A 129,534-nucleotide genomic window follows, 5' to 3' on the forward strand; every position below is an offset into this window, starting at 1 on the left:
AATGGAGCACACCCCATCCCCACTCCCTGTGCCTGAGATGGTAACGGGCATCTGGGATGTAGAGCCCAAATCCATGAAAGGAACATCTGCACAGCCAGGATCTGCCGCCCGGAACCTGGGGGTCAACAGAAAACCTCCATTATGGCATGTAACCTCAGGTCAGAAAGGGAGCAGGCAAAGAAAACAGAAGGCGTTGTCTGGACAGAGTCCTCTGAGCTCCTTTGCGAGGGCACAGACCAAATCACAGCTCAGTTATTGGGGAAAAAACCTGCATCCTGCACCTCCTCCAGCTGTGCCCAAACGCTGGGAGCAGGCAGCTCCTGCCTCCAAGAGGAAGGGAGCTGCTCTGGGTCAGGACAGGGTGCAGCCAGGCTTTCCCCTTGCCCTCGCTCCTGTTTACAAGGTGATGGTGATCTTTACCTTTCCATGCTCTGTGGCACTGTGAAAATGGCCGTGAGTTAAAGAAAACCTTACTTTGTTTTGTTTTGTTTTGTTTTGTTTTGTTTTGTTTTGTTTTTTCAGTCTGTGTTTAAAGAAAACGCTCGAGGTGGTGGCAGCACCCAGGTGGGGCACTGTAGGATGGAGAGGCACCAACTCCAGCTGGAGCCGGGGATGGTGGAGCCCCACTTGGGAGCTGCTGCTCTGGGAGCTGTCAGTGTCCAGAGGCTGGGTGAGGGAGATCAGCACCACTCCTCCAAGGAGAGGGAGGGAAGGCACAAAGCCCCGGGGCCGTGCAGAGCTGCCTGCCTGCACCAGATAAGTGTTCTGCTGGATTGGGCTGAGGGGATAAACACAGAGGCTTTGTGTTCAGGTAACTCAGAGCACACTCAGGAACAGAGCAGGGTCACCTCAGCAGGGATTGTCCCCAAGCCCTCAGTGCAGGCAGGTTTTCTCTTCTGTGAGTGTGAATTTTAATGAGTGAAAGAGGGTGTCTGTGCTTTCTAATTTTTTTTCTCGGTGTTTTTATTTTTTTCCCGCCCCATTCAAATAAACATTTGGTATCTGAACAGTTTATTCAAGCAACTCTGCTGCCTGTTTACTCCACCCCCTCCTGCCCAGAAGGTCTCAGGATCTCACAGCCTGAGGGGTGGATGGAGGAAAATGCCATTTCCATTTTACAGGGAAATGAGGGATGGAGAAGCAAAGCGATTGATCACGATTAATCTGTGGTAAAACAGATTCCCCCCCATCCCAAATCCTACCTCCTGTGTTATCCTTGTTCTGTGTGCCTTTAATAAGAACAGATTTTGGTCCTAGAAATCGGGCTCCATTCATGCTCAATGCAGCGTGAAATCCTGCAGTCTTTACTACATCTCTGGAGACTTGGGCTGCTTGTATGTGAGATCTGGCTTTCAGCTCTGGCTCCTGATTTTAATTTCCATAGTCTACAGGTGCTTGGCTCGAGAGCCTGCCCTGCTGCTGGTCCTGAATGCTAATTCCAGCCACGCTGTATGGAAGAGCTGCTCCAAATGTGATAAGGAAACACTGGGAGCTAGTGCCAGAGTCTCAGCTGATTGCAAACTGATACCGCCGCCTTGTTTAAGTGGAAAATTAGATGGGGGGAAAAAAAAATTCATTAAAATATGGTAGACATTTTCTCCGGGCTCTTTTGAGGCTGCTGTTTCTCGATGCATTCCAATAAGATCTCTATTCCCTGTGCCCTTGTAATACAGAGCAACTGCAACAGCCTGTCAGAAAGGACATGACTAACTGCTGTCTTTTCTCTGGTCTGTTGTAATTAGGGCACCAGGAACGTTTATGGGATTTGGGCCCTTGCTTTCAATGAGAGTTGGGCTCGTGCCCCCATTTTAATCAAGTACGGGACCGGTTATTATTAATGTAGGACTGTGGATGCACATGACTGCTTCCAGAGTTAATGAAGATGGATTTCTTTCCCAGAATAGATTACAGGCCCAGGTCCTGCAACCTCTGATTGCGAGGTGTTCTGGGGGAGTAAATCATGAGCTGCTGCAAGATGACAGAACTCTGAAGATCAGCAAGAACCGCCCCTCCTGAGGATGCTCTTGTGGTGGGAAATGATTAGGAAGCAAATGGGATTTACTTGCTTTGGATAAAATTTGGGCTGGGGTCTAGAAAATAAAGAAACAGCAAGAAATGAGTCTTGGAATGCCCCATAGCAGGAAGTGTTCAAGGCTGGGTTGGACAAGGCTTGGAGCAACCTGGGATAGTGGATGGTGTCCCTGCCCCTGGCAAGGGGGTGGAGTGACGGGAGCTTTAAGATCCCTTCAAACCCAAGCCTTTCAGTGATTCTGTGATTTTGAACTCTGAAAAGCCAGTTTCTCCCAGGCATCAGGTTACTGAGCTCTTGGCACTTCGCTGTGCCCATCCCCATCCATCACACCCTGTCTGTGTCTGCATCCTGAGACACAAGCTCGGGCCTCCCACACCACAATATTCCCTCTCCTTGTGTCCCTTCTGCCCTTCACGTGCCCTAAGGCAGGTCTGCAGCTCCGTGTGTCTCCAACTGCAAAATAAAGACGCCGCCGTTTCTTGCTTAGTTCGACAGTTTTCAGACAAATCACATCCATTTTGTATCTGTCCATCTTTGTGCACAGTGGTGCATGATGGCAGCTGGGGGTTCTTGGAGACAGAATAATAGAAATACCAACTGGGTGAGAAACACAGGGAAAGACAGGACAGTGTGAAGGGCAGGGATAAAATCCACAAGGTCAGGGATTTCCAGCCATGTCTGGCCTGATCAAGCGCTGGCATTAGTCCTGCTTCAAGCTGGAGGTTGGATTAGAGACTTCCAGGAGCACTCTCCAGCCAACACTGCTATGATCTGGAGATTAATTCAGCACAAGCTGAATTTCTCCTGTTTTAAAACAGAGAAGTTGTGTGGATAAACTTATGTCCCCTGAGATTCGTGCCTGAATCGCATTGGAAGGAACATCCTCGGTGTTTAATCTCCTGTAAGGCAACTCGACTGTGCAGTGAGGAAAAGCGAAGGACAGAGGGGAGTCCCCAGTTTGTTTCCAGAACCCACATCAGCACGGGCTGGCCCAGCATGCCAGGTCAAATGGCCAGGTTAGACTGATTTAATGAGGAGGCTTAAGCAAATACATTTCACCATCCAAAGGGATGAAAGCACAGACAACGTTTTCTTCTCTCTTCTTGCTGAGCTGAAACTTGTCATGCCATGATTTGATTTCATTTGATTACGTGCTTACATGATTTGGCAGAGAAACTGCATGAGTGTAGCACTTGTCTGCGGGTCTGTTGAGTTTAGATAACTGAGTGCTGTCTCTGTTTTGATAAGGACTCTATTTTGATATGAGCAGCCCACCACTGGGTCATCAGCAGAGAGTCAAAATTGTGTCAGCCCTTCTGCTGTTCAGCTCCAGGCTTCCCCTGCAGGTTTCCTGTGGAGGCTGGGAAGTGTCCATCCCTGGAGACATTCAAAAATGGATTGCAAAGTGGCCTGAGCAAAGCCTTCAAAGCTGGGCCTGACCTCAAAGCTGGGTCTAAAATCATTGTCCTCTGCTTGGAGAGGGGGATGGAGCAGAAGGCACCCAGGGGTTCCTCCAGTTTACAGCCCCTCATGGTATCACAGGGGGAAAATGAGCTGAGTTTTCCTCAGGAAAAACACTCAGATCAGCACTTACAGAGGCAGGGTCCATATGAATTACAGTGTCAGGAAAAGTTACCAACGCATGAAATTCCTCCTTCACCCTGAGCGTATTGGAATTGATTCATTCTCCTGAGAAATGTGCTCACGCTTGGCACTCAATCCGTTCACTTCTCTTTCAATCTGCACTGAACACCCACACTGAAAACTTGGGGTTGATCCCAGCATTTTTGTTTATTCGAGGTTCTGTGCAGGTTTGTAGATTTGATGGCTGGAATGAGTGATTGCAGTAAACACCCCTTAAAAAGAGAGTGATGAAGCACCCTTTTAACTTTCCTCCTTTCTAATCTGTCATCACATTAGAGCAAGCATGGTAGTCTCTGTGCAATCAAATCCTTCCACATTTAAGCAGAATTCTGCTTTCAAACAATTGCTGTACAAAATTCCAGAGATGTGCTGTCCCTTTTGAAGATTTCACAGCCCAGGGTATTCCCACACAGAAGTCTGTGTGACTCCGTATTTTTGTAGCTAGACTTTAACTAATCTTAACCTCAACTGCCAAAATCTATGAGAGTTTTCAGCATCAATATATTTTTACCTGGCAGTAACACCTGCTCTCCCTTACCTGTCAATAATTCGATTAGAATTTAATTTCTTTAAAAAATTCCAGAAAAATTTAATACAAAGAAGACCCAATGTGTCACCTTTCATTCCCTCTTTACATTCAGGGTGTTCTACTTCCAGGCAAAGGAGATTTTAACCGTTTGATCATCCATATTACGTCTTATTCTTCCCGTAGGATATAATGCTCCATGGAAGCTGATCCATGCTGAATGACTAGCTGTTGTAAAATGCATGTGAGAAAACAAAATGGTTTGATTACATCTTCTAAGTCATGAAATCATGGAGGAAAAAAGACAGGATTGGAATACAGAATGTGCCAGAACTGATCCTTCTCCCACTGGTTTAGGAGGACTGGGATTTTCCTGCTGGGAAGAATCTTGGCAGTGCCAAGGGCAGCAGCATCCTTTCGGTGAGGTGTTTCAAGCACTGCACATCTTGGGGACACCAGCAAAGGTCTCAGGGACAACCTGGTGCCTCAAACGCTCCTGTACAACCGCGGAGTCTCTCCTGCTGCCTCGGGGGTGGCACCAGAGTTAAGGAAATGCAAACCCATTTCAAATGCAAATACCAAGGCAACAGCTAGCATGAAAAATAGCAGCTCTGAATGTCAGGGAAAGAGCTTTAGAGGCTTCGTCTGCCTCGTTTCAGGCAAGTTGTCCGAATGTGGGCAGGCTGCTGTTTCCAGAAATCTGGGCTGGAAAGGGAGAATTGTCTGCACAGGTTCTCTAACCATTTCCATGGGAGCAGTGACCTGGGAGAGCTGTGACCTCCTGTGAGAGACCTTTGTGGGAAGCCTGGGAGGATGGAGGGTCCCAAAGTGGGATTGCAACAGCAGAATTGGGGAGGAATCAAACCTTTTCTGCTTGGAAGCAGGGCAAGAACAAGAGGCTCTGCAGCAGTGCTGTGTCAAGGAGCAAGACTCATCATTGCAAGCCAAGGTTGGCTTCTCTTTCATTCTGACTCTCTCCAAGCTTCTGGAGAGAGTCAGGGGATGATTGGAGAACATGACAGAAACTTGCTGAACAGCAGTAGCAGAAGAAGAGATGTCTGGCAATGCTGAAGGCTGGAGTTTGAAAAACAGGAGGAGAAGCTCCAGGGATGGGCCAGGACTGACATTGTTTTGGAAGAGGAAGATTCAAGGGTCTTGCCTCAGCCTGTGACCTGATACTTCTCCCTCATGTGCTATAAAATCTGTTTTGCTCACTTTTTTTTTTTTTTTTTTTTTTTTTTTTTTTTTTTTTTTTTTTTTTTTTTTTTGCTACAGGATTTCAGGTTAAAAAGAAAATTTCACAGAGCTTTCCAAGGAAACAGAAGCTGATGTTACCTCAACAGCCTCAGCCACCCCTTGCCAAGTTCTGCTCTGGCACAAACAGGTCTGTTCCATCTGCTGTGTATTTCTAGCTCTCTAAATTGGTGTTCTGCCCACGTGATCCATTCTCTGTAACAGAAATCTTCATGGGCCATTTCTAGCAGCTCACTCGGTCTCTCTGTCCCTGGCTCTGCAGACCAAAATGGGTTTTCTGCCAGCACAGCCCATCAGGGCAGGCAGCTGTACAGCTCCTGTGCTGGGACCCCCAAAAATGTCCCTGTGTCACTTTAAAAAGTACAACCCCAGGTGGAACAGCATCTCCAGCGCCTGAAGAAACTGTGATTTGCAAGATGCTTGGTTCCTCCAGGGCATTGTGCTCAGATCTAGAGGATGGGAATTAATCCTTTCGAAAACACCACTGAGTTTCGCTTTCTTTTAATTTTGTGCCCTGGCCACCATTACAGATGAGAACAGCAGTAACTGCTGTTATTACAGACTGTTTTACCCGCACACACTTCTTTACAGAAAGGCAAACTTCCACAGAACTTTTCTTTAAAAAGAAATTTTCTAGTGAAGACCAGAGGCACTGGATAACACTTCATTTAAATTGTCCAATTAAAACCAAAGTGTCCAAGAGCTAATAATCAAAGCAGATGTTAGCTCAAAATCTAAACCAATTCTTTTTAAAATCTGCTCTTGATGGACTTATGCTAATGAACTATTTCATTATCATGAGAAACTGTAGCTTGTGCGGTGGTTTTAACAGTCTAATTACAGAGATAACACTTGTTTTGTGTGCCCATGATAAGCACAGACTTTTAATTCTTTCAGCAAATAGTGGCATGACAGGAACTGGCCAGGACTCTGCATCTGCAGCTCTACAGAAGGCAAAACCCAGGAGCTCTCAACAGGTGAAGAAGCGTTCAGAGCTCCTCTGTGTCTTCTCTCCGTGGGGGATTAATGAGTGTCTCCGCAGAGCATTTCTTCCAGTGGGTGTCCCTGTGGCTGTCCCAGGGAAAGCTGCCTTGGCTGTGCACAGAGCTGGTGGCTGCAGGTTTTAGGACTGACAAATATTGAAGATATTTATTTATTTTCTATGCCTGGCTTTGCTGCTCCAGGAACACTGGAGGTGGTATCCCTGAGATGTCGAAGAGCAGACTGTGGAGCTGTTATGTTGGCTTTTGATCTCCAAACAGGGAACTCATTAAATTCTTTTAAAAATCCTTGAGAAGAGGGCAGATCCTCATAACAGCCCCCAGGCAAGGGGAAATCTCTGCCCAGGAGGGAGAGGTCAGGGTCAGGTTGGAGCTTTCTTCACAAGCCCTCTGCCTCTCTGCCCACAAGTCCAGGAAAAACAAAACTTGGTCTTTCCTTTTATTTTGCCAGCATTACTGCAGATGCTTTAGCCAAAGGCAAGAGAACAAAACCTCTCTTTTCCTCTGTAGAAGTTGGTCTTTTTTATTTTTCTTCTTCTCAGCCTAAATCATACCTTGCACAAAAATGAAAACTACAGTGCAAGGACCCACACGAGCCAGGATTTCCAGAAATCAGTCACTGATCCCATCTGCCACCACATCTATGAGATGCCTGGAAATTTCTCTGACCTCGTATTAATACAACGTCCATAAACAGAGAAGTTTTAGGACTTTTTCTAAAACCACGTGAGCAAAGCTCTCTGCGTGTTGCCTTCAGCAGGGTCTGGCTTTATCAGGTGCCTTCAGTGCAGGAATCCAAAACTCTGTTTATGCTCAGTCATGGCCACTAGAGCTCCAGTCCCTGCCCTTGTCCTGTGATCCCCTCCATGCCCCACAGCCTAAGAAGGACATATCTGGTTTATTAGTGGGGTGTGAGCAGTGCTTGGGAGCATCCTTGCTGCTGTCCCAAGAGTCCCATGTGCCACTGCAGCCCGGCTGTGTGGCTCCTGGGAAAGGTGTGGATCAGAGGAGCACATCTGGGTGGGGGTGATGAGACTCTCACCAGCTCTCTCATAAATTCAAACAGCACCCATAGACCAGCAGCCAGTGGAGACCAGTGTTCACAAAACCACTTACCTGCACTCTGCTTCAAAAGGGCTGAATTGCACAAAATCCCCACTGGAATAAATCTTTATTCAGAGTACAGAGGCAAATTCTGCTGCCTGTGTTGCTCTCCTGCCTACATCAGCTGCCAGCCCGAGAAAATTGCCAAGCTATAATCAAGAAATTTTTCAAGTCACTCTGACTGCTGGATAAGTGTGGAGGTCATGGGGCTGTTTTCTCCCTCCTTCTTCCAAAATCCATTTTTCATACAGATCAATATCTCTGAAGGCTGAGGGAGAAAACAGGCTTTGGGAATCAAACCTTTTCTGCTTGGAAGCAGGGCAAGAACAAGAGGCTCTGCAGCAGTGCTGTATCAAGGAGCAAGATTTATCATTGCAAGCCAAGGTTGGCTTCTCTTTCATTCTTCAGCTGGATCCTTCCTTTCAATGACTCTCATTTCTTCCTTGTACAGCAGGAGGGTGAATGCTGAATAAAGATCAGCACCTGGCACATCCATGCACTCACAATTTAAAGGAATTGTCTCTTTGCACAGCACAGGACTGAGTTTTCCTCCCATCAGTTGGTGCTGGTGGTTTCTGGGTACTGGAAATCTCGGAGATTGAAGAAATTGAAAAGTTCCTTTCTTGCTTTTTTGTTTTTCCAGGTCCTCATTCACCTGGGAAGGCTGAGGTTCAGCTTTGAGATTCAATCACTTTGATCAAAATTCCCATTTTGAAGGCAATGTGGTGAAAAGCCTATTTAAGATTTACTCCTACACAACCCCATAATGTGGCAGATAATATTCTCAAATGCTGCCAAACTTTGTGTTGGTGATACTGATTTTTTTTGGTACCTCCTCCAAGCTGAGCCTCGGCAGCAGCAGGAGCCTTCCCCCTGTCCCTGTGTGTCCCAAAGCCTCCACGTGAGTGCATAGGTGGCTCTGTCAAACACTTTGGGATGTGTGGAAATTGGGGAAATTCCTGAAGAGCTCACATTTCTGCAGAACCAGTGGTGTTTATCCCACATTTGCTAAACTCCAACCCATTAAAGCAGCTTTTTTTTTTTTTTTTTTTTTTTTTTTTTTTTTTTTTGCATTTCGTGTAACACCACCTCACCCACTTTTAAAGCTGCAGAAATTTGATTTTGCAAACAATCTGCCTCTATTCCTCTCTCAGCCACCCCATTTCTCCATCAAACACCCTCCCTATCAATATCCATCACAGAGCATCTCCTTCAAAGGCCAGCTGCAGCCTCCAACCCTCTCTTCATTATGAAAAGATGGAGTAAATCAGCTCCTCAGCGGGTCCCAAAGGCTTCCAGCCTGCGGTGGAAGATGAATTGCACAATTGCCTTTTATGAGTAATGCAGGGCTTTACAAAGGGCCGTACATCTTCCCAGAACCGTGTGTCCATTAGCTAAATAGCTCTGCTCCACACAGGACAGCCTGCCATATGCAGTTATCCCTCCAGCCGAAACACACCTGCCCCAGTGTGGGAGCTCCCTCCCTTCTCACAGGACACCTTTGGAGAGGGACGAGGTGAGCACAGGCGCTGTAATCTGCAGGTGAAAGAGCTCCGGGTCAGTTTAGCAGCACTGCACTAACAAATATCCCAAATTAAACATGCGAGGAGCCATCCACTCTGGAAATAAAGCTCCTGCACCCTCTGCTGGGGAGCGGCTCGTGTGCTGCACAGCCTGGCGCACCAACGATGTCCAGCTTGGATTCTGCTTTTTCACAGGACTTTCACCTAAAATTCCCTATTTTACCATGGAAATACTCGCGGGGAAGTGGCTGAGAGGGGGAAACAAGCCAGGATCTCTGCTCACCCCAGCCCTTCCTGCCATGCTGAACAAAAAGCCTGCAGATGAGAAGGAAGCCTTGAATAATATATTCGATGCTATCAATAAATCATGTAATAAAACCTAAATAATGTTTCTTCTCCTCCCATCCTCAGCTTGAAGGGCAAGAGGCCAGGGTACATTAATATTCCTGTTTCTGGATCTTCCCACACTGGAGCTTTTCCCACTTCACAGAATACCCCATTCCTTGCAAGAAAACAATTCTTCCCCATTTAGGAACCCAGTTCCACTGAATGCCTTTATTTTTTTGCCAACAGTGCTATTTCCACTCTGCAAAAAGCAAGAGTGAGACATCCTGCGGGAGACTTGTTAAATCAGAGAAGCCCCCAAACTGATCTGCTTTCTCCCCTTATTTAGGAGAAATGAAATCCAGGCACTTTATGCTACCGAGGTGGGTTGGGGCATGGCCTGTGTGAATGCTCAGCTCTGGGAGAAATCTCCTGCTTCTCCCCAGAAAATCAGCCTCGAGGCAGGCGGTTGCGATGCTTCCCTGGAAGCCCTCGCTGCGTTTGTGCAGTTGGTGCTTAGCTGGAACCACCAGCAGGAATGCGGTTTCCTGGGCTCTGCAGGACGCAGGAGTTCGGCTGGAGAGGGCAGGGGAGGAGGATGCTGCGCCGAGGTGATGCTGAGCAGCCGCGGGCGCGTTTCCAGCTCAGCAGCGAGTTCGTTCTGCCCTCTAGGGTCCGGCTCCGTGGAGGGCTGATCACCTCCCTCCCCACGGAGAGCAGCTCCAGCTTTTCTGCAGGATGGGCTGGAGAGGAAATTCCAGCTTTGAGCCACTCCAGTGCCTGCGCTAATGATGCTGCGCTGGTGAACAGCAGATGGGATTAGGTGGTGCACCAGTACTCCCAGTTCACCTGCTGTGCCTTGCTGCTGTTTGGTTTGACCACTCAGTTAAAAGTGTATTCATTTGTTTATATTCACTGGCTTCTTCATACTCCGATTTCAGTAAAAGCTTCAGCTGAGTCAGGAAAAGGCCAACTATAAATTAATATTTTAGCATTTATCCTTTAAGAAGAAATCAGGACTTGAAAATACACTGCAACTGTGGTTTTTATTTAGTTTGGAGAACCACTCCCAAACCCATGCACTGCTTTTGTGCTCAAAAAGGAATTGAGCAGAAAGCTACAAAAATTAAAGATATGACAGTATAACAAAATCCTCACACCAGTGCTGACCAGTGACAGAGGGAGAAAAAGAATCAGTGAGGATTTCCACTCATTTTTGGTACTAGAAAGTTGGGGAGATAAAGTGTGTCAGTGCATCTTAAAACATTTGTTCAATAAATCATTGGGAAATGCGTAATTTATAGGTCTGGTGATGGGGGAATATCTGGGACTGGCTCAACTGAAGCTGAGAAATCTCTGAAATCCAAAGTGGAAAGAAGAGCTCAGGGACACTTGTTTGTTTTATTCAACAACCATGGCATAAAGAGTAATTTTGTCAGCTTTTTAGGTGTGCCCAGTACCTCCTCTCTCCATCTCTGACTTGTCTCATGCTAAGAGTTCTTCAAGGGCAAGAAGATTAAAAAAAATAGCTCATGAGTTTTGTATGAAAAGCCTCATGTTCCATTATTCACTGAATCACTTATTCATGCCAAATTACATAATCCTTTAGTGTGTCCCATGCCCTCTTCCTTCCACTTCCATTTCTGTCTGCCTTTCTCTCTAGGTATTATTAACTTCCTTATATAAAGAGAGTGACCACCTTGCTGAAAATGCTTTCTCTTTCCAGAAAGACACTTTATGCCCAAAACCACCATTAAGTCACTATTGATGGAAACAAGGTTTCATCAGGAAACAGGAAACAGCTGCCAAGAAAGCAATAAGGGTAAATTATACCCCAGAGCAGAGCTGGAGTAGCATTTAATGGATCAGAGAGATTTCATTCACTGTTCTGCCACTGAGTTATTGCATAGCTTCTTAAAGGAAAAAGGTTTCTGCCTACCCTGAGCTTGAAATCAAAATACTGGAACCAGGTGTTTACCAGGATCAAAAGTTGTTTTTCACCTTGGACTGGGAAACACCAGCTTTGGGTGTCTTAAATGCAGTGCCCAAATGCAGGACTGAGGTTTTACAAACTCCTTCTTACTCTTGCAACACCTGCCTACCCCTCCAGTGAGAAAGGAAGAAATGTTCCTTTAATTTTCAAGGAGAGTAAATTGTTTAATTGGTCAGCAAACAAGGCCAAAAAAAAAAAAATTTTATATATATATATATATATATATACATGTGCATATACATATATATATATACACACATATATATATATACACCCAGACTGGGATTCTGCTTAGGAACGGAGCACAGCAGAGTTTTTGGCAATGAGTTCCTCCTGCACAACTTCAGACTTCATGGGCAATCCCAAATAACTGGGCTAATTTGGGAAAACTGCTTTTACTCAAATTCTGGAATTCATTAGAGTCAGGGGGCTGTGAGCTCACATGGGATCATCGCTGAGTCACTGAAGGTTGTTGGCACAGCTCCCTGGGACCCAGCTCCTGATGGACCAAGAGCTCAACAGCACTAAGGGCAAAGAGTTCAAATAAAATCAGAGTTTTATCTGTGAGAAGACCAGCTAGATGTGTCCCTATGATAGCAACTGCTCTCCTAAGGGATACAAATAATTTGTATTAATATAATTTTTTTCTAAGACTCCACTATTTACTGCTGCTGCAGGGAAAGGGCCTTCCTGATTTTTCCAGATTATCAGGAGGCCAACATCCAAGGAAAAGCAATGCCTCCTCCTGCTGGTCTCCTCTTTTGGCTTGACAAACCTGTGAGAAAAGGCTGCAGGTCTGCTTGGCAGCTCTGCTCTGGCACAGCAGGTGCCACGTCTGGCTCCAGCAGCATCCCTGTGGGATGCAGCAGGACTGTGTCTGGATGCAGCTCATAATCCTGTGCAGACAACTGCGGAATGTGCCTCAGCAAACCGAGAATTTTCCTGTTTATCTCACTGGTGTGAAACCTAATGAGATAAAATATAATGGTGTTGCTGAAGCCCACTCATTGTGCTGTATCCATAGGGAAATGCTCACACCTGGAGTTCTCCAATAGCTCTGGGGAGGATGGAGCTGCTGCAGGCTTCCAGCCACGGCCCCTGGCAGAAGCAGGGGCTCCTGTGCCCGGGCACGCTGTGCATTCTGCCAAGCCTCTGTCACTGCCCTGCCCAAATGATGGGCAGGATTTCCAAAACCCAGGCCCGGGATCATCCAGCTTCTCATGCCACATCTTTCCGGAAAAAAAAACATCAGCATGGAGGAAGGGATTTTACTTTTTCCTTTTCTCTTTACAAAATGGAACTGCTGTTTCTTCAATCAAGATTTCTACAGGAGATACTGTCGGTCAATCCACCTCACTCCTAGACAGTGCTCCAAAATCCAGCTTTCTTGATTTGGGGCTGGTGCCTGGTAAGCCAAGTAACTCATGGGCACTCCCCAGTGCCATCTCTTGGCTCTGAGCCCACCTCGATGACACCAACCTCCATTTTTAGCAGGGTGATAAGGAGCTGGCAAGGGGGGGAAAAGCTTCAGTAACCATCTTTTATCTGACAGGATATGGTTGATGTTGAACCTTAATAGAGTCAATATTGTTAAAGGACTCCGAAGGGGCAGTGTCCTCGTAACTAAGGGCATTTGAGATTTATGAGCTTGATTTTATGCATCGAGAAGGAAAATATATTATAGCATTGGAAACAAAAATGTGTGGAGGTTTAATGTCAGGTTTAATGTCAGGAAGTCAGGTCCCCATTTCTCTTCTCTTCATCAGCCATTAAATACGTCCCCAAAGTACCAAGAAATCCCCAGAAATAAAGAAACAAAGACAACAGAAGAAGTGCAAAGAAAAATAAATGTGTATTTCATCTCATGAAGGTTAAATCTCTGGTATTTTTACTGAATGCAAATTTTCCATTCTGATGCTTTGAGGCTTAAATTAATGATTGTGATTATTTATTTTTTCCTCCATTTCCCTTCCGGTTGCAACCGTCGCTGTTGGTTTTCACACCACACATAAAGAGTTTTGCAGCTGCCACAGTCATTCCTGTGAAGGTACAAGCTGACCCACGCTCAATGCTTCAGTGTAAAAGTCTGGGCTACGTCGCTTTTCCACGGTGCTCATGTAAAACCATGTATGACTGCGTCTGTCGGCTTCTAGCCAGTCCCTTAGGAAAACTACAGGTCATTATTCCCTTGGCACCTGTCCCTATAAAATGTACATTGCACAAAGTCATGATTGAAATGTACAGAGGAAATTACACATTCACCAACAGGGGAAAAAAAAAATTAAAAAAAAAAAAAAGGAAAAAATAAAAGCAAGAAAAGAAAATCCAATTGCTATTTTACAAGAGAAAAGAGTGTCTCATTCCATACATACAAAATGTTTTCAAATTGTACATAAGTACCAAAGGCATTATGAGAGATTCTTTGGAGATGAAACGAAAGTGCAAGAAAGCCAAGGCAACAGAGCAAATGAAAGGAAGCAAAGCAGCAGCTGTCTTTGCTTTCTGAAGGACAACCAAACTTCCCGGCCCAGCCGAGCCCCGGAGCTTCCCGCGCGGGAGATGCGGGCGTGCGGCCCCGCGCTCGTCCCGGAGGGAAATCCTCCTCTAAGCTCTCACTGTCAAGACAAAAACATGAACCATTTCTAGCCCAGGTAAGGCCAAATGAGCCAGGTGCTGCTAGAGTGTCAAGGTATCCCGGGAAAGCGGCAACGCACTCCAGCAATGGATGCACCCTTTGCTCAGTAACCTATCTAGGGCTGCAGCAGCTCTTACAGCTGAGAACTTTGGACCCAGAGATGAAATTCAGGCCAATGCAAAAATTTGATTGCTATCTACTCAAGGCATACAGCAGTATTAAACCGGAAAAGTTAGCTCTTCATGCCTTTATTCAGATTAAACACTGAAGGGTAAGCTCTACCCCATATAAATCTCGTACCTGTGAAAATATTGGCAAAATTCAATCCTAGAGGATGATTAATTTGGTGAGGCTGGTGAAATCTCTGTATAGGGGCTATTGGAATCTGTGGGCTGACCTGCTTGAAAAATCAGACTTTTTGGTTATAATATGGTCCTCTCTTCCATAGTAAGATCATAGATGGGCTTTGAATGTTTCTTTGCTTACACATCTCCTACCTAGGGATTTTTTCAAATATAGGCAAAGGAAGACCCACGGGGCACTGGGATCCTCTGCTTGGGCAGAAGGTTTGTGGGAGACCCTGGCACTGCCCTCAGCCAGCACCGCTGCCGTGGGACAACCTGGCACAGCACGTAAAGACTTTGTCCTTGGAACTCCAAAGGCACAGGACAACTGTTTGGACACACATTTTAAGAATGGGCTTTTTGGACTTGAATTTGGCACTGGCCACTCTATTATATTTGTTTGTTTGAAAGGAAGCCAAAGAAATTATCCCTCAAAGAACTGCATGTCTCTGCTGCATGGCCTGTGCTGCATTCAGAAGTGGGATTTCTCCTTGGGATGACACACACCAATCCCTCCTGCAAATCTTCCGTTTTGAACAGAACTAATTATTGAAAAAGTAATTTGGTTTTATTTTACCCACTGTCTCGCCTCCAAACCAGAATTTTTCTTCCCCCTGTGCATCTCAGATGCAGTTTTATCTGCTTTGATGAAGAACACGTGTGCACACGTGCTCATACCCACATGCACATGCTCCTGCAGCCAAAGTTGTGTTGTCCTTTTACCTTGCAGGTTATGACAAAGATAAACTGTGAGCTTCATTCAATCTGTACAGAATTTACAGTTCAGATGAAGAGCAATGATGAATATATAGGAATACAGTAGCTGTTATTTATGGGCTGTGTGTGTTCATTTTGTTCAGGTATTTTTTAATTAACATCACAGAGGCAATCTTGTATTTTAGCTTCCTGATAAAATCTGTTTAAAGAAGCATTCAAATGCAGTGAATTTCTTAACAAAACAGGACGTTCATTTTTTTCCCTTTTCCCAGTTATGTTGAGTCACATCACAAACCAGGCAGGTGACACCTTGGTGTCTGTTCAATGCACACATGTTGATTACATGTAGAGATACCTATCAGCACGTGGCATGTAATGTGCAATCCATGTGCAGTACATGTGGATAATGTGCCAAAGTGACACCAAGCAAGATAAATTTCACAAATACAGTGTCTATATTGGAGAAACAGGAATATAGTTTCAATGTGTGGAGCGTTGTTGCTGTATAAGAACAGTGGAACCCACCTATATGAATTACTGGTAAAAGAATAAAACATTTATAAGAATAATTTACTGACTTTCCTAAAGCGTTTGATACACCACGCAGCAACTGCAACTATGTTTAAAATCTGCTCTTGATTTAAAATAACAAAAATCTCTGTCATTTATCAGCTACATCTTGTTTTGCCTCGGCGTCCCTGAAAGCCTCAGGTACTCTACACTGTGTGTGAATTTTTTTGAGAAAAAGTGAAGAAACTTTTAATTTTAGGGGTTTGAGGGGAAGGAAGAGTAACCAACAAAGAAAGGTCTCCATCCTGCCTGCTGCCAGGAGCATGGGGTAACTCCAGCTCCAGGGAAGGTGCTGGGCCAGCGTGAATAACCAGGCAGAACAGAGAAGACCTTGATGACTTGTCCTCAGGTTCTCAGCAAGGCAGAGCGTGGTGTCTGTGGAGATGCTGAAGAACCTCCACATCCACATCTGTGATCGATCCTTCCCGTGAGCATCACCGCATATGGAAAACACTGGGTCGTGCCCACTGCGTTGGCCAAGTTTAAGGGACTACTGCGAAATGCTGCTTCTGCTCGAATGGGAGGTGCCCATGGCATGTTAAAATAAGAAGGTATTTTCCCATCGTGGCTTGCAAGGCTTGTGCTGACCTTTTCTGGTGTGGAGTGGGAAGGAGAGAGCATCTCCCCATGTCCACAGTCATCAGTGTCAAATGGAGCTGAAATTCCACCAGAGGCTTTGCTGGCAGCGTGACATTCAGCCTTGTTTTGGGGTCAGAACCATCCAAACTGGAAGTTCTGGCATGGCTTCTACCTGAAATCATTAACCCTGTCCTAAAATTATAGGCGTAGCTGCAGGTGAAATCCAGCCTGAGCTTGGCACTGAGCTTTGGAAAGCCTTGTGGTGAGCTCAAGTTTCTCAAAACCAGGAAAACAGATGCTGCTTGAACAATTCACCTGCAGCTGTATTTACAGGGATTCGGAGAGGGCAAAATGCTCCCAGGCTCACTGGCAGCTTTGGAAACAGCACAGCTTGGACCAGCTGCTTTCCAGCTCTCTCCACTACCGAGCTGGAGCCTGGCATGCACAGCCACATCTGTGGGCTGCCAAAGGGGACAAGGGTCTTGAAACAGTTCTTGCTTCAGGGAGCAAAAACATCTACACTGGTAGAGCCTGAGAGCTCTTCTCAGAGATGTTCACCTGGACAAGAAAATCTGAGCCAGACCCTCATCCCTGTTTCATTTTATTCAGCTAAAGCCACGGGGACAAACCCTCACAGGGCACAGAGAGACAACACAGACCCCATCCCCGTGTGGAAAAGCTCCAGCAGAACAAACCAGGGATGTGCTGAGGCCACGGTGGCGCAATGAGGAAGCAAATAAATTACCAATAAAAAGCAAGACTCATGCTAACAAAGCACAAAGGTTCTCTTGGTGCATCTGGTGATGCCAGGCCGAGGCTCAGAGCAGAGTTCTGGCATTACAGCTTCCCTGGTGAATGGTCTGGGCAAGGAAGAGGAGGATACAGGGCCAGGGCCAAACTAGGTCATGGCAGCAGCGCCAAGAGACACAAGAGACTGCAAACACCAGCAAGATGGGCAAAGCCTGAAGGCTCATGACAGCCTGGTATTGCAGAACACTGGGAGAACACTGGCAAAATACTTATGGAGATGAAAATGTAGCTCAGTGCCACTCTGTAAGGAGAGCGAGAGATGCTTCCATGAGGAATGGTTATGGCACAGCTGCAGGGTGCCCGAGACCACCAAGGCTGCAGAGGAGGGTGGGTGGAATTCCCAAAGAGTGGTTTCCAAGGTTTGTAAGTCACATTCTCCACTGTGCCTCGGGCTGTGCTGCAGGCACAAAAGCACATGGCACCCCAGGGCTGGACGCGGGTGAGAGAATCCTATGGGAATTAAACCAGACATATGGCAGGTCCCACACATGTGGGCTCAAATGGCATCTTTGAAATGAAGACCAGGCCTCCATCCTTGGCACTGCCTGCTCCTCCAAACCCACAGAAAGGGCTAGCTGGGATGCTCTTTTCCAGAGGCATCCTGATGGAAAGGAGGTTGTGACACACAGCAAACACAACTTCGTACTTTTTTCCTCCCATTTACAGGTTTGAAGGAACCACAGGTACAAACATGGTTTCTTACCCCACAGTCACAAGCAGTAGAAATGGAGTCTGTGCATGCTGTATCAGAGGGATGGGGTGATGACCAGTTGCAGCATGAAAGACACTTGGTATATCAGTGTTACCTACAGAAGCACCGCAGCACCCTGAGAGCTGGCTCACGGGAGGACAGCCTCTCCCCAGAGTGATGCTTTTGGCAACGTTACCTTGTCAGGTACTACAGCAATCTGGGAGTGCAGATACAGCTGGAGCATATTGCTGTCTACTCATCTCAGGCTGCATGCAGTAGCAGGCAAAATTGAGAGTACAGTCAGTGAGATAGTCCAGAAAGCACATTCATAAGTGAAAAAGGACCCCGCTCCTACCTAAATTCAAAGTGTGATTAATAGTGTATCAAAAGTGTGTGATCCCTCTGCCTCTAGACACTAAGGTAAGGCAAGCAGTATTGTGTCACTGGGGCATCAAACACTAAGATATACTAAAGAAGATTCCTATGCAGTGTTATTATCCTTATTATTAAAAACCCACCCTATTGTTATTGTTTAAAAAAAAAAAAAAAAAAAATCAGTGAACCCACACCCCTGCCCTGAGCAGGTTTTGCTCCGTGAGGCAGAAAATTCGGGGTGTTTGTGTGCTAAAAGCAAGGGTTTGCTTTTACACCTCTGAGCAGCAGTGACCCCGCGGGGCTCGGAGGGGCTGCTGCCCTCAGCCCTCCCCACAGCCTTCTCCTCAATGCTACCTGCAGCTGAAGGAGCTTTTGTATCTGATTTCCTTGTTTCTGGCTCAGGAAAAGGGAGATGATGAGAACAGAAGAGGCTGACCCGTGATGGAGAGAGGATGGAGATGTGCAGCTGTGCGTCGTGAAGAAAGGGCTGGAGGCTCAGGGCTCGCTCACCCTGAGCGTTCACATGATGGAGAAACAGAAATCCTTATCCTGCTCCTGGGCTTTTTGAGATTCCTGATAAAATACCCACTGCTAAGGTCTTTATATGGGACAACTTTGGGTAAAATCCTTAGGAATTTCAGTTTCTCTTTTAATACTTATATTTTAGTCTTAGTAATGATGTTGCCATGACCACGGTGGTCTCAGTATATGAGATTATCAGTAGCTCCCTCTTGGGAAAAGTATGAGTGAAGGTGTTTTTCTTTTCTCTTGGGCAATTATCTGGAAGGGGAGCATTTGTATATGAGGTGATGCTCTGGCTTCTCAGGAAGATTATACAAACTTCATCTAAAAATTCACATAATTTAAAATTTTAAAAATCAATAAAAATGTAAAAATATACCTATTTACCCATAAATAGCAATGACCCTGCAAAAATTATTTGGACCTATTAAGCAGCATTTGAAACAAAATGCATTTTTAGAAAGTCTGATCTATCACATAGTCTGTCTAAAGAAATAGAATGGCTTTCTGAGCTGGATGAGAGGTTTGGTTTTGGTAAGCTCCTTAACATTTTTTGCTTTAAAAATTGTTATTAAGAAAATGGGTCAACAAGGAAATTCACATACAAAATCTGCACTTGAGTAACATTGAAGTCCCTTCCCAAATATTGGGAAATTTGACTTATGGCTGTTCCTCTGTCTCAGGGTCACATTATGAAAGGCCACCTTGCAACATCTCCAGCGACATCAGAGAACTCCTCAGACCACCTGAACTCCCACTTGGACCTCAAGGACCCAAAATCTTATAGTGGCTTCATGTCCCAGCCCCAGGCACTGCTCCATCCCATGAGTGTGCCAATTGCAGGATTTCTTTCCAGACCTAGACCCAGATTATGGGGGAAAAAAAAAATGCCCAGAAGTTTCTTGGAGACCAGAGCTCAGCCTCAAGGTCACGACTTCACATTCAGCACAGACAAACCTGGAACGAGGCTCTGGGCACAGAACTGAGTGTGGCACGGGCAGCCCTGGAGCAGTTCAAGATGGTCTGCTGGAAATTTGGCATTCACATCTTCAGCTCTCTTTGGACTCCTCAGTCCACACTTGGCATTGACTAGAACTTGTTTCTGTCCTCCAAAAAATATGGAATAAGATTTGGGAGGAAAAGGGGAGCAAAGAGTAGCCCAAGAGAGGCTCAGCAGAGGGACAAAATTTGCCTGTCCACCCTTTTAAAGGTCTTCGTCATCAGGACTGCCTTATCAACAAGCCAAAGCTGATTTATTTTCTTGTAGTCTGGTGGTTAAGACTTCTTGTGGGAGACTGCCACCAGGAATGTGTGGTACAGACATGGGGGAGCTGAGTGATTAGAAGAGAAGACTTTTCAGGGAGTATTGGACTATGATTTAGGAGAAGAATGAAATTATTTATGTCAATAAGCAACAAGCAGGACCTGTCATTGTTTATGCAGGCTTAAATAATTTCATGGAAATGATGAGCATTATTTGTAGCTAATTCTAGTGTGAGTTAACCCCAAAATCCATGGGGTTTTGCCTGGATGAATGAGAAGTGATCATTTATGGCACAGTTGTGCATGGAGGTGAGCCAGAACTTGATGCCACAGAAAATTATATCTGACATCATCAAAGAAAAATTCTATGTGAATTCTATGTGAAATGCTATAAAACCAGTTTTCCGCAATCATTGATTATGGGACAAATCCAACAACTTTTCAAGATACAAGACAAAAGATCTTCATAGATTTCAGTGCAGGAAGTTGAAGAGGAAAAACTCAATTTTTCCTTCAGCAATCCGTGAAGATGAGCTTTTTTTTGAGTTTCCACCCAAACCATTCTGTGGTTCTGTGAACTGATGATTCTGTGATTCTGTTACTGAAGACCAGGCATGTACCTGTGCTGTGATAGGACTGTATGACATCATCCTCATCCTCATCCTCATCCTCATCCTCATCCTCATCCTCATCCTCATCTGGCACTCCTGCCTCTGTATCATACCCTCTGAGCCAAATCTCCAGCAGGCCTTGAAAAGTAATTGTAAACAAATAAGAGAATAAATCTTTGTTATCTCTGACTTGGACAAGTGAGTAGCTGGCTGGAGCAAGGTTGATTTTTGCCTCACCAAATGCAATTTCCATTCTTGTGGTCGGTAGAATGCCCAGGCCACCACATTTGATTTAAGCCCTGCTGACACTTCTTGTTCTAGGAGAAAGGATCTCATTTTGGAACACACCAGAGGCAAATCCGCACAATTTAGAGCCATTTGGCATTTAAAGTTGTCTCTGTGTGGAAGTCAAGGGCATCGCTGCGTTAACTCTGCACAAAGAAATCTGGTGCCAGAAGGAGTTTTGGAGCACAAACAGAGGGAAAAGCTGCAGAAGTTAACAAAAACATGGCTCAGAAGGGGAAAGAAAGGGACTAGCATGGCTGGAAGCCCAGTTTCTCCCTAAGAATAATGTTTTCCCCTCCTGAATGGTGAAAAATGACAGGAAAATTTTTCAGATATTTCCCCCATCCTCATCCCATGATAAGACCTGTGTGCTAGCCCTGGGCACTAGCAAAATAATGGTTTTATTTCCTGTCTGCAAGTTGTCAGACTGCACCCTCAACTTCCCTAAGGCCAAAAATTATCCTGGGTCTCCCTTGGTTGCTGTGTCTGGTCAAGCAAACAGGAGAAGAGCAAAAGGCTGCGAGTCTCCCTTCACCCCAAGCAAATCAATGTTGAACCTCTCAAAGGCCACACAGAAATGAAGCTGTCACCTAAAAATCCTTAACAGGCTCTTGATATGACACAGTGTAAAGACAGGGTTTGAAATCACGGCAGAAAAAGGACGTGGGGTTTGGGCTGCGGACGCACAGCAAAGTTCAGAGGCACAACGCCACCGTGGTGTCCCAGCCCTGGAAACAGATCCCAAACCAAACTTCGCCTGATCCACCCCCTTGCAAATAAAACCCCCTACCAACCTATCCATGCAAAGGATCACTCTGTGGCTTTGTTTTGGTCCCAAAAGAAACTTGGAGCATCACTTTTCCCCTCGCCTTCCCCCAGCTGAAGGAGCTGCTGAGGCTCCTGGTAACGACACAATGACCTTTCCAAGAGGAAGTGCTTCCACAACACTGAAACGGGGCAGACTGGGATTGGCACAACTCGCGGGCACGCACGGGCAAGAGGCTCCTGAAAGACCATGAAGAAACAAAGCAGCGCCTCTTAACTCAGCTCGAGGGATCCAAACAAACCAAAGGATGTCCCGAGAACCTGGGGGTGAGATTCTTGGCAGGGCAGAAGAAGAAAGGAAAGATTTTCACGGGCATAGTATGTGCAAAAGTGTTCAGGCACAATGCAAACTGTAAGAAAAGTGCCCAATCTGACCAACAGGGCTCCGAGGATGGAGCCCAGCACTTAACTTGCTGCAAGGCAGGGACCGCAGCATCCTGCACATCCACCCTCTCCCTTCGCCTGGTGGCTGTGCCTCTCCAACAGCTCTGATGGCCACGAGAATGGCTTGGGAACATGGCAGCCCTCCAGCAGGGTTGACTTTGGTCTGTCTTTGCTTTCAAAGCACCCCCGGGTCCCTGGTCAGCAGAAGGAGAGATAATTAAATATAATACATGGTTTAAAATGTAAAATTCCATCCCCGTAGCGTCTCGTCCTCCTTCTCTGTCTCATTTCTCTGCCCTCTGGATTGTCCCTCTTCTTGCACTCAAGCTCATATTTCTGAGTTTTTCCTAAGATAGAATAATTTCCAAACTGCTCCGGTTCAGAGCAGTACCCCAGCAAGTCCCACTTAAGGCCACGTCTTCTGCTCATGTAAATATCCCAGCCAACATCCCTCTCCTCCAGGGATTCTCCATGTATTATATTGGAATTATGTCACCTTCCTGACAGCTAATGAGGAGTAGCAACCCCTCATTATTACAAGCGCCCTGAAACCTAAGCCAGAAACAGACACGTATCCTGTCTGTGACTCCAAAACACCTAAAGGTGTGCTAACTCCTGCCATGACACAGCAATTCCCACCTAACACCTGTCAGCCACCAGTTAATGTGATCTACAAAAGCCCCGGCTGGGTGATTTATTCCTGCCCTGCGCTTCTGAAGATTCCCAAGAAATGCAAATTGCCTACTCTGCGCCATGGAAGTTTCACCTAATGATCTTAGAAAGAGAGTATGAAAGAAATCCGGACTTCACGGCTCCAGTTCGCTCATCACCGTGACCTCTTCCACAAAGGCAGGCTTGGACCTGCTCTCCCCACCCCGGAGTAAGCTGCAAGAAAGTATCTGCCAGCTAAGGGTGTCCTAGAAAGAGGAAAACCTTAGCTGCCGATCTCCTTGAGAAGTTCCACACGCGGACAGCTGGAGCGGGCAGCTGCCGGCGCTCGGACGCGGCTCGGCGGCTGCAGGGAGGCCTCACTGCCGGGGGGTCGACCAGCCCATGTCACTGAAGGGTCCCTCGCCCGTGGCCGACCTCGGGGGGGGACCGCAGGGCGTGCAGAGGTCGGAGTCGGTGTCCGACTCCCCTTCCGCAATGTAGGGTCTGATTTTGGCCACGGCTGCATAGCAACCGTTGTTAAGGATGTCCAAGTTCTCTTTGGACTGGGAGATGCTAAAGCCGCTGAAAGAGCGCTCCAGTTCCTCGTGGTCCACCGAGGGGATGGAGATGGACGTGTCGCTGTCTCTCATGGCACTCTCGTGGTGTTTGGTTGTAATGTCTTCATTCCTCAGGTACTCGGCGCTCGCCCGGTGCCCGCCGCTGTAGGCGGACAGGGAGCGCTCGTGGGAGGGCGGAGGCGGGATCCGCACCAGCGAGCCGGGGTCCCCGATGGGAGAGGAGCCGTGGCTCTGCCGCTGGCACGACGTGGAGGGCGGGCACGCGTTGCTTGGGGCTGGTGGGGCGGAGAAGTTCTTCTGACCCATGGAGCTGGTGGACCTGATGATCTTGATGATGCAGCCGTTCTTGTCGATGTGCTCCCTGCTGTCTTCGGGGCTGTGGTAGGGAGGGGCTGGGTCTGGCTCTTTGGACCCAAAGTAAGCCTCCGTCTCCGTCGGTGGGATGCCCATCCGCTGCATGTAAATGTTCACCAGGAAGTCCAGCTTCTTCTCCATGGACTGAACCTGCAAAAACACCACAGTTCCAGCAATACATGGGGGCTGAAGCACATTAACATCCTGGGTATGAGCAACTTCCTTCGAGGTACAAGTGTGGGGCTGGGCTTCATAGATCACCCCCGCCTACAGTGACCCACAGCATGTCAAACTTTTAGTGAATATTTAATTGTTCTGCTCTGAATGGTTTGATTTTCCACCCTTTTACAGGGTTTCCCTTGTTACAGGATTTTCCTTATGCTCCTCTAATCTTTACGACAGGCACTACGTTCTAGAAACGATGGAGCACATTTGCCTCTTCCAGCTCCGTCCTGCACTTTGCACTTGTTTGGACTCAGAAGGCTGTGGGGTTTTCTGAGCCTTATGCTCTAGGAAGATTTTAAATCTTCAGCAAGGCCAGCAGCTCCAGCAGCCAGGCTCAGGGACTAATGTGAAACGTGTCCAGCATGGTGGCAAAGAAAACAATGTGCTGTTTTCAAAAATAATGCAGGCTTTCGACAAACTCACTAAGCTAGACTCAAGGTGCCTGGTTTTAAAGTAGCACTTAGGCTTCCGAGGCATTTAGTGCCCTTTCATAATATCCACCTTGTTTCTTTTTCAAATTATTCTGGGCTCTCACTTTTTTTTTTTTTTTTAACTAAAAGGTAACGTCCCACTGAGGGAAAAAGGCAAGGAAAATCCAACACAATACATACAACACCCTTCCTGACCCAAGATACCTGTTTTTCAACTTTTCCAAGCCTGCCCATCATGCTGGGGTCTTCAGGCAGCTCCCCTTCTGCTGGCCCTTTGGTCCGATCCTTGTCGGTCATGGAGGATCCTCTCCCAACGATCTGGTCAACTCTACCGGGATCAGAAAATCCCCCCGCCCCCGGAAAAGGACCTGGAGTCAGTTGGAGGTAGCAGGTGAGGAGGGCACCTCCAAAGCAACAGCCTCTCTCCCAACTAACACTCCAAATTACTCACAGACACGCAGTGGCACTGAAGTGTTAATTCAGATGCAAAATTCAGAGCAGTATTAGCAGAGTTTGAAATTATCCATTTCTGTTTATACAGATAAAACCTGGCACATTATGCACAGTAAATTTACCCACTGCAAAGAATTTCTTTAACTGGCTTTCTTCCAGATCGATTAACTTCTTATTTGCACTGAGAAATTATTATTTTGGGGGAAGATCAAGTTTTCTGCCTAGCAAACACCAGTGGGATCTTTTTCAGTTTTTGCAGCAGTTTCCTCTTCTCAATGCAAATGTCCATGTGTAATTCTCATGCCCATGAAAATCATCTGCTTGTCCTAAGATCCAGACAAACAGGTGCAGTGATAAATGTTTTAGTGGAATTAGATCGAGGCTGAATTTGGCCAGAACTCACCGAACATTACCAAACTGTTCTCATCTCCATGCAGTTCACACTTGTACTGTTAGATGTTTTTCATTAGCAGGGCTCCCAGCTGGGAGCAGCAGAGGAGGCTCCTGCCAAATCAGCCGGGAAAGGTTACCAGGCACATAATTTGGTACTGACTTCTTTACATACGTCATATTTGCACTTCCTTATTCCCAGTATGGAAACACCTGGGTTGATTAACAGCTCCATATGCAGAGGAAGGAGGAGGGCAGAACCTGGAAGCTGGAACTCAATTTTATTAGAGGCATCAAATACAAATTTCTGGAGAGCAAACACTGGAGCTTCTTGATGCCTCCAAGGCCTGGGGAGCAACTCATTTTTGGAATAACTTCTCTAATGGCAGCCAGGTTTATAGACTAATTCTGTGCTGGGCAAACTTTACTCTTGCATAATGCACCAAACATAAGGGTGGCGGGGGAAAAGAAGGGTTAATTAATCTGACTGAAACCAAGTTGAGGTATCTTGAGCAAAAACTCAAAATGCTTCTTACGCAGTTCTGCCGTGTGGGCCATGGGTCCATGCACCAGGAGGAGGAAAAGGAAGGAGCTGAACACAGACAGACAGGGGAAAATGAACAAACAAAAACCAAGGAAAGGAATGAGATGCGAGGCTATTTCCAACACAAGAGCCATCTGTTCTCTTCACATTGGACAGGGACTTCATACGGATGCTGGCTGTTGACACTGAGGGACAGGTACCAGTGGGAATGGACCAGCGTGGCTTCCTTAGCTTATATTAGAGCAACAGCACTTTACAGCACCAGATCTGGCTCAAAGAGATGAAGTGGATGAGCACATCACACCAAAGACAGAAAATATAAGCCAACAATCATTTCAGAGTTTAGCTTTGATCCCAGAAGCTACTTGATTTGGGCAGGGATGTGACAGAATTCTATTCTGCTTAAAAAGCCATGTTTGATCCTTTGCTTAGCAATATAAGCACAGGAGTACAAGGAGCACCAAGTGCTGGAATTACAAGTGTGAGGAATATGCATGCCTTATTTCTCTCTTGTAATGGGAGAAGGAAATCACTGACATTTACGGGAACTCCCCACGAGGGATGCAATTACTGACAGGACATACAGCACAGGAAATCCTAGGACAATGTCGTTACCATGTAAGCAAAGAGCTGTTAAATTGGATACCTCGGGCTACCTTGGTGGGGAATCACAAGTCAAGGCGTGGTACAGCCACTGTGTGAACTCCTCTCCTGTATGCACAAGCAAGTAGACTGGTAAAACAATGAACATGAGTTTAAAGAGGCCCAAAGTCTAAATGTTATTGAATATTTCAGAAGGCCAAGAACAATCAGGGTGCTCTGTCCTCCTGTCCCATCCGGCACCACACTGACACTGAAATGTGCCCACTAATGGAAATGAGATGTCCCTCAGCAGCTGTGGAGTAGAGCAGGGAGGCAGGACAGACTGTGACACAGAGAGGAGAACCCAACATGGTATTGTAATAACAGAGAGAGTCTAGTGTACCCTAATTCTAACCTTGCAGAAATCAGGGCAGGACTTCTGCTGTCTGTCACATCTAAAGAGAAGAGCTGTCCAGTGAGTGAACCTCTGCTGGCACTTCACAGATGGAGTGATCTCTAAGAAGAGCACTAAGTTGTTGCTCACCTTCAAGGGCACAACTTGCCTTCAGACCTGCTGGGATTTAGGAGCAGGGATGAGGCCCTCCACAGAGCTCTCCCCTAAAGCGTTCAGAATCCCTTTCTCATTATATGACTGACACCAGAGCCCACATTTCCCGCTTGATTCATTCCCTTTGTGCCTACACCTGAACACAGTCCTGACTCCTGGGCTGGTTGTCTTCCACAGCTCTGAGGAAGCAGAGCCAGATCTCTCCTTGGAGGCAGGGCAGCACCAAGGATGGTGCAGGGGGGCAGCTCTGGGCCCCTGGATTCAGCACAGAGTGAAGAGAAGAAGGTGAACCCAGTCCTTCTCTCTTTATGGGAGAACCCAGTCTCAAGGTCTCCCACCCCTTTGCTTCCCATGGCACAAGCTGGACCACAGGAGAGTGCTCCTACCCTCAGCACAGCACAGAGACTTCATTTGTGCCGTATCCAATAAAAGAGAAAAGAGGAAATTCCTTGTGAGCTCCCAACCCACCTGCACCTAGCTGAGGACCACCAAGAGCAGGAGGTCCTTTTAGCCATTACAAGACTGTGAGATTTTGTCCAAACTGGGCAACAAAGCTCAAAAGATGAAGAAGAAAGAACATATTCCACTTTAGCAAGCAGAAGGGGATAATTTATGTTTTTACTGCATGACAAAGGACCAAGAATCTTCTGAGGTGCCCATCCTGCTTCAACACTACAGCCCAAGGGGAGACTTGTGTCTCCTCAACACTTATTTTTGCTGTGCCAAATACACACAAGGGAAGAATTCAGAGGAAAGAATTCAGCTAAAGCTGTGGAAGAGCCAGCCCCATATTTTTCCTTTCCTGGCAGAAGAGGATTCAGAGATTTCTACGGATGCACGACAAACTGTGCCATCTGCTGTCCTTGGTCGGCTCTGCTGGGCCTCAGTTTGGCAGGGAGAGAGAAGAGGGGATTGCTCTTTAAAGTGGACTTTACTGTCTTTCCTTCTTTCTAATGACATAAAAAAAATGTAAATTCTTGCATCAGCCACAGTGCAGGTTTTCTCATGCTTCATTATGCTTCATGCTAACAGTGCATGCAAAGAGGTGTAATATGTCACCCTCGGGCCAGAAGCAGACATCAAAAGGTCAAACGGCTCAAATGAGATAAAAATGAAGTGTTTGGGAATAGTCAAGTCTTTTTTTTTTTTTTTTTTTTTTTTTTTCTTTACATCTTATAAATTTTTGTAAACAATCCAGGCATTGAAGCCAAACCCCCTTCATCCATGTCACAGGACTGGCTACTTAACCCCTCAATTTGGCAACAAAACTTGCTCTGGACAAATTTCAATCAACAACTGTCATCTAAAAATTACAGCTGAAATTGCACCTACTTCTAATCAGGCTAAATCAGCTGATCAAGGGAATTTCATCCAAATTGTCTGTGTGTAGAGCACGGAGCAAACACCATCAGCCAAACCACAGCCATGGGCACCTACCAGGATCCTCCTGACTTTGCTGGGAGCTGCTTGCAGAAAGGTTTTGACTGAACTGCACAATCCACAGGGTCAAGACAGCTCGTGGGACATGCCTCCCAAGATGTTTCCCTGCTGTCTTATTCTTTCAGCTTTCTGAATGTTTGCATTTTTGTAGTGGAGTTTCTCACGCATGTAACATAAACAAAGTGATTGTTTTCTCATTCCTCTCTGAGGGGGGACAACTGATGGACTTCTGGTTTGACCAGTGGGGTGGAGAGGCGTCAATCTCATTCTCCAGTCCCTGGTGATTGTCCAGAATCTATATAAAGTCAAGGTCGAAAATAAACTGCCCTTCTTTTTGCTCTGACCACTTGACTGCGTGAGATCATTCTTTTCATGTCCTCTAGCGACATTTCTCTGGGCAGAATTTGGCTAAAACAGGGGGTGCAGACTGAAAAGGAGAGGCTGGAGGTCCATGGGGACCTCACAGGACACATCACCATGGCACAGATCCACGTGGTGTTGGGGGGTGACAAAGATCACGGCAGCAGCAGAGCCTGACCCAGGGATTTTGGATCTGGCCTCGGGGCTCTCAGAGCTCAGGTTCCCATCCATCAGCCCCTAGAGCACCTCACAAAGCAAGGAGCTGTTAAATTAACAGCCACTGGTGTCTGTGGGAGGATAAAACTGCCAAAAATTAAGTGCAGCATAAGCCTTCTCATGGGTGGGAGCAGAGATTTCAGCAGCCTTCTGTGCCCTGCTGCTTTCTGCAGCCACAGCTTGAGGAAAGGGGGAAATGAAAAAAATCATTGGAAATGGGAGAAATTACGAAAAAAAAAGTCTAAATATCCCAGGACCCTTGTGGGCATGGGCAAAGATTTTTTAATCAGTATTAGAAATTGTATAAACAGTGAGGGGAAAGTCATTAGCACGAAGCTGAAACAGCAACACTCTTGGACTGAATAAAATAAATATCCCAGCTTGAGGCCATCAAGATCCATCCATCACCTTTGCTGTGTGTGAGGCACAAGTTTTCACATGAAAAACTTCCTTTCAGTGAAGGCTTGTTGACCATATCATCTTAAAGGTGAAATACAACAAAATCCCTTTGAATGTGTATTTTTATTTTTATATATAAATGCTTATGCAGATAACAAGGTTATTTCATTTACAAAGACTTCTTTTGGCAGGGAGGAAGAATGGGAAAAATACTTTTCTGAAAGCATGTTTTCTTCAAGCATAAAGCTTTGGGTTCTAGAAAATTCTGTTTTCTTAATATTTGAGCTAGCTGAGTGGGAAAAGGTAAGCTTTCAATATTTTTTTTACTTACATTTCTCTAGTGAAGATTACTCAGAGCAGCTTAAAAATCAAGAGATTTGTCACATATTAGCTCTTAGAGAGGCAAATATATTTAGGAAAAAGAAAATATATTTGAGGCTAAGCTTGCTGCATTTATAAATCACCTACTATTTCTGCATGGAAAATTACTTTCTGGCAAATATTTACACCTGCCCTGAGCTCTAGTGGTCTCAGTGCAAGGAGAAAATACAGCCCAGCTCATGGCCTTGCTACCCAGACCTCAGAACACCCTAAAATGGGAATTTTTGTGAGAAAATACTCCTCATTGCATGAGCTTCAGATGTGGTTGTACTTAGGGAAAGTACTTAATGAGAACTATCTAGCTGTGTGACTGAGGGCTAGGTTTGACTCCTGCTCCTTTTGCTTGGAAAATCAGGATGATTTATTATTTTTTGGAATATGAGTCCCACTGTCGTAGTATTTTAACACAATTTTTTCCTCCATGATCAATAGAGTGGCACCAGGAAGAAATAAAAAACACAGCATTCATCAGCTACAAAACACTTCATTCTTACTTTGCCCACTGAAATAATCTCATTTCATTGTCCAAAGAGCTGCAGAGGCTCTTTTGCTTGTGTGTGGATGGTGTCACCCTTTAGGAAGTGGATTGTTCATTTTATATTGGCTTTGTGGGTAAATATTCCACCTTTTACGTTTGAAGACAGCCTGATAAAATACGAGATCTTTCAAAAAAGATATAATTTAGCTTTCTAACACCTCGAAGAAGACTGAAAACAGGAAATAGGCTCGCTGAAGGAACTGATGGTTACTGATGAGTGAATGAACATCCCCTTTTTTGTTCCCCTCTGGCTTGAAGGCAAATCAGAGCACACCCAGAGCAGCAAACCCTCGTGAGTCACGATTCAGCAGGCGGCACTGCTAAGTGAGAGATGCCGTCATATAACTGGCATGAAAGGGGTTTGACATTAAGCAAACGAAAAAAAAAAATCCAGAGAAAGCGGCATTTTGGTGAATCCTAACCTAGGCGAGTATTGGGGAGACTCTTTGGAAGAATACATGGGTCCTTTGGTTGGATACTTCTTATGCCGGGGAGTTGAAGGGGGTGGGGGACCCACAATCATATCTATCCTGGCAAAGTAAATGAGAAAAAAAGACACGAGCAAAATGCATAATGAAGCAACACGTAGAGAAAAGTTGGTCAGAGAAAAGTCGCAGAAAGAAACAACTGACAAACAGAACGACAGGGAGAGAAAGAGAGAGAATTTGAAAATATATTCCGCTGGAAACAGAAGGCTCTCTCCTACCACCTGGTTGTTGGTGAAAAACCAGAGTCTTCCCCCACCTCAGGGTAAGATTTGGAGATTTAAGCACCACTGCAACATCATTAGGAGCTCCCCCCGCCCCGGATACATCAGGCACCATGCTTTACCCTCTGGAATATATTTGCATATGTGTGGCAATATCCCACTGAGGTGGCTGGATATGAAACAACATATATTCATCCTCCTTTCAGCTCCAGTGCTAGAGAACACATCCTCAGTTAGTTCAGGGAAGCATGAGCTGCTGGGAATCGACGAGGAACGCCGCAGGACTGGATAACTCAATGAATGGGAGACATCCATGGCTGGCAAGGTGTCGGGATGGAACACGAGACAATGTGAACACAACACTGAAAAGAGCACATCGCAGACACAGTGACAGAGGCTTTAGTGATTAAAGAGGAAAGTGCATGTAAACACCCCAGAAATGTGCTTGGGTGCAGCTGTAATGCACCAAAGCCCGGGCCAGGGCGAGGTCAGAGCCTGCCCTGCTGAGCTGAGCGGGCAGGGCAGAACACGGGGCTTGGATTGAAGGAAAGGGACATTAAAATATCTGTTCTCCAAGGTGCCCCGTGAATTCCTCCCTGGGATCCACTCTAGGGGTGCAGGGTCCAACACTGGCCATGGCCTTGTCTATGAGGGCCCTTCCAGGTGTACTGGGCAGGTTCCCAGCCATGGGACCTGCTGGTGCCCAAAGGATGGCCCCAAAAGGATCTGCTCCCATCACCGATGTCCTGCTCAGTGGGGACAGTGAAACCAATGAAGCTGCCTGGTAGTCTTGGATCCCAAATCCAGGCGCTTCATGCTTTTGAAGCAGCTCCTGGTCCTCCTGGCTTCCCTGTGAGAGGATGAGTGGTGGCCTTGTCCAGCCCCAGAACGTCACCTTCACAGTCCCAGAGCTGCAGCTAAGGTGAGGATCCAGTCTAGTCCTTGAAAGCTGCAATTCCTTACCCCAACCTCCACAAAAAAGCAGACAACCAAACGGCTTTGTCTTTGCAGCACGTGCCTCTGAAGGACTGGGAGACCAGAATGGATGGTGAGGCAATCTGCCACAGCCCTCAGGGTGCTGCAGACTCAGGCATCCCAGCTGGAGCCAGCGGAGGTGACAACCCTGATGCCCAGCACTCACCGCAGAGGCGGCCTCGAGGCCTCTTGTTTCAGGTTACTAAAGTTAGGAAATCTCAATCCACTCCCTCTCCTCTTCCCCCTCTATATTCAGCTACACATCTTGGATCTATGATCACTGAATCTGTGCTGAACAGGAGTGAGAGGCTCACACAGAGGCAATTCTCCAGGATATTTTGGTCTCCATTGCAAGGGAGAATGTTCCTTCTGGGAAAAGCACAGTGTGCAGCAGGGCTGAGAAAGTTACCTCTGCGTGTTGAGCATCAAAAATAGCAGAGTTAAAATGGTCTCTGAGAGATTCATGGCAGAACAGAGATTCATCTTTTTCCCAAGACAATTTTCCTACTTTATTCCTTAGGTTCATGTCAGCTGTTTGCATACACAAACACTTCTTTTTCCTTCACATTTTCTGACTCTACCAGGGATTTATATGAGTCTGAAAATAAAGGAAAACTTCCTCAATGGCTTCTAGGGGAAACTGGGCTGCCACAGCCATCAAGGGAAGCAATCTCATTCTCCAAGTGTAAAAGCAAATGGTGTATTTTTTTGACTGGATATTGCCCATGGCCAAGCCCTAGCACAGTTCTGGGTGTCCTTCAAGCTCTGCAGAACTGGAGCTACTTCTGCTGAGCCAACACAACCAGGGGTGTTGGAGGCTTGGGGTCAACTTTTCCCATCAGTAGGTCTGAGGGAAGAGTGGTCAGACTAAAAGGTTAAACTCCGATCCTCTGTTCAGGGAATCAAACTTATGTGTTTGGGGTTTTGTTTTTTCCTTCCAGGAGGAAGATGAAAAACATGGAACCTTCTCGGTTCCATTTGTCCCTTTTCCACATTCCTTCTCCTATTAAAATGAACACATCTCGCCCTAAAATCTGAGCACAGAAGCTGAAATGCAGCTCGGCTAAACCCCACCTACGTCGGTGGGCTTGGATGAGAAATTCCCATCTGCATGGATTTTCAGCAGACTGCCATCCGAGGAGGGATTCCTCCTGAAGTGGGTCAGCACCCCAGCGGCGGGAGGGAGCTGCTGCCTCCTCACTGCTCTCTGTGTCTGTGGCAGCAGGGCCACAGCCAGGACACCAAGTTTTGTCTTATTTCACTCCCAGAAAGGCAGCAAATGACCCACATGAGCCTCAACACTGGGGCACCAAACCTTTGCCAGGAGGACCATGGAGATATCCACCCACCTTTCCTGTGGGACATACCATAACGCCAAAATCTCCCAGAATAAACCAGGAGGATGAGCCATGATTTTTGTATGTCCTGAGACGGGCAGTAAGGGAGTTTTATGGCAGTCCCTGTCCTGCTTATCCCTGTGGGTTCCAGCCATAAGCACTGATGTCTTCCTTGGGGATTTGTCTTGAAAAGGAAGAATAAGCAGTAGCTGCAAAGGGAAGCGTCACTCTCCTGGCAAATACCTCCACAGTGAATAAAAAGCAGTGGAAAACGAAGCAAAGAGAGGGGTCTCTTGCCTGGCCTGAAGGTTTTTAATCCGGGAGAGCATGTCCAGGTGTCCGGCTGAGTACTGCTCGATGACGTCCATCACGTCGTAGGGCCGAAGGCTCTCCTTAAACTTGCGCTTGGAGACGAGGAACCTCATAATGCTGCAGGAGACAGAGAGCAAAATCATAGCACGGTCCCTGGGTGCAGCCTGACCTGCTTAATGGCGGATAAAAAACACTGCAGGGAGCTGCTTTGGAAGGAAAATGGAATCAATCCCAACCCTGTGGGTTTGGGAGAGGATGCAGCAACAGAAGAGAGGAAGGGGATTGCGGGGGCTGGTGGCTGAAGCCCTGTCTGCGCCAGGGGGTCCCTGATGCCCCTTGGACTGTCATCTGTGCATGTGCTCTCTGCACCACTTTTAGAAATGTCAGCATTAAATCTCAGAGCTGGTGGGAGCCGTCATTTGGACGCATCCCTGCGGGGGATTTTCCTGTTTCTCCATTTATTCCTTCCCTAAGCAAAAATTGCCCTTCCTGGCAAAACTGTCTGTAAAGCAGGGCAGGCCACCCAGGGGAAAAACAGCCTGCAGCACACACGTCAGCATTTGCCAGCACTTCTTGGGCTTTACACTTCTCATTTTTCTCTATAATTTATTTTTCTGGACCGTTTTCCCCCCTCTCCTTCTCTTACCACACTGCCCTGATGCTGACTTTCAGCCCTGGTGTCAAATCTTCTGTCACAAACTCGCAGTTGCAGCTTTTGTTCTCATCAGGAATGTCTTCTCCAGGGAGGCTTGCTTCTGGGTTTGGGACAGGGAAGGAGAAACACAACACGTTACTGTTTCCTGTGCCAGTGCCGCACAAGGAAAGACGAGGCAGATCACAAACAGCAGTCCCAGGGGAAGCAGCAGAGAAGCCTTTGCTGAGCATCCAGATGAGAGCATTTCCCAGGATGTGCTTAGGTGACATTCAGCAGTGCCAACTGCAGCTCTCACCCATCCCTCTATCAGTGAATCCCAGGATCATTTGGGTTGGAAAAGCCCTCTAAGATCGAGTCCAACCATTTCCTCAGCACAGCCAAGCCCAGCCTCTAAACCATGTCCCCAAGTGCCACACCTAGATGTGTTTTAAATCCCTCCGAGGTGACTCCACCACTGCCCTGTGCAGCCTGTGCCAGAGCTTGACCACCCTTTCAGTGAAGAAATTTTTCCTAATATCCAACCTAACCCTCCCCAGAACACCCTGAGGTCATTTCCTCTTGTCCCAATGCCTTCCTCTCCCCATCCTTATATACAGAAATACAAACATTATCATGGGCATCAGAAGGGGTTTCCTTGCCTCTTCTAATCATTAGTGACAAGTTTGGGTTGGAAGGGACCTTTTAAAGTCCCCCTAGCCCAATCCCCTGCAATGGGCAGGGACATCCTCAACTTGATCAGGTCACTCAGGCCACTCCAAGCTAAAAGACTGGGAGGGGAAGAAGTCCCAACTCCTTGGCTGGCAGCTCTGCCCACCTTAGGTAGGCAGGGAGGGAGAGGATGTTGGGGCTAGCTTGGAATTTGGGGTCCAGCACCCCAAGCCCTCACCTTCCGAGTTCTGCCGCGACGCCGCTCCCTTGATGCGGAAGGCTTGCCGGGCTCGGCTGCGGTCTCCGAAGCTCCAGCTCTTGGGCACTTTGCTCGGGCTGTCCTCGATGCTCTGGTCAGCGCTGGGGGACCTCCTGATGCCCTGAGCCTGTGGAGAGCCTTTCCCTTTGGTGCCAGCACCGCGGGGACTGGAGAAGACACGATCTTTCAAACTGACCTTCTGACTGTTCAGAGAAACACGTTGAAACAAAGACAAAAAGGAGACAGCAGGAGGAGTCATTCTGGAAACCACGCAGTCCTTCCCCACCAGCCATTAGAAACCAAGAGCACTTCCAAGCAGCAGTAACATGTAGCTTTGCTGTTGGCTTTTCTTTTTAATTTTTTTTTTTCCAATATATATTTTTTTATTTTTATTTTTGTTTCAAAGAAAGCATTGTAGAAATGTTTCCATCATCATGAGTGAAATGGGAATGGTTTGTAAGAGAGAGAAAATAATGAGGACTTAAACAGAAGCCCCTCATGGGATGCCAGGGCTGGAGGGACAGAATGACATCAACAATGAGGTTATGATTCCTTAAATCACTGATCGACTCCGATCACGAGTTAGGAAGCTTTTCTTTCACAACTGCCTTCCAAAACACTATGGCTAATAGGAAAATGCCAATTTAAAAAAAAAAAAAAAAGAAAAAAAAAAAAAGACCCAAACCATTATCTTAAAACTTTTGTTCAAACACTTCACTTCTGGTGCTCAGATCTGTCCTTTCCCTTTCTTCAGCTCCTGTATTTCCTCCCCCTCAAAATACAATCTGCCCCCTTTTTATATTCCAAGGAGTTCCTCTTTATCCAGTTACGTATTGAAACACATAAATACCAACACTGTGCAACTCCCTTGTATCCTATAAAAATCCCATCTAAAAGCTACCTGCCACCTCCCTGGAGGTCTGCTATGGGTGTCATAAACGTGGAAAGCAAAATTTTAAAACTCCAGAAGATAGGTCTTTAATGTCTTTTTTCCTACTAGAATCCTTGAAATTATGGTAGGAAGAGAAGGTATCTCCAGAAACAGATCTCACTGGGAAATAGTGACCACCCAGCTCTAATTAGTTTCCAAATTCTGAAATTTGCACTTAAAGCCTTTCACCCAAATTAAGATGTTTAATTTTCACATGAAAATTTAAGAACAAAGAGATTTTCTGAATCTTTATGAAACCACAAACTTTATAGAGACAGCCTTGGGGAAAGCAGACTGCAAATAACTTTTGGATCATTTCACATTTTCTTAATAGCAATCAATGATTAAAATCCACTGATTTGAGGTTGGACAACCAGTGCAAGATACTTGCACATATAGCCAATATTTTATATATAGGTGTATCAAAACTGAGTGAAGACAGGGATTTAATTCCCAACACTCTGTACCATTGCAGCAGCCACTCATCATTCTGCTGCCAACTCTCTGCCGCAATTTGCGGGAAGAACATTTCGGAAATTTTAATTTCCACATCACCAACCAAAGACCTGGGGGGTTTTTTTGTTTGTTTTTTTTGGTTTTTTTTTGTTTTTTTGGGGGGGTGCGTCTTTCAGCAACACCAGCTCAAAAGCCAGAGCCACAGGGCCCTTCTTTGCCTTCAAAACTGGCACGAGGTTCTTCAGCCAGAACTTGGCTGCTGGTTTTGAAGCAAAGCACAACGCTGCTCCCTTTTCCCAGCCGCCGGCTGTTCCCTGCTGCCAGGAGCAGACACCAGCTCTGGCCAGCGAAGGAAGAAGATGTGACTCGAGGACACTCAGGGAGCAGATTTGTCGAGTAAGAAGGTGCTATTTTTACAAAGTCACTTCACATTGTGAGACAACAAACATTTACAGGGAGAGAAAAGTGCTTAGGCAGCATTTGGCGGGGTTGTGCAGGGAGGGCATCCCCTGGGCTGCAGGGAAGGGTTGGCTGGGGCCACAAGCTCAGCAGCAACTTCACACTGAAAAAAGGGCCGGAGAGAAAATAAAATTTGCTCATGACCAAATTAAAAAAGGCAGAATTATTCCAATTAGAGATGAATTTTAATTCAGGTAAGTGCTGGGGATTGGATTTCCAGTGTGTTGACCATCTGCAGGGTCTGTCTGAAAGCCAAGGGATCAGCAGAGCTGAAATCCAGGTCAGAGGTACAAATCCACACAGGAATCTGGGAACAAGCACATGCCTAAACACCTTTCTGGATGTAAGCCTTCATTACTAATGCTACCAAAACCATTGCACATAATGAGCTAAAGGTTTAAAATAAATTCTCACTCTGAGTTTCTTGGATTAGAAACTAGATTGAAATTTCATCATTTGATTCTAAATAGGCAAAGTGGATCTTTTTTCTTTACTTTTTGTTGTTTTTTACAGAATAGCATTTCTTGAATCCACTGTGTTTCAGTAGTACTATTACTATGAATTACCTTTTTAAAAAGTACGTTTTTTAAAAACACTTTAGCAACATAGCAATTTTCAGGATCAGAAGTGATCTCTTTGTGCCTTATCCTCTGCAGAGTTTCTCCCATCACCAATCCCAGCACAAAACCACTTGCCCTTCACTGAGTATGGCAGGGCCTTTTCCTCGGAGCCCCTTTTCCATTCCCACAACAAATGTGCTACAAATGTTTGCAGGAATCAAAATCAGCAAAAAATAAAGGGTTGAACTTGGTGAGGGATACGAGCAAAGAGTTTCAAGCCTGAGAGCATGAGGAGTAATACATTAAAGAAATCTCAAAGAAATCTGATGAACAGTTAAGATCTAGGTGGGTTTTCTTCCCAAGTACTCACTAAGGAAAAAAACCCCACACTTGGCGTAACTTCTTTGTTTTAACATAGACGACATGAGACACCATGAACAATTAATTGAATTTTTCCTTCTTCCATGCAATTCCCTCACTGGAAACGACACCTGGAATCACATGCAAGTACAATCCCTGCAGAGGAGGATGCTGTTGGGGTCTGCAGGAGCTGGTAGGAAAAAATCCCAAAGAAATGCAGACACACATAGGGATATATGTTGTCAGCTAATCCAAGATCATGTTCTCACTCAACCAGAAAGTCATGCAGAGGGACGCAGAGTGTCTCAGAGAGGTGGTGTTTGGATGTCACTCCAGGATGGTAAATGAGGCTCAGCGGAGTGGGGAGTGTTGGTGACATGAAGGAGTGGACAGCAGGGACAGATGGACACTCACAGTCGTGACAGCGGCGCGAGCACAGGGCAGGAGCTCTGCTCGTGCCAGGGGAAGGAAGGGAAAGGGAAACGTGGCTTTGCAATCAGAGGCAACAGCCTAATGCAGTGTGATTTAATTCTAGATCCTCATAACCACTCCAAGTGGCATCTATGAAAACAGATCTAATAGCAAAAAAATTACCTTTCCAGTCTGACTGTGGGGAAGGCGTATAAATATTCAGGTTTCGGCTTGAATTTAACAAAGGATAGAAACTGAGCTGATGTTTCTCTGTTGCCAGTCAAAAAATGAGAGTCCACGCCGGAGAAACTGGATGATTTAGTGGGCTTTGCATTTTGGTTAAGTCCAACTGCCCAGCACCCAGCAGAGAAATGCACAAGTACTGACCTTCAAAATGAGCTGCCATCAGCTTCCTTAGGATGCCAGGGGTTTAAGCTCCTGTTTGAAAAGCTCTGGTTTGGGGTTCATTCCAGTTCTCTATAGTATTAAATCAGCACTTTCAAAAGAAAATGTGGACTCATTACATTAGCAGTAATTTTAGATCAATAAAAAGTATCAGTTGTAAGGTCTTGTCATTGATTTTAAACTATGCTTGAGCCATTACTTCATTTTCTTCCCAGCTAGCCAGAATGAGTTGGACTAGCACAGACTCAGATCCATCTCTGCATCCAAACTCAACCAGAATTAGTGCTCATTCTTCTGAGAAGCTGTGGCCAGGAGAAAAAGGTTGTCTCCTGTTGGTAAATGAGGGGCTTTTCTTTAAATCAAGGTTTGTGCTGAGCCCGTGGCGTATGAGAACAACTCATTAAAACTGGGCAGGAGTGCCAGGAGTGAATGATGGCCTTTGTGACTATCACTGGGCTCCAGTCTGCTTGCTGGTGTGAGTAAGAGGCAGAAAACAATTACTGGAGACATGAAAGAACGGAAAATAAAACTGCGTACGCAAAATTTGCGGTGACCAAAACAGAAACCAAGAGAGGGCCCGGCTCAAGCCTGGTTTGCCTCCAGCGATTCCAGAAGAAAACATTCTCTAGGCTGAATTCACCTGAATTCTAGGTGAATTCAGCCTAGAGAATGCAGCTTCTAGAAGCAGAGAAACCCGAGCGTAAGGGAAACTAAATATCAGCTAGTGATCGTGCCATAGTGAGTAATCCCTCTCCTTTTCCTCATCCACAATCACGGTGCCAGACTTGGATGGCAGCCCCTGATGCTGTGATGGCAAAGGCTGGAGTTGCACCATCCCTGCAGCCACCACAAAAGCACGGAAAAGCACGGCGCCTCGGATGAGTGAAGGGACACCGGAGCCAGATCACATCTGTAACCTCTGCTGTCCTGCAGCGCTCTGTTACAATCACACATCTCTTCCTAATTCCCAGCCCCCTTGTCCCATGTTGATGTTGAGTGCTGTCAGACACCACTTCAGGCCCATCCCGCCCTTCTCCCAGCCCTCTGCTGTTTGCCAGCTCGGCTGTCCTGCATTTCGGGAGCAAAGCAAAGCAGCCAGGTTGCACCCCCGAGCTGGCTGATCATTCCCAAACCAGCCTTTAGGGAACCTGCTCCACCCAGAGCCACAGGCCAGCCAAAGGGACTGGGAACACTGGGACAAACCCCTTTCCTTCACTGTTCTGGGTGCCACCTCCTCCCACTGTGAGGGGCCCCCATCTCAGAGTGTGTCAGGAAAGTCTCTTACAAAGCAGAATACGATAGAGCTGATAATCTGGCTTGCTGTAGTTACATTACCATCTAAAAATGAATGTGTTACTGCATTTACTGACTAAAGACCATTGGTTTAGTACATTAAGAAACCACAGCTTCTAAGGAGTTTCCTATTAATTTACCTACATTGAGTTTTCCATGATTGCCTCATCGTGCGCTGTTATTTCGTTATGTGCATCCTAGATGAAGGCTTTTAGCACTCAGCCCGAGCTGCATCAAAGTGCTGGCATCTGCCCCAAGAGTTTGTGCGGTGGGGATTGTTGGCAGACACCCAAGGGTCCGGAGAAACAAGACATCTGAATTATTTTTACATCCCTCCGCAGTTAACCCACAGTTTTACTAAAGCACGGGGTGTATAACACTACATTCAGGATGGATGCAGGTAACAAAGATGCTCTTGTAGCTACTCCAAAGTTCAAGGCTCCTTTTTGACTGGAAGAACCACAGTCTGTCATCCTCCTTTTCAGACTCTCCAATGGATTAGGAAGATATTGAGGTAACATTTTGTTTCATCCTCCCTTTCCCTTGCAGTACTCAAGACAGGGGAGATGAAATGAGGACCACAGTGGGAAGGAATTCAGTAGAAAACAAAACAAAACAAAAAAATTACACTGGCTTTAGCAATTGAAATCCATGCCTAGGAAGACATGCAAGGAAGACATTGAGATCAGAGTGGCTGATTTTCCAGAAAACAGAACTAGACACGAACAGATGAGAGGACAGATTACAAATAGCATTGCTCGTTTTCGTCTCTGCCAAAAACAACCTCAATGTTAAGCAACTGAGAGGAGGCTTTCTCTGGGGAGGAGTCCCAGCTCACACTACATCTCCACACATAAAACAACCTCACCTGGCAAATGGAAACACCACAGAAGTCAGGATGTTTTTTTTCAGCTAGACTATTGACCAAATCTTTGTCATTTGTCTTGAAATGTGGAACTGATGATCACCCAATATTTACCCACATTTTTCAAGCCTAAAGTTGGATTCTCTCAGCACAGAGAGTCTAAAATTTTTAGCATCTAGATATCCTACATCTAACCTTCAAGGAAGGCCACAGCACCACCAAATATGTAGCAGGAGGCTGACTCGGAGGTTCAGGCTATTTATCCAGATGTAAAGGATTTCCTACCATGGAGGAACTGTTGTTTAATGAACCCTAGATCATGCCCCATTCCTCTTTGTTACCCATTCAGAGATGGGATTTACCACTCTACCTCTGAGCACCTGGCACACGCAAACCTCAGCCGTGAGTCCTACCCTCTAGACTGACAGAGAATAAAAAGAGCCAGCAGGTCAAAAAAAAAATAGCAAGAAAAGAAAAGATACAGGTTGAAACAATTAATGAAGAAAATCAGAGATACATATACTGTTAGAGCTGCAGTTTTATACTTTCAGAGCTGTAGTTTGTTGGCTTTCTGAGGGATACAGAGACTGGTGATTTTGAGAATTAAAACGGACTCCAAAAAAAGAGCATGCAGAAATCCGAGTTCACAAACATGCGGCATCACTCAGTGCCCTGCCACTCCTGGGCTGCCCACCTGCCTGGCTGCGGGGCGAGGAGCTCGGGGGTCCCCTGCCAGCATTCACAGCATGCAAACTCCGGGCACTGGGACATCAAGAAGGTGCATGTTTGCTGCTGAGGAGCAGGGGCGGGGGCAGAGACTCTTCCAGTGAAGCCTTTACGCACGCCTAAGATCGGATCTATGCGTCTGTGTATGCGGCCATGGGTGCGCTAAGGGACGCCGGTCGGGAAGTCCCTGAAAACACCTAGCAGTTGTCAGCTGGATGAAAAAGATGCAAACCCTGCTCGTACGAAGCCCTGAGCTAAAGCTGTCTTGTCCCCCTCGGGGTCTAGAAACAGAACCATTCACAAGGCCAATGTCAACGCTCAGGGGAGCCCGCGTCCCCTCCGTCTGGTGGGACAGGCTGAGATTAGTCCTTCTCTAGCTGCGTAGTAGAGGTGCTAGATAGGCAAGCTGTGGCTTCCAAAGGCCACCAGGCTAGGAAAGGTCAATTTGTGACGGTCAGAGAGCCAAAGGAATGGTGGCTGAGCAGAGGCAGGAAGCTGGGATTTCTCATGCTGCTAAGTGGACGTTTCTGTACAGCGCAAGTCAATTTGCAAGGATCCCCTGGACCTTGAGGAGGGATGGAGCGACAGGGAGGAAGGGGTCTTTAAAAAAAAAAAAAAAAAAAAAAAATTAACATTTTCCATTTTGCTCTGGTTTTGTTGTTTGGGTTGTTTTTGTCGGGTTTTTTTTTATTATTATTTTTATTTTTAATTTTCCATTATTTGCTAAACTTCATTTCCTGGCCTCCTCCTCCCTTGCTGAGCAGACACTGGCTCGGCTAGCCAAATTCCCCATCCTCATCCCTTCGCTTCGTGCGCTCCGCACAACTGGCAGCCAGGGAAGGCTCTGATGTCAGGGCGGGCAGTGGGGAGGCTCTTCCACCTTTGTTTGCATTTTTTTTTTTTACTCATCTAGTACCTCTATTAAGCAGAGAAGTGATCAGAACGGGTGGTAGCAGGGTAGAGGGAGAATGAGCCGTGCAGCTTTTGATTAGTTTCGTGCGACGCATTTCCCGTGGTACCTAGAGTTTCCTGAGCAGCATCCGCATAGTGACTCTCTGCACGGTTTGCTTTTACTGGAAATGAGGGGAGAGTGAAAATTAGACCTGGAAGCAAATGCCAGACAGGAAACTTTTGATTACTGACTCTAGGTTTAAAAGACAGGTGTTTTGAGGGCCGGGTTCATGACAGGACTGTTCTGCTTGAGTGTTCAGTGAAAAAAAAAACAAAAAACCAAAAGTAAATCAAAAATCAAGAGGGTTTCTGAAATTTGTTTCACTGTGGTCAGTAAATTTAATTAATACACATGAGGCATTCTGCTCATTTAGTTGATGGCGTTAGTTTATCTACAATTAACTGCAGGAAGATTTTTCATCTGTATTGGAAACAAAATTACTTGTTCTTCCCCTAAATATATTAAAAAACCATAAGTTTTTTCAAATTGAGTAAATCATGGAAGGCCAAAACTTCAACTTGTTTTGTCAAATAATATCCAAAAAGCTCAAATTTCTTCTTCTTTTTTTTTTTTTTTTTCCCCCTCGAAAAAACCCCACTCACAAAGAGAGCTAGTTAATCTGCAAATTATTTGCACTTTTCATATGGGAAATACCATTATATTAAGCCTGGCATTGAAAAAAACCAAAAAACAGATAAAAGCAGGGTGCGGTGCAGTCCCTTATGGGAAGGGGGTTGAACATCTGTGTTCACACATCTGGTTTTCGCAATGATTTTCAGACAGGCCCTACCACTTCGGGGGAGTTGCTGATTTTGAGGAGGCACCACCACAGCTCCATCCCAAACAGCCGCTCAGGCACTGCCCTGCCAGGAGATCCCCACCAGCACCAGGGTCCTCCTCGCCATGGAGCAGCCCTCTACCTGTGGAAGGGGAATGACGTGGCCCCATCACCCCACCAGGCCACCAACCACCAGCAGGCAGCTCTTGCCGAATTCATGGGCAGACTGGGAATGCTGAAAGGCATCAAACCCCAGTCTTGTTTTACACTTGAGTTGGGTAATGAGAGGAGCTCGCGGGCACAGCATCCCATGCAAGCTCAGCCGACACCACCCTCGGCATCCTGGGGACTCCCCGGGTGTCCACAACGGGACCCTGCATCCCCAGGTAGCCCCAGGGGCCGGCGGCGCTACCAGGGCTGTCCTGGAGCTGGCGTGGGAGCAGGGTATTGAGCATGCAGAGCCTCAGGGAGACGCGTGGGGTTCTCTCCTCTCAGTCTCCTCTGCAGTCCCCCCAGAAAGATGCAGTTCCTTCAGTGCAAATAATCCGCTCCCCTAAAGGCAACCGATTATTTCCAGATTACTGTCAGTCCCAGCATGAGTCTCTGACACCGCTTAAATCGGTTAGAAGGCCAAACACCAGCCCAGGCTGGTGTGGCCCATGGGGTTCCCACGATTGACCCTGGTTCCCATGGGCAGTAGAGGTTTGGGACACCTCGGACATCCTTGGCTGGATGAGCAGGGGCCCACTGAGTCAACCAAAGGCATCCTCCAGTGCGTACAGAAGCCTTAATCGCACCCCTGCACAGAGATCTTGGGGTTGTGTGTATCTCAGACAGACACATACACACACTGAGAGAGAGAATACACACAGATATACACACACAGTACAAGGGACCCAGCCCAGCATTCACCCTGCACACGGCCAAGGTCCTGCTGAGCTCACTGGGGTCGAGGACACACCACAGCTGAGAACAACCTTCCAAAGAGGTTCCTCTCGTTACCTACAGCACTCAACTCATGCTGGACAAAGTAATCTGAGTTTTAGCTTCCCGCTTCCCTGGAACCCTTCTGTTTCTTTTTCTCTGATATTAATGTGTTATTGCAATCATTTGGTCCATGAATTTTTTAACTTTTCACCCAACTGTACTTTGGAAAATGCAAGAGGAAGAAATGTGGTCGTGGATGCCTTCAGATGTTTCTCAAACCATCTGTTCAAGAGCATCTGAAGCCCACATTTCATACAGGAGCCTCCATAGCCCTGGCAAACCATGTGTCTGTCTTTCTGACATTACAATCAAAGCAAAACAAACAGAAATGAGATGCCACAGCTAATTTTCAGCTTGATTAACAGAAGAGTAATCACCCCCCATTACCACTCTGATCTGCTGGCTTTCTGCAGCAGGAGGGGTGAGAGAAGCCCTAGCACAGAGCAGGCCCCCTTCACTGGGGACATGAGGGAAATACGGACTTGCATTGGACCCTGCACGGCAGCAGTGTGGTCTCAGGAACTGGGATGGGTCCCAGTGGCCCGGCAGCACAGCCAGCCTGGGGAGGGGCAGGGGCAGGGTGGGCAAAACACCCAAAGTGATGGGCAACAGGAGGCTCTGAAAGCGTTTGTTTTTTATAGGGGGGGAAATAAAAAGAGGGAAATGAGTACATAGCATTTAGAAAAAGGCCAGCATCTCTTCTGCTCATCACAGCCTCGGCTCCAGCTCTGGGAGAGATGAGCTCCTGGCCCCCAAGCAAGTCAGCACAGAGCATTCCCAGCACTCGGATGTGGATGCAGACAAGCTCGTGGTGGAAAAACAAAGCAGAAATCATAGAGAAAGGATGTAACCTGTCTGTCAGATCAGCTGTCCCATTTTATGCCAAGATTAAATCAAAAGCCACCCAAGAGAAATTCCGAGCCTCTGCCACACTGACCCCATCACCTCCTCATGTCCTCCCAGCCTGGCAGCAGCGCTCCCAGTGCCGTGTGGGCAGAAATCAGCACAGCCACAGCAGCACTGGGGTCACAGGGCAGGACCCCTTGGCCACCCTGTGCACTGGCAGAATGCTTGGGATGCTCCCTGACCTCACAAGACAATGATATCCTGCACAGCAGAATCCCACGTGCCATGCCAGCATCCCTTCTCTAGACTGAAGTATGATAAGGTGAATAATAGTGAAAAAGAGTGAAAAAGAGTGAAAAAGGTCTTTCTGTTCCATTTGCTGCAGGGGGTTTGTGGTGTATCTGTTATGGAAAGAAGGACATAGGAAATCAGCCACTCCCTACACACCACTAAAACAGGAGGAAGATCCAGCTCCCTCCAGGTGTAAGACTATTTCCTTACAGCGATGGAAATGCAAAGTGGAAAATCCTTTCCCAGCTGAAGCAGTAGAAGTGTGGAGCTGGGGTCTGCTAAGAGAGACAATCCATCCCCAGGAGCTTCCTGAGTGAAACATCACCAGCAAGTGGGTGATTAACTGCCAGGTGGGCAGAGAAACAGGATGAGCTCTCTTTGCTAAGGGCAGGATGACACACTGAGCAGCACCGGGAGGCTGCTGGAAATTCGAGTGGGTGGAAGATTCGGGATGTGGATGTGAAAGACCCAGAAAATTTTACTGGGAAAAACATGCAATTTGGGCCCCCCTCAGAATGCAAAATGCCTTCCTGAGGTCTGAGGCATTATCAGATGGAAGGAAAAGGACGTGGGAACAGGTAGAATTGGTATTGTCCTAACAGAACAGAAGGAAGGAGCTCCGGTGCTGCCATGGCAGCAGAACCGAACAGTGTGGAATAAACTAAAGCGCTGCACAGCAGCTGCAGACCCTCAGTTTAAACCCTCCCTGGGCTGGGGTTGTGCAGCAAAACCCATCAGTGTCACAAGAGACAGACGCACCACAGGAGCAGGAAACAGCACCTGGAAATGACTCTGATGAAGGACCTATAAATAGCAAAAAATACTCTGAAAAAAGGACAGGGAAGGACTATTTTTACTTCTTTCTGTGGCATAAGGTTGAGAAAGTAGAAAATGATCAGGGAAAAACCTGCAACTCCTACGAAGAAATATTGTACACAACTTGAGGTTTCAAGTAAATAAATATGAACCCTGCAAGACAGGACCAAGATTCAAAAACTAGAAATAAGGCTAGTGACTCAGAAATAAAGACTATCCAGTCTTATTAGATTGCAGGGATGATGGCTGGTGTAACCCTGTAAGGGACTGTCAGACATCAAATTTCCTTTGCTATGGAGCTGATGGGAGTGAACAGGGATTTTTTTCTCATTGCATACTAGGAAATGTGGATTTACCCTTTGATGCATCCAAAGTTTATTGCTGCCAGTGGAGCAGCCAGACCCTGGGATGAAATTCTGACCCTCCTGATGCCACAGGTAGGTGGCCAAGATTTCAGCCTTGCTCCCAGAGAGCCGTTCCCAAATAACGCTCCCTGCTTTAATAATACTGGAGGGATGCTGCCTTCACTCAAGCTTCACTTCAGACCTCAAGCAAAAAAAAAAAAAAAAAAAAAAAAAATCTGGATAGTTGAAACATGATCTTGGAGATTTGGGTTATTTGGCAGGAAAGTAGATTGAGTGCTACAAAGGTTCTGCTTGCAAAGTAAAGCTCAAATGCATGATGGGGAAAAAAAAGGGGAGGGAGAGGGAGAAGGAAGGAAGGAAGGAAAGATGAAATTTTCCACGCTTTAGTCAGCAGTATATCTACTCAGATATCTTTGGTTGGCTTTTATGCCAAGGAAAAATTAGTTTCTGGCCTCTTATAAGCTAAGAGGCATGGCAGAGAGGTACATCTGCAGAATGCCAGGCTCCAGCTGTACTTCTGAAAAATATAGTCATTGTTTACAAAATTTAGGCTGTAAGTTGTGTTCTGAGGAACAAGATGGAAGATCTGAAAGCCAAGCAGATGATCTCCACTGATCACCAGTGAGTTTGTGTCTCATCAGCCAAGGAAAAAAAGGTGATTGAGTTCCAGAATTGTTTTTTTTAAAGAACTGGAAAATATAGGACCAAAAAAAAAAAAAAAAATCCCAGAATTACATATTTCTGAGTGGATGAAGAGTGTCCTAGAAGTACCCCAAACACCAGCCCTGCTGCTTTCCCTGGGAGTTGTGAACGGAGAAAAGCTCCACCACAAGTGAGATTTACGGCCGCCCTTGGAAGGTGCTCGCCACGACCCAGAGCACGCTCTGCACCGTGGGCTCGAGGCGTGGAGGGAAGATGGAGCAGGGAACGCGCTTCCTCCCCGGGAATGGGGTGGACAAAGGGCGTCTGTGCCACGCCACCCCGTGCCGTGCCAGCCCCCCTGTGTCCCACGCAGCAGCGGGTCCCTGCAGCGGGAGGAGCTCAGCAGAAGTTGGTGACGTGGCGATGGCTTCGTGTTCCCCGCGTCGCCTGTGCCCGGCACGGGGGACAGAGACACAGGCAGAGCGTCACCTGCCCCTGGGCACTGAGCCTGCGTTACACCGGGTTACTCAGCTGCCACCCCAGCAACGAAATAAAATGAAGAAGCGTAAACCAAAGCCCTGCTGTCGCCCCCGTGAGCGTCTGCCAGCTCTGCCTGCGCTGCCACCACTCTCTGCAACCCCCCAGCCTCGCTACCCTGCAGGCTGGAAGGAAGATATGATTTAAGGTCCAGCACACACGTAGATACATCGGACTGCACAGCACAGGAAAAGCACGGTAATACCTAGGAATGCTTCCCTCGATGGTGCCACGACATGGTACACACACGCACACACACAGAAATCTACAGGGAATGCATGGGCATGGCGTGTTGGCAGTGATACAGACCTTGGCGATGGTTCGGGCTGCTGCTCTTTCCTTTAAACAGAAGCAATAGTACATTAGCATGGTGTCAGGTGGCAAAAGATGTTGCTGCTTCACTGTTAAAACATAACGAAACGACAGTACCAAACAATACAACTAAGTGGAAGTTGTGGACAGAAGAAAGGGAAAGGAGCGTTTAATTCCTGGAGTTTCTGGCCCGGACAGAAGATCACTGGAGACTCACACAACCTCAGAGAAGACACATACAACGCACAGGGTTGTAGATTTCACCCCAACCCATCCTCGTGGCTGCACACCACTGAGACACCTGAGGGTCATGTGATTTGTGTGAGCACAGGAGGACTTCTGTGGGCTCAGAGAGCGGCCCCCTTTCTTTGGAAACACACTGCCCTCATGCTTCTGCACATGGGGAAGGGTTTGAATGGCTCCCGTCACCTCGGTGCATTGGCTTTTCCCCCCCGGCCATTGGGACAGATCTCTGAATGCACGGATTCACGCCAGGTGCTGGGGTTGGACATGGGTGGGAAGGAGCATGGACCCCTGCCCTGGCATCCTGACACCCCAGCTGGGGTTTATGCCTCCAGAGCCTTTGGCTGCTGGCGACACGGATGGAGTGGGATGCCACAATCTGTGTTTGCGGTTTCATACTGTGATCCGAAACTGGACTGGCCTGAAAAAATCACTGAGGACAAAGTGAGCTGAATGCCTGCAAAAAGGGCAGCCAGGGCACTGCAAGCCATGCTAAGGCCACACTGAAAAATGCCCCTCACCTCCACTGAGCAGGTATTGTGGTGGCATTTCCCCCCAGCGATGAGGAAAACCCGCTCTGCCTTCAGCTGCTCCCATTCACAGCTCCTGCACTGGGAATGGTGCTCAGTGGGGCCTGGAGCAGCCCTGCCCCTGCAGCCCCACAGAGAGGAGCAGACCGTGTTTCTCAGCAGACACAGCTCTGCCTCCCCTAACACAGGTGTGATGTGTGTGCCCCCTGAGCGTGATGCTGCACCAGCCCTGGCCCTGCCACTGCTCAGCAGCGACCACTGACACCTGCACAGAGCCCGAGCCCTTCCCTCAGCTAAAGGCAGCAGCCTGGAGAGACTAATAAAAATGTCTTTTCCTCCCTCTGCTGCTTGCTCAGAAAAGCTTGGAAGCCCAGGCTCAGTCACTAGCTCAAATAGTCACAGTTTAAAATTTTCGGGCTGACCCAGGGGTGTATTCTTTACGGAGGCACACAGCCCAGGGCAGGTCCCATCCCACTCCTCCCAGCTGGCCCCGATGCCCACTGGCACCTCTCCATCCCCTCCAGGGTCTGCACACTCCCCATTCACCTGCAGGGCAGCCTTGACTGCTCAAAAACCCCAAGAGTTACCCCTCCCAAGCAGAGGGTGAAGGTGCAGGACTCCTGCCCTCCTGGGGGATTCGTGTAAACCTTGCCACAGCCAATTTAAGCAAAAATGTCTCACTGCTGCAACCCTGCCTGCTGTCACTGGAGGGAACAGAGAATGAATGAACACATCATGGGCCTGAGTGTCCTCTGAGTGTGGTGAGGAGCAGAAAGGTCAGGGGAAAGCTGGGATCACTACCTCCATCAGCCCCTTTGAGACTATGACTTTGAGTTGTCAGTCAAGCACCGTGACACTGCTCCAGAGCCAAGTTAGGCTGAAGGAATTCATGTAGAGCATGGGAGAGGGGCAGGGAGGTCACTGAGTGACCCACGTGGGACCAGCTGTCAAACCTCCTTCATCTTCGAGGATGTCCATATGCAAAAGGCAGGAAGGAAAAAAGAAAAAAGGAAAAAAAAGGAAAAATATCGCCAACTTTGTGTGCGTTCCAAACTCTCTTAACTCTGCTGCTAACCTGAATGTCAGTCCCGACTTGCTCTTCAGGTTCCTCAGGAGCTCCAGCTGGTTCAGAGGAGGGATGAGTCTAGAGGGAGAAAACAAAGAGCATTAAATTCCAGACAGAGCTGATCCCGGAGCCTCCTATCTCGGCAACTTCCCCTGCTGCCCCATCCTTTCAACCAGAACAGCTTTGTGCCACCAACTGCAGCTGGGGGACAGCTCAGGAAGGATGGAGAGGGGTTTGGCTGCTACTTCCAACAGTGTCCTAAGGCAGAGCAGTGGGGTAAGAGAGAGAAAGTGACAGCAAGAGAGAGAGAGAAACTTGTCTGCACCACTGGATTTTGAACCTCCCCAAAACCAAGCAGCTGCCAGGATTCCTGGGCAGCCCGGTGGTGTTTAGGCAGAGCTGTATTCTGTCAGGTTGGCATTGCTAAATGGAAAGAAACTCCATATTTGGGGGAAAATAAGAAAACTCAACCCTGCTGCTCTTGAGAATGTGGGAAGGCATGGGAAGGAGCAGATCGTGGACCAGAGAAAAAACGACCTGGGGTTGGGATCATCCCAGGAGAAACAGCAGTGTGCTCCAGGGTCAAGTTTAACCAATTCCCTACTCTCCATGTCAGGTTTTGCCCCAAAATGAGACAAAATCTTGTGTCACTGCCTTCCAGAAACAACAGGGGCTTCCTTTCCTTCCCATTTATATAAATATATATATATATATATATATATATATATATATATATATATAAAATTAAAAAAAATCTGACAATGGGAATCCTGATAAGAAGCAAAAATCCAGTGAACAAATATCCTGTGGCCTATCCTGTTTTTGTGCTTCAAAGCCAAGGAATTAGCTCCACATCCCTGTTTTTGGGTTCTTCCCTGAGATCCTGGGAGACCAGGGCTTGCTCCATAAATATTTAATACGGATATTCCCAGCCAGGTTTTCAACCAGGAAAAAAAGAGGCTGGAGGTGTCAGGGGGAGACTGTAAGAAATGAGCTCTCTAATAAAATGAAGGGAGAGGTATTCGTGCCCACATTTTGTCAGCCATGATGAGACCAATAGTTTCACACTTTAGCTAAAAAAACCCCAACTCAACTGGAAAAGCCTCTTCTCTGCAGGCACTAAACTTATCCCCAAAACCACAGCGGTTCAGCAGAGATTTTGTGTTCACAAGATTGAGGCAATCAGAAAATTTTCCAATTCTAAGTATGGAGAAAAGAATAAAAATAGGCCCGAAAAATTTTGGCTCGGCTCCCCGGTCGCTTCCATCTCAAGAAAAGCACATCCTGATCTCCTGAATTAATGATCCTCTTCATTCCAGACATCAGGAAGGAGCTGACCTTGATGCAGTGGAGCTGTGCATGGGTGCTGGGCTGTCACCTCCCTTCAAACACACCGTAGGGTTTGGAGATGCATTCCAGGTTGGGAGAGGTGGCGCACAAAATCCAGCACGGGGAGCACCCAGCAGGGAAGGAAGGGCGCACGACTCTTCTTTGGTGAATTAACTCCTCAAGGGGGGTCCAGCAGAACACAGGAAAGTTGCCCCACATTCTCCAGTGGGGATTGCAAATCCCGGGCTCTCACTGGTGCTGAGGAGCTCATTTAGCTCAAAGGACTAGAGGATTCGGGATTCCAAAAGGAACTATTTCTTTTGCACCAGCCCATGGTGTGCAGTGTGCTGAAGGCAGCCACCTCTTGTACTTCCGTGAGGATGTACAGACACACAGCAAACACAGAGATTCACCATTTCTGTGGCTGGTCCATGGGCCTGGTACGCATGAGGTGGAAATAACCGGTATTTTACTGAAATAATTATTATTAACAATGGGTGAAAACTTACACATATACATGACTTGAAATTTAATCTCAGCTAAGTGCTCAGCCTAACCTGTCACTGCAAACTTGGGGAACGGCTCCTGCACTACACCACTTCTCCAGAACCTTAAAAAACAAAAAAGGCGGAGCTCTGCGCAGCTCTTGAACCGAGCTCTGCTGTGGAACGCTGGATGCACGGCACCCTGCCCTGGTGTGTGCCCAGGTGCCACCATGCCAGGTGCAGGAGGAGCCTCAGGCTGGGGCTCCTCGTGTTTTCTCTCTCTCCTCCTGCTCCGTGTGTCACTGGTTAGCAGGGGAAGCGCGTTCCGGTTAAGGGGGAGCTGGCTGAGGGATCTGCACACCACGGGACACACACAGCTCATGCCACCCACCACAGCAACACTCCTGAGCTGCTGCAGGTCCCCCCCAGCTGCCTCCACCACCCCTCCCAGCACAGCACAGAGAAAGGCCACGCTGACTCCAGGTGCTGCCTCCCGTATCCACAGGGAAAGGCGGATCCGCTGCTCCCGGGAGCGCAGACAACTTTTCAAGCAGTAGGGGACAGGAGGGAGGTCATGCCTCGGGCCAGGACACCACCAGAACCCCACAACACGAGGAGGGCAGCAGCACACGACACAGTGGGAGCTGGGCAGACACACCATGACACGCACACGCACGCCACGATGATTTTTTTGAACAGTCCCAGGATGAACAATTAAGGAGAGAGAGTGACAAGGTGATGGGTGCTGGAATGGGATGGGAATCTAAATGAGCCTCCATGCAGTGCTGGAGTTCCTATGAGCAGCCAATTTTTGCCCTAACCATGACTTTATGTCTCCAACCGAAGCTGTTTTTCATGACTGAGAACATTTATGGCGCTTATAAAATACTTCATTACAACAAATGGAATGGAAGTGGCACATTCTTATTCCTCTCCCAGTAGTAGAAAAATGTCTGATTCTCAAAACAGGCTGCTGTTCAGCACAACAGGAAAATATATTCTTAATATTATACTTGCAGTTCATTCATGCAATTTGCTATAAATTAAGCACACAGAGCAGTAAGTGTGATTTACTAAGGCTGTAAAACTTGCATCTGTGAAAACTGGAACTGGGTTTCGAAATCAGACACTAAATCACATCAGCTCTAGTGGCATTACTGCATCTACTGAGGATTTAAACTGCTCTAAGAACAGAGCTTGGCCTGCAGTCTTGAAATTCAAGTCATTTATTCCCCATCTTAAAATATTAACTTGACTACACCCTCAGATACCCATCTCATATAAAATACGCCTGTGATTTGCAATCTAGTCCCTTCTGCAGAACCTGAGATAATGTTATTTATCATAAATCTTACACAGCCATATCCGGGACTTTGCATTTGGATTGATCCCAAAAGGTTAAGTCCCAAAGTCCCAGACTGAATAACTGTGGCTAATAACTGCTTAGCTCTAGGTGGGTCTTGGAACTAAAAACTGAAATGGAAAAAGTCCTGCTTAGATGAAGCATTCTTTCACCAAAAAATCAGACTGGATTACTCAAAGAAATGAACGATGGTATCAGTTTAGCATCCCAGATCTTTCTCTCCTCCAGGTTTTACCCTCAGAAGGAGGCAGAGCTGCTCTGGCGGTTTTATTCTGTGCTACCACTGACGTGCCCTGTGGTGCCGCAAACTCAAAGCCAGCGTTACCAGGTGGGCACAGCTCCTGCAGCTCAGAGCCAGGTAAATGTCACAGCGAAGGATGGGAGAAGAGGGCTGGAGAGAGGGAACACACGGCAGCGAGGGCAGAGGGAAATGGAAGATGCATGGGGATGTTTTCTCGTTGAGCGTTGCGTGGATCGGGGGAGGTTGGAAAGACCATCAAGAAATCATCCTTAACAAAACAAGCTTATCAAGCACGCTCCCATTCTCCTTCCTTACACCATCATTTTGGCAGTTTCCCAACACTTGTGTGTACCAATAGCTAAAATGTACATGGAGGTGCAGGGGGTTGGTCTGTAGCAGCAGGAGGGCGCGTCTGCTTTGGGCTTTCACTCATTCCTTGGAAAAACGCATCTTCAAAGGTTTCTGTCTGTCTTTTTTTTTTTTTTTTTTTTTTTTTTTGGTTTGGTTTGTTTGTTTTGTTTTGAATTCAAAGCTTTGCATGTTACAGTCCCAAATGAAGAACAAGGAGTGACATGACACACACTTTCAGAGTCACATGCACTTCATACCTGGAGGCACCATACGTTTGCGTTTGCGTGCTTTTCAAGTGTTTTCACCAAAGAAAACCAAAGGGGTAAGATAAACAGGGGGGGAAGTTGGGGTGGAGAAGAGGGGGAAAGAAACAGAATAAAGAAAATTAGCATATGAACGAAGTGTGTCCCCGGGAGCAGATGCTGTGGCCAGGCTCACAGGCGAGCGCAGGAGCGTGGGCTGAGCTGGCTCCCGCTGTGGCTGGCTCAGGAGCCACGGCACGGCCGTGTCACCCTCGGGGACAGGCAGCTGGCACCTTGCTCCAAGAGCAAATGGGCACCACGGGGCAGGGAAAGTGTGGGGGCCTCCCAGAGACCTTCCATGGGACATCCACAGCCCTCAGACCCACCTGCCAGGCACTCCCTGCGCTGGGCTGCTGAATGGGCAGGATGTGCCCCAGGGTTTGGGTTTTTAGTGAAGACCAGTATCGGATGGTTGTTCAGTTCAAGGCCCTGCTCTCATGAGTGACAATAAGAGCAGATTTTTTTCCAATAAATCCAGTGGCTGATGCACAACAAATTATTTATGACATCCAGGTGCACCAAGTCAACTCATGCATCACAACTCAACACAGAGGCCTTGTGCATATTCAGAATTTGGTTCTGCCACATTCCAGATTTAAAGATGAAATCTGGGATTCTCTCGGAGGCCACCTCATTTTCCCCCAAAACAGATCAGAGTAGCTCTACTGCAGTGATTGGAGTGATGCTCTGGAGCCATGTGAGCTCCTCCAAGGCATGTGTAACCACTTCCTCATATCAAGCAGCCAAGCCTTCCCAGAGATGCCTTGGGAAGAGAGATGAGCTAAAGGCACAGGCTCCTGCTATGAGGGATAAGCAGCTCAGTGTTGAGCAGAAAGGATGCCGAGGTAGTGGTGACTGCAGGTCATCCCTGGGCACCAGAGAGAGGGATTTTGTGTTCCTCAAGCCCACTTCCAAACCAGTCTGTGCATTGCAGCCACATGCCAGCAGCCATGGCCTTAGGGGGCTGCTGGGCTTGACGTGCTGCCATGGCTGCAGCAGCTCCAGCAGCAGCACAGGGCTGCCAGGGCCTGCCAGCTGGCTTGGGGAAGTGGGGAGGCAAGGAGAGATGGTCAGTGTGAGTGATGCAAGCTGCAGCCAGAACATACAGTCACTCCCTTTTTTTTTTTTTTTAATAAAAATCCACTTAATTTATTTGACAGCATTCAAAATATAGTCGGTAGGGGTTCACTGCTTTTTTGGTAAAAAAAAAAAAAAAAAAAAAAAAAAAAAAAGGCAATTTCATAGAGGGCTGAATCCATTGGTGCACCCACGGCTCACTCGCCCAGGTGATGTTCACTTGATCTGTGCACAAACAGGAGATGGGGTTTAAGGCAGAAGCTGAGAGTCCAGAGGAATCCATTCCTAAGGAAGCCCAGGGTGACACTGCTCTGTGGGGCTGAGCAGCACCCACAGCAGCAGCCAGAAAAACTGCTACAACCCTGCTACAAATCTGTCCTGGCTTCTTACTCAAGATAAGCAGGCTCTCCCATCTACTTTTTTTTTCTCTTTCTCCTTCCCAGACTTTCTATTTAGCCTTTTCTGGAGATCTTTAGCTCGGATTTCTTCCTGCATATTAGCTCTGTGGAAATACAGGTTTTAACAAGGGGTTTATGTAGCAGGTAATCAAAAGGGTGTCACTGCATGTCTGGCTGCATGGCAAGTTCAGTATTTCAAAGAGCAGTAAAATCTGGCAAAGTCCACTGAAAACAAGCCCTGAGTGCCTGAATTTTGCAGTGGATTTTGGGCCAAGCTCCATCTTCATCCTCTCCAGTAGCTGACCCCAGGCAGTGCTGCAAAGGTACAGCCAGAAGGTCGGGTACTGGGAGGGAGAGTTTCAATGGGTGGGTGTAATGCTATTGGAAAACAGCTTTGTTCTGTTCTGTTGGGTTGTTGCTCTTGTTGTTTCGGGATTTTTTAGACAAAATCTTCAAGTTGGTTCATAAATTTCTAGGGAAAAAGCAACCAATCAGACACACACTGGGAATGAATCCAATGAGAACTTAGTGACCACAACAATGGGACTTCCCACAGGTTTTTATGATGGGTTAAGAGGTTGGCTGCTGTGTTTGAAGTACAGGCCAAAGCTTACCCCAGGAAATACATCCAGGCTGTCTGCCTGAGGGCTAGAAGGCACTAGTAGTAGGGAAAACAGGAAGGGATTACTCCTGCAGTGGCACAGCCCTGCGTGGGAGCGGGGAGATGGGGCACAGGGAGCCCCACCACACCCAACAAAACCCCACAGAGCTACAGGAATGTCCAACAAACACATCTAACCCTTCTACAAGCCCAGAGAGTCATGGATGGCCCCTAAAAGTACACCAGCAAGGGGCACACGGCCCTGCCCAGGACACAGGGAGGTGTGGGGTGAAAATGAATGGAACATTGTGCATTTCAGCTTCTGAGGAAGCCACCAGGCCCAAGGGGACATGAAGGACACGGCGGTTCCCCATGTCCTGGAGGGCTGGGAGGCATGGCAGGGGACTCTGTCCCCAGCTCCACGAAGCTCCAAACCCCAGGACATTATGGGTTGCCACAGCACTGCTCTAACCTGTGTGGTTTCACCTTAAAAACCTGCCTGGTTTTACTGCAGGTAGAGCAAGGCAGGTGGGTGCTGATAAAACACTCTGGTGTTCAGCAGCCTCATCCATCACAGTTCCAATGTCATTCCCTGCTTGTGTCAACACCCTGGGATGGATAAATGAGATACAAGAAATGGGAAAACGCTCCCTGAATCCCGAGTTAGTTTTCCTCCTCTTAGAGACAAAAAAAAAAAAAAGGAAAAGAAAGGAAAGGAAGACCCGGGGAAAATCCACCTGGGAAATCACCAGGCTGGTCAAGGGTGGGAGAGAAGTTTGCTGAAAGGTAGAAGGACCATTAGAGACCAGTTGGGCCAGCAAGGAGAGCCTGAGAGGGCACGAGGAGCTGCAGGTAGGGTGAGGGTGGTGTTTACCTATGATCCAGGGCAGCTTGGAGGGAGGTCTTCACACCTGGGCACGGCAACTGTCACAACACAATGCAACTACCAGCAGGCGTGGAGAAATAAAGGTGAAAAGAAGAGCATGTACACACAGAGAGACATGGGAAACAAAAAAAAAACCAAAAAAAAAAAACAAAACACAAAGCAACACGGAAATTAAAACCAAGTCAAAAAGAAAAACAATGAAAAAATACAACGCAAAAAAACCTCCGAAAGTAAAAGCATATACCAGCCCTTAGGAGCTCAAAATCAACTTTTTCAACCAAAAAAAAAAAAAAAGAAAAAAAAGTAAATAAATAGGCAAAATTATATATTCAAATAGCAAAAATAACTATGGAGACAGTGGCATCACGAGGAAGGCAGTGGAGGAGGAAGCTGGAGGAGGAGGTACCTGTACATGGGGACGGTGACGGTGCGTTCGTAGTACTGCCAGGTGGAGTGCAGGTCTGTCCGCGACAGGTTGGTGGCATAAAATCTCCAAGCCGCCTGTGCAGGAGAAAACCCAGTGAGATTGTGCACCCAGAACTGGCCAGAACCACCCCTGGGTTTATAAACCTCAACCAACACCGAGTCCTGCGGGATGGATCCAGCGTTCTGCCTTCTCCCTGGTTTGGTAAGTGACAGACTTGGGGAGGTACCATGATATTCCTGACCACGTGTGCCCAGCTAAAGATGCTGCGGGTCCCAGGCATTCGCTGCCAGGCTGAGGTCAGGGTGGGTGTTGCTGCTCATAAAGAAGTGAAAAATGCAGAGAGAGAGGAGCAGGGGAATGTAAAATGACTAATTTCAATTCTCCAAGATGTACACCAAGGCCGGCCTTCTGCACGGACATCTGTTCTTGTGAAGAAAATGCTCCCAACTGTACCTCTGTATCAGGATAAATATTCTCTTTGGGGAGCAAAAAAGGGTGAAAACAGACTGTTCTAATGCATTTGTCTTGCTGAGCTGGCTGATTGCTGAATTCCATCCCTTTCCTCTCTAGATACTCTACCACATATGCTGTTTTCCTACGGTTGATTTCCTGGCATTTATTCCCAGACAAAACCAGTCACCAGCTGCTGTCTCACACCTTACACATGCGGCTCCATTTGTCTCCTCCCCATCTTCTAGAAGTCTATGAAGCTCCCCAAAACCAGGATGATGAAGCCACAAGGCTCCTTGGATGTGACCCTCACCTGGATCAGGCCCGCTGCTGGGTTTCGCCTCTTCTCAAAGTGTTTTTGTCGATGCTGCTCTTGCACCTTCAGAGCAAATCCTGAACCCAAGATGCCCTGGGGAAGAGAACAACAATTTGCAACTAGTAGGGGTTTAGTTAAGCTTCCACTTAAAAACTGTGGCCAGCTTTCCCTCCAAAGGTTTTTTCCTGGCTTGTTTTTTGATTCAAACGTAGAGGAAGAAAGGAGCCTCTACCCCGGCAGCCGTGGCAGGCACTCTCCAAGGGGCAGCAGACTTTGCTGGCACTCACTGGAATTGCAAATTTTCCCAAACCACCTCCAGCCAACGGATAAAATACAAAAGAACCGCAGCACACTGTCATTCAGCAGATTATCCCCATAGGAATCCAGATCCTGCAACACACTGAAATGCACTGCCAAAGGGACGGGGGAATTTGCTGAAATGGTGCAATTGCAGAATCACAGACTGCGTTGGTTGTAAGGGACCTTAAAGCTCATCTCATTCCAACCCCCTGCCAGGGGCAGGGACACCTTCCACTACCCCAGGCTGCTCAGAGTCCCATCCAACTTGGCCATGAACACATCCAGGGATGGGGCAGCCACAGCTTCTCTGGGCAACCTGTACCAGGGCCTCCCCAAACTCACAGGGAAGGATTTCTTCTTAATATCCACTTTAAAACTACTCTCTTTCATCTTAAATTACCCCAAGGAACAGCCTTCTGGGGGAAAAAAGCTTTTTATTGCTTCCATGAATAACTGTGCAGAGCCAAACTGAAAGCTCCCATCCCATTTGCTCATGCACACGATGCCCAAGTTGTGGATATTCAAACGGGCTCTCCCTTTTTCCCCCTCACTTTTTGATTCACAAGTCACAGAACATCACAGTCAGGAGGTGTCTGAGTGCATCACGCTGTGGCTGTTAGAGTGCCACCAGCTCCAGGGGCTGGGGACAAGGCCCAGGTGAGTTCAGCACCCCCCACTTACAGCAGGAAGGGCGAAGAAGGAGACGCCGATGAGCGTGAAGGTCGCCGCCAGCAGCCGCCCATTCCAGGTCTGTGGATACTTGTCCCCGTAGCCGATGGTGGTGAGAGTGATCTGCAGGGAGATCAGTGCCCAGCCTTGAAACTGAAACAACGCAGCCAGAACTGGCACAGCAGCCGAGTGGCACAGGGAGGAGCCGGGTCACCGCCTGCCCCGAGCTGCCCAAGGCACGGTGAGGCTCCGGGACTTCGGGGACCGGCAGGGACGGGCAGCTCCACGCTGGGATGCAGAGACACCCCAACACCCGCCCTGCTCACCTGCTGGGTTTCACACCAGCTGGGAGCGTGCTGGTGCCTTTTGCTGTCACAGAGAGAGCTGCCATCTGGTGCAGAGGCTGGCGGCAGCTCGGAACCTCCCCCGGGAGGGGCTGTGCCTTGGGCAGGGGAAGCGAACCCGCACCGGGCCCCCAAACTCCCTTTTGGCAGCTCAGGAAAGCTATTTGCACTGCACAAAGATCTGCTGCTGTTTATTCCCCATCTTCCCAGCAGTGCCCATCAGCTGGTCTCCACTCCCCTATTTAAAAACGGCTTGTTAGGCTGAGAGGAGGAATTATGGTTCCTTCACACCACCCTATTTAGGGATGGGTTTTGTGCTGTTGCAATGCACCAAGAGAGAGCTGGCAAGCTGCGGTCTGTATTTTGGGGAAGGACCCAAGAGTTTTGTTGGAAGCAGAGCCCCCTGAATTTCCAGCTGCCGGGGGAGACACTTTTTCCCACTTCAGTCCATGGACATCACTAGTGGGAAATGTTGGCTATTTCCCCAAGGCTTCCAAGAGGATTTGGAGAGCCTGGGACTGGCAGAGCAAGGCAGAGAGGGATGGTTCGATTAGAAACATCCTTGAGACTTCTGATCCCAAGGGCTCTCCCTGTCACACAGCCTCCAGGGACAGAGCTGGCCCCAGGGATGGGAGCTGACACCACAATGATGTGGCATTGGAAACATGCGTTCCATTTAGAATTAAAAATCACTCTTACACAAATGGAAGTAGGATCCCAAAACGCCTTTTAATTGGGGGCACTAAATGCCTTATCAATTAGATGCTATTTTGACCAAGTGGTTAAAAAATGCATCAATGTGGCTAATCCTTGCTGAAACACAGATTTTGAGCAAGGCTCTCCAAAATCACTGCAAAGCTGGTTTACAGTGTTTTTGTAAATTCTATAGACAATGAGTGTTGGATACACTAAGACCAAACAAAGGATGAGCATCTGAACCTGAAATTTGATTTATCCCATCTCTCAACATCTGCCCATGTCGGATCCGTGAGCTGGACTCTGACAAAAACTGTTTATTTTAATGAAGCTCAATTTTTTTTCTGAACTTCTCAGTGGCAAAACAGTCTCAGAAGCAGAAGGGATAAATCTGCCCCATGGTTCTCCCCAGACTGAGCTCTAATCTGGGCTGTCACTTTTTCCTCATTGTTTATTTTCTCGTTATGTCAAATTGGGCTTTGTTTTTTATTTTTCTCTCCTAACTAAGGGGCTTGAAAAGCAATTTACTGCCTCTTTCCCTTTGTTGGAATGGAGGAGCTGCTTGATCAGCCGATTCCTCCCCAAGCCTGTTATTGGGATTTGATCAGATCGGGGATTTTCATTACGTGCTTTGTAATCAAGGCCAAACTAGTGATGGAGCAGAAGAACAATAACGCAAGAAGATAAGAACGTCATTAATTCTCTCTTTGTTAATCGGGTAATCCCATAATTCACATGCACACGCACAGCAAACCACAAGTATTGCCCTTTCAGCAGAGATGTGACGGGCAGTGCTCGCCCCACTGGAGTCTTTCTGCTACTTAGGCCCTATTAATTTTATGAAATTTATTCCAGCGCGTTCAACAGCGCCTTGCCCAAGTGCAATTTAAATAATTAAAGGACAGCAATACTTGTCAAAACAATGATCAAGGCACCCTGTGGGGTGGGATCTCTCTCTGATCTACCTCTGTCACGATAGAGCTCAGTCCCACGACTGGGAGCAGACGGGTTCTCAGTTCCCCTGCAGCTCCAGCTAACTCAGAAATGTGATCCCCTAACAATTTCTATGAGGTTTATGTAAGAAAAAGAGCTAAATGGAACAGCCCGAAGCCATTTAATCAAAATGTTAACTAAGCACTCTCTAAGTCGATACCTCACGTAAGTGATAGAAGATGGAGGGTTAATGGACATTTTATTTTAATAACCAGCAGCTGCTCTATGGAAATTACTTACCAGACCCCACCAGAGTGCATCTGCGTATGTATCAAAGTGCTCATTTTCTCCCTTCTCGGCCAAGTACACCAGGAAAGAGGCCAGGATGAGGCACAGGAAGCCAATATACCAGGCAGTAATCAGCTCCTGTGAGATCATTAAAAGAAAGAAGAGAATAATTGCAGTCCCGGTGCATGTCTCCAAACGCTGAGTTTCTTGCTTGCTGCTGGATCTGAACTTTTCCCATTTGTTTAGGATTTGGGGCTTTGGCTGGAGATCAGTGATGGCACCTTCTGAGATGGGACCGTGGCTCTGCCAGGCCTCAAGACCAAACCAACCAAACACACACAGCAAATGGAGAAGGGAGTGCTGAGAGCTCCATTATGGCAAGAATTGGAACTGAAACTTTAAAAACTCTGATACTTCCCCAGCTCACACAGGGAAGTGGAGCTGAAACTGAAATAGGAACCTGCAGATACCTGGAGGTTCTACTTAGGGCAGGTCCAGTCCACTAAGGGAGGAGGAGCTGTGAGTTTGGGGTCTGGATGGACTACCCCCCCCCAATTGCAGGGACGTTTTAATGTGGAATTCACAGGAGTGATTATTTTTGGATTAAGTTAGTGCAAGGGTGGAAAAAGGAGACCCACACGTTTCCTATGATTTTTACACAGTGCCGGAGAAGCTGGCTAAGCTCCTCTGGGGAAAAGAAAGTGAAAGAAGCACGAGAAGTGTTAATAAATACAGCATCAGGAAACAAAAAAATTAACAACAACCTCTTCCCAAACTGATCCCCTTACACAGGGGATTGATTCCATGACTGGAATCTCTCTCTCCCTTCCATTCTTGACAGGTGGAGCACTCCATCACACCTCGTGTCTCTGACTGTGTTGCTCCCCCGCGTTACCTACGGTGTCCTTCCGATCTCCCCAGGCCTGGAAGAACTCTGGGATGGAGAGCTGAACCAGAGCAGCGTCCCTGGTGGGGAGAACACAAAGAGCAGCACCACGTCCTCGCCTTGCTCACCTTGCTGTGCGCGTAGACCACGGAGCCCAGGAGCTTCCAGGTGCCGCCGCGCCGGTCCATGCGGATCATGCGCAGGATCTGCAGGAACCTCAGACTCCTGAGTGCCGAGGTGGCAAAGACGTTCCCTTGGGACCCCGCCGCCAGCACGGCGATGGAGGCGATCAGCACCATGATGTCTGTGGGAACACAGGGCAGAGAGAGGGTGAGGGAGCGCGGCCAGATCACCCCCAAAGGGAACGGCACTGCCACGGCCTCGGGCGGTGCGTGGCACGCGTCTCCTGCGCTTGTGCCCCGTGCTGGAAGGACTGACCACTAATCTGCAACTGGATGAAAGGAGCCGCTGCACACCTTGTGGAAACATCCTGGTTTCCTTCTCCACATTCATCATTCCCATAGGAAATGGGTGAAATGCTGCAATGACTGCATTTTGATCTGATTCGGTGTTAACATTGGATTAAATCCTCGCAAAGGCCCCTTCTTTTATCAGCCATGGCTGCCTCTTACACAGAGCAGGGAATTCCCCCCATCTCAACCGGGAATGAAAATATAGGCATTCTCCATAGTAATCTTAAGGTGCTTAAGGACAAAGTAAGTTCAAGAAATAGGCCAAGAAAAAAAGTCTTGTTCAATACATGCCAAAGATCCCATAAACCTCCTTCCCCAATTTGCTACACAAATTTTGTAAGAGTGTTTTTCTGTAGAATAAACTGAAATCCTGCATATGATCCCAGACAAAGGCAGTCTCCATAGCAAAGGGCACGGCCACTCTGTCCATCTCTAATCCCAGAAAATATCACTGCTGTGCCCGGATGGCCCCTCTCACAGGAGAGCCACTGAGTGCTTCACAAACAATAATTAATTAAGTCTCACAGCTCCCCTGTGAGGCTGCTCAGCAGCACCAGGGAAGGCAAAGTGAGACACGGAGTCTCAATGACTTGGGAACAATTTGATGTGGAGGTTGGACACAGGATTGCAGGATTCCAGTTCCTGTGCTCAGCTTCTCCTGGCTAAACCCTGTTTCCGTGGCTGTGGACAGCTGTCAGCGACTCCTGAGGTATGCAGGGCACCGGGATGGCTCCCAGGTCAGCAAAAACAGGGACAGCCCTGTGATGAATCACAAAAAATCATGGCCATGGATTAGGACTTTTGCCTTTGGCTTTTTTCCCTTTCTCAAGGTGACCATGAAGCAGCTGAAGTTTAACTCCCAAAACACATGCAAGACACCGGAGCACGACGCAAGCCATGCTGGATTGGGCAATCTCCTGCCGCTCTTACCAATGACACAGAAAGGCTTGCGGGCAAATTTCAACCGGCCCCTCCAGCCCCGGTACCGGCAGCAGCAGCCGGCGGCCCAGATCCGCACAAAGTATTCCACCCCAAACACCACGATGGTGACGATTTCCTGCGAGGAATTTGTGCCATTAGTGGGGGCAAAAAGAGTGATGGAGAGCACGCTCCCGAATGCAGGACAAACCCACGACCTCGGAAAAGCACACCTCAGAAAACACATCGCTGAGCTGCCTGCACCACTCAGCAGAGAGCCCAGGCTTGAAAGATCACCAGATCTCTGCTGCTGCATCTTCCCTCCCCCTCCCCAGCACGGTGAGAGGTGCTGCACGTCGTAGTCATGAACTGGAGTTTTACACCTCCTCATATTGTGCTCGTTCCCCCATCACAGGACTGATGAACACCTCGTTGTCTCCCTACCGCCAGTCTCCAGGACTCAACCTAGTTAATGCTGAGGGAAGAGCAGGGATGGGAATCAGTGAGCGGGAATAATCCTTGAGGATGACAAAAGGGGATTTCAGCTCTTTCCCCAGAAAACCCGCCTGGTTGCCAGTGTGCACAGGGAGATCTGGTGCAGACAGGGTGTAGATCCTCCATCCCTTGATGCCACACGAGCTCCTTCCATCTCTTTCCATCTCCACCTGAATATCCTGTGCATGCTCCCTTCCCTCTGAGATCTTGTCTCACCTTTCTCACGTGTCAAACCCAGCGAAGACCTAATTAGTCTGCAGCACCTTTTGCTTTGATGTAGGGCAGGAATGGGGAAGGGGAAAACAGACAAAAGGAGAGGAGACAGGTGAATCTGGCAGCCCTGGATTTTTAAAAAAATTTTCCCATTTCTGACCCACAGGACTTCTGACAAGGGACAGCTTAAATTCTTGCCTCAAACACCCCCAGTCTCAGGGGTCTGTGTGGTTTTGACTTTATTTTAATACCTCACTGTCAGCCCCCACTTACCAGGATGTAAAGGGCCCCTTCTGAGCTGTTCTGGTACTCATCAATGGTCGAAAAGACAGACAGCACCAGGCAGGAGAACACTAGTAGAAAACTAAAGAACACGAAAAGGGAGAGAGGGAGAAGGTCAGTCTTAATGGCAGTAAATTTTCATACTCATCTGAAGAACTCGGAGGGCAATTTCGGGTATATTTCTCTCTGAGTATTTACTGCACACCATGTAAAAAGGGTAAGTGCCCAGTTTTGCTAACTGCAAGGGTAATGTGCGGATGGACCCACTGGACTATCCCCAGTCTGGCCAGTGCCAACCCAGTTCCCCTTCCAGCTGGCAGCTCTGATCACTTCTGACATTTTTTTCTCCAAGGAAGTGTCAGCTCTTTCAGCAACACGCCCCCAAAAGCATCCAAATGAGCAGGGCTATTTCTAACAGGGATAAGAGGGGAGCAGACTGGCTGAGGAGCAGGAGCATGGGCTGAGCGTGAGCTCCACTCATGCTCTGCTTATGCATTTGCATCCACAAAAGCTCACACAGAAGTGGTGCTGCAATTCTTGCCAGAGTAGGACATTTTTGGGTGGATTTAATGTTCCTTTCTCAGGCAGGTACTGCACGTTAACTCCCCGCTGCCTGGAAAGACTGGTGACGTTTGGGGTTTGTTGGAGCACCACTGGGAGGTGGGTGGCCAGACACGGGACAGAAGAGGGGTCTGATCCAGCCCAAGGGAATGTGATTTTGGCACTGTTGGCACTGGGGAGGGAGCTGGGCTGGGCTCTGTCCCAGCTCTTCAGGGACAAAAGAAGCCTCATCCTGTCATAAGGATGACAGCTCTCTCAGCCTCTAATTTACCACAAAACTGGGGAGATGCTCAAACCCCAGCACGCATCCAGACCTCATGGACATCTACATCCACGGGCTGGCTCCCAAAAGGTGCCCGGGCAGTGCCACCCCAGCCTGTCACTCACTGCCTGCCCCCACCAAGGCTGCCCAGCGCTGGATGTTCTGATGCAAATCAAAGGGCACCGGATGAGTGACAGGAACTCGACTCTCTCCTGACACTCAGCGCCTCAATCCGCAGCTGCAGAGGTGTCCTGGCATCTGCTCAAGGATGGAGGCTTCCACCCCTGCCCACTGCTTGCTCCAAGAAAAGCAGGGAAATTAATTTACTGGGGATCGATTTACTAATACAATAAAGTAGGCCAGTGCAAGGAGAAACTAAAAGCTGCATTCTTTAAGAGCATTAAATAATTCATCTGTCTGACTTTGTCTCACATTCCTATGAACTGCATTGTGAATATTTATAAGGCTTGGTTCTGCTGGTGGGGGCTGCTGCTTTTTGGTGAATAAGGAAAAGGAGTTTCACACCACCAGGTCGTGCTTGTGGCTTTGCAGTGACCATTAATGTCACAGTAACAGGTAAAAATAGGGGGATTTGCTGTATTTATTTGAACCACAGGATGAAATGTGGTGCTGAAAGTGAGAGACCTTCAGAGCCATCGCAGCCAAGGGTGAGATTTATCAGCCACAAGATGAATCCAGCATCCAGCAGATAATTGCCTGATTTCCCACTGCAAATTTCTCCTTCTCACACCAGATTTGGTGCGCAGACATTTGAGACAACCTCAGGAGAGTAAAAAACCTCACTTGCAATCCCACTCATGATGTCTCCTCCAGGTCCCACTTCAAGATCTTTTCTCCCCAGGCTGGTCTTTTAAAACTCTTGCCATAAACAATCCCACCACAAGCTGCCCTGCAGTCAGATGCTCTCCATCCATCTCAACATCCTCCAGATAGCTGGGACCATGCCCTGGGAGCTGGAGAAGGGGCCCCACTGCTGCCCACACTGTGGCAGGTGAAGCAGAATCCCAAACTCCAGGAGAGAAGGAGCTGCAACTAGGTTGCTGCATTCCTGGAATGGCCCAGATTTTGCTGCAAACTTCTACGTTGAAGTGAGAAACAAATGAATAATCAATGAGAGAAGAAACAGGGGAAAAAAACCACCAAAAACAAATAAACAAACAAACAAACAAACAAAACCCACTGTAATGGAAAGGGATCAAAGGAAAAGAGCATTCTACATTTTCTGATTAAAGCAGAATGTGAGTTGTATTTATTTTCGTGACAAACACTGCGGTAAAGTGCCTGAGGAAGGGCTGAAAGCAAAGTGCCAGTATCAGAGCAGGCTTGCACACTGGTGTTTGCTCAGTTGATCACCTTGGATGGATCCAGAATGAAGCCACTATCAATTCATCACTCCTGGCAGGGACACGCCACAAATAAACGAGGATCCCTGTATGTTAAGTTGTCACTAGACAGATATTGATGGGACAGGGGAAAAACAAATGAACAGAAATTGCTTTAGCACTTCAAATCCCAGGGATGGACTGTGCAAGCTGTGGTTATGGGGAGTGCTGGGGCAGCTCTGGGTGCCCCTGGAGCAGCTGGACACCTGGGTGCTGCTTCTCCCCCTCCCAGCACATCCCTGCAGCCTCGTCCCCGGCCTCTCCGTGCTCCTCAGCTCCCCAGGGCCAGCTCAGAGCTGCTGCAATTTCCACTCTGGGCTCCCCAGGGCTTCCATTGCCAGGGAGACCTGATGCAGATGAGGCTGGCAGGGCCAGCATTAATTACAGCTCTGCTGAGCACGGGAGGCAGCAGGGAATGCACCAGCTCCTCCAGCGGAGCACAGGAGATCCATGGCCAAATCCCAGAGGGACAAAAACCTCCCCTTGGCTCAGTCCCAGCAGGTAAGGAATCTCCCTGTCCCAGCCACCAGGTAAGGAGCAGCACAGATCCGCAGCAGCACAGGATGAGCCGCACACACATCCCAAAATTGCTCCACGGCGATGCACAGCTCTGTCTGACCAAAGGGCCCACCAACCTCTGCGGGGCTGGAAAAGGAGACTCAGAGAACGACACCTTTCTGCAAGGAAACTGCATCTGGGGGGGTTCAGGTCTGTTTGGCTCCTGGAGGCTTTGAGAGATCTGCAGATCTCCTTTTGGACAGAGCAGTGGAAGGGGGAAGCTGAGAGGTACGTGCAAATCAGGGCACGCATCCTCTGAGCTGTCACAGAGGGAGGGCAGTGGGGAACAGGAAGCTGGACTCTGCTTTAATTCCACCTAATCTACCCAGACAGATCAGGAAAGGGCTTCAGATAATAATGGATAGCTAAGGAAAGGGAAACAAGCCAATAAATAGTGCAGCAGTTGGGATGAATCTAATTTTTAAAGCTACATATCTAATGAAAGCAAATTACGTCTGCAGTCTGACTCTGGGAAATGTTCATGTGCAATAAGGAACATTAATTAGGTCCATCTAATGATTTTTACATTAAAGATGCCAATTCTGCTTGGAACATTGGAGAAGACAACATCCTCCTCCTGAGCAGAGAGGTCCTGCTGGAGCCAGCACCCAGCATTCCCAAAACTCCGGGCAGGATCCAGGGTGGTTTGGGACCGCTCTTCTCTCCAGAGTGACAGGAAGGAGAAATCAGTCTCCAGCCTGTTGGAGAAGGACACCTCATTGCATTTTCCCACCCACCAGTCATTCCTGCAGCACCTTCTGCTGCTCTGACATCCCCCAAACCTGTTGCTGAGACCTCTAAGCTCAGCCAAGACTCAGCTGTGCAAATCTGACTGCTGCTAATACCAATAAATCCAAAGGCCTCCAAAGTCTGACTTTACATCCAGAGGTTATGTTGACTTAAAACACCCGTGCAAGCTTCTTATTACAATTTTTAAATCCCAGCACAGGATCTGCATATCCAGATTTCATATCCACTGTGCTTCAGGTTAGCAACAGAAAAAGGAATGACTGAACTCCTCCTTGGAAATAAAAATACTTAAAACGGCATGAAACGCGAAAGATTGTCCTTCTCCTTTTTATTTTTTTTTTTCCTTCCTCAGTGAGAGCACATGACGGAATCATCATAAAGCTTCTCAGGTTAATCATCTCATTTGCCTTCCAAAAGAAACCCCCTTGGAATCTATGCGCCCATTTACATAACAATTTTAAAAGGCCTCCAAATTTATTCCAGAAATTCTGACATTCAAACAGCATTCCCTGACATTCAGACACGTTGGGGTTCCTCTGATGGAGCGCCACTAACTAGCAGCTGGATTCCTGGGCCTGATGGAGACAACACAAGGAGGTGACAGAAGCTTGCTGCCCCCTTTGATGGCTTTCCCTGGAATTGGGAAAGGTCATTAATGATTGGTTTAATTAGAAGGGGCAAAGCTGGAAAGGAAGGAGAATTTCACTACAAGCACTCAAGAGCTGCAAAATGAAAAGCAAACTTAAAACATTTGAAACGCTTGAAAATTACTTTGGGGATGTAAACAAGGCATTGATAATTGTGCTAAAACAAAACCGACGTGCTCCTGTGCAACCCAGCTGCAATCTCAGTAAATCTAAATCCATTTGCTGTGGGCTCTGTGAAACGCTGCAGTTCGAGTACTTAAACTTTGATGGAAATCAAAGGCCAGGAAAACACAGTAATGACAGTAAGTGAAGGTGAAAGAGCACCCACAGCAAAGAGAAAAAGAGACTGGCAAATGCCTTTTAGAGCCCAGAGAGCCTCGAAATCAGAATGGGAGTATTTGCAGCTCAATTTAAACCTCCACTGAGTGAGAAGCAAAATGCTGAGGAAGCCGTGACTTTTCCAGGGATGAAGACTTTGTCGTACGGCTCCCACCCTTAGCCAGGAGCATCCATCATCTTTATTCATGTAAGCAATCCTGCTGTGACTTGCAACCTGGCTGCTCATTTCCAAGGCTGAATAGAAGCCTAAACACCTCACTCCGGGTTCCCACATCCCTTGGTCTCAGCCAAAATCCTCTCCCAAGGTAAATTCTGTCACTAGAAGAGCTGGAAATAGAAGTGGAGAGTTCTGCCTTTCGGTGCTGTGCCTCAATGAATGCTCTCCTTCCCAAAAATACCTCCTGATGGCATCTCAGTCCCCTCAGGTTTGGCCATGCCCAGCCCCATCCTCCATCCGGAGATTTTGCTCCTTGGATGAGCCTGGAGGATCCCTGAGCGTCCATGCGGGTAGGAAACATTGTTTGTGGTGATCTCACTCGCTGGCTCCAAGGCAGGGATTGTCATGGTTTATAAACTTTTTAATAAATCATTATCAAAGGCCGGTCTGGGACAACGTTTACAGCTCCTGTGCATTCTCAGTGCACTCAGGTGAGGCCTGAGCAGCCTTGATAAGAACGCTTGTAGAAAGCCATAAAGAGCAATAAGGACTGTAGTGTGAGCTGTGGAACGGTTTGGGTTGAAAAGGACCTTAAAGATCACCTAATTCCAAACCCCTGCCTCGGGGCTGACACCTTCCACTGGAGCAGGTGGTCTAAAAGGAGCACTGGAGCATCTCCAGAGGACCAAAGCAGCATTCCAGGGAAGGCTGTGGTCTGCAGAGTGAGGCTGGGAGGTGAGAATTCATCAGGCTACAGAGAAATACCTCTTAGACATCCAGGTTAACGAGCTGGCCCTGGGATGGGAAAGAAAATCATAGAATGATTTAGGTTGAAAAAAAACCCCAGGATCTTTGAGTTCAACCCTTCCCCAGAACTGCCAAGGCCCCCACTAAACCATGTCCCCAAGTGCCACATCCACACATCTGTGAAATCCCCCTGTAAGGGAATGGCAAAGTGGCACAACCAAGCCACAAAAACTCTTGCCCTGCCTTCCTTCTATGTAGGAAGCACATTTCTCAGAAATAAAAGCAGGATTTAGGAAATTTTTCCTTCAATATCCCCTCCTCCTGAAATCAGTTTCCACTCCAAAAGCTCCTCCAGCCTTTTGCTCTTGTAACATGAGTGCCAGAGTCCTAATCCAAACCTATGGACTGCAGGAATTTGAGCTGAAAATGGGTTTCCATGAAACAAATTGTCCCTAGTCCAGCAAAGGATTGTGTATCTTCACACTCAGGAGCAAGAGTGAGCTTAAGAGCTTTTCTGGATTGAAGCCTCAAAGAACAAAAGCCATCTGGAAATGCCAGGGAATGGAGATTGAGATCGGAACACTTACAGTGGGAAAAGGAGTTAAATGTAAGGAATTGCTTGGGTTTTTTTACAGGCTGGCTCAAATCATTTAACTTAGGCTGAATAAAAGCCTTATTAATAATAATGACTGCAAGCAAAGTTCTAGCTCCAATGTTCCGCTTTGTCCTCACCCAGAATGAATCACTTGGAAATGCTCGCCTGCGTATTCTCCTCGCCCTGCACACGCAGCCTCCGAGGAGCCAGATGTCTGGAGGAAAACCCAAAGTATTAATCAAGCCCGTGCACCTGCCAGAAGAGCCTGCTCCTGCTGGGATCCAGCTCTGCCGGGCTGAGGCTTTCTTTCAAAAAATTTGGTGGGGAAAAATATATTCGTGCAGCTGCAGAAATGGTTCTTGGGAGAGAATCTTAAAGCCCACGGTGCAATTACAGTGCATTGGGAGGTAAATTAAGAGTATAAAATATTGGACATTTAAGTAATTCTTAAAATGTCTGCGCAGGCATTTATTCAGATCATGTTCATTGATTTTCATGTGAGGGAAAGTTGCTGTCTCATGCAATACCCGTATTATTCAGATTGAAATCTGAGCACTGCCTCTCTTTCATCCCACAGGGTATTCCCTCAAAAGAGCCTCTGCTCCCTCCCCACCCTGAGAGATCATTGCCAGGGAGCACAGGAATACAAACCTTCCTGATCCAACCCTTATCCCTAGTTGAAAATCAAGTTCTTTCTGTTTAAGTCTTGCTTTTCTGCAACACCTCAAGAAAAATAAATTCCACAAGCCAAGGAAATGCTGCATGGTTGGAGCATGCAGGAATTAAAATTCCTCTTGCTGAGGTCAAACTCTGACTGACCTGGGCAAGTCACTCGATCTGACTTAAGTGAGCTCTAAAACTGGGTTAAAAGAAAGCTGTCCCTATAAAATGTAATGCTGCATCTCATCTAAACATTCCTCGAGGGAATGTGATATACAAAAATAGGCTCTGGACTAATTGCAGATAGGAAGATTGTCTCCAATCGGGCTGGTTCCCGCGGCTGACAGGAATAGTAGCTGGTTTTTCAAAGGTCTGTCCCAGAAGCGGCGATTCAGCCGCAGCCTGAGGTTTCCTACCCACGAAGGACGAGCTCCATCCCCCTGAGCTCCTTCAGCTTCACTTCCCCACCTCTGACTTTGCACTAGTTCTGCAGCACCACGAATTTCAGCGTGGCAGAAACAAAAGTCCTTGCTGAGAGCATCCTTAGGGAGCTGCTGCCACGGGCTCGGCAGCACTCAGCAGCCACCTGAACTGTCCCAGACCCACAGAAGGTAAATAAATGGCTCAAAACACTTGTGCTGCCTTTAAAAACCTCAGTTTCCCCATGGGTGAGGCCCTTGGCTTGTGCTCCTGTAAAAGCAGGACCCCAGAATTGTTGTTCTTGGGCTCCCTCCCAGCTAAGAGTGAAGGAGAATGGCTGAGATATTGGCAATTTTGAAGGCACTCAGATGCCCCAGTCACTTCCCAGCGTCCATCCCCAGCTTCATTCCCTGATAATTAGTAGACAAGGATGTGGTTTCTGAGAACCAGAGGCTAATGGAAAACACCAAAGTGTAAAATGCAAGGATTACCAAAGCCCTGATAATTTCATTTGTTAATTCATTTGTTTAATAAACAGAGTCTTGGGGAAAATAAAGAATTATTTGCAAACTGCCCACATAATATGCCTGAAAGTTGGTAATTTCAAGTTCTGTTTAATTTTACCTCTCTTGTCCCAGGGAGTGAGAGGGATCTCACAGCCAAGGTGCAAAATAATTGGTTTATAGCCTTTTGATTTTTGTCCCCAAAAGATTATGACCCCCAAACTGGGTAAAAAAATGTAACCTGAGGAATAACAGGAATTCCACAAGAATCAGGATTGATATTCCTTCTCACCCACTCCAGCACAAATCAGGAAAAGCCAAGGGGGCTGCAGTGCCCCAGGAGAGGCTCCAGCTCAGCTGGGTCCAAACCCTGCGGCGCCTGAGAGACACCTGAGTTTGGCACAAGAGAAAATGCAGGATTAGGTGCAGCACCAGAAATAAAAGGCCAGTGGGCAGTTTTGGAGCTCTGCATCCCTTCCCCACGTTGGTAGGGTATCACAGTCCTCGGTGGCAGAGGTCAGAGCACAGCCTTGGTGCTCTCCATGCCTGTGAAGCTGTTCCTGTCAGGATGGGAACACTTTCTCCAGGAGAAGCTTCTGGGCCATGTGGACAGGCAGCCCAGAGGAGCTGCCCAGGGTGAAGGGATGCAAGACAAACTTGGATGTCTGGAGAGCTCAGCATTTAGAAGTCAGTGCTCTTTAGCCCTAAAATATGCTGAACCAGCCCAGTTATGCCGCAGGGAGGGGAGAACATCACACCAGCTGCCAGTCAATCCCTGCTTAACTTCACCACTAACAGAACTATTTTGAGTCTCCCAGGAGCTGCAACTCTGAATTCAAAAGTCCTTTTCCAGCTTCTCTCCTCCATCAGCAAAGTTTCCCTGAGCAGTAGCCAGATTTGTGCTCCCCAGGAGCGATGGGGACATCATCCTGCCACCACCCGCACCGTCACCTCCTTGGCTCACGGCAGAGAAGGGCCAGCTGGTGACACCTGCACGGACAGTGCCAGGCCTGCCAGGGCACAGCCTCTCTTTGCACCTGATACATTAATCCTCAGCACCAAAGGAACAACTAATCACTTCTGTCACCTCTCACCTCCTCCCTGGGATAACCCAAACTCTGCGGGTGGATGGCCAAGTGCGGATGGGAGCAGGTGAGCACGGCTCACACATCGAGAACCTTTTGCAGAGGGAGAGGCTGCCCAGGGAGCTGAACCCTGCAGAAAGTGAAGGAAAGCTCTGGCCCTGCTGCAGGAAATCAAGTGAGGGAGCCTGGTTTGAACTGGGCAGCTTTGGGAGCCTGCTGCAAGCAGGGCTGGGGTTGAGAGCCAGCACGTTCAGCTCAGGGCTTTTGTGCTCACCTGGATGCTTGCAAAGAAGGTGACATTACCTCCAAAACCTCCACCAGTGGAAGAGGGGAGGAATGATGTGTGTGCCCCCAGCTCTCCCAGGTCAGCACAACCTCTTCAGTTAAGGCTGTATGACCCAGCCAGTTCCCAAAGCCCAGGCCTGTCCCTCGCTGCTGCTGACTGCTATGAACCACCCAGACACGGGTGGGTGGCAATCAGGCTCAGACAGCACCAACCAGGTGGTGACCAAACCTCTGTGGATCTCCTGACTCCTAAGGCAATGGATGAACCTCACACGATTGCCCCGTCTGGCTACCTCCCTGTCTCTACCTAAAATTTGGATCTGCTGGCTGATTTTCATCAAGTTTGCCAAAGTGATGGGCAGCAGCGAGGATAAGAACCTCTGCCCCCATGTTTGCCCCCAGAGGAGGCTGCCACGTGAGCTCCATGGGGCTGGCACACACCAGCCAGCCTGGGAAAGCCACGAGCTCCCAGAAATCAGCTCCCCCACGTTCCCCCGCACGGCAAATGACAGGTTTGTTCCCTCTCCTTATTTCCCTGTGCCAGTAAACACAACAATAAATAGCAAGCTGCAGGAGGCAGATGATTGTGTGGTGAAAGGTGGAAAACATCTAAAAATGATTTAAAGCAGGGAGGAGAATAGGAAGAGAGGGCTGTGGATTATAATCTCTGAGGAGGAGGAGCTGCTTGGCTGGGGAAAGGCAGCACAAGCAGGGAAAGTTTTCCTCCGCACCCTCCAGCTCCTTGCCCCGGGTGATGCTCAGGACTTCTGTGCAGGTCCCTCTTTGCAAAAGTCCCCAGACCCAGCCCTGGCACGGGACCCCAGCAGCCCCAGCCCTGGGACAGGAGCAGGAGGAGCACTGCAGGGGCTGGACCCTTTAAAAACCCTAGGGAACAGGGACACAGGGCATGGACATGGTAAAGCTGAAGAGAGATTATCTAGCTGCCATTTCAACACGCTGGTAAATCAAAGTCGATGGAAGCCATATGCTCTGCTGGGAAGCATCCATCTCGTTGCCAGGGAAACATCCTTCCCGTTTAAAATGGCAGGCAAAGGCTTGCAAAAACCTGCTTTTAACCCCCTTTTCTCAGGCGTGCTCCAAGTCCCCCAGCAGCTCCCCCAGCCCTGCGGCATCGCTGTACTGCTGCCTGGGAGAGCTGCAGCAGCTCAGCCTGGGAACAGGAGAAGGAGATGGTGCTTCTCCCCTGGGGTCCAGAGGAAATCAGAGCCAGCCTGGCAGCACTGAGATCCCACATCAAATTCCCAGCTTGCTCTCAAGGCATTCCACAGTTCATTCCTCTGGAAAAACAGGGAATCCCCCGCCTGGGCCACACCCAGCAGCTCCCCTCAGGGACGCTGCAGGTGCCCGGTACAGACACACACAGATGCGCCCAGCTGTGGGGCAAGACCCTGCTGCAGCAAGGAATGACCGAGAGCAGGACCAGGGCTGTGTCTGTGCTGCTCAAAGCATCTCCTGCAGAGCTGCAGGTACCACCCATCCCTCACAGGCAGCGAGCACGAATCTGACCTTGGGAATCTCGGCAATCCGCAGCCAGGACTGCAGGCTCCAGGAGCCACAGGAATCCAGCACTGAGCTCGGCAGCTGGCTGGATCTGCTGCTCTGCATCTGCACCTTCTCCTTGCTCCCTCTAAGCCAGAGGGACAGCCCTGGGTCTAGCACGGCCAGGCTGGTTTGCCAGGGCCGCTGTCAGCTGCAGGACAGGCGATGGGGATGTGGGAAGGAGCAGCTCCAGAGCACAATTTATAACCTGGCACCATGGAAGTCACGGCAACAAACACTCTTCTGCCTATTAACACTAATGAATTTGGATGGGATTTTGTTTTAAACAGAAGACACAAACCAGTGCCCACTGGAACAAACCTGGACATCCTCTGGCAAAGATTTTACTTCTCTGTGTTTACCTGCCACCGAAGCCTCTCATGATTTTTATTTTTTTTTATACAATCACAGAATGGTTTTTGTTGGAGGGGACTTTAAAGATCACCTCATTCCAACCTTCCTGCCATGGACCTCGTTGCTCCAGCTTTACTGTGCCCATGCCACTTCCACTGGACCTCGTTGCTCTCTGCCCCACCCAACCTGGCCTTGAACACTTCCAGCCCCTTCTTTTAAAACTGTTCTCATTTATTGTAAATCCCATAAGCAGATGAAGCCAAAACCAGAGCATTTTCTATTCTGATAAGTAACTATGCCTTAAAAACATTTATAATGGAGATCAGAGACAATATTTAATAATTCAAAACCTAGGAAGGCATGACGGGACAAGGATATATCCTGAAGGCTCCTAGTCTGTATGGGAAATGGTTTATTGCAGCTGGAGGAGGGAGAAGCTAGTTACAGCCTGCGGAGCAGGGATGCTGGATTTTTATGCTGTAGGCATCCCATGTCACTGAATTCCTCCGTACCCCAGCTCCCAACTGGAAAATGTGGCGATGATTCCCCCCAGCACACAGGGGCGCAGCTGAGGTTAAGCCCAGGTCTAGCTCAAGACATGCCCATGGCCCTCAACAAGCAATAAACACTTCTGGAGTAGCACAAAGCCTGGCTCAAAACCACTGCAAAGCACACCAGCAACCAGGGCTCACGTGGACCAGAGCCAAGACAGCATCTCAAACGACAGCACAAAGCCGCCCGGGAGCTGACAGGAGCAATGTCCTCCAGCACACGAGCCCAGGCCATGCCCAGCACCACAGCCAAGGGCTTGGTCCACCCCTAGGTAACAGCTCATGGCATTTGCAACAGTCTCAAATCCCTTTCCTGGACGCTGGTTTGGCTCTGGAGCAGCAGCGGCAGGCGGAGCGGAGCCCGCGAGCAGGCGCCGCAGCGCCAGTCCCCATCAGGGCACCCTGGCCCTGCCAGAGCCGGGCGGGAGTCACCTTCACGCAGTGCCAAAGCAGCCACATCTCCCTGGCGGCTCGTCAGCCCGCTCCCAGACATGCTCGGGCTGTCTGGGAATGGTGTCAGCGGGCACTGCAAATATCCAGTGGCCCTTCCATGATCCCGCATGTTCCTTGTGCCTCCCGCTTGGCTCGGAGCCGTGTGCGTGCTCAGGACGCCGGCGGGGACACAAAGCAATGAATGGAGAACAGCCAGGTAGGATTTGGAGCTGCAGCATCCTCAGCCTGCTGCTAAAGCAGAGCAGGAGCAGCTCCATCCTGGTTGTGTAACCCGGCCTCGCAGGACTCCCCCCATCATTAGAGGGCCTTTCCCTGCAGTCCCACGGGGGCCATATGCTGCACTCGTGAAAGGATGCTCAGAGCTGAGCTTCCTCTCCAGCACATATTTTCAGTCTTCCCTAGTAACAGCAAAGAGCAAGAGGAAGCAGGAAGGAGGGGGGGGGGGGGAAAGAAAAAAAAAGTTTAATTAATCTTCGTTTAATTTCTGCTGTCTTTTAGCAAATGGAAAATAAGTGAGCAAGGCCATCAGGCCTGTGCTGCTGCTCTGGGCTCTACCAGCCCTCGTGTTTCCCAGATGGGATGTACATCCCACCCGGCCACTGCACCCAGCAGGGAAAGCCATCACAGGTCAGGCTTGACTCCAGCCACTCTTCCCAACACGCCCCACAGGGATGTGGCTGCAGGGTAGACGGGCTTCCCCAGAAACAGATGGGGAGGTAATTCATTACCCTCATGAATTTCTCCGTGATTTTCAATAGCCATCAGCTCCCAAGGGGCAGAGCAAGGTTGGAGAGGACTGAACTCCTCTTGGAGGTTCAGCCCGTTTATCTACAGCAGGCTGGGGTTTGGGCAGGTGCTCTCTGCCAAACACACACCCACAAAGGCTGTCTGCAAAGAGAGGAGGCTAAAATGGCAGGTTTGATGGAGGTGCTCCCCAGGTGCCCAAGTTCTTGCAGATGGATAGGCCAAGCCCAGGCAGGATTAAGTCTGAATTATTGGTAGGTCTCCTAGGTTTGGTTATTCCAAGTCTTGGGTGGAGACCCGAGGCTGGGATATGCCCCACCTACTTGTAGATGTTTACATCCCCACCTCCTGGTAAAAACAGTAGAAACAGCTTTCGAGTCCTATCCATTTGTCTTATTCAGACACTTCCATTGTCTTTTCCTATACTTACAACCCCAAATCATTCTCCCCATACTAAGATTGTTTAAAATCATTGTCAATTTAAAAGTTTCATACCTATATGGTGTTATCTAAACTGATAGAAGACAGGATTAGGTTAGTTATAAGGAAGAAGTTCTTCACTGTGAGGTTGGTGACTCTCTGGCACAGGGTGCCCAGAGCAGCTGTGGCTGCCCCATCTCTGGAAGTGTCCAAGGCCAGGTTGGACAGGGCTTGGAGCAGCCTGGGATAGTGGAAGGTGTCCCTGCCCATGGCAGGGGTGAAACAAGATGAGCTTTAAGATCCCTTCTAATGCAACTCTATGATTCTATTCATCCCATAAATCTACTGATCCTCATACCAAGCCTCAGCAGCTCTCTCTGTGTCATTTGAGATGACTCGAGGTGCTCCCACCACCCATAACTGCATCAGCAGGCTCTGGGTCTGGAGGGACAGCTCACAGAAAGTTTCAAATTACATCTGTTTTCTGTTGCAGAAAAGAAAAACATCATCATCTACAAAAGGTCAATGCAGAAATTCTTCCTATCCCTCATTAGCTGGCACGGTAAGCAAGAGGCTGCTAATTAGGAATAGCATTAAAAACACCTAGATGTTAAAAGATGAAAATGTGGAGGAGAAGAAAGATTCAATGCAAAATTCTGGTGAATTACAGACAAAGAGCTCAGGAAATTCTCCTTCACTCTTAAGTCTTTTCCCTTCCTTACAGGAATAGCCATAACTAAGAAAAAGACCATGACAGAGATGTGCATCCCCTACCCACAAGAACCAAACCAGAGATCACATTAACGAAGTTTCTTTGGTGCTGATATGGATTAAATGTTCTGTTCCCTCAGGCTATGGAGACACAGCCCTCATGAAGTGCCAGCAATTGAGTTCAAGACATAATGACATGAGGACTTGTCCCTCTGGCTCAGGGTGATGCTTAATTGGGTGTGAAGTCAGCTTTTGGACGAACACTGCCATTAGCAGGCTGGCTTCTGCGCAGCTCCCAGAGAGGTGCTACTCCTTCCCCCCCAAATTCATTGCAGGGCAGCTTTCTGCGGGCACGGGGAGTGTCTGGAAAGGCTCACCCCGGGGAAAAGGACACACCAAAATTCCCGCACTGGCTGTGCCTCGGAGGAGCCCACCCACGTCTGCCCATGGCACCTCCAGTCCCTGTCTGATCCCAGTGGAGTCTCACAGCCACCCAATACCTCATCTCCTCTGAATAATGAAAACCCCACTAATCAAAACCCAAAAGGACCAGCAGAGCAACCTCTGGGGGATAAAAGAGGGTACAAATCCCACCTCCCCCTCAGCCATGAGCCACTGAAGAGCAAGAGCTGCTCCCCAAGGACGTGCAGCGCGCTCAGGTCCCCACGAGCTGTGCCAGCAGCTCCGCAGCCCAAGAGGGACAAACCCCCCATGCAAGCTCCTACCCATGCTCCAAACAGCCCTGCTCCTGCAGCCAGGAGAGATGGGATCAGCAGCACGGATCCTCCAAAGGATGGAGCCAGTTGGAGGGCTGGTTTTGTTGCTCATTCAAGCCTGGAGTCTTTATATAGTGTCAGGGCAGGATCCAAAAGCGGAAGAGAGACACCCACTCCCAGGGAGTGTAACACACACACTGAAATAAATAGCTCCCTGCCTAAGGGGATGACTCAGGAATCTCGCTAGTCCTTAAAGCACAAATCATGGCTAATAAACCCCAGAAAGCTTGGAGGAAGGGCTAGCAAGAGGTCAGCTGGGCAAGACTTGGCATTTCCAGCTTTGCCAGGCATAAAGGAAGAGGAAGGATGGGTAACCACTGAAAAACAACAATGTCCAACATTGAGGCAATGGTCACACCAGCCTGAGCCCTTCCTGCAGTCCACCTGCCTCGAGAGCACCAAGCAGTCCTTGTTCCCGGGGAGAGGTTTTGTTTCTCACTGCCCCTCCTGGAAGCACTCAGGCTTAATCACCATATGGCTTCAAGTGGCAGGAGGAAACAGAGCCTCACTCCCTGTTTGTCCAGCTATAATATACAGATATTTATATTTACCTATTTTGCTCTCCTCTTGAGTGAAAGATGGAGTGCTCTTACATCCCTTATTACGTTCTTCAGATCAGGTAACGAACCTCCCAGCAAGCATAAACTCAATTAATGGCCACTTTGAGACTCCGAGTTGAGAACAAACCCATCAACATGCAGGAGAACGTCTCCCAGAGCTGTCATTTCACTGCCACATATAACACACCAACAGGAGAAATCTGCAGCATTCCACGTGCTGCACCTGTAACAAACAGTGAGATCACAGCAAACTGTCCCTCTGGGGGTGATCCATGTCCTTGGGAAGATGCCACCTTCATCCTCCCAGCCCAGCATTTACCCTGCTGAGCTTCTCAGACCACAGCTTGGCCAAAGCCAACCCCACCTTCCCCTGCAAGCACAAGGAGCACAGACAGAAACCAAACCACCGATCCAAAAGCAAATCAGGTGACAGGAAATGATGTTAAAAAGAAAAGTGGAGCAAAGAGAACATTTTCCAGCAGTGCCCCAACAACTGTTCCATGCCTTTCCTGTGTCTTGAATGTTCAGTACACCGAGTCTTCCAGCAGGGACTGGCTCTTTTTGACTTGATGGGCAGAACAGAATCTTGTAGATTTATACTCCAATTAGGAGTGTTTGCACACTGCTGTAATATCAACAGAATAATATTTTCCCCTTTCTATTAATTTTAACTTTTCTTTGACTGGTTTATTTTCTTTTTTCCTCTGCAAATCTGCAAGAAACGGACACAGCAGGTATCCAGACACAAGGTACTGCCCTCACACAGGGGACACACGAGGTGCACACGAGTCACCCTCGAGTCAGGATTTCCCATAGCTTATTTTTTTTCCTGGGCATCGTGATAACTTCACGGAGAGTGACAGGCTCGCGGTGGAAGCTGCGTTAGGAGTGCCTGCCCTGCCGTGCTCATCCCTTGCAGTGCGTGACAGCAGCTCTGCTGCCACCCCAGCCCTAATTTGCTCCCACACTGCCACCTCCCCAGGGCTGGCAGAGCTCTAAACGAGAGAGCAGGACTGCCAGGCAGATCAGGGTTTGTTTACAAATGAGGAATTCGTGACTGCCTGGGAAAGACCCTCCGGAAGGCAAAATCTGTCCTGAAGAGAGCAAGCACCAGCCACGACTGACTGCCAGGAAGCTCAGATGGAGAGCAGTTGCCTCCTAACCCAGTCATTCCCTCTGCCTTTGCCTGTCCTCTTGTTTCTCTCCCCTGTCCCACCCTCCTGGGGCAGGCAGTAGAAGAAGGAGGATCTCTGAATGAAGATGGGGACCAGGCACTTCACTCTGAAACACGACTGGAGCTGCTTAGGAACTACAGCCAGTATCAAGGAGGTTTGATTGCTTCTGATCTTTTTCCAGCCTTGCCTTGCAGATCACAAGAGTCGATCAGGGTGTGCTACAAAGATTCCTTTCTCAAAAGCGCTCCTCAAAGGTGGATCTCAGATCCAGGTCATCCCATTTCAGTGTGCATCAGCCTCATCTCTCCCCTTCACCTTCCCTGCTGGTGTGTCCACAGCGCAGTTCTGGCTTTGAACACCCCAGGTCTCACAGGCTGTGGCAGGAGCCACACTCCTCACTCCTGTTTTTCAGTTTGAAATCATGCCAGGGTCTGTCTTCTCCTGGCCTGGACCGGTCCCACCCAGCTCTCACTAAGGTCTGTAAGGGAAGTTAGGCTCCCTCTGCCACCAAGAGAGAAATGGGCACCTCCAGAAGGCAAACCTGCCCACCTAAGCCTGCATGAGGCTCCTGTGGGATTTCCATGAGGAATCCTGCACGTACCTGAGCATCACCAAATTCACTGCACCTTAAACATCTGGACATTGTAAGTCCCAAGAAAAATCAAGTGACTGCTCAGTCACAAGGGCTTGCACCCAGCAACCCCAGTGACTCTGATGTAGCTTTAAATCACCTCCCTTCAGCAGCAAGAGTGAGAGGTGAGAAGATTCCAGAGGTCTTCATGCTTCCTCTCTTGGAAAAGGCAACTCTCTGATAACCAATCCACACAAAAAAAAAAAAATTAAAAAAAAAAAAAAAATCACTGGATGGCTGCTTACCAACACCAAAACTTTTCCACGCATCTAAAAAGCACATTATAAAAGGCTGGAGTGATGCCAAAGAGAGACCAGAGAGTTCTGCAGGAACTCTCTGCTTTCCCTCATTTATTGGCAGTGGCACAGCCAAGAAGCCCCGAGGCTGTAAGGAAGCAGCTCTTGCCATCCCAGCCAGCGCCTCGTGCGAGAAACTCCCCACCAAACACTGCAAGTAATTATTTCCGTGCCTCACAATGGATGCACACCTCTGCTGTCAGTGTCACGGGAGGCTGTAATCACCAGGATATCACCCAGGATGAGGCCACGAGAGCCACGTGGGGAGCAGAGGTCACCACAGCTTCAGGGGGCTGAGCAAGGTCACACCACCTGCTCATCACACAGATCGCTCTGACTGGAAAACAAAATTTGCACTGAAATACCTGCTCTTGCAGTCCTGGTGGCATCATCATTCATCACAGGTGGCTGTCAGAAGAGCCCGAGTCTTTTTGTCTTGCAACCTGATTAGGAGCCATGTAAATACATGTGGTGAAGGACCCTGCACCCGCTGTCCTTCTGCACTGCCTGGTTTTGCCATCATGTGTTCACTAGTCAGGTACATCTAAATACAGTCTAAATGCATTCTAAATAAACTCATGAACAGCCCAGACCACCACAACAATCTGGATTTGCAATGTGGTTCCTGTTGGGCCAGCAGGGGGTAAAAATCATTGCATTATTCTAAAGAAATGTTTATCTCAGTGCTGGAGACTGCTCTCGTTGATGTTCAGGGAGATCCCACCAAGAGGGACAGGCCACTAATCCTTTGTAGGAACCACTCTCCACCTTTCTCAGCTCTACTGTATCTGTTCCATGGCAGGGAAAGGGACTGGCACATCTCCCTGTCACCACAATTTAAAGAACAATCTGTTCCTCAGGAACTAAGGAACCAGTGAGCATTTGGGCTACCTTAAAAAGGGTTTTGCAGGGCTGAGTGTTTGCTACTTAACTCCCAGAAGCTGAACACTAAATTTACATGCTTCTTTACTCTTGTGAGCACCACTGATGCCTGGCAGGCAAACCCTGTGCCCTGCTCACCCTGGACACAGCGCCTCACCCTGTCATCCCTCCCTTCTCCTGCAATGCAAAAACAATCAAAAAACCCGATTTTGGTGACTATATCTCTTTGAGCTACGCCCACCTTCCCTCTAGCACAGCATTTGGGGCTTGCACTTTGGGTTGTTTCTTTTTTTTAATGCATCGAACCACAGCAAGACTCATCTGGTTGAGGTGTGCTGCAGCACAAAAAGGATGTCACCCAGGGGACCGGCTTGTTTTTCATTTCCTTAATGTCAGTGTGGGGTGAATGTGACGGCTGGAACGTGACGCACTAAAGCGACTGAAATCAGGTTGCTCCCACCAAGCTCTGACTAAGCAGCTGGAGAGGAGCTCGTGAGGCGTCCCACAGCAAAGGTCCCGTGCTCCCTGGGGTGGACACGACCCCACAGCCCAGGGAGAAGCACTGGAGGTCAGAGCCCAGCAGGTGCATTAAGCCCAGCACCTGTGGGAGACCCGAACTGGCCCCTTCAGCCCATCCAGCCTGGAGGTGGGAAGGAGAACCCAGGAGAGGTCCCTGCGCATCACTGGTGGATGGGAGAGTTCGGTGGCATCGTACCTGCCCACAACAACCCTGTCTGAGGGTGAGGGCTTGCCATGACGCACCGCCACTCCTCAGGGTCTGGACAGTCGAGACCGTCAGACCACATTTACCCCAGATTCTGGTGTAAGAGATCATCTGGGAACGGATCTGTGTGAAATAACCATGCTTTCTCCAGTTCTGAGGAGTGAAAGGAGCCACAAAAGAGGCCACTTCCGCAAGGAGAAAGCCTGGAACTCCAGGGAAGCCCCTCTTGCACTCTCTGTGCTCCCCCTGTGCCAGCCACGGGTGTGCAGGGATGCAGGCAGTGCAGGCAGGACACTGGAGAGAGGGGTGGCTTGTCTGGGGGAAAAGGGAAGAACAGACGGGATGGGGATGGTACAAGGAAATTTTAATAGAATTAGACAGGGAGGAAATGTTCCTCCTCATTATAATTTAAGTCCATGCACTTGCTTAATTAACTAAATGTATGGTGCACAGTATGCAGATGAAAAATGCACCCAAACTATTTTTAACACGGTTAAAGAGATGCATTAGGGTTGTAAATTCTAAGCAGGAAATGCAGGAATTATATTGGTTCCTGAGCACACAGCTCTAAAAGTGCCTGAATCCAGGATGTTTTCTTGCCACTGTTCCAAATGCAGCCCCTTCTCCAGCTCAAGGACCAAAGCTGAACACCCAGGGATCAGCAAATGTGTCTCCAGACACCTCAGACCATGGGGGTGACCAGCGTGAGAACCTTGGTTAGGCTGGCACAGAACAAACACGGTGATCCCTCCCAAAATCAGATGGCAGGTAGGGACAAAAAAATCACTTTGAAGTGTTACAGCCCTTCCTGAGCACAGGACAGGTTGCAGAATCCAAGCCAAAAGGACTAGAAGGAAAAAAAAATCAGAATAATAAAATGGAAAAATTTTGGAAGACAAATGCCCACCTGTACAGAGAACTAAACTGAGATTTAAGTGCTGCTGCACCCCTCAAAAAGCCTGACCTACTATTTAGACACAGATCAAATTTTCAAGTTTCAGCTCAGCCTTGAACAGAAAGAAGCCATGTGCTGCATTGTTAAGGATCTGCCAGAAAAAGAAAAAAAAAGAAAAAAGAAAGAAAGAAAAAAATATATATATATAAGGTGGGGGAGAAATAGCAAAGGAAGATGTTGAGAGAAATATTGGGCGAAGGTGAGAGATAAAGGAGGCTCAGACTTCTGGGAGCCAGAGACCACCTCTAGCTCCACTCAAAAATGGAGCCCACCAGGCTGGGCTGTCCGTGGGGCTGTGCAGAATATGCATTATATATCATATATATCATACACCCAGCTCCCAGGAGCAGGTCACCCAGTTGTGTCAGTGTAGGAAGTGCTATTAAGTACAAAAATGAATCATAACACAGAAATATAAAATTGTGCTTCTGCTCACAGAGGTAACGGCGCTTTTAGAGAGGCAACATCTGAGATAAGACCAGCACTGGGGGAGTGAGAGATCTCCCTGGTTCGAATTTCCCTGATTTCTAATGCATGAAATGGTGCGAAAGGGAGCGATCGACAGCAGGAAGAGGTGGGGAATGAAATCAGATGGATTGGATCTAGGATGCAGCACTGGAAATAAATGCAACCTGCACAGCCAGAGCATCAATGGCCCCGTGCAGAATCAGCCTGGGCCTCTGCAGGCAGGAATTTAGCAGAGGTACTTACCCGAAGGCACCTCTCATATTTATTAAAATATCTCCGTGCTGGGAGAGTCCCAGCAGTTTTTGTCTTGGCTTTGGGTGCAGGGAGCTGCCTGAGCAGCTCCGGAGCAGCTCCGTGCCTGGAAAGGCAGCTGGGTCTGTGAGCATCTTCACGAGATAAAACCCAGCCTTGCAGCATCACAAACCCACTCACACTGGAAATAAATCTTCATGCAACAAAGTCCCTGTGAGCAGCAGGAGTGGGGAAATAGGGGTGCTGGCAGCAGAGAGGGCTGGCTGAACCCAGAACAGTGGCAGGACAAGGCACCCTCATCCTCAGCCTTCCTCAGGACTCCCATTCCTGCAGGAGGAGGGCTAAAGCTGCTTTTGTGCTCCGGGCTTTGGCACAAACTGAGGTTTGGGGCACGAGGAGACAGAGGAACCCCAGTAGCACAGGTAGGGCACTGCACCGGCCTTCGGGACACGGGAATGGCTCCAGCTCTTCCATACAAACTTTGTGACCTTGAGGCAGTCTTGTCATCCTCCCACACCTTTGAAGAAGCTTTTCATCTGTCCTGTCTGTCTGCATTACTGACTTCCAGTTACAAAACCCATTCCAACACTCACAGACCTGGCCCAGGCCATGCCAGGCTCACCCGGGCAGCAAGGGGGGCAAAAGATGGATGAGCTAATCCTGGTAACTTCGTGTGAAGGTTCCCCTATCCCTCAGCTCTTCAAACCCTGCAACAGCAAACTGCCAAGGCTAAACCTATCATGTGTATCGTACAGAAAACTAGAGCCCACAGAACCTCCCAATACACTGCAAAAAAATAATGATATCACCAACTCTTTGCAGACATTGGTGCAGTTACCACTTCAGCCCCGAATTCAGCCTCCATTTCCCAGCAGGTGCATGAGAGGTGGGGCAGAGGCTGGTTTTGCACGGCTCCCTGCGGTGCCACAGCGGATACAAGTGGAGTCACAAGCCCAGAACAACCGCAAGCTGCTGGGGCTGGGGGGATGCAGCTACGTGGTGAGAGCCAAGGGGCACTGGGAACAGCCCGGCACTGGGAACGGGGCACTGGGAACAGCCCGGCACTGGGAACGGGGCACTGGGAACAGCCTGGCGCTGGGAACGGGGCACTGGGAACAGCCCGGCACTGGGAACGGGGCACTGGGAACAGCCTGGCGCTGGGAACGGGGCACTGGGAACAGCCTGGTGCTGGGAACGGGGCACTGGGAACAGCCTGGTGCTGGGAATGGGGCACTGGGAACAGCCTGGCACTGGGAACGGGGCACTGGGAACAGCCTGGTGCTGGGAACAGGGCACTGGGAACAGCCTGGTGCTGGGAACGGGGCACTGGGAACAGCCTGGTGCTGGGAACGGGGCACTGGGAACAGCCTGGTGCTGGGAATGGAACACTCTGGGGTGGGAGCACTCCTGGCTGCCCAAGCAAATGCCACCACAGACAGCCAAACAGGGCAGAAGTTAGAGCAGCTGAAGAAACCAAAGATGTTTGTAAAGCCCCCACAGGCAGAGCTGCCCCTGCCGTGTGTGATTTGGCTTTCAGCCCCTTCCATCTCTGCGGCTGTCACCCCAGTGCCCCCAGCTGGGCTCTCACCTGTACTGAGCCGCCCAGAGTGCACACTGCACACACCAGCCCCACGCTCGGGGCACACACAGGCAACAACCCAGCCCACAACGGGAGCGCTCGGCCCCTCCACGGCTCTGGGAGATTTTGGGACCCAAACCACCCACAACTCCAGAGGATGGACGGGAGCATGAAAGGTGCTCAGGATGCCCAGTGCTGGACTTCACACTCCTCATCGTAGCTGCAGCTGAGCTCCACAGATGCTGTCTCTTCTCCTGTCCCATTTCCCTGGGAGATGAGCTTCCCCAAGGACCCCAACTCACTGCAGTGCCGGGCAAATCTCCCCCCTTCCACCCAGCCAGGATCTCTCCTCTCCGACTGGTCCCACTGACACCTTCAAGGAAGGCCTCAATGTACAAAATGGCTGAGGAGCAGAAAGCACATCCCAACTCTTATCTTACAGCAGCACAACAGCAAAAGGATAGAGAGGGGTGGGAAAAAACCAAAAAGGCCCCAAAAATCCTTTTGCTGTGGCTGACAGAGGCCCTGGCCAAGAGTAAAAACATTAAAAAGAAAAAACAAACAAACAAACAAACAAACAAACCAAAAAAAAAAAAAAAAAATTGGCACCAAGGGTAGGAACACCTCAGGCTGAGCCCAGGCCTGCGGAAGAGCCCGGTGGGACTGTAGAAAGTCCCAGAGGGAAGGGAGTTGCAGTAACGCCGAGATTTATCTTGACCCTCCCTTTGCAATCCTGGGAACAACGGGAAGTCATCTGCGCTCCTATGCAGCAAGGCTTCAGAGATTCAGGGAATCCTGCTAAACGCGGGTCAGCTGGGCCGTTTCTGCCCAAAACCCGGCTCCCGGGGGGAGATGTGCACCCAGGGATGCTCCTTTGTTTACCGCTCGGCTGTACAAGCAGGCAGCCCCAGACACCGATTCGCATTTCTTTCTAGACACATCTCCCATTCAGACGCTTCCCACGGGGGACAAGAAATATCTCCAGAACCCTGAGCAGAGCCCCAGAGCCAACCCCGGCCCCAAACCGACCGCGGCCACCCAGCAGGCAAAGATGGGGCCGGGGAGGGAAGGATGCTGAGGGGCGGGGGGGGGGGGAGGAGAGACGGTGCCTGAGCAGAGCTTTTTGTTCCTCTCTGCTCACAGCATTGCTATGGTGATTTCAAGCAAGACGGAGGAACAGTCGCTACCCATCACTCCCGCTGCTCCAGCCCCCTGCACCGACCGCATGAGCAGCCCCTTCCCCCGCAAGCAGGAGCGGGCAGGGGGAGACAGGGTGCACCGCACCTCTCCTGGGAGCCACCCCCCAGCTCTGCAGGGGCAGCTCCTGCCCCCCCGCCCCCTTCCCCGGGTGGCCATCACCGCCCCGTCCCCGGGCACCGCCTGGGCTGGGGCGAGGGATGCGGGATGCGGGATGCGGGATGCAGCGGCGGCCCGGCCGGGCGGCCCGACTGCTCTCGGAGGGGATGGGGGGGAAGCGGCTCTGCCCCCGCCCCCCGCAGCATCCCCCGGAGCTCCCCAACCAGCGCCGGCACCCCGCATCCCTTCCCCGCACCCGCTCCGCAGCTGGAGCATCCTTCCTCTCCGGCGCATTTGGGGAGCTGAGGGGATGGAGGAGGGCACCCCGAACCGGGGGGGGGCGGCGGTCTCTGCCATCAGGTTTGCCCCCCACCCTTTTACTCACACGTATGCGTGGTAAATGAAAGCCCATCCCCGCGGTCTCTCCAGCACATTGTAGAGGAAATTCTGCAGCTTGCGGTAAAAAGCATTCCTTTTGGGGGGCTTCCCGCTGCCCGAGACCCCGGAGCGGGGCTTGCTGAGGATGCTGCCCCGCTTGGAGCTCTCGGAGCCGGCGATGAGCAGCGCTCCGTCCCGGCTGGAGTCCGGGGCTCCCGGGTCCAGCCCCACGAAGCCCACCTTGAGCTTTTTCTCCGCGGCCGGCCCCGGGTAGACGCCTCCGTTGCGGGATTTCTGCACCATGGTGGCGGCGGGGGCCGGCGGGGGGCGGCGGGGGGCTCCGGCGGGGGCTCCGCCCGCGCTCCCCGCCGCTGCTCCGCGCCCGGCGCAGCCGAAGCCGCAGGAGCCGCTGCAATCGGCTCCGCCAGCGCCGCCCCGCCGCCGCCCGCCCCCTTAACCCTTGGCATCCCCCGCCGCCAGCAGCCGCTCGCACTCCCCCCCACTGCCAAAAATACGGGTTTGCCATTCCTCGCCCCACACCCCACCTGCGCTTCTCCCTAAAATTTAAAAAAAGCGGCTCCGGCCGCGCCTCTCTCTCCAACCCAAGAGAAGCAGTCTGGCGTTGTTCCCCCGAACGTCGGTCCCCCCTAAAGCAGGGTCTGACACCCCGCTGTCAGATCAAGATACAACATCTTCCCCCTGCCCCCAACCCAGTGTCTGCTCTCCAAACCAAGCTCTGGCACCGCCTCAAAGCCCCCACGGAGGGGGCTCCTTCTGCCCCCCGGGAAGGGCTGGACAGCGCCCTGCCATGGGATGGCATCCCCGTGGGGCGGGCAGAGGGCGCAGACGCGGCCCCAGTGTCACAGGAGGGACACAAGCCATGCCCCATCTCCGTGAGCCCACCCAGCAGCAGCCCTGCTCAACCTCTCCACAAACCCCAGTGTGCGAAGTCATTCCCTTTCTCCACGCTTCCCGAAGGCCCAGCCCGTCATCTTGGAAGCCCAAATTCAGCTTTCGTGCTGAAACTGCACCGTGACTTGGACGCCAAGCTGTTCAGCAGCCAGTGCTCCCAGTGCAGATGTGCTGACCCAAATCAGCTCTTTAACGCCCCACTATTTACAGTCCAGCAGCAGCATTTTCCCCTCTTACACCATGGCTGGATTCTCCCTAAGGAATATTTCCTCCTGACACACCTTCACTGGACTCAGGAGAGGACAGGCAGGCTGCAGAAGATAGGACAGAGGTGCCTTCTCCTCCGTGGAAAGAGTTCTTAGCAGGGCAGTGGGAAGACCTGCCATCAAATAAAATCAAGCCCAAGATCATCAACTCCTTCCCAGTGACATTTCTGTCCCTTACGACCCAAAAAAATCACAGGTGGTCTGTGAACTGCACCCCTCTGCATGTCCTTTGTGAGAAAAACAAGGCTTTAGGACAAAACCCTTTGTATGTAAATTAAATCGAAATTAAATCGAAAGCTCAGGTAGGCTGCTCCTTTCATCACAAATACCTCGACACAATGATAGTAGGAAAGCAGCAAATGGTGGCCCCGAGTTTTATGGCTGCAGGAGCCACACAGGACTGGGTTTCTTTGGAAAACCAGCTTCTCCTGAAATTCACATTTAAATGACAAAATCAACATAACCTTTCATAACTTTCTCAAGTCCTGGCTTTTTGCTCCTCTCCTAATTTTTCAGGAGGATCCCAGTGAGAGCTAATGGAAAAGAGGAGCACTGAGATTAAAACTGCTGCCTCTCACTCCCCAAATCCTGTCATGCACGTTGAGAGAGAAGCAAGCTTGGAGCAGCCCTACATTTTTTATGAACAGAACGCTTCCCGTGACCCATATTCTCTCCAACACATGGCTGAAAGAGAAGCCATCTCTGCAAGGCAGGCAGAAAACTAAAGCTGGGTTAAATACTGGAAAAACAGATCTGCAAGTATGTCAGCGAATAAATTGCTCAATTCAATGAGGGGCCATTCTATTCATTATTTGTGAACACTTGTAAGATCATTAGTGTTCTTTAATAGGGTGGCCAATTACAAATGTGCCTGGCACTAATGTACAAAGTGCATTATTATAGATCCAGTGACGCAGTCCCAAGGCAGGAAATATCCCCCTCCACAAAAAGGCCAACAACAAACAAAGGAAGCAATTTTCAATTAACAAATTCAAGATTACAAATAGTCTGTGAGCCCTGAAGAAGAATCTAAATTCAACGCGCTCCTCTTTGCCTAATTAGTTGGTCATTTGCTGTGTGACACTGCAGCACAGCTTTGGGTATCCTGCATCTCTGAGACCACCAGCAGTCGGGAGTGGGAAGGGCAAGGGGTGGGATCTGACCCTTCCCAAGTCGTGGGTGGGCTGAGGAAAGGCACGGTGTGGTTGTAGGGACTGTCAGGGATCGCTGCTTCACTCGGGAGGGAGGCAAAACCTCCAAGACAAGCAAGGTCTTGAGAGCAAGTGGCATCAAGGATTGCATCCCTTTGTCTTTGTCAAAGACAGATCGGTCTTTGGAAGGTGGAAAAGGGCTGGAATTGTGGATGAAGGCCTCTTCTAGCCTCACCCCTTCTTTCTTTTTACCTTGGACTCTTGGGGCGTCTCTAACTCCTTTTTTATAGTACTCCATGGGTTGGCACCGCCAGCTGCAGTTGAGTGTTCAGAAGCACGTGCCTTTCCCCTTCCCGCTCCCTCATGGCGCTCACAGGAGCTGTCCCTTGATCCAGCCTCCTGTGCCTGGCCCGTTGCAGCCCTGAGAGGAGCAGCAGTTCTGGGGCACAACTGGGACACAAACACTTAGGGAGCTGTGATGTCCCGCACGGAGCCTGCAGCAGGTAATTCTGGAGATGAAGTCACTTGTGCGCCACTTCTGCTGGGTGGCAGAAGACAAGACGCAGCCATTAACACTGGGAATTAATGAGGTATATAAAAACAGCAGTGGGAAGGTGCTTTTATCTGATCCAAGGACATTATGTCTCCACAAACAAGCAGAGTTACTGAGTCAGTCCTTTGCTTTCAACACTGGTGATGGCTTTAAAACACAAACACCATGGCAGATAGCTTAGACCCTGAAGGTAGGATGAAATCCATCAATCCACGTTAAGATAAAGCAAGTCCTGCTCTGTCCCCTGGCGAATTTTGAGATGTAGTAAGAAATGACTGGTGTGAAATATGTAGAATGACTCCAGGGATAAATTTCTGCTTGAAACGCTGAACGAGAGCCCTTTCTCCATCCCTACCCAGCTGGTGGTTTGTGTGAACTGTGCTACCCGTAGCCTGGGTTTTGTCACTCACAGCTCTCTCCCAGAGCTATTTTCAAACCCTAAAGCAGATGGCTTTACCTCCCCTTGTACAGGATGCTGCAACATCCCAGCAACACTAACCTGCCAAGGGAAAAGACATTACCAGCTCGGTCTCTCTGCACCCAGTGTCCACCCATCTCACCCTGCCTCAGCTCCCCCTCACCTCCCACCACCCCCATCCTCTTCTCTGAGCAGAAAACAGCCCTCAAGAACCCCTGCCTATTGATTATTCATGTCTCTTCCCTGCTTGAGTCTTCCCAACACGTGCCAAATCAGTTTTGGCTTTGAAACCAGCGGCCCTGACCCAAGAAAGGTTGGTTCATCCAAGGAACTCGACCTGGGAGGAGATGCTTCCCCAGCATAAGGTGGAGCCCTCAGGGAAAAAAAAAGCTGTAGGAAAGATAATTCATGTGCACAAATGGAGAAATCTACATGTTTCCAAAGGAGAAAGGTGAGTGTGACATTTCTGGCCAGAATAGAAGGCAATGCTCAGCCAAAGCTTCCACATTCGGGATGAAGAGAGGTGGGCACAGCTGCTGAGTGTTTGCAGAGGTGAGGACACCGGTGCAGAAGGACCTCGAGAGCAAGAGGGTTCAAACTGGGCAGAGAGCAAAGGCAGCTTTTGGCAATCAGTCACAACCACGGTAACAGCACTGATTTTTTAAACTTTTTTTTTTTTTAATCACCTGAAATGAAGATGCACCAGATGGTTTTCCTGTTCTGATCAAATCTGACAGTCATCAGTTTCAATGCTAATTAAGTTTCTATCAATTTTCATCAAAACTAGAAGCCTTGACAGAGGCTCCCCAATGGTTCCTTCTTCCCCCTTCAAAGAGGATTTAAAATTGTATTCTCTTCTTTACCAGGCACAGGAGAAGGTGCCCATGAGGAGGCCACACCTCCCAGCCACTAAAAATCTTCAATCAGAATTTGCAAGCAACATGCTGATATGAAGAAGCCAGGCTCCCTTCATCCTGCTGCTGACAGAGCTGATTATTTTATATTACATATTTATTGGATGCAAAATTTCTGTGCCACCATCTTCCTGCCCTGTTCTTAGACAGCACTGACCTCATTGGAGGCTGCTCCAGAAAAACCTGGGACAAATCCTGCTGTATGAGGTCAGCTTAAGCTGCAGCTGGAAGCGTCTGACTGTATGAACAGAAATCTCCCCAAGTTACACTGAATTGGCTCGGCAGACACACAGGCTCCATCCTTAACTAGAAATTTATGTTCCTCCTTGGAACATAATTGCTGAGGCCTAAATATTAATTTGTGCTGTGGAGACCTGACTCTATGGAAAACTGGTTTCTGGAAAGAACAGCTTCTTGACTGGGCATGTGGAAGGAGAAACAAGTCGGGGGGAAAAAGCAAAATTAAGGTGAATTCTCTTGAATTAAATTACATCGCTCTCAGAGCACCCGCAAAGCTGAAAGTCAGTCATGGAGGGACCCAGCCCATTTCCCTGCCACCTTTGGGCTGCTCTGCTTCTGCCCCACTCAGCCACAGACCCTTCTCCTGGCAAATTCCCCGCTGGCCAGGTCTCCTTCCCCACTCTACTCTCCATGCTTCCGTCACTGGCCTCCAGCTCCTCCTCCTGCCCTCGCCTCCTGCGGGACCACGTGTAATTCCCTTTCTTCATTTATGCTGTTACCTTGAAGGTATTTTTAGCCCGTGACCACAGTTGCCCCCGAGCCTTCCTTTTCCCAGACTCTGTAAATTTAGCTCTCTTAGTCATCCCTCACGTCTCCCAGTGCTCACATTGTTCCTCCTGACCTCCTTGGGTTTCCGCCTCCTCCTGCACCCACAAGGACCAAAGCTCTCGGTCAAATTGCTGTCACCTCAGTGCTCTCTGACCTCATCCCCCAGGACAAGGCTGCTCCAGGACCTCCTCCCACACCCTGATGGCCACCACAAGCTCCTTGGGGATGGCCACTCAGAGGTGGAGGAGATTTCCCACTAGGAGCCCCCTTGCAGTGTCTCCAAACCAGCGCTGTGCCCTCCACGACGCACAGCTTACAGCGACAAAACTAAACTTGGTCTCACCTGGGAGCTCTTCCAGCCTTGCCTGGTTTCAGGAGCTTGGAATCCAGCTCGGGACTGGCTCTGCTCCCAGGAAAGCACCTCCCAGAACCATAACTGCATCCTGGCTGCCACCCAGTCCCACGAAGCCCATTAGGTGCTTTGTTCCCATTCAAGCACCTGCCTCCCACTGACTTCAAAGCTGAATCAAAACCTGCATGAATATTTAGGGGCTGGAGGTTGTCATCAGAAAGAAACAAGCCCATACTGAAATAGCTGATTCTGACACATCATCTCTGCACAAAGAGGCACATCAGATTGCTCTGTGCTTCATCCCGACGTGGAAGGGAAAGCAGCTCCAATAAATGGGCTCCAAACGGCCCCCGGTGTCCTGGGTTGGGAGGGATCTTCTAGAGCCCGAGCTTGGTAGGTGCTGGGGGCATGGAAGGGGTGTTGGTGGTGTGCAGGGCAGGAGATGCTGGAGCAGGATGTGAGGGGGATTCCAGCTCTCTCGGGGTTACAGCACGTGGGGAGCTGTGCTGGGTCCGAGGGGGTCTGTGAAGGAGATAATCCCATCCCCAGGGATGGGTGTTCCCTAGGGAAGAGCAGGGAAAGGGGGCACAAGGCACTGGCTGGGAGGGTCCCTGCCAGCAGGAGGGGAGCAGCATGAGGAGATGCAAAAGCTCTAAACCTGCATGGAGAAAAAAAAAATTCGTTTTTGATGCAAAAGCTTTTTTTTTTTTCCAATTTTTTTCCTTTCTTTCTGAAATGTCAAAATCTACAGATTTAGCAAGCAAGAAAACCAAACCCAATTGCTAAAATACTGAAAAGCTTTAAGGCTAATTATTTTGCCTCTTCATTATTGAGAGAAATTTTAAAAAACCCTTCCAAATTAAAAAAAAAATCTGCTTTCCATTTTTTCCTTTTTTTTTTTTTTTTGGGGGGGGGGGTGTTTTGTTTTTTTTTTTCCCATCTCAAAAAATGTTAAAGAAGAATATTAGATTCTGATTTTCATTAGGAGGTTTGCTTCTGATCCATGTTTCAGGTTAAAAAATGGAAGTATTAAGTTGGGAAGCTGCCAGGCAGACGTGGCTGTCTCCATGCTCCTGCCTCTGTCACAGCATACCACGTGTCATCTGCAAAGAAAAACTCTTCAAGTAACTAAATTCGTAGTTTCTCTGCACCATGGGCTTTTGCTGCAGGCTTTCTTCAGCCTTTCAGCCTGGACACCTGGGAAATCAAAAGAATGTGAAAGGGCAAGGGTTTATGATTTATTTATCTTTAACCTGAGGTCTTAAGGAAAGCTGGTGTACGTGCATCTGCATCTCTCTTCCCTCCTTTAATAACGGCAGAGCTTTTAGGCAATTTTTATCTTCTTTATTAAAGATAAGGGGGACATTTCAGATTGCTTTGAGTGAGAATATGTGATGAGAGAGAGGACAGAAATCTCCTCGCTGCAGGGAACGGCGATGCATGGGCACGATAATAATGGAGATCAGAGAACCCACAGGACACTATGGAAAACATAAATCCGTGGGAAAATGGACACCCCTGGTCCTACTGATCAGGAAACTCCCTCTTTGTGGGCTCACTTTGGATCCTGCGTGGGAAGCACCTGCTGAACATCTCGAACATCTCGGGTGTTGGACAAGGCAGGATCAAGCACTTTGGGCACCTTCCCCAGGTGAAAATGCGGGTGCTGCGCCTGCAGGGTGACATTTCACCACTTCCAGCATGATTTTCATGCAACCCCTCGTTTGTTATCACAACTTGCCTTGCTCACGCTGTTCCTGTCCTCCGGGCATCCTGACGCTCCGGCTGCACCCTCAAAACCTCTCATTCAGCATCTCCGTGTGCGGGCAGGGCAGGGCAGGGCAGGCAGCTGTAAAACTGAGCTGTGCCGGTGGCCTGACAGGAGCTGTCAGCTGGGCACAGTTCAGCTGCCCGGAGAGGGAGTTCAGCTCCACCGGTGTGAGAAATGCATCTGCAGGGAATTCTCAAAGCCTGGCAGAAGGCTCTCAAAGTCTTGTGCATCTGCGTGCAAACTCTGAGATAAAGTGTGCTGACTTAGAAAGGCCGTGGAATAGGACAGACGTCGTTGAGAGAGAAATTGAACTAGGAATGTTTCATATGATGACCTTGCAAATAGATGAAACATTTTAGAGAACTAGAACTATGAAAGATGCGTCTTTAAAACGCCTCTCAGGAGCCCCGTCTTTGAGACGAAAAAAAAGAATTGGAGACGTGCTCAGCCTCGGGCACCCCGCCCTGTCCCCACTCTGGGCACATTCCCCTGCTCCCGGTGTTGATTTGTGGGCGGGGAGGACACCAAAGCTATTGACCTGCGGCAGCGCTTCGCTCCCAGGATGGGAACCGGGATGATGGGAGCGGAGCGGCCGCATCCATCACAGCCCTCGCTTGTCACCGCATCCTTCAGGGCGCTGCCGGGGGAGGATTCCACGCTGTGTCCTTGGAGAGATCTTCTCGCCGCCCTGACGTGCCAGAGGTGGCAGGGCTGGCACAGACGCTCCCGTGTCCCCCCTGCTCCTGCCCCACACCAAAACCCGGCTCAGAAGCCCGCAGCTGTCACACTGCCGTCACACTGGTGTCACAGCCCCACAAAGCTGATATTTGGGGATCGACCTCTTCTCTTTCCTCTGCTTGCATCCCCGTCCCAAAGCCTGGCTGCTCCCAGACTCATCACTCGAAGTGCTCGGCTGTGGCTGGCAGGGACTGCAGAGAGCATTTAGCAGATAGAAGACATGAGAACAGAGCCAGACTCGGGGTGATTACAAATCATTTAGACTAAGCAAAACCAGGCCGTCCTAAATTTGTCGGCAGCAAAGGAGTGTTAGTGAGCAGAGCTGAAATGAGTTATTTGAAGATGCTGCAGTACCTCTACATAAAACATCAGAGCTGTGGACAAATGGTACTCGAGGCAGAAGGGAGGGTCTGGCCCAGAGCTGCACCCTGGGCTGTGCTTCAGCTCCAGTTTCTCTCCAGCTCAGCAATATCTCTGCACAGGGTAAAGCACAGGCCAAGAGGAGGATGGGATGTGGTGCACTGCCCTGGCCCAAGCTGCTGCTTCGTGTTCCTCCAGCTGCAGATGCACCTGAAAATGTGGATCTCAAACTGGGCATATGCAGAGGGAGGCTGTCAAAGGGAATTAGTCAAAACCTGCCAGGTTTGGCCCTTGGCACGATACAAAATGTTGGAGGAGATCCTGGATTCCCACCCTCCTCTCTGAGTTTGCACCTCTGGGGCCAAGGGCTGATGTGAAGGGGTGTGATGGAAGCAGGATGGAGAGATGAGACCCACAAGGCATGGGATGTTCTTTGCCCTCATCAGCCTTTTCCCACAGCTTGTGGTCTGGCCCATCCTCTGTTACCCAAGAAGGTTTAGTCCGAGGGGTTTGTGTCCAGCCCCAAGGACACAAAACCCAGGGAGAACTCCTCAGCCCCCTGGGCCAGGCACTGCCCAGGCTGTGGGGATGGCTCCAGCCCCGTGTGCTCTGACCTGGGTGCCCAACACCATGCAGATTGGCTCAGGGAAGAGGCCAAGCCCAGACACTGGGGCTGGAGAGCAGAGCAGAGGTGATTTACACCAACGCTGGATGCAGGGCTGCCCACTGGCAGTGCAGCCTTGCAAGGGGAAATGTGCTGTGCAGCTGCCCAGGGAGAAGAGAAGCATCTGCTGGGACACAAGGAAAGACATTGGTCAGGGATGAAGGCGCTTTCTGAGGTCATGCAGTCACTTTGTGCTGCGTGTGCACCATTCCCACTGCCACCACGGATGATTCAGCATCTCCAGGCAGGACCCCCTTGGGTGCTGTCCTCTGGGAATTCTGGGCTGAACAGCACCTTGGCCTCCTTGGCAGTCAGTGGCGTTGGCTTCCAAGGCAGCAAAACCGGAATGGGAGGTCAGGAGATCTTCGTTTGCTTTTTTCCCCTGATGAGGATTTTCAAATGCTGTGTAAATGCTTCAGCTGTCACCAAGACTTCTGAGTCAGCGTGACACAGGCAGGACCTCACTGCCTGCGTGGGGTTAAGGTTCAGCAAAGTCTGGTGACAGATGATGGAGCCATGGGAGAGGAACTGCTCTGCCTGGAGAGGTTTTCTGCATGCCAGTGACGCGTGGCCTGTGCTGGGTCTCTGCAGGGACCTGCCCAGGCTGATGGGGGGTTGTGGCTGATGTTTTAACTCCCCTCCAAGTGCAGAAGGGCAGCAGACGGTTCAAATTCCCCTAGCTCAGCATCTGCTGCCTGGATTTCACTTGCAATCTTGCAAAAGCCTTATAAATTTTTTAGAGCAGCCCCAAACGCCTGCTGAGTCGGCCAATCAGCTGCAGTGGGTTAAGAAAACTTACTTTAAATTATTAACAGCACACAGCCAGACACGAGGGTAGAGGTGGGAAAGGAGAAGTACTCATCCCTCACTCCAGTGGATGCCACAACAGCAGCCAGCACCAGGCTGGGGTCTGGCAGAGGTGAACTCACGCCTGGTCCCATTGGTGGGACCTTCCCTTCTCCATCGGGAGCCCCCACCAAGGCACCAGTGCCGTGCTGTGCACGGGGTGTGCTGCATCAAGGGGGTGATGTTCCTTTTGGAAACTGGGTGCTGGCTCACGTCCAGCCCACACACACCTCCCTCTTCCTCCCTCCTCTCCCGGGCCCATTCCTTCTCTCCTCTTGAAGAGCTGACCCCCAGCTGTTCGGCAGCCCTGATGTTCTTTGACTTTCCTTCAACCCCAAGTAATTTTCCCTCCACCAGCTCTGACTTTCAGGAAATACAATCACATTTGCAAACTCCTCAAAGAAACGGCAATAAGCACTTTGCATTTCCCGAGGCTTTTCCTTTTGCTTTGGACGTGCTGCCTGCCCGCCAGGATCAGGGACGCGGGTCTGGATTTCCTCTGCTTGGCAGCTGTTCCAGGAGGACTTTGTCCCTGTTTCCACGAGATGGCACCGATGAGGCTGCAAGGGGAAGCGGCCGCCGCGACGCCTTCAGGGAGGACTGGGATGGAAAATTACTCCAAAACGATGAAAGTTGCTATGAAAAAATAAAATAAAATAAAATAAAAATGCCTCTAAGCTCTGGGTTGTGGCATCCCAGCACACCTGGCCATGGCAGGGAGGAGTTGGAGGAGACTTTGGTATTTTAAGATCCATCTCAGCACCACAGCTGTATCACCTGCCGTGTGTCACACACACCCACCTGCTCCAACACGGTGCTGATGGTCCCAAAATTGTCTTGAGCTCACTGCAAGGTCTGCCTAAATCCACCTGGGGTCCAGTCCAGGGGGCTGTTGGGTTGTTTATCATTTTGGTAGGACCCCAAAATGGATCACATCAAACTAAGGGCATCATTGCTCGTGTGCCTTGGAGCCCTGTGGGGCCAGGCAGTGATTTGCACATCCAATCCCAAAACACAGATCCACGATGGATTCAAACCCAAGGTTTGGCTGGAGGCAGGTTGTGGTTTCACTGATACTGTGTTAGATGCACAGAAATTCAGCTTATTTTTCTTTTGGGAACCTCATTCTTTGAAGTGGGTTTAAATAACAATATTTCTGTTAATTCCGTGTCACTAAAGATCCTGACCCAAACCTCCCAAAATGGGGGATGCTGCTGCTGCTGAGATCTCCCTTCAGGCACCATCTCTTCCTTCTGCTCCTGCAGATCACCTGGGGTGCCAACCCACATGGAAATGAGGCTGAAAACTTGGCCCTGCTCTGAGCCATGAGCAAGTCTGAGTTAAACCCTCTGGGGTTTGTGTTTTTTGCTGTTCTGCAGTTCCATCATTAATTACCTCACCACTTGTGCAGTGCTACCGGAGTATCTTTCACAGCTCCCCTGGCATATTTCTATGGAAACGAAGCCGTGTTTTTGTAAAGCCTGTTTTTACTTTTAAAATAGCGAGAGAGGTGCAGACTTTGTTCCTGCTCCTCTCTGTCCCCCACCTGACCCCAGGTTGTCCCCACTCCTGCTGTTCCAGGCGCTGGTTTCCATGGGGCTGCCGGGAGCTGGAGGTTCCTGAGCAGCGTGGGAAGGATATTCCCACAGGAGTTCCTGTTGCTGCTGATTTAAGGATGCAGGAAGGTCATGCACCTGAGGATGTTCTCCTGCCTGGAAACACCCAGGAAGAGGCACAAGCTGTCTCAGGGAAAACATGCCTCGGGAGCTGGGGAATGCAGGAGGAGCTGGAAGATGAGATTAAACTATCAGTGGGAAAGCAGCCTTCTCCTGTGGCTGGGCTGTGCCTGCAGGGATCTCCAGACCCCCTTCCAATCCGTGGTCTGCCAAGGACACGGCACTTCAGAGAGCCCAAACACTGCGAAGACCTTGGGAATCAAATGGATTTCCACGGATGAAGCTGGTGGATGTGGGGTGTGCAGAGAGGGGTGAGGAGCCTTGGTGGCCTGTGCACAGTTTTGGGGATCTTAGCCCGGGGAGCCAGTCCGTGTCTGGATGTGAACGTGGCAAGGGGAGAGTTTTGAGGGGGCAGGCAGGGTGAGATCATACAGAGCTCTCTGTAATTCAGCTGCATGTCAGCTCCTTGAGGCTCTGCCTGGGGACACTCGGCACTGCAGAGCATCAGATGTTAATTAGGATCATTAAGGGCTTTGTGACACAAACAGTAATGATGATGCTTGTGCCTCTGGAGCTCTCCTGGGAAGGACCTCGCATGATGCTGCCCTTCGCAGAGACCGTGTCGGGCCACCTGTTCCCAGCACTGTCTCCTCCTGAGAGCCGAGTCATGGGCTCAGACAAGCTCAGGATGCCCCAGCGCGCTGCTAATGCCTCCTTCAGGGAGGAAATGTCCCTGGGAAACATCCCTGGAATGATGTAGTGGAAGCACAACTCTCACACTGCCCCCCTCCTTCTCCCTGCCCCACTGCACCACCTACTTCTCCTCCTCACACTGTGCTCCCACTCCGTCCCCCTCAGCTCCGGGCTGTAGTGTTTGGTCAGTCCCACCCACTCAGCAACCACAACCTTCTGGACTGGGACAGCTGCGCTGCGTGGAGCTCTCCCAACTCCATTGTGATGGGGGTCAAGACACCACCCTGGGTGAAGACCATGGGTTTTGGGGCTTTTTGTGAGACCTGAGTCATGTCTGGGCTTCAGTCAGGAAGAAACGTTCCTGTTGTGTTGACTGGAAGGGGCTGGGGGATTCACCATGTGTGAGGCACAGCAGCACATGGGGAGAGAAGGCAAGACCCAGTCACTGCCCCCAAAAATGATGGGGAATGACAAAGACCCAAAGTGATGCTGCTCGCCCTTACCGGAGACATGGAGTGCCCTATTTGCCTTTCTTTCAGTGGAATAACTGTAGGAGCTCAATTTAAGCCTATTTTGCATTTAAAAAAAAAAAAAAAAATTAAGACCCTGGAAAATTATTTTAGAGGCTTGAGCTGGTTGAGGAGAGCCTCAAAGCTGCTGTGAGAGCTGTTGCTGCTTCAGGCTGGGAGAATTACCCGGGTCAAGGGATGCAAGCTAGGGGAAGGGCTGAGTGCTGGCTGACACCCTGAATGTGGGCTCCCAACTGTCCTCCTTCCTCCTCATTTCCATCCCAGGCCCATCCCCACCATCTACTCTGAGACTACACAACCCCCAGCCAATCCAGCCCCTCTCAGTAACAGACGCACACACACACACAGAGCTCCACGCCTTTTGGGTTGGTTTGGTTTTGTTTTGGTTTTTTTTTGGGGGGGGAGGGGAGGGGTTGTCTGGTTTTGTTTTTCTTTTTTTTTTTCTTTTCTTTTTTTTTTTTTTTTTCCCCACTGTGGATGTTATACCAGTTTTATTGGTAAAATTAACATGAAGCCTCACAAACGCTGGAACATGCTTTTCCTTTTAAAGAATTTCCACTGGACCTTAATGGTGAGCATCCAGTCGTTGACATATAAACTCTTACAAGCTGATGTGCACACGTGCGCCCGGGGGAGACGGTGGCAGCGTCCTGGTGTCAGGGATGGTTTCTGCGCGATGCACGGGGAGCCCACGATTCATTTGCCAGCCTTCTGGGCCTTCTGGGCGGACTTGGTGACTTTCCCGGCCCCGCCGCTCTTCTTCTCCACGTTCTTGATGACGCCCACGGCCACGGTCTGCCGCATGTCACGGACAGCGAAGCGGCCTGAGGGACAGAGGGAGGAGGAGTGCGAGTGAGACGCCGAGGTGAGCTCGTGGTGGTGGGATCTACACCCCCCACTCACGGTGTTATTTATCCCTGCCCTCGGAGCAGGTTCCTGCAGGGACGAGCCCTGAGCTAGCAATGCTTGCTAGTCCTGATGCTCCCCTCTATTTAAATGACTGGGTTTTAAACTTAAACCCCAGCTCTTCTCTGCAAGCTCCCAGCACTGCTAAAGCTCCCAGATGTGCAACATCAGCCTGGTCTGGTGGAAGGTGTGTCTGCCCACGGCAGGGGGGTGGACAGGGTGGCCTTTAATGTCCCTTCTTATCCAAACCACCCGAGCATGGCACTTCCCAGCATTAAAAGGTGGTCTCCACTGAGCAAACTTCCCTCTTCCTTCTCCTGACCAGTTGTTTTAGGGCAGAGAGGAGGAAACTGGAAAATGTTTCTGTGTTCAGAAACTATCAGGGCTTAGTAACCATAAAGGAAAGGTCTTGTTGCTCCCAGAGGGAAAATCCAGTCTTTGGAAACCCAGCTGGGCAGCACATGGGGGAGCAAAGAGACCTCCTCAGCTCCCTGCCCATCTATCTGGGAGAAGCTCAGCCTCTCTGGTGTGAGCTCTGCACCCACAGAGCCCTCGAGCTCCTCCTCAGCAGACCCCCAAAGAGCCGTTCCCTTACCAAGGGGTGGGTACTGGGAGAAGCTCTCCACACACATGGGCTTGCCGGGGATCATCTCCACGATGGCTGCGTCACCCGACTTCAGGGACTTGGGGTTGTCCTCCAGCTTCTTGCCGGAGCGCCGGTCGATCTTCTCCTTCAGCTCGGCGAACTTGCAGGCGATATGTGCGGTGTGGCAGTCGATGACGGGCGAGTAGCCAGCGCTGATCTGGCCAGGGTGGTTCAGGATGATCACCTGGGGGACAGAGCAGCGTCACGGCAAGGCTGGGAGCTGGGGGACGGCGGCAAACCAGGCGTGGTGGCATCAGGAGACCCTGCTCACCTGGGACGTGAACTGCGCCGCCTCCTGCGGCGGGTCCGACTTGCTGTCCCCGCAGACGTTCCCGCGGCGGATGTCCTTCACGGAGACGTTCTTCACGTTGAAGCCGACGTTGTCCCCAGGCAGAGCCTCGCTCAGGGCCTCGTGGTGCATCTCCACGGATTTCACCTCAGTGGTGATGTTCACGGGGGCAAAGGTGACCACCATGCCAGGCCGCAGGATTCCGGTCTCCACTCGGCCCACAGGGACCGTGCCAATCCCTGTGGAGACAAGGACAGAGTGCAGCAAAATTCAGGCTGCTTGGTATAGCCCTGGGCCAGAGCCTGGATTCAGCAAAAGCAAGATTTCTCCAGTGGTTGTCACCAAAGGACACGTTTGCTCCTTGCCCCAAACCCCCAAGTTTTCAGCAGATCAACACCAGGATTTTTAAAATTAGTATGAGTCCATCCTTCCTACTCAAAGTTTTGTGAAAAGGAGGTAACCCATAGCCAGAAAGTCCTGATCAACCTGCACGCCCCAAAAGTTCTTCTCCTGGAGCAGCTGTGGCATCTCCTGCATGGAGCACTGGGACATCCCAGCATGTGTGCAACAACACTGACCACAGCCCTGATGGCCACACCAGCAGCTGTGACAGAGGATGAGGGTGGCTCAGTAAATCTGGGATCTTTTATACCCTGCGTCACCAGGAGACCTTGGGAAAATCCCCCTTTGGAGGCATGTGAAGAATGACTGAGAGAAACAACATTGGAAAGAGATTGAAGAAGTTGGCTGGACCCATCTGCTCCTCCACATCCACCCTGCTGCCTCCACCTCCCCTCTTCCCACGGCGTCTCTGCTCCCCAAGGACCTGCCTCCCAGTAAAACCAGATCCCTTTGCCCAGCTGAGCTAGGGGAGGACACAGACCTGCTCACCACCTTTCACATCCACTGCAAACAGCAGCAGCCTGCATTAAAAACCCAGCTAAAATCCCACGTTCAACCCCTGCAGTGCATGTGCCCTTGGAAAAGGGTGGGAAAGGGCTGGAAAAGGCTGTGCCTGCCTGATCCAGCAGCCAGGGAGTCAGCAGTGCTGTCCACTTACGCAGGTCAGAGAGCTCACAGGGTATTTATAGCTGAGCAAAGTGTCACCATCACCTCTCCAGAGGGAAGGGGACACGCGTCAGCCACGGCGCTCCCCACATGGCTGGCACAGCTCGGCAGGAGGAGGTGCTGATGATGGACACCAGCATTTGGGAAGCTCAGGCAGGTCACAGCCAAGCTGCCAGGCACCAGCTTCAGTGGCTCTCCCTGCTGGTCTTGTCTCTCATCCGGGTCACAGAGTGTTTTCTGCTGCCTCCAGCTTGCCTGGCCAGCCATGACCTCTGGACACACAAATTTGCAGCCATTTTGGCATCATGTGCTCCCTGGGGAGAGCTCACAGACCTGCTGCTCCTCTCTGGTGCCTGGGCACCTTTGGGCATGTCCACCTCCACCCCACACAGCCCAGGCTCAAATGGGGTCTTTGCCCGGGAGCTATCACCCTTTCCTCCAACATTATCTCTGGTTTGGAGAGTCAAATCCCTGCAGTTTCCCAACACCTGGAAATGTCATTCCCGAATTTCCATGGAATGAAGACTCCAGTTAAGGCAGAGGAGCGGCAAAGCTCACCTCCAATCTTGTAGACATCCTGGAGGGGCAGGCGCAGGGGTTTGTCTGTGGGGCGGGTCGGGGGCAGGATGGTGTCCAGGGCCTCCAACAGGGACACCCCGCTGGCGTTGCCTTCTTTGCGTTCCACCTTCCAGCCTTTGAACCAAGGCATCTGGGAAGAGAGCAGCAATAGAGAACCGTAGAACCACAGGATGGTTTGGGTGGGGTGGGACCTTAAAGACCATCTTGTTCCACCCCTCTGCCATGGGCAGGAACACCTCCCACCAGACCAGATTGCTCCAAGGCCCAACCAACCTGGCCTTGGACACCTCCAACGCACCGAGTGTGCCTGCCCTCAGCACCCAGAGGTAAACCCAGAGAGATGTCCCACCAGGACAACCTTCATGAAGTCAGTCCTGGCTTTACAGGGGGCTCGGGAGCTCCTTCCGCTCCACCATCCCTGCCGGCTTATCTGCTCCCCTTTGCTCAATCTCCCTCTCTCTCTTCTAGAAACCAGCAGAACATCCATTAACAGGAGAAAAAGGATGGAAGTGGTTAAGGCCAGCGAACTCACAGCCCCCACTTCCAAGACCAACCCATGGGCACCGCACCAGCTGCCTGGATCCTGCCCTCCAGGAATGTTGTCCCCAGCACAGGGACCACAGGGTCTGCAGACAATTACCAGCTACAAACTGCTCAAGGTCCACGATTCTCCAAGGTGAGCCCCAGAGAGATGCTTCTCCCACTCACTCCTGCTAGCACCCCTCCAGGGTCTGGATTCTAAACCCTGGCTTGGGAGGATGCTGGAAACCCAGCTGCCAAGAGACAGGATTGCTTTTCACAGGTGTTCCCTTCTCCTGCCCTAAAGTGGGATTTTGAAACTAACAATTGCTCAGAAAAGAGGCAGAGAGGGATGGAAATGTGCTCAGGTACCATGGGTAAATGCAGGGGACTGGAGTGCTTTATTGGGGTCATGCTGCACATCTGGATGTTGTAGCAACACCTGGAGCTTGCTGGTAAGAAAAATTTAGTTCTGGGTCTGAGACAACCCTGATGCAACAAGCAGAGGTCAGAGTCTGCAAGGCCATTCCCCTCCCTCTGCACAGAGAGGGTCAGACAGTATTTTCCCACTCTAATGTCAAATGCATCCTGTGTGTCCCAAATCCATCACACACTTCGTGGATGTGGCTTTTTTCCCATGGCACCAACACCAGTGGCACAGTGCAGTGGGCATGGGGGGCTGGGGTGAAGCAAGACCCCCAAAGTGCCCCCAGCTCCACAGCCATCCCTGCAGGGTGTGGCTGTGCCACCTCTGGTTTCCTATCCTGCAATCTGCACCTGCTTTGGGAAGGAGAGAGGAAAAGACGGGAGGCAGCCAGGGAACTCAGCTTCAGCCCCTTCAGAGGGTCTGACACCACTTGTCTTTCTTGGTGGCAGTGGCAGGAGGAGCCTGGGACACTTTTGCAGCAGGTTCTTCCCAGGGCATTGCAGCTCTCACCATGCAGCCGGACCCAGAGCCAGGCAACAGCTTGGCAAAGTGAAAACTCCATCCAGGCAGTGCGGGAGCCTCGCAGGCTCGCAGTGATGTGCAGGATGACTCAGACCTTCCCCCATTCTGCTGTCACATGGCCCAAATGCCAGGCAGGGACCTGTGCCAGCAGCTGCCTGGTGGCCACCTGCCCACAGGCTCTGCTCTCGAGGATGACGGCCACCAAGTGCCCACAGCTCCCGTCCCTCTGCCCCACACGGCTCTGGCACACAGGAGAACAACGACCTCTGCCCATGGCACCCGGCTGTCAGAGCCATCCCTCTCTCCAGGGAACTTCTGACACGACAAGAATCAGGTAAAGGTGAACTTAAACACCTTCTGGGAACAAATCTCTGCAAAACCTCAGAGTGGCCTCAGGGTGAAAAGCGTCTGCAAAACCTGGTTTGTGCCGCCTCCTATGGCCGCCCAAATAAAACCTCTGTCATGTATTCCCCAAATCTGCTCCCCAAAGAGCAATTCCTACTCCACCACTCCTATGGCAAAAACAGGATCTGACCAAATCCTGCAGACACATGGGCTCCAGCTCCCCAAAATAACAGCTGAACTCCAGCTCTTTCACACTCAAAGCTTATTTTACAGAGCAGTTGCTTCTCCCTGATTTCGCCCAGCCCATGAGCACCTCAACACCCCCATGCACACACCCCCGTGTTGAGGCTGCAGACCCAGGAAACCCCAGCTCCTGGCACCAGAGACTGGCTGCGTTTGGGTTGCAGCATCCATGGGGTGAAAGTCTCCCAGGCCACACGGAACGGCCCCAATCTGCCAGCTGGAGCATCACAAAGCTGCTTCACAGAACACCCCACCTCCCAAAAAGCTCTCAAATGCCAAACTTTGATGGAAGCACAGGCCAGCTGTCTTTTTTTTTTTTTTTTTTTTTGCAGTTGGCCTTGGGATTCTGTGCAACAGGGATGTGGGCTGGAGTCTCCCACACAGAGCCGGTCCCAGCCTGACGTACCACCACACCCCCCTTGCTCAGAGGCAACAGGAGCTGCAGGGACACCATGGCTCCAATCCCCACTTTCTGATAAGCCCCCTGACAGACAGACAAGTCACTTGACTGCCTTGTGCTTCAGTGAAACCTGTCCAGACATTGCAAGTGAAAATAATCAGAGCTTTTTCAGGCGAGGAAAGAGAGAAGAGACATCTACACCAGGTTCCTGTCTAAGCTTTCCCAGAGGTGGTGCAATATGAGGAGGAGGAGTCTGTCCCTCAACCCTCTCCAGCAGAGCTCATGCTGTTCCAGACCAGGCCAGGTTTTCTGCCCAATTCCCTAGCTCAGGCAGAACTCTGGAGCCAGCTGCCTCCTTCAGACCAAGGAGAGAGTTGTTCCATCCTCTGCCTTCTCCCAGGCAGCACATCACTCCGGGAACCTGCCCTGAGACCCCTCTGGAGGAAGGGGGACACAGAGCCCCTCCTGTCCCATGCCTCCCCTCTGCTGCCTATTTATAGGAGAATTATTCAGGATCATCTTCCCAGGCCAGCAGCTGCTGACATTTGGAGCCTGCCTGATTTGAGGCAGCCAGGAACCACGGGGCTGGGTTTGGCACGGCCGTGGCTGACCTTTATCCCAGCTCTGCTCCTCAGGGAACAGGAATCTCCCAAGCACCCCAATAACTCCCTCCTTCCAAGCCATCCCAACAAGCTGCCTTTCCTGTGCAGGGCAGGAGCTGTGTTTCATGACCGTGTGAGTTTGCATTGCAGCATCCCCCTTCCTCAGGCCTCCCCTGACCTCCCTCAGTTGCTGATGGAGATTCATGGATTGTCTCCCTCATCACAGAGCCCTGCCCTCATCCACAAGTGATGTCCTGAAGTCCCCCCAAGCATCAAATTTCCCATTGGTTTCACAAGAGATTCCTGGAGTGTCTGATCTGAGCAACTTGCTCAAGGTCACACAGAAGTCGCCAGGAGAGCAGGGATGTTCCTCTGGCCAGAACTTTCCAGCCCATCATTTCTTTAAAAGACTAACCCTGAGGTAGCTTTTTCTCCAGCAAAAGCAGTGTCAGAATAACATGTCTTAATGGCAGCCTGTCCCAAAAACCTCCATCCTTCTTCAGCTCTTCCTTCTGTTGTATGAAATGATGGCACGGACCCACCCAGAGCACCCTGCCTTTGCCTCCCCACCGTCCCCATCACAGAGGGAGTGAAAACCAGCTGGGAAAGGTGCAGCCTCAAATGGGTGCTCTAGGGAACTGTGGTTCTGGCATGGGAAACCTGGTACTTCCTGAAGAAAACGTCACCTTTGGGAGTGGGATCCCAGCGCTGGAAGGGGAGGTTTGGCCACCGCAGTGACACACAGCATCCATGGGAAGGGGACCCGAGACCCAGCACAAGGGAGCCCGGCTGTGCTGTGGGAACTGCTCCAAGCCCAACCCCAGGTTGTGTTATTCCCCTCAGAAAACAACGCCCTAAAAACACACCCGCTGCTCCTGCTGAGTGACAATTGCTGCTCTAATGTCGCCATGAGTTCTGACAAGGCAAAAACCTCAAACCCTGGCCCAGAGGCAAAGCCAGGCAGATCATCTCCTGAAGATGCTCATGTTTAGCTGCTGGGGTGCCTGGCCAGGACACAGCACCCACGAAGAGTGAGCCCATTCATCCTGCCCGGGGCCAAGCAGAGCTCCATGACACATCATCATCTGTGCTGCCAGCACGGGCCGCTGTGCACAACGGGTGCATGAAATGTTTGCAGAGCACAGAGTTCATCTTCAGCCCGGGTCAGGATCCTCAGGCTGGGTCGGGGGGAAGTGTAACACAAGGCACACTTACATTGGGAGAGGGCTCCAGCATGTTGTCTCCATGCCAGCCCGAGATGGGCACAAAGGGAACTGTGGCCGGGTTGTAGCCGATCTTCTTGATGTAGGCGCTGACCTCCTTGACGATCTCGTCGTAGCGTTTCTCGCTGTAGGGGGGCTCTGTGGAATCCATCTTGTTGATGCCCACGATGAGCTGCTTCACCCCCAGGGTGTAAGCCAGCAGGGCGTGCTCGCGGGTCTGCCCGTTCTTGGAGATGCCGGCTTCAAATTCGCCCACACCGGCAGCGACGATCAGGACAGCACAGTCAGCCTGGGGGGACAGAGCAAATGAATTGCTGCACGGCCCTGGTGACACCCCTGAGGGCTTTGAGGGAGTCACAGAGGACTCCCTGCCAGCCGCTACCCATAACCCTGATGATCTATCTCAAAACTGACCCAGATGTGCTATTTCAGACACGCCAACCCCACATGGTTCTGGGCCGTGGGTGGGAAAACAGTGTGGACCCCTCCTGGATGCAGGACTCTGACCAGGACCTCATCCTGACCATCTGCAGACAAGGTTTGATTTAAAACCCTACTGAAATCTTGTAAAAAAACCCCCTGTGTGATGGGTGTGACTACAGCCATGGTAACTGTTCCTCAAATTAGTTTTGTACCAAAACACACAGCAGAAGCTGCCTGGGTTTGGCAGAAAGCCAGGCCCAGCCCAACTGGTACCTCAGTGGGAATGTAGGGGGTTCACCCAGCATCCATCAGTCCCAGGGGGATGCAGGAGTGTCCCACCATGCAATGAGGGGAAGCCACCCTACTCAGGGAGGGTGGGCCGTTGGGTTTGTCAATATAATGTGGGACAAAGACAGCTGTTCTGAGGAAAAAGGAGAAAAGATCTGTGGAGCTTCCTTTATCCAATAAAAGCCAGCAGATTATTGGAAGTTTCTTGTCTATCTCATTTGGCTGAGGCTAAAATAGTGTGGAGATACCCTCACACGAAGCCCTGCAGGCCACATTCATCCCACCTTCTCGTGTGGGTGGAAACGGGCTGGAGAAACCACCTCTTTGTGCCCAAAGACCCCCCTTCTCCCAGACCCAGGGAGGTGCAGGACCCCAGGTGCCACCCAGTCTCTCGGGTGGACTCTGCTGAGCACTCCTCGACGTCTGCTCTCTCAGCCCCCCACCTCCAGAAGGACTCTGACAGCACCTGCATGACCCTGAGCTTGTGCACAAGCCTCAGCCTCCCCCCTGGGCCCCATCTCTCACCTGGGAGGTCCCGGTGATCATGTTCTTGATGAAGTCCCTGTGGCCAGGGGCGTCAATGATGGTGATGTAGTACTTGGTGGTCTCAAACTTCCACAGCGAGATGTCAATGGTGATGCCACGCTCGCGCTCGGCCTTCAGCTTGTCCAGCACCCAGGCGTATTTGAAGGACCCCTTCCCCATCTGCCCGACACAGAGGCAAGGAACAATGAGAAACCCAAGCCCACAGCACTGGTGATGGCCTCCCACCCTGCAGGGCGCTTCCCAATCTCACACAGGGCTCACACTGCAGACATTTCAAGGTGAAATTCCCAAAATTCAGTGAGAGTTGTGGTCTCTTTACTAAAAAATACAGGTGAAAGGAGATATTGTTCTCAACATGTTCCTCAACAGGATGCAGGAGAGGCTGGAAGAGGAGCCATGGAGTGAATTTGTGAGTGGGGCAGGGTGGGCAGGACCTGAAGGCAGCCCACGAGTTCTCCTCCACAAAACACCATGGTCCTGCACTGCTGCTGGGAAATCCTGTACAGAAACATGGAGAGCTGCTTCTTGTCACACCAAATGTCTCTGAGCGGCTATTTAAATACTTATCCCATTTCCTGATGTTAATGGAGTTATTGAAAAATGTCTGTTTATGAGATTTATTTTGGTTTATTTCCCATGGTTTCACAGAGGTGCACACACAGGGACATGGTCTAGTGGTGGGTTTGGCGGTGCTGGTTGAACTCGATCTTAGAGGGCTTTTCCAACCTAAATTTTTCTCTGATTCTGTGTTTTTTAATCTATGACTCAGACCTGTGAGGAAGCTGGTTAGTGGGAAAGGGCACTGCTACATGAGTGAGCCCAAAACTGGCAGAGGTGGAATGAGTTAAAAGAAAATGAAATGAGAGATGGTTGCTACGAGCGGAATAGAAACGTGATTGATTTTTGCCATGGAGTGTGCAAATTCACAGGAAAAGCTACTGTGAGCTGCAGCCAGACCAACTGTCGTTGCCAAATGGCCAGAATCTCAGCCAACATTGTAATGCAGGAAATCACGCTGGGGGAGATTAGCTCCAGTAAATCTTTCTGCCCTGTGATAAAGCACATTCCCTGGTAAAACCACGGCGGCACTTCCAAAGAGCCTTCTCCTTTGGGTTGGAGCCCTTTGACGTCACTGCACCAGGGAGAGCTGGATTTCCCTCCAGCGTGGAGGTCATGCTCTGAGTCTGAGCCAGGATCCTGCCAAGGTGGAGCTGGGGCAGGACAAGCCCACCGCAGGCTGTGTGGTCAGTCAGAGGAGCACGGCCAAAGCAAGGGGTTAAAATGGGCTGCAGCCAACAGCGCTTGGCCACAGATACAAGGGGGGTTGAGGCAGAGAAAGGAATTTAGGTCATTTGCAGATGATTTAATGGTCTCCTGTTGCTACGAAAGGTCAGAGCTGTGATGCCCTGCTGCCATCCATCCATCCACCCATCCATCCATCCATCCATCCATCCTCTGTTCCCTGCAATCACAGTTTCTGCTGGCCCGTTATCAATCACCAGTCAGAGGGAAGCACCTCCCCATGGCAGGTACTGAACACTCCACTGATGAGCCTCCCCAGGAAAGAGAGCTCGGCATCACATCCAAACCTGCCCTGCCCACACCATGCCCAGGGGCTGCTCCATCTCCCACACTCCAGCCCTGTTCCCAGCCAGCACAAGGAATTAATGGTGACAGCCTGTTTCATAACAGCTGAGTGCTGCGATGACTTTGCAGCTTGCTCCGGAGGATTAAGGGCAAAATCCTAAAGCCAGGGGCAAGATTACCCCTCCTCAGAGGGGAAGCCAGGTCGAGGAGGTGATGCTCCATCTACACTGGGAAGCTGTGAGCTCTCACTGGGATGGAAAAATCCAGAATCAAGTCTCTGCTCCTGAGCATCTTCCTGACATGGATTTAGTGAGGGGGCAGAGCAGGAGCTTGGAGGTTTTTAGAATCACAAAATGGTTTGGGTTGGAAAAAACCTCAAAGATCATCTCATTCCAACCCCTCTGCCATGGACAGGGGCACCTTCTACCACACCAGGTTGCTCCAAACTCCATCCAACTTGGCCTTGAACACGTCCAGGGGTGGGGCCAGGTTAACCCTTCCCAGCATTTCCCAGGGAACAGGGAGGAGTCATCAGAGTGTGCTCATTTACTGCTGGAAACGGAGACGCAGCAGGGAATGGTGCATTTGTGCATTGCATTGATAACAGGCTCTTCTCAGGCAGGAGGTCAAGCAGAACATCCCACAGCCTCTCCCCCATCAGCAGCCTACTCCCTCCCTTCTGGATGGGGAAACTGAGGCACAGAGTGGACCCCTGGCTCTCCCACGGCAGCTGAGCGGGAATCAGCACCTTTTTGCCATCAGCCACGTCCACACGCACAACCAGCTGCTCATCACGTGTGAGACCCCCCCCAGAGCTCGGCATCACACGTAACGTGAAGACAAATGAGATCCTTTATTTAGCAGTTTCCCTCCTTTCACGGGGTGTATTCAGTTACCCAGAGCTGGTGTTGAAAAACCCAGGGTATTATCTAGCCCTGCACAATACCTTCCCTGTTCAGTGCCAGAAATAGCCTGAATTTCCCTGATCGAACCCCAGCGGAGGGACAGCTTTCTATTCTGAGGCCACAAATACTGATTATTTAATTTTTTTTAAAAACAGAACAACTCTTCTTTCAGAGATACTGTTACCTCCACCCTTGAATCAAAAGGAAAAAAAAAGGGAGAAATCCTCGCTCTTTTCTCTTAAATAAAATAACAGACCCTGGGGGGTTTTTTTGTTGGCCTTTTGGGTGCACGCAGGCCTCCATTTCCTGTGAATGCCACCTAATGGAAGCAAACCCTTCCCCAGCCCTGCATCAGAAAATGGAGTCTGTAAGCTCAGTCAATAGGCTATTAATAGCAGCCTCCGGTGCCCGCGGATCCTGGCAAGTCAGTGAAAGTGTCTGTTCAATTAAAATCACTGCAATCACATCGACGATAACCTTATCATGCCTTATCTGATCTTATAGGTAAAGGGGTGGGGGGGAATTTATGTAAGCATATCAGCAGTCATTTTAAACCAGGGGAGAGGGATCATTTCGTACGAAGGAAGAGGCTCTTCGGCTTAAGGATGCGGAAAAAATACTGAAAGTGAGGCAGGAAAATGAGGGATTTAGCTCAGATGCTATTGGCAAATTTAAAAGGTTAAGACAGACAGACAGCAAAATGTGAAATCAAAAGTGGCAGCTCTGTAAATCTATTTTTTTTTTTTGTCACTGAAATGTGAGATCTTGACAAGGAAAAAAAAAAAAAAAAAAAAAAAAAAAGGAGGGATATCTGCATTCCCAGAGTGATGACGACAAGCCATCTTCTGAGTGACAGGAGCTGCCCTATGGATAACACAGCCAGGCTGTTCCCGGCTCACCCACTTCTCTAGAATTTACCATCATTCATTTCTCAGGATTCCCCATCGACATTTTTCTGCCCAAGACTGTTTCTTCCTCTTTAGTCTCGGGGTTTGCCACGTTACAGGTATTGGGTGGTGCTTTGCTGTGTGACAGCTTCTAAATGCATACACGATAAAATTGTTATAAATGCCACCAATGCAAGGGTCAAACAAAATAATTTAACTTAAATGCTCAGATTTCCAGCCAGTTTTCTGTATCATAGGCTGCCAATCCCACTTTGCACCAGACCACCTGCCTGAGGAAAACGGGAATGAGGTTCTTCAACTGGATCAAATGAGTGGTCCAGCTGATGCTGCAGCTTGTCCCCAGCAGGCACTGGAAACTGATGCTTCAGAGTGAAATTCAGGCAGCCCTGACCTATCCAGTGAGAGATTATCAGGTTTTCTCCCTCATGCACCATATTTAGAAGGAATTTCATGCCTTGAAGCACCACGGTTTGTGGCTTTTCCAGAATCCTAGTGATTCCTGCTGGTTCCCTAAGCCATCTTGCAGACCTCGCCGTGCCCCTGTCCTCATTAAGAGCCGGCAGCACGGAGTCCCCCAGCTCCGGAAGGGAGGGTGGCGAGCGCCCAAATGGCCTATTTTCCCAAGGCCAGAGAAGTCGGGAACACCCAGGGGTGCGGAGGGAGAAAAATAGATGGGAACAAGGGGAGAAAGAGAAGGTAAGAGAAGGGCAGCACCAGCAGAAGGGGAATATTGCCCGCGGGATGCCCGCGGGGATCAGTGTGGAGCACCCCCGCGGGTGGGAGTGCGGGGTGGGGGCAGGCTGAGGGGCGGGCTCCTCACCTCGGCAGCCTCCTTCTCAAATTTCTCAATGGTCCGTTTGTCGATGCCCCCGCATTTGTAGATGAGGTGCCCGGTGGTGGTGGATTTCCCAGAGTCCACATGCCCGATGACGACGATGTTGATGTGCGTCTTCTCCTTCCCCATGCTGCTGGGCTACGCGGGGCTGGCCGGGGCGGGCGGCGCTGGGGAGGGCGGTGGGAACGCAGCTGCCTTTTTGGGGTTGGTTTTTTTTTTGGGGGGGAGGCTGCGGGGGAAGAGTCAGGAGCGTCAAAAAGAGCCCCCCCCTTGTGCCAACCCCCCCTTCCCAGCCCTTCGGGAAAGGCTGTCCTGCCCTCGCCCCACCTTCCCGCTGGACCAAGCGCCCGGGGGTGCCCGGCCTCGTCTGGCAGCTCTGCCCGCTCTGGGTCAGAGCCAGCCTGCCCCCGGAGGAGGCCAGCCGGGCTATTTCGGGCTGCCACGTCCAGCCTCCAAGGCTCGGCAAGATGCCGTGTTTTTCGGCATCTTGCCCTCCACCGCCCTGGCGGAGACCCCCGCTTCCCAGGGCTACGTCATCGATGCTTCGAAGGTGCCCTTCCTCCCTGGAAAAACCTCCCCGCGACTCAGGGCTGCTCCCGCCGCCTTTCTCGCTCTTTCCAAACCCGAGGGCATCTCCTCCGTGTCCTCCTGGGAGGAGCCGAGGGTGCCCGTCCTCCCGGGCTGCCCTCACCACTGCCCAGCTGGGCACGGTTCAGGTGACAGCAGAGCGTCTGCAAAATGGGGCGGACAAAAATAACCCTCGCCTGCTCCCCCGAGCAGGGCTGCGAGCAGCGGGGCTGCCGAGGGCTCCTCTGAGCCTGCCCTTGGGGGGTTTATTATATTTTGGTGCCATGAAACTGGATGGAACGGAGGGAGAAGGCTAAAAAACGCGAACGGATATATCCGGGGAGCTGTCCTGGCATCTCCCGGCGTTGCCATGGCTCTGCGGCTGCACACAAACCGGGCACAATTAGGAGCTTTAATCTGACGTCTAATAAAATCCAATTTCACGAATCTGCCCATAGAAGTAAAGGAGGTCAGGAGGAGTTTGCCGCTCTAATAGCGATTCAGTCATGCGGGTGATAACATTCCCAGCGAGAAGCTTCCCTGGGCAGCAGGAGCCGCGGCCGTCCCGTCCCTCCTGCCCTTGAAGCCAGCCAGCCCGGATCTGGCCATTTTGCGGCTCCACTGAGATGCTCAGTGCCGGAGCGCCCAGTCCTGGGTGCGGGTCCCTCTCCTCCCTGCAGACCCCTGGCACCCGGAGGGAGATCCAGGATCGCTTTTGGAATTAGGGGATTTTTTAAATATTTTTTTTTTTTATTCCTTTCCCAAGGACTTAAAGGCGTCCCTGCCCGTGGCAGGGGGGTGGAAGGAGATGATCTTTAAGGTCCTTCCAACCCAAATCGTTCGAGGATTCTATGATTCTGAAGGGCGGGGGGAGGGGAGGGGGGACCCGGGGGGGGGGGGATTATCAGGTTTTCCTCCTCATGCACAACGTTTAGAAGGATTTTCACCTCCCGAAGCACCACGGCTTGCGTCTTATTTCCCACCTGCGGGAAGACGCGCCCGCGGGATGAAGGAATGGTTCAGCCCCATCCTTTCCCTCCTCGGGGTACCCCCACCCCGGGGGCCGACAGCACCCACACACGGGGAGGGGGGGCACTGATGCCCTCTGGGGCAGGACATCCCCCCCGCATCCCGGCTGTCCCCCCCATCCCGCCGGGGTCCCGCAGCTCTTACCGGGGCGGCGGTCGGGGCGGCCAGAGGCTGCCGGCTTGGGCTCCGCCGGCTTTATCTCCGCGGGAGGGGCCCACCTATCGACGGCGGCAGCGCAATGCAGCGGCCCCCCCCGCACTACGGCAATGCGGTACCGGGCGGGGGAGGAGGAGGAGGAGGAGGAGGAGGAGGAGGAGGAGGAGGAGGAGGAGGCGAGGGGGGGACGCGGGGAGGAGGAGGGCGACGAGGAGGAGGAGGAGGAGGAGAAGGAGGGAGAGGCGGGAGAGAAGGGGGACTGGGAGGGAATGTGTAAGGATGGGAAGGAGGTGGAAGGATGGGAGATAAAGGGATGGGAGGAAGATGGAGGGATGGGGAAAATGGAGAGGTGGGGAGAGATGGAGAGATAGATGGATGGATGGGAAGGTGAGAGGCTGGAGTCAGAGGGTGACAGCGAGGTGGAAGATGGAGAGATGGGAGGAAGGTGGAAGGATAAAAGATGGAGAGACAGGAGACGTGGAAGGTGAAGGCATGAGAGGGAGGTGGAGAAGTTGGAGGCAGAAGGATGGAAGGATGGGGAAAATGGAGAAGAAGTGGAGAGGCAGAGGGGTGGAAAATGGAGGGATGGGAAGATGGAGAGATGGAAGACTGAAATCAGAGGGAAACAGCAGGATGGAAGATAGAGGAATGGGGGAAAGACGGGAGGATAAAAGACAGAGAAACAGGAGAAATGGAAGATGAAGCCATGAGAAGGAGATGAAGGGATGGAGGAGATGGAGAGACTAGAGACAGAGAGGGATGGCAGGAAGACAATTAGATGGAGGAAGGGGCTTCTTGGAAGAAGGGGAAACGATGGAAGCTCTGGCCTAGGGGGATTTGGGCTCCCTGTGGCAGCCTGGGAGTGAAGGGACAGGGCTGGGTTTGGAGGGGGACACCAAGTCCCACATCCCTGGAAGGGCTGTGCCCGCCCAGGGGCTGGGAGGAGAGGGGTCCCTGCAGGGCACAAACACCACCCTGGGCAGACCCTGGGGGCACTGCCCCACATCTCTGCCCTGCTGGGAATGCACCTGTCCAGGAGCAAGGGACAAAGCAAGGGACAAACACAGCAAAACAGATTTCTGCACCTGCAACATGGATGAGGGCTGCCGAAGAATTTGTGATTTAACAACATCATCTCATTTTAAATGGGAAGTGGGGTTCAAGTCCTAGCAGGATAAGGAAACCATAAGTAATCTCCTTCAGTAATATAATGACATTTTCTTTGCATACAAAAATAATATGTAGTGGTCAGAATATTTGTGTCTGTGTCAACTGTGCATTTCCAAGGCCAATCCAAATTTTTTCTGTGTCCCAAAGCCAAATATGGGTCAAAAGAAAACTAATTTTGAGTAAAGCTATGAAATAACCCAGAACAATTTTATGGCCCAGACCACCCTTCCCATGAATTTAACAGCTAAATTAGATACCCTTATGAAGATACTCTTACCATCCTAGACTAATGGTTAAAAACTTACTCATCATGTGGATAAAAATGTCCCTAATTTCTCATTAGTGCCCAGAGGGAGGCCTTTTTTAATGATTATTATAGCTCACTGGTATTTTCTTAGAAATATGATAGTCGAGCTATCTTTTGTTTTTATGAAGCATTCCTTGCACAACATAAAATGCACTGAGTGCCAGGAAAAATAAAAAGAAATTTCCAAGGAGAAGGCTCTAAGAGGATTTAAAGAGATTACCCCAGCCGTGTTTTGGGACTGGGGTAGAAGCTTTACCACAAGTCTGAATGGGCTGGAGACAGACAGCAAGTGTGATAACGTGGAAGAGGGAGAGGTTTATAAATCCCTTATTCTTCCTATCTATATTTTAGTGCTTTGCCCTTTTTTTTTTTTTTTTTTTTCCCTACACAAGGGCTGAGACAGCCTGGGAACTGCCCTCAGCAGGGCAATGGCTGAGTTTAATAATGAGGATGGGGATGGAGCAAATCCTGGTCACCTCTGCCAGGTGAGCATGGGATGGGCCTCTCCTGCCTCCTTTCCTTCTCCAGTAAAAAGCATTTTAGTTTCCACCCCTTCTCCCAGGCAGGAAGAGGGGAACTGGGCAGTGCCCTGTTCTGCGCTGAAATAGAGCCTGACAGCCCATCAGGCTATAAATAGTCCAGGACCTGAGCAGGAGAGAGGGCTGTCAGACCTGGCTAATCCTGGCTCCCTTAAGCCACTTTACCCCAGCCTCCAGACGCTTAAAGCCACAGCTGTGTGCCCAGGTTTGGCTGGCACCGGGCAAAGGGCTTCACCGAACACATGTGGGGCATGGGACCATCAGGCTCAGCTGCCATGCCTGAGTGGAATAATTTTCCCTCACAAAAAACAGTGTAAATTTGTGAACTTAAATGTTCAGCCGTGTAAAATAACAGAGACCCAAGCAAGTGAAATCTGAGGGTGGATGAAGTTTAGAGCCTCATCTCCCTCCATCTGGTGTCAGATCCACATCCCTGCTGAAACAATTCCCCTACATCATATTGAGCCTTGATTCACGCTCCCTGTGAACCATCACCAAATGGTTTAGGGGGACTCAAGAAAACAGAACCCCGCTTCCCCAGAACAGAGGGGCAGGCTGCACACGGACATGGCAGGGACCTCTTACTCCTTTCACCACCTCCACCCCACCCAACCCCACAGCCCCTGGGTTGAGATTTGGTGCTTTAAACTGGGATGAAGTTGTCATTTGCCCAGACATAACCACTGGAATTTATTTTTTTTCCCCAAGAGGCTGGCACAGTGTGACTGGGAGAGGGAATAATCCACAGTGCTGGTAATTTGTATGGATCTGGGATGTGAACACCCCAGGCTCCCTGCCTGGATTTGCCTGGAGCTTCTCCCTGTGAGCGCTCAGCTCACTGAGCAGTTGCATGTTTGTGGGTATAAAATGCAGCAGGTCTCCTCTGAAGGAAGGGGTTTGGGCAGGGCAGATGGCAGCCACGAGGAATGACAGCCTGGATGTCGCTCCAGAAGCTCTGGTCTCTCAAGGGAGAAGTTGGCGCTGGACAGAGGCATGGCTGTAAATCGCTGTTTTCTTTCAATGCAAAGAAATAGCGTCCTGGAAAGGAAGAAGTGCATCCTGGCCTCACGCAAGAGCCATCGGAAAAGCGGCTCAGAGGTGGGTAGGGCAGTGGTTGTCCTCTAAAGGGCGGTTTGTGGGCAGAGTGGAGGCTGTTGGGTTTCCTTCCTCCCATGTTCAGGCTTTCAGCTCCTTCCACACCAGCTTTGGAGGCTTTGCTGAGGCTTTGAGCTCTGATATTTCAGCATTTACCATCTGCTGGGAGTGGACAAGCTCAAAACATCAAGGCACTGACCGTCCTCTGTTCGTGTACACATGGTGCATCCTGTGGCAACCCTGACTGCTGGTGCACACAAAGCAGGCATTGCAGCTAAACCCCCAATTACTGGGGTCAAAACAGGATGGGATTCCCTGCTCTGCATCCCAGGGGTTTCCAGGGCATGTTCACCTGGGGCTGGATCTGAGGTCAAACTTTCCAGGTCCCAGTGTTTACGTGCCCTGACCCTCCCAGTGTGCTTGCCTGGCAACGCTCCTGGCCCAAGGCACCAAATAGGAAGAGACCATAGGATTACAGAATCCTAGAGTGGTTTGGGTTGGAAGGGATCTTAAACATCATCTCATTCCAACCCCTCTGCCATAGGCACGGACACTTTCCACCAGACCAGTTTGTTCAAAGCCTCATCAAACTGGCCTTGAACACTGCCTGGGATGGGGCAGATTTCATGGACTTTTAACATGAGAAGATCTTTCAGCTCATGCTCATGTTGTAGACCTGGAGAGGAGAGATAAAGACAGGATTTATGGGACAGAAAGGCAGGGGAAGGAGGAGAAAGGGAGTATTTTGAGGTCCTGCACTCAGCGCATGCTGCTGATACCTTTAAATTGGAGCCAGAGATTTAAAAATAAACTTTGGGAGTGATAAGAAGACATCCAGGTCCTCCAGCCACTTGGCCAGCTGGGGATGGAGTTTGGTGTCATCCGTGACGGGACAGCAGAGTGCCTAGTGCAGGGTGGGCTGCTCCTCAGGACCCCCATGGTGCTCACACCCCTGGGACCTGCCCAGTGGGGTTCAGTCACAGCCATTGGGGGTCCAAGGGGATCTGAGGTAGCAGAGCTGGAGGGACAACGCTTAAAGGCCTTGAAAACTGTCCCCAGTCATCCTGGGTGTCAGTGGTGGCACAGGGCTCCAGAGGATGCTCTTCCAGGAACCCCTTTTCCACCAGATATCTGAGTTATGGGGTTGAGGCTGTGGAGGATACAACCGCTCAGCCTGAGCTGCTGTCCATCTGGGATGACACCAGACTCCCTGTCAGAGTCCTTGTCAGAGACTCTGTTCAGACATTTCCATGCCCTGAAATATCTTTTAGCGCCAGGGAAGGAGACAAACACCATTTCATCCACATCTCATCAGGGACACTGTGACATTTCTGGTGCCTGGGTGCAGCATCTGTGGGGGCCACGAGATGCTGATCCCTTAAATCTCCCCGTGAGCTGAGGACGGGGCAGAGCCCAATCTAGGTCAGGCCCAAATGAGATAAAGCACCTCTGCCCTGTGGTTTCGTGCTGTTTGCAGGATGCTGCCTTGCCCCTGGACCGTGCCGGGTTTTCAGCAAAGATGTCTGGTGCTGTGTCAAGCTACACCAGATTGAAGTGTTTGCTTTGGCAGCTGTGCACTGATCTCCCAGTTAGGAAAAGCCTGATTAATCCCAGGGATGGATTTTCCTATCAAACCACAGCCGCTGAGTGGAAAGAGCCCTGGCTGCCCTCATCTTCTGATGGCTTTAGTGGAAATGTTACAGGAGATACCTGGATAACAGCATAAGCTTTGGATGCATCCAGAGGTGAAAAGAGGATCGGGGAACTTAATGAGGAAATTTTTTGCTGAACCAAACCCCACTGAAGCCCCGGGGTTTATACTGGTGAATAATTTGTTTTCATGTGGTGGTAGTGACTGGTAGTGGCATCTCCCCCGCTCCCACAGAGGAGTTGCTGGTGTAGGAGTTTTCTGCGCAGACATGGATCCTGCTCAGTGTAGCTGCTGGTTTCTGTAAGATGATTTTCCAGTTTTTAGAGAGGAACAGATGAAGCAAAAGTCAGGAACTTGTGGAACCAAGTTCAGCACAGACCTCTGGATTACAGCAAGCAGCTGTCACCTCTCTTCACTGGCTTTTCCAAATTGGAGACATCCCTCTTGCACAGGCAAATCAGACAGTTTGTGACTCTAACTCTCTCCACAATGTATTTTCAGACCAGACTCAGAATTCTGAGCATCCTGATGCCAATTCCCTGTGCCCTTTGGGAAACTGGACTGCAGGTGAGGACAGCAGAGCTGCTCCCATCACCAGAGGGACAGTGATCGATGCCCTGATCTGGCTTTGGTTTATTCTCCTGCCAGGGCGGCACTTGGGTCACTGCTGCACATGTCCCAGAAAGGCAGAGCACGATTTTCCAGGTAGAATATGCTGCTCAAGCGCTGTGCTGAAGGAAAGCCTTTCCCTGCATTTCCAGCAGGTTCCCTTTTCTGATTTAAACGCGTGTAGGCAGGGGAAGATGTCCAGGCATTTCTATCAGCCTGAGCATGGGCTTGGTGCCACAGCCGCTCTGCTGTGACCAGCGATGGCCCGAATGTGACATCTGGGATGAATATTTGGGGTATTTGTTATCCATAGGTGGCAGCATCAGCCTGTGCCGGGCAGACGCTGCCCTAATCCCAAACCGGGCAATGAGCGACCGAGCCGGGAAAAAGCAGAGGAGGGGGAGGAGGAGCGAGAGAGGGAGGAGGGGGAAAGAAGGACAAGCCTGAACACAGGTCCTGCCTGCTCCCTCCTCTGCAGCGAGGGTCCTCAAGAGAGGGAGAATTAGGGAAACGCCTCGGTGGGGCAGGATCGGGTCAGGCTTTGTGGCGCTGTAGAGACCCGCAGTCTGTGCTAGTGAACAGGGTGTCCAGGGAAGCTGTGGCTGCCCCATCCCTGGAAGTGTTCAAGGCCAGGCTGGACAGGGCTTGGAGCAGCCTGGGACAGTGGAAGGTGTCCCTGCCCCTGGCAGGGGGTTGGAATGAGATGAGCTTTAAGGTCCCTTCCAACCCAAACCATTTTGTGATTCTGTTTTTGTGCCAGGACTGAGTGCTGCCTTCTTACCCAGGAAGAAAATTGCTGCATGCTCTGGTGGGGAAGGGGCTGCGGGGCAACCTTCTCTTGACCAAATTCCTGAAGCACTGGGATCTCACATCCCTAGGAGGAATCTGGTAGCAGCATGAAGCCATTGGGGTGCCCCAAACACCCACGGGTGCTGGTGGAGTCCAGAGGCAGCAGCTCCTTCAGCTCTGCAGCTTTTAACGGCTTCCAGAAATTTCTGCCGAGTTCAAAATGCCACAAAAGGCTCTTCCTCAACAGTCCACACAAATGGCAGATAACAAAAATCAATTGCCAGAAGCTAAAAGCCAGATAATAATAATAGTAATAATAATAATAATAATAGTAATAATAATAATAATAATAATAATAATAATAATAATAAGGGAAAACACAGAAACCTTGCTGAAAAGCGAACTGGAGAGTGTTGCAGTCCTAGACTCTAATGAGAGAAAAACAAAAGAGAAAAACCTATCCAAATCTTGTCATCTGCTCGCTTTAAGGCTACCATTCCTTGATCAATATAAATGAAATGTATCTTCCTCTTTTCAAGACACCTGAACAGGCTTTGTCCTGGGAAACCAGGCTGGCTGCTCCATCAATCTGCCCTGGCTGCTCTGTCCTACCCATGCTGCTCCTGCTGCGTCCTTAAGGCAAAATGGAATTGATTTTGAGAGGAAAAGCAGAACAAGGCTCGATTTGCTGGAGACTAATCCCCCTGAAGCAGCAAAGCCCCAGTTCACCCCTCTTGGCTGTGGGTACAGCATCACAGCCCCAGGGTTATCTGTTCAATGAGGTGATCCTTTAAAAGCAGCCCCAAACGTGGGTCTAAGTGGTGACACTGCACAGAGGGACTGGGGAGGTTTGTTCATTTCTGCTCTGTCATTAATTAAAGCAATCAGCCTGCTCAGGCTCCGTGGGGTGCACAGCCATCCTGTACCTGATGGGGAGAATATAATCCATTATGGAATATAATCGTTATATCAATACACTCTAATTGCTCTGTACATTATTAGGGGGATGGAGGATGCAGGAATACATCTCTAGGGAGCTGAGGAGGAACCTGAGAGATGACACAGGCTACACTAAAACAAAAGTGACTTCTCATGTCTGAAGCACTGAATTTTTAGCCTTCTAGCATTCCCTTCTAGGCCAGAAAAATCTCCCAAGTCTGTGTCCTGGGACTCTTTGTGCTGTGTAGCTGGGCAGGGCTGGGAGCAAATGGGCTGGGAGTGCCAGGACCCTGAAATCAAACCAATGATCAAACCCAGCCAGGCAGCACAAAAACAAAGCCTCATGCTGGGCATGAAAACAACCACGTGGCTGTTTAAACTGCCTGTTGGAATTTGTGCATTCAAAGTCCATCACAACCTTTAGCCAAATCCTTCCCTGGAAAGCGCTGAGTCAGTATTATCAGTGGGGAAACTGAGGCAGGGCTGGAGGAGCTCGGTCCCCAGCTGGACCACACATGTGCTTGTGTTAGCGCTTAAACCTCTGGGGTAAATTTTGGAAATAAACTATTTATTTACAGACCTGCTGTGCCAAGGCTTTCCCTGAAAGCTGTCCTGGCTGCTTTCCTGGGAGGGTGCAGTGTCCATGCCAGTGGCCATGGCAGTGGTCAGCGTGGCCTTCTTCTTGGGTCAGCTGAGGACGTGGCTCACATGGAGTGTCCCCATGCTGGGGTGGTCATACCCTGTTACCCTGGTTTTTCTGAGCCTTTTGATTTTCTTAAATGGAGATCTTTTTAGTTAGTGTACAATATTAAGAGCAGTTTTCTACCTTTCCACAGATGTAACATAAACAAATCCTTTGTTTTTCATTCTCTGTCCTTTGTTTACATATTTCTAACCTGAAAACAATTGTAACTGACAATTGGCCTGGCCACTGAGGCTGAGGGGTGGAAACCCCAAAAAGCCAATCTTCTGCTAGACCCACAAATGTATAAAAAGTAAGAAATAAACAAAGGAGCTCTCTTCTCTCGGCTCTCTCAGCTAGGAGCTGGATCGGAAGAACCTCTGTGAAAATCTCTTGTCTGCGTGTGATTGCTTTGTGTGTCTCGGTGACAATACCCCACTGAGAAAGACAGCCCTGAGGGCAGCTCAGCCCTTCTGCTGCCCCATGAGCTGTGCAGGGAGACCCGTGTCCTGGAGCAACCCCGGGCAGCCTCCCCTGGCACTGCTTCCTCATCCTGGTGATTAAAGAATAACTCCAGATTAAAAAGGAAAAAAACCAGACTGGGGAGGAATGAACCTCGTTACGTGGGGAGTTTGTGGCAGAACCACCCCAGGCTGGCTTGTGGGCTCCCTTCTGCCTTCAACCCCTAAAATGGTTAAAGCATCATCCCCCCAAAAATGTTCTCTCCCACAGCAGCACCCGAACTGCAAGGTTTTACTGCAGCCCCCAGAGTGCTGGGCTGCAAAACTCTGCTCTGGAGCATTACTGAATTTCAGGGGAGAACAAATGAGCAACGTTTTAGGTACACCAAATACCAAACTGCCTTTGTGGAGACACCTTAAGGCTCTGGCATCTCTTCGAGTGTTTTGCTCTCAAGCCCGTTTCCATTCCAAAGAGGAAGAAATTTTCTGTGAAGTTTCTGTTCCTCTTAAGCGGATCTGCTTCCTCGTACACACGTGCACTGCCTTGGCTCTCCCAGACTCACATCCCACAAAACCAGTGGAGCAGGATCTGTACAGGATGGTACCCAGACACGGAGGAGTCGCTCTGTGGTGCGAGTTGTACTTTGGCCTTGCTGCAAGCTTTTCCTCCGAAATGTTCTCTCCCAAAACCGATAAAACCCAGCCAGATCAGAATCCCTCCAATCCGTATTTATTTATTTTCCATGTTTACCCTCATTTTAAACGCAGCATTGCCTGAAAGGAGAAACTTCTCCGGTTCCGAGCCGGGGCTGAACCCCCTCAGAGGCGACGGGCGGGGAGGATTTTGAACCCCCTCTCTCCGGGCTCCGGGCGCTGTCCGCCCATCCCGCGGCGCGTCCGAGCGACCTCGGGGGATGTCGCCTCTCCCCGCCGCGACAATCGCGACCGATGGCAGGGACGTGTCGCGGCACGCCCCCGCTGCCATTGGCCGTGTCTCGGCAGGGCGTGTCCGGAGCGGATAAAAGCGCGGTGCGGGGGCGCTCCGGCAGCGCCGCGGCTCAGGCCGTGCGGTGCGAGCGATCCGCGGCCCCCGCGCCGGACCCCCCTGCCCTTTCCTGCCCTGCCGGACCCGCCGGACCCCGCACACGGCCCAGGTGCGCTGCCGGGGGGGGAGAGCGGGGCGGCCCCCATCCCTTTGGAAAGGAGGAACTCGGCCGTGCCTCGCTTTCCCCGCGGAGGAAAGAGCGATTCTCGCGGATGGCGCCGGGTGTCCGCCAGCTGTTGGCAGCTGGCGCGATTGACGCGCGGAGCCTTTTTTCGTTAGAGGCTTCTTGGAGAATAAGGGGTCAGTCAGACTGTGGGGAGAGCCAGCTGCTGGCAGGAAGGTGTTCTGTACCCGGAAGAGGGGAAAAAAACCCCAAAAAACCCCAAAAAACTTCTCCAGTTCAGAACTGGAGCTGAACCGCATGGAAGGTGAAGGGCGGGCAGGTTGGTCCTGGCTGGGGCTGATGGGGAGGCTGCTGAGAACAGGCTGGGGCTGGAGCTTCTTGCAGGAACAGCCTCGGTGTGTGCCCCGGCTCAACACTTCTTTGCTCCTTATGCAACATCCGCCTGGGATTTTGTAACTCCAGATGTTGACCCAAGGAGGGGAGCGGGATTCCTGCAGGAAAAACACCCGGGAAGGAGGGCTCGGGAAGGGGCTGTGCCAGGCTGTGCTCCGGGCAGCCAGCTGTGTGTGAGGGAGTTATTTTGGCTTTGCCCGTAGCTCTTGGAGCTCCGTGGATTTTAATCCACGTGCAGTGAGCACCGCCGTTCCCGGTGCAGGGTCGCACGTCCCTTTCTGCAGCAGTCACACCGGTTCTGTTTGCACCCCTGCAGCTTTCGGGGGTGCAGGGGTGGGTCAGGGCGAGTGCTGACGGCTGCCTCTGTGCTCCCAGGTTTAGATCTGCACAAGAACCAAGATCAGGAACCATGGCATCCATCCCATCCAGCGGCTCGCTCATGGCCACGCACAACTATCGCAGAAGTAAGGGCGGGCTGGGGGCGGTGGGTGAGCACATGGGGGTCTCTGCCGGGTGCGGGGGGATGCGGCTGGAGCAGAGATGGAGCTGAGCTCAGGTCTGTGCTTTCAGCTGCAGCCCCACACGAATGTTTGGTGAGAAGAGGGGACAGCCAGCAGTGTCCCTGCTGCTGCCCAGACCCTCCTCTGGGCCCCCCAGCCCAGCTGTGCCAGCTGCTGAGGGGGCTCAAATCTCCTTCACTTGTTACTAAGGTTCTAGGGGATGGAGTGGACAGTTCGACCTCACACTGTTGCTTCAGAAATGAGCTGCAAAACCCGTCTGGGCAATGGTTGCTCCTGGTACCTCACCGGGGAGAGAGTTTCTCCTTTAATGGATTGCTTAAACCACAGGGAATTAAAGGATTCCCCCGAGATGAAACAAGCAGCAGGATTGTAGCTGTTGTCCTAAAAACGCATGGATTATGCACAGGAATTTGCATCCTCTTGGCCTCAAGTCATCTGCAGAGGCCTCTCAAAGCCTCTAAATTTTGTCCTTGGGGTTGCAGGGTTTTTTCCTGCAGAGGTGTTCCAGTGTTTTTTTGCTCCTGGCAGTTGGAATCTCCCCAGTATTCCCTTCCTAGTGGTTTTTACTGGCCTGGCACTAAACTGGGCAAGTGGTGGAGTGAGTTAATGACGAGGCTGAGCCACATCACGCAGGCACAGCCTCACCAAGGCCGCGTTTTCCTTCTCGTGGCACGACCATGCGTCAGCAGTGGTTCTGATGGCCATGATTTCTCCACAGGGCGCCTGAGCTCCACATCCAGCACCAGCTCCTGCAGCTCAGAGTACTCTGGGGAGGTCATCCCCCATGGCCCAGGTGAGTGTCACCTGTCCTGGCTCAGGGAGGCTCTGCTCCCAGTCCCTCCTTGGGAAATCTTACTGGGGGTGACCCAGCTTCTCCTGTGGGATGAGGGTGGGGTGGCCATGGGGCTGACTGAACTCTGCCTGTCCTGCACCCTTCCTCAGATCTGCCCAAGTCTGACCCCGGCCAGTGGTGGGCCAGCTTCTTCTTTGGGAAGACGACTCACCCGGCCATGACAACGGTGTCAGAGTCCCAGGAGAGGTGAGGTGACACGGGGGAGCACCAGTGCAGCGCCCAGGGCCTTTGGGGCTGCATCCCCCAGGGTGCATTCTGCCCAGGGCTCCCACGCCTTTGCTGCGGCGATAAATGCAGAGCAGCAGCAGCAGCAGCGCCACACTGGGGGGTTGGCAGGACTGCTGACTCCCCCTCTTCTCTCTGTGCTGTGCCTTGCAGCTTGGGAGCCCTGCGGGCGGCCACAGCACCCATCGCCTGCGGGCTGGTGGCAGCCCCGGGCGCAGGACGGAGGCGCCACGCCAGCGAGTCCAGCGCAGGGCCCTCGGTGTGAGCGGGTCGGCGGCTGCTCCCTCCCACCCCGGCGGGCACAGCCCCTCCCCTGTAGAGTAGCCGGCTGCTCCAAGCAAAACGTGCTGCTTTCTGATGGAGAAGTGCAGCCACCCCGACGATTCCACTCCAGCCTTTTTTTTTTTCTTTTTAAACTCCCAGTGTAACTAAGCCCTCTGGAAGCAGACTTGGTAACACGTTTTTATTACCTTAAACTCGTACAATGGCAACGAATAAACTGGAGCAGCCTTTTAAAACGCTGTGGGTTGTTCTTTGTCCGTGGAGGGGGGAACAGAGCGGTGCTGGGGGTGCTGGACCAGGACACAGCGCCGCTCCTGCCCGCAGCAGCAGGATGTGCTGCTGCCTGACTCACTGGGCCACGCGTGTTTTGCACGTGAGCAGGATCTGGCTGGGCTGTGGTGGTGTTGCAAACGCCTTCCCTCAACCTCTTCTCTCCTTACTTGGCTGCGCAGCCAGTCCCTGCTGGCGCTGAACTTGTTTTGCTCCCCAAGCACACGGCTGCCCTGCGCTGCTCTGGTAGATCGAGGGATAGGACCGAGTGCCAGGGCCTGAGCAGGTGTGGCTGGGGCTGGGGGAAGGATTTGGGTGCACAGTGACCCCTCCCAAGAGATAAGGCTTGCTCAAGACGTGTTTTGTGGTCGTGATCTCAGGCTGGAGCTCACGGTGTGGATGGCAGCTCCGAGGCTGCGCTGGGTTTGCAGCCCTGGATCCCAGCTGGCCCATGTGCTGCCCTGCCCCAAGTGCTGTTTTGCCTGATTTTTGCCTTCAGTTAGTCAGTGTTTGATCCTTCTGTGACCAGCCCCATGGCTGGGAAAACAAGAGCCTGCAGGTGCCTGCATGAAGGGAGCGCCTTTGTTCCTACTGGAAACAAAAAAAACCCTTGCAGAGGTGGATTTAAAGGTGCCAAACATTCCTGCCCCTGCTTCCAGCCACAGCATGAGGTGCAGGGCTGTCCCTGCGTGCACCAGGGCCTGCAGCCCCAGTGGCAGCTGAGGCCATGGGACCCCTGAGCTGTGACTTTGGCTCCTGGTGTCCCGTGCTGGCAGGGCAAAGGGCAGGGAGCAGCTGGGGGCCAAGTGGCTGCTCTGCTTTCTGTCTGCTCTGCAGGGGCATCCAGGGTCACTTGCAGCTCTGCTGTTTCTACAGTGGAAAGTGTTGAGTAAGCTTTTCACGGAGCTCTGCTTGCCCCGGCCCTGGGGCTTGTCTTTGGGGCTGTGTCCCTGTCCCTCCGAGGGGCCGGGGCAGCCCTGGCACCTCTGCCCCCTGTGTCAGTGTGTGCAGCCAAAGGGAATGGCTCCAGGGGCGTCCCAACACTCTGGGCACACAGCTTGGAGCCCAGGGGCTGCCAGCACCCTGAAGGGGACCCCCAAGTCCATGGCAGCAACTGATCTGATCCGACTCCTGGTCGGGCAGCAAACTGCTGCTGTTGTGGGGCTGCACATCCCAGAAAGCACATGGCAGCCTTTGAACTTCACGGATTGCAGGAAAGTCAAGATAAAATAAACCCTTTCTGAGTAAGGCAAGGCAAGGTGGGCTGGCTGGATGGGACGTGTGGTTGTGGCACCGCTCCAGGGTGTTCTCAGGCCCCAGCAAAGCCCTTTGGGTACAGCTCAACCCCAGGATGCCTCAGGGGCCTCCTCTGCTGCTGGCTGCCAGCAAAAGCCACATATTTTTGGAGAGACAAATATCCTTTTCCAAGCCTGGAAATCAGTGTGGACTCACAAAGGTAAAGTCAATATTACTATATTTGCTTGTTTGTCTTGTGATCATGAAGGGACAAACCCAGCAACTGTCCCCAGGCACCCAGGGGAGGCAGCAACAGAGCAAAGGCACCAATCCTACATCCCTGCCTTTCACCTGGACACATTCCCCAGCTTGATCCAGCTCTAAGTGAG

General features: G+C 50.0%; 3 protein-coding genes across 11 annotated transcripts; 1 reads left to right on the forward strand and 2 right to left on the reverse strand.

The window, feature by feature from the left end:
- Window positions 1–13,234: 13,234 nt before the first annotated feature.
- Window positions 13,235–88,611, reverse strand: KCNQ2 (potassium voltage-gated channel subfamily Q member 2). 9 transcript variants are annotated; one of them, XM_040080034.2, is made up of 17 exons: window positions 88,316–88,611; window positions 64,563–64,653; window positions 63,594–63,720; window positions 62,319–62,494; window positions 61,317–61,442; window positions 59,056–59,166; window positions 58,072–58,167; window positions 57,288–57,382; window positions 53,875–53,904; window positions 49,858–49,926; window positions 48,007–48,036; window positions 34,997–35,184; window positions 34,102–34,210; window positions 33,441–33,572; window positions 30,545–30,652; window positions 24,456–24,579; window positions 13,235–23,745 (listed from the first exon to the last, which is right to left on the reverse strand). In XM_040080034.2, the coding sequence occupies exons 1-17, from the start codon at window positions 88,609–88,611 to the stop codon at window positions 23,041–23,043; spliced, it is 2,613 nt and encodes an 870-aa protein (XP_039935968.1). In that variant the 3' UTR covers window positions 13,235–23,040. The 9 variants fall into 9 exon arrangements, with proteins under 9 accessions (XP_039935968.1, XP_039935965.1, XP_039935963.1 ...); XM_040080031.2 differs by having other exon boundaries at window positions 34,102–34,207; window positions 34,997–35,220; XM_040080029.2 differs by having other exon boundaries at window positions 34,997–35,220.
- A 12,804-nt stretch (window positions 88,612–101,415) lies between these two features.
- On the reverse strand, window positions 101,416–116,143 carry EEF1A2 (eukaryotic translation elongation factor 1 alpha 2). The gene is made up of 8 exons (XM_040080394.2): window positions 115,943–116,143; window positions 114,188–114,431; window positions 109,947–110,126; window positions 108,703–108,999; window positions 104,409–104,559; window positions 102,765–103,021; window positions 102,443–102,677; window positions 101,416–101,765 (listed from the first exon to the last, which is right to left on the reverse strand). Exons 2-8 carry the CDS (start codon window positions 114,329–114,331, stop codon window positions 101,638–101,640), a joined length of 1,392 nt encoding a protein of 463 aa, XP_039936328.1. The 5' UTR covers window positions 114,332–114,431; window positions 115,943–116,143; the 3' UTR covers window positions 101,416–101,637.
- Window positions 116,144–125,238: 9,095 nt separating this feature from the next.
- PPDPF (pancreatic progenitor cell differentiation and proliferation factor) lies at window positions 125,239–127,875 on the forward strand. The gene is made up of 5 exons (XM_040079970.1): window positions 125,239–125,350; window positions 126,134–126,222; window positions 126,998–127,072; window positions 127,222–127,318; window positions 127,511–127,875. Exons 2-5 carry the CDS (start codon window positions 126,168–126,170, stop codon window positions 127,620–127,622), a joined length of 339 nt encoding a protein of 112 aa, XP_039935904.1. The 5' UTR covers window positions 125,239–125,350; window positions 126,134–126,167; the 3' UTR covers window positions 127,623–127,875.
- The last annotated feature ends 1,659 nt before the right edge of the window (window positions 127,876–129,534 follow it).

This window comes from Hirundo rustica, chromosome 16, assembly GCF_015227805.2.
Source record: "Hirundo rustica isolate bHirRus1 chromosome 16, bHirRus1.pri.v3, whole genome shotgun sequence".
Classification (NCBI taxonomy): domain Eukaryota; kingdom Metazoa; phylum Chordata; class Aves; order Passeriformes; family Hirundinidae; genus Hirundo; species Hirundo rustica.

Excerpts from the sequence above, each read along its gene's own strand:
- KCNQ2 (XM_040080029.2), bottom strand. The coding sequence starts at position 88,611 with ATGGTGCAGAAATCCCGCAACGGAGGCGTCTACCCGGGGCCGGCCGCG. Across the intron at positions 58,168-59,055 it reads CCTTCTTCGCCCTTCCTGCT|GGCATCTTGGGTTCAGGATT; the intron begins GTAAGTGGGGGG and ends TCTCTTCCCCAG. Across the intron at positions 30,653-33,440 it reads ATTAAAAACCTTCAGGCCAG|GATAGATATGATTGTGGGTC; the intron begins GCAAGAGACCCC and ends TTACTTTGCCAG.
- EEF1A2 (XM_040080394.2), bottom strand. The coding sequence starts at position 114,331 with ATGGGGAAGGAGAAGACGCACATCAACATCGTCGTCATCGGGCATGTG. Across the intron at positions 102,678-102,764 it reads CGGCGCAGTTCACGTCCCAG|GTGATCATCCTGAACCACCC; the intron begins GTGAGCAGGGTC and ends TCTGTCCCCCAG. Across the intron at positions 101,766-102,442 it reads CTCCCAGTACCCACCCCTTG|GCCGCTTCGCTGTCCGTGAC; the intron begins GTAAGGGAACGG and ends TCTGTCCCTCAG.
- PPDPF (XM_040079970.1), top strand. The coding sequence starts at position 126,168 with ATGGCATCCATCCCATCCAGCGGCTCGCTCATGGCCACGCACAACTAT. Across the intron at positions 126,223-126,997 it reads CACGCACAACTATCGCAGAA|GGCGCCTGAGCTCCACATCC; the intron begins GTAAGGGCGGGC and ends ATTTCTCCACAG. Across the intron at positions 127,073-127,221 it reads GGTCATCCCCCATGGCCCAG|ATCTGCCCAAGTCTGACCCC; the intron begins GTGAGTGTCACC and ends ACCCTTCCTCAG.